At 52.4% G+C, this 139,600-nt stretch overlaps 5 protein-coding genes across 16 annotated transcripts in view; 2 read left to right on the top strand and 3 right to left on the bottom strand.

Moving 5' to 3' along the window:
- Positions 1-19,878: 19,878 nt before the first annotated feature.
- On the bottom strand, positions 19,879-53,005 carry SDSL (serine dehydratase like). Of its 6 annotated transcripts, XM_044989826.1 has the most exons (11): positions 49,578-49,682; positions 48,958-49,071; positions 39,212-39,246; positions 37,996-38,092; positions 33,903-34,088; positions 33,412-33,451; positions 32,081-32,220; positions 29,322-29,410; positions 26,724-26,951; positions 22,147-22,271; positions 19,879-21,358 (listed from the first exon to the last, which is right to left on the bottom strand). In XM_044989826.1, exons 1-11 carry the CDS (start codon positions 49,665-49,667, stop codon positions 21,165-21,167), a joined length of 1,338 nt encoding a protein of 445 aa, XP_044845761.1. In that variant the 5' UTR covers positions 49,668-49,682; the 3' UTR covers positions 19,879-21,164. The 6 variants fall into 6 exon arrangements, with proteins under 6 accessions (XP_044845761.1, XP_044845764.1, XP_044845763.1 ...); XM_044989829.1 differs by lacking the exons at positions 48,958-49,071; positions 49,578-49,682 and adding an exon at positions 52,978-53,005; XM_044989828.1 differs by lacking the exons at positions 48,958-49,071; positions 49,578-49,682 and adding an exon at positions 51,076-51,375.
- On the top strand, positions 51,884-65,685 carry LOC123350917 (L-serine dehydratase/L-threonine deaminase-like). 2 transcript variants are annotated; one of them, XM_044989834.1, is made up of 8 exons: positions 51,884-52,229; positions 55,597-55,757; positions 56,544-56,583; positions 57,106-57,245; positions 57,451-57,503; positions 58,615-58,842; positions 59,610-59,734; positions 62,292-65,685. In XM_044989834.1, exons 2-8 carry the CDS (start codon positions 55,605-55,607, stop codon positions 62,498-62,500), a joined length of 948 nt encoding a protein of 315 aa, XP_044845769.1. In that variant the 5' UTR covers positions 51,884-52,229; positions 55,597-55,604; the 3' UTR covers positions 62,501-65,685. The 2 variants fall into 2 exon arrangements, with proteins under 2 accessions (XP_044845769.1, XP_044845768.1); XM_044989833.1 differs by having other exon boundaries at positions 51,888-52,229; positions 57,451-57,542.
- Positions 65,686-70,081: 4,396 nt separating this feature from the next.
- PLBD2 (phospholipase B domain containing 2) lies at positions 70,082-86,212 on the bottom strand. Its single transcript, XM_044989992.1, has 12 exons — positions 85,935-86,212; positions 81,266-81,359; positions 80,312-80,470; positions 79,388-79,488; positions 77,832-78,046; positions 77,343-77,437; positions 76,823-76,983; positions 75,063-75,158; positions 73,880-73,951; positions 73,000-73,152; positions 71,915-72,077; positions 70,082-71,638 (listed from the first exon to the last, which is right to left on the bottom strand). The coding sequence occupies exons 1-12, from the start codon at positions 86,150-86,152 to the stop codon at positions 71,471-71,473; spliced, it is 1,695 nt and encodes a 564-aa protein (XP_044845927.1). The 5' UTR covers positions 86,153-86,212; the 3' UTR covers positions 70,082-71,470.
- Positions 86,213-98,101: 11,889 nt separating this feature from the next.
- The window catches only part of SLC8B1 (solute carrier family 8 member B1), a 54,902-nt gene continuing 13,403 nt past the window's right edge, over positions 98,102-139,600 (top strand). For 3 of the 6 annotated variants that reach the window (XM_044989466.1, XM_044989467.1, XR_006573812.1), the window contains exons 1-15: positions 98,102-99,352; positions 103,593-103,745; positions 104,082-104,134; positions 104,814-104,871; positions 105,863-105,968; positions 106,565-106,732; positions 106,905-107,012; positions 107,126-107,188; positions 107,590-107,720; positions 108,621-108,762; positions 109,648-109,769; positions 110,174-110,327; positions 111,223-111,303; positions 112,656-112,720; positions 136,774-137,001. In XM_044989466.1, the coding sequence (XP_044845401.1) occupies positions 99,161-99,352; positions 103,593-103,745; positions 104,082-104,134; positions 104,814-104,871; positions 105,863-105,968; positions 106,565-106,732; positions 106,905-107,012; positions 107,126-107,188; positions 107,590-107,720; positions 108,621-108,762; positions 109,648-109,769; positions 110,174-110,327; positions 111,223-111,303; positions 112,656-112,720; positions 136,774-137,001 (1,824 nt within the window). In that variant the 5' untranslated portion in view covers positions 98,102-99,160. Of the gene's footprint in view, positions 99,353-103,592; positions 103,746-104,081; positions 104,135-104,813; positions 104,872-105,862; positions 105,969-106,564; positions 106,733-106,904; positions 107,013-107,125; positions 107,189-107,589; positions 107,721-108,620; positions 108,763-109,647; positions 109,770-110,173; positions 110,328-111,222; positions 111,304-112,655; positions 112,721-113,104; positions 114,167-136,773; positions 137,002-139,600 lie in introns of those variants that run through there. The other 3 variants (XM_044989468.1, XM_044989471.1, XM_044989470.1) reach the window with 3 other exon arrangements.
- Positions 115,203-139,600, bottom strand: part of TPCN1 (two pore segment channel 1) — a 59,345-nt gene continuing 34,947 nt past the window's right edge. The window contains exons 11-27 of the mRNA XM_044989465.1: positions 139,528-139,600; positions 137,806-137,854; positions 137,442-137,505; positions 136,101-136,145; positions 134,914-134,970; positions 134,772-134,825; positions 130,117-130,189; positions 129,632-129,739; positions 127,246-127,317; positions 125,936-126,025; positions 125,280-125,395; positions 124,270-124,316; positions 123,287-123,355; positions 122,561-122,645; positions 121,368-121,504; positions 120,045-120,125; positions 115,203-118,168 (exon numbers count right to left, since the gene is read on the bottom strand). The exon at positions 139,528-139,600 is cut by the window's right edge and continues 52 nt beyond it. Coding sequence (XP_044845400.1) covers positions 118,052-118,168; positions 120,045-120,125; positions 121,368-121,504; positions 122,561-122,645; positions 123,287-123,355; positions 124,270-124,316; positions 125,280-125,395; positions 125,936-126,025; positions 127,246-127,317; positions 129,632-129,739; positions 130,117-130,189; positions 134,772-134,825; positions 134,914-134,970; positions 136,101-136,145; positions 137,442-137,505; positions 137,806-137,854; positions 139,528-139,600 — 1,337 coding nt within the window. The 3' untranslated portion in view covers positions 115,203-118,051. The remainder of the gene's footprint in view (positions 118,169-120,044; positions 120,126-121,367; positions 121,505-122,560; positions 122,646-123,286; positions 123,356-124,269; positions 124,317-125,279; positions 125,396-125,935; positions 126,026-127,245; positions 127,318-129,631; positions 129,740-130,116; positions 130,190-134,771; positions 134,826-134,913; positions 134,971-136,100; positions 136,146-137,441; positions 137,506-137,805; positions 137,855-139,527) is intronic.

The raw sequence follows: 139,600 nt of genomic DNA on the forward strand, positions 1-139,600 counted from the left end.
CAGGCTTTCTCCAAACTGCCTGATTGTAGGCCTGAGCCCAAGCCCGTCCAAGTCAAGACTTTCGTTGGCTTCATCAGCGGGCTTTGGCTCAAGCCCCTGTGAGATTCAAGGAGGAGCTGCTTTCAGTTTGTTTTTGCCTCTTGAGATTCATATTAGCTTGAGGTCAATGCATGCACAACACAGGCAAAGAGTGATAATAGATGTTTTGATTATCTCTTCATCTTCTCTGCGAAACCCACCCGCCCCCAACAAGGCTCCAACCCTACCCAGACACTGAAGCTCTATAGGACTGATTTACCAAGTGAGCGCCACACTTGTCACAATAGCCCGAGAAAAGAGCCGGAGTGAGACCATTTTAATTAGGCAGCCACATTTCTCTCCGCCTCATGCCGCAGCAGCCCTAGAGGAGCAGAAAGCCCATTCAGAGAGGGCTGAATTGTGCACATTCTAGCTCACCCGGCAATGGCGGAATCAGTAGAATAAAGCTATGGGCTTCTGTAACTTCTTAGTGCCGAGGCTCTATAACTAGCTAGGTAATCGTTTTTGTTAAAATAAAATTGTCTACAATGATTGGTTTAAACGTGTGTGTGTGTGAGAGAGAGAGAGAGAGAGAGAGCCCTCAGTGTCTCAGCATGAATAGCTGAAGGATGCATTCAATTGTTTTATGCACATAATTTCTTTACATGCATGTACAAACGCACCTGACATAGATGCGCAGCGCGACACACAGCCAGAGACACCCACACCCCGCTTTTATTTTCTATGTTACTTTACAATTCTGGAAATAACTGGCCTGATTTTTTGTTAATCACCCCCATGCAAACAAGGCCTCGCTCTGCTAAGAAGCAAACGCTGCCCAAGGGGTGTTAGGAGTGAGGCTTGGGGGGGGAGTAACATGGGGGGCTGTAAGACACGTGGATTTCAAACTAATGGTCGCGGCATGTCATAGGCGCGTCGTCCGTGCAGAGGCATTGGAAAGGCTGGTGCCGTTTCCAAAGGCTGATGGTGGTAGCGTCTCAGCCCAAGATGGCGGGAGAAGATGGGGGTACCTGGGAAACAAGAAGTGAAAGCCCCAGACCCAGCGCTTAGCTTGTCGGTGTTCCTGGAGCTTTCTTGCAGTTGTTTGTTAACCCCCTTGAGCTAAACTCATTCTGCCAAGGAGAAGGGGCAGGGGAAACGGTGCAGAGACCGAGGCCTTTTTACACGGCTCATGCTCCCTTTCAGCGTGGGTGAAAAAGACCTTCTCCAGGCTGGAGCAGGGGTTTCTGCTGTTGGACACCTCCCCCCGCAGGGAGCCCAGGGCTGGGGCTGGCCCATACTGCCATGCGGTTGCCACAAGAAAGTGCAGCTCCCGCTCTGTGGGGTGGGGGGAGGGGGTACCGTCAGCAGCCCCGTCACTGCTGGAGAAAGCGAGTGGGGCTGGTGTTGTGCCGTGCTCATTGTCTGGGGTCCAGGCAGGGAAGGCGACGAGGAGGCAGCTGGGGCTGAGAGGTTGATGTGAAGTTAACCTGCAGTAGCCAGGAACCATCCCTGATCCTCCCCCGCCCAACGTTTGAGGGCATGTGGGTCTTGCGTCTCCAGCGCTGTTAAAGGTTCCTTCTCTGTAGGGCAGCCCAGCTGCCCCTCATGCTGGAAATAGCCCCTGCCCCCGTGAGATAATCGAGGCACCCCTGGGTGAGGTGACCCTTTCTTGGGCCCGCACCGCTCACCAACAGCAGTTGGTCGAGTAAACGATGCAGCCTCACCCAGCTAATCTGTCTCCTAGCCTGGGCCCAACATGGCGACTGCAGACCACGGCGGGCGAATGGACGTGACTTACCCCAGGAAGGCCACGCGGTGCTTGTCGCAAATGCTGCTCCTTCACACAAGGCCTCGCTGGCCCCTCAGTCCCTTCGCTGGGGGCTGGGGCCTTCTCCCCACTGTAGGATGGGCTGACTTTCTCACAGGAACCCCAAACTGGTCACTTCCCTTAGGGCCTGACCCAGTGTCCCCTGAAATCAGTGGAAAGTCTCCCCGGCTCAGCAGGGCCCAGGAGACTCTCCGGGGTCCCCCATCCTGACCCGAAAAGAGGGCCCCAGATCAAAGACCGGAGAACTGAGCTTTTCACACTATTCTGGAGCTGGAGCGTTGGGGCACAAACCAGGCATCTGATTATGGCTGTCATCATCAAATTAATTTTGGACCATCAACGGCTATTAGCCAGGATGGGCAGGGATGGTGTCCCAGCCTCTGTTTGCCAGACGCTGGGAATGGGTGATAGGGGATGGATCACTTGATGATTCCCTGTTCTGTTCATTCCTTCTGGGGCACCTGGCACTGGCCAGTGTCAGAAGACAGGATACTGGGCTAATGGATCTTTGGTCTGACCCAGTATGACCTTTCTTTCTTTCTTTCTTTCTTTCTTTCTTTCTTTCTTTCTTTCTTTCTTATTGTCTTCTTCTCTTCTTTTTGTTCCTGCTCTTTCATCCTTATCTATCTATTGCTCCACCCACCCCACCCATATACCTCCCCACCTACCTCTCTACTTTCATCCTCCCATTCCTCCCTCTAATCTGTGAAATGACTTCAGAGGCCGGCAAGGCGGGCGGGCGGGGGGGGGGCACGTCTTTAACAAAACAAGGACCGTTCTAAGACAGCTGGCCTAGGTGCAAGGCTTTAAAGCCCAGAATCTGGGTGTTTTCTTTATCCTGCCTTGATTCTTAATAAGATGTGGCAGTTAAACTATATCGATTCCAGCCCGTATCACTCACGCAGCCCTGCTGCCAAACAGCCAAAGAGTCTCGCCTCTTTTCTTTTTTTTCCGCCCAGAGATATAAATAAATAAAGGCCAAGGAAGGCTGCAGCTCTGAACTAATATTTAAAATGCAAAATCATTGTGGAGTTTTTTTTCCCTTGGCTTGCAGTAAAAAGCTATAAACAGAATAAATTACCTTCCCTTGGTGGATTATGAGAATACCTATCTCCTGACCTGAATTTTAAGTCCTAACTCGATTGTACCACCATGCACTAGTGATTTATGAAAACCCAGTCACTTCTCTGCATATTTTCTCTGTTCAGCCAAGTGATGGAATTTATCCTTCCTATATTATTAAAGATTTTTAACAACTGGGTTACCCATCGTTGTAAATGAGCCATTCTAATGATGAACTGAAACCTACAGGATTCCTGAGGAATGTGATTGTGTTCTCACGCCTAGTTTGGCCAATGAGTCACTTTTAGGCAGCACCTGTCTATTCTAGAACCTCAGGTGGGTGAGTGGCTTTATCCCATAATACTTATTCCCATAATACAAGAACTAGGGGTCACCAAATGAAATTAATAGGCAGCAGGTTTAAAACAAATAAAAGGAAGTTCTTCTTCACTCAGCGCACAGTCAACTTGTGGAACTCCTTGCCTGAGGAGGTTGTGAAGGCTGGGACTATAACAGCATTTAAAAGGGAACTAGATAAATTCATGGTGGTGAAGTCCATAAATGGCAATTAGCCAGGATGGATAAGGAATGGTGTCCCTAGCCTCTGTTTGTCAGAGGATGGAGATGGCTGGCAGGAGAGAGATCACTTGATCACTGCCTGTTAGGTTCACTCCCTCTGGGGCACCTGGCATTGGCCACTGTCAGACAGGATACTGGGCTAGATGGACCTTTGGTCTGAGCTGGTACGGCCGTTCTTATGTTCTTATCCCCGTTTTACAGGTGGGGAAACTGAGGCACAAGATGGCGATGCGATTGGGTGGGTCAGTAGGAGACCTGAGAGTAGAACCCAGTGGCCTAATTTCCTGTTGTGTTACCCCCAGTTTTATGCGAGTGTTACTACGGCCTTACACCTGAATAAGTCTCCAGGTGCAGCTGACTCCTATACCGTGGCATAGCTACAGGGTACCCAACCTCCCCCCCAGCAGTCCATGCCTGGAAGGCAAGCCACTCTCGCTAGCAGGATAAACACAGTAGAACCAGATCCTCAGCTAGTGTGTCTGCATCACTCTCTTGACATCTCTGGAGCTGCACCAATTTATACCCACTGAGGCTCTGACTCACTGGACTGCACCGATCTTGGCTCAGGGTTAAATAGAGCCCGTTCCCCTTTTTCATGTTGTTTGTATTACTCAAGTAACAGGCATTTTTATAAGGGGACTGAGGCAAGTTTCAGGAGTTGTTAAATAACATTTTTCAGAGCACTCATATGGTGATTATAAAGCAGAGGAGCAAGGTCCCTTCCCAGGTTATTAGCTGGGGACAGAACCTCGGGTTTTTATTTTGTCATTTAAAAAAATATATATTTATTTTTATTCTAAAGAACCAAACTGAGCTCCCCGATGTCAAGTGAATTTTAAGCAAAATGGGAAATTGGCACCAGCTTCATTGCAATTACTGGGGCTGCTTATTCCCTTCTCTGTCACAGTCCCCATCTCCAGCCTCACGCCTTTCCCAGCCCATGCTCCGGCTAGCCAGTCAGTCGGGCTCCGGTTCAGGAATGCACATAAGGTCGTGCTTAGCCAGACACCTGGGAAAGAATTCACTGCAGTAACTCAGATAGGCTGCACCGGGTCTTTTTGGCTTAGCATCCTCGGTTGGCCTCAGATCGCAACCAGGGCCTTTTCCGGCCCGTCAGAGAAAGGGGAGGAATGGATCGTTTCAGATTCCCCAGTCCTACTAGCCCTACATGGAGACCCGCAGGCAGTGGCAGCCATGTTTCACACCATAAGAACAGCCATATTGGGTCAGACCAATGGTCCGTCTAGCCCAATATCCTGTCTTCCGACAGTGGCCTGGGCCAGATGCTGCAGAGGGAATGACCAGAACAGGGCAGTTAGAGAGTGAGCCATCCCGTGTCATCCAATCCCAGCTTCCGGCAGTCAGAAGCCTGGGGACACCCAGAGCGTGGGGGTTGCACGTACCACTGCATTTCCTGTTGATACAGTGTGATGTACTGAGAACTCTGTGATCTATCACTTTAAATTCTCAGGGGGGTTCCTGCTCCTGCTTGCAGGCAAGAAGCTCTGCCGGGAAACATGTGATCTGGCCAAGTATTAGCAGTGGTCAGTTTGCAGCCAGGGTAAAGTGGGGTGAGTAGAGTGTCTCTATTTTTTTACAGCATCGCCTGCTTGGCTGGCTCTGTTTCGGGGTTCTTGTCCTGCATGCTAAGAAATAAAGTAGCCTTCTGCTGCAGCCTGCCAGCAAGAATGCTTATGTGTTATCTGACGTCTCTGTGTGTGTGCCGCAAACAGAACCGACAGAGTATGGCCAGAATATGGCACTGCGGCACAACAACAACAATAATAATAACAGGTGATAATTACTATAGGGCCTGATCTAGCGAGGGGCCAAACACCCTCAGGTCCATTTTGGCTTCAACGTGAATGTGTGCCAAACCTTCCAGCATAGTCTGCAGCCCATCCTGAAGGGCTCTGGGTACCGTGTCAGAGGATCACTGAAAACGCACTGCAATCAATAATGCTGATGTCAGTTTCTGAAGCGAGGGTGCGGACTAGTGGTTAGAGTAGAGGCGTGGGAGCAGGGGCGTGCACAGGAATAAAAATGTGGCTGCTTTTGGAGGGGCATTTTCTGTGCCCCCCATGGCGGAGGAGCTGGCTGTCCCCTGACAGCTGGAGTAGCTGCCTTCCCAGCTGTGGTCCTGGGGCTGGTGGAGCTTGCTCTCACCCCAGCAGCCAGAGGGGCTGGATCTCCCCCTGCAGCCCCAGGGCTGGAGAAGCTGTCAGGCGTTCTTTGCCCTAACTAATTGGGGGCTGGAGGGCGGGCCTGGGCTTGCCTCCCCTTGCGTACGTCCCTGAGTGGGAGTCAAATCTCCTTGGTTCTAAGCACAGAATTGTTGTTGGATTGGCGGATGACTTTGGGCAAATCACTTGACCTCTTTGCATCAGTTTCCCCAGCTGCAGAATAGAGCGTTGTGCCCCATCCTACAAACACTTCTGCAGAAAAGGACCTAGGGGCTACAGTGGACAAGAAGCTGGATATGAGTCAACAGTGCGCCCTTGTTGCCAAGAAGGCTAACGGCATATTGGGCTGTATAAGTAGGGGCATTGCCAGCAGATCGAGGGACGTGCTCATTCCACTCTATTCAGCATTGGTGAGGCCTCATCTGGAGTACTGTGTCCAGTTGTGGGCCCCACAAAGGATGTGGAAAAATTGGAAAGAGTCCAGCGGAGGGCAACAAAAATGATTAGAGGGCTGGAGCACATGACTTATGAGGAGAGACTGAGGGAACTGGGATTATTTAGTCTGCAGAAGAGAAGAGTGAGGGGGGATTTGATAGCTGCCTTCAACTACCTGAAAGTGGGTTCCTAAGAGGATGGATCTAGACTGTTCTCAGTGGTAGCAGATGACAGAACAAGGAGCAATGGTCTCAAGTTGCAGTGGCGGAGGTTTAGGTTGGATATTAGGAAACACTATTTCACTAGGAGGGTGGTGAAGCACTGGAATGGGTTACCTAGGGAGGTGGTGGAATCTCCTTCCTTAGAGGTTTTTAAGGCCTGGCTTGACAAAGCCCTGGCTGGGATGATTTAGTTGGGGGTTGGTCCTGCTTTGAGCAGGGGGTTGGACTAGATGACCTCCTGAGGTCCCTTCCAACCCTGATATTCTATGAGCTTAACTTTAAATGGGTGTATGATTTCAATGGGAAACATTGCTACATTATAACAGAATTTAGCAATCATAAGAGACACTTCCTGCCCTGAAGAGCTTGCAAATTGAATACCCCAGAGTAGGAGGAGAAACAGTGTGGTGAAATGAATTGCCCATGTCATACAACACAGTAGTGACAGAACTGAGGCTAGACTCCAGGTCTTCTGGGTGATAAACCAATGTTTTAGGCATGGCCCCATTATGTCTCTTGAAAGCAAAGGCCTTTGAAAATTTCAAATGAGCCTCACTGTTATGACATCATCCCACTGCTAGCAATTAAAAGTGCTAACGACCTGATGTGTAGGATCCTACCCAATACAAAGTGACTTATGGTAAACCCATGCTGCCCGCTGATCCAGATGAGAGTTTTCAACATCGTTTTTAAGAGAAACTTTTTATATTTGTTCTGAAACATTTATGTTATTTTCTGCTTTTTTTGGAAGGGGAAGGATTGTGGAAAGTAGAAAATAATCAGTTTTTGGACTTAAGATAAAAAATTGCTGGAGTAAGTTGAGTTGACTTCTTATAATTAATGGCAGGCCTTGTAATAGGATTCTCCAGCCTTTGGCGCTCTGTGGAAACACCTTTTTACATAAGATATTGCCCATCATGGAGCAGCAGGGTTTTGATTTATGGGGTTCCATCCTCCGGAAAACATCTCCTGGGGTTGCCTGACCAGTAAAATTTATCAGGGGGGAAAAGAAGGGACATAAAGTAGGAAAGATCCTTTAGTGAGGGTTGCAAAGTAGGCCCCCAACAAAATCAACATCATTCAAAAAAAGAAAACATAGTAGATTGCTCCTCTTGTCATTCAGCTCGGAGAGGTCCGGCCTGGACAGCCACCGCTTGTGATCTTTCACCTCCAGATCTGACAGCAGCTCTCTCATGGGCAACAGCGTGAAATCTACAGCTGTTGTTGCTGTTTATTATTTGTATTACTACTACCTGGAGATGCTGACTGAGACTGAGGCCTCCATTGTGTGAGGCGCTGTACATAAACATAACAAGAGAGTCCTAGCTTTCACGGCCAGAAGGACGATGACGACCATCTAGTCTGACGTCCTGTTTAATACAGGCCAGAGAACACCACTTGATTTTTTTTTCCATCAAGCCCATGAGTTCTATTCTGCAGCATCTCTTTTAGAAAGAAACCCAGCCTTGACACAAAGACCATGAGTGATGGAGAATCCACCGTGAAATTCCTGCCCTGGAGACCTTACAATCGAAATAGGCAAGACAGATAAAGGAAATATGATCCCCATTTTACAGATGGAAACTGTGACAGAAAGAGGGTAAGCGACATGACCAGGGTCACATAGAAAGTCTGTGGCAGAGACAAATATAGATTCCAGGTATTCTGAGTCCAGTGCCTTAGATACCAGACCATCCGTCCTCTCTACTTGCACTAATGCAGAGGGACAGTCATAACAACAGCAGCATAAAACAATAATGGTAGATTATCTATCCTAGCTGGTATCTAACTTAGGTTTCCTATCGTGCCTAAAGTGTGTGCACTGTAGTATCTAAGCACTTAGCAGATTTAATATCATCCTCACTGAGCACCAAATGCACTTCCCAATTTCATGCAGACAGCCCCACCAAAAACTCCTTTGAGGGTGGAGGATATCAGGTCACGCAATCTGCTGCTGTTAACTAGCCTGCATCTGGAGCATGACACCGGTGGATTCACTCTGTCGCCCACTGCCCTTTTGGATACACCTTATCACCCACATTCTGCAAGATCCATGCACCGAGGTGAGTATGCGGGAGAGATGGAGACGGTGTTGTTACTATAGGGTCGTACAGCGCCTAGCACAATGGGGCCCAACCTGGCTGTGCCCTTTAGGTGGAACATGCCGCAGGTAATATAGGCAGGTGAGTTTGCTGCAGAGAAGTAGCCCTATGGAAAGAGGGGGTTTAATGGGTGGGAGTTTGCCACGTGACCAGCGCTACCACAAGTACTTTATTAAACAGCCAGTGCCCCCAAACAAAGCCTCTCACTGGGCCCAAACATGCCTAGTGCAGAGGGCCCTGAAATACTAAGCAGCCAAACCCGGAGGGGCTCAGCAAACTCCAATGGGCGTCAGGCCCCAATAAAGGACTCAGGATCTGGCCCCTGAAGGCGCTCACACTGTTCAGGATCGGGCCCACGGGAGTAACCGAGCAGAAAGAGGCTGCCCAAGCAGCAGTGCGATCGACTGTCACAGCCTGGCACAATATCGCCCCGGAGCTGCAGCCAACCAACGCGCCAGGGAGGACGCCACGGGCTGAAAGAGGGGCGGGTTTGCCCCCCAGCCAGTGAGCATGTCATGTGCCAGCCAGCCCCGCTACCAGGAACTGACTGTGCTCCCCCCCCACAGGACAAGCGGCCTGGCCCCCTGGAATCCTGAGACAGGCAGGACGCCTAGAAAACAGGTCATTCTCAGCAGCACTTTGACGTCTCCTTGAGGTGGGGCCTTTGCTTAAACAGGCTAGGGATGGTCACATTGCAGCTTAACTGGAGTGAGCCAAACCTGGAGTGCAAGTTATTCAACTGGGGTGGGGCGGGGGGTCCATGCCTGGGTAGAGGGGTTGGCTCTGTATGTGTCTGTGTCTGTGTGTTTAGAATGTGTCTGTGTTTGTGCGCACGGGTAGAGCGTCATGGGATAAGAGGGAAGATCCATTCATGGATTGAGAACTGGTTAAAAGACAGGAACAAAGGGTAGGAATAAATGGTACATTTTCAGAATGGAGAGGGGTAACTAGTGGTGTTCCCCAAGGGTCAGTCCTAGGACCAATCCTATTCATCAGTGATCTGGAGAAAGGGGTAAACAGTGAGGTGGCAAAGTTTGCAGATGATACTAAACTGCTCAAGATAGTTAAGAGCAAAGCAGACTGTGAAGAACTTCAAAAAGATCTCACATAACTAAGTGATTGGGCAACAAAATGGCAAATGAAATGTAATGTGGATAAATGTAAAGTAATGCACATTGGAAAAAATAACCCCAACTATACATACAATATGATGGGGGCTAATTTAGCTACAACGAGTCACGAAAAAGATCTTGGAGTCATTGTGGATAGTTCTCTGAAGATGTCCATGCAGTGTGCCGAGGCGGTCAAAAAAGCAAACAGGATGTTAGGAATCATTCAAAAAGGGATAGAGAATAAAATGGAGAATATCTTATTGCCTTTATATAAATCCATGGTACGCCCACATCTTGAATACTGCGTACAGATGTGGTCTCCTCATCTCAAAAAAGACGTACTGGCATTAGAAACAGTTCAGAGAAGGGCAACTAAAATGATTAGGGGTTTGGAACGGGTCCCATATGAGGAGAGATTAAAGAGGCTAGGACTTTTCAGCTTTGAAAAGAGGAGATTAAGGGGAGATATGATGGAGGTATATAAAATCATGAGTGATGTGGAGAAAGTGAATAAGGAAAAGTTATTTATTTGTTCCCATAATATAAGAACTAGGGACCACCAAATGAAATTAATGGGCAGCAGGTTTAAAACAAATAAAAATAAGTTCTTCTTCACACAGCGCACAGTCAACCTGTGGAACTCCTTGCCTGAGGAGCTTGTGAAGGCTAGGACTATAATAGGGTTTAAAAGAGAACTAGATAAATTCATGGAGGTTAAGTCCATTAATGGCTATTAGCCAGGATGAGTAAGGAATAGTGTTCCTAGCCTCTGTTTGTCAGAGGGTGGTGATGGATGGCAGGAGAGTACTGGTTGATCACAGGATGACTATGAGCCGCCAATGTGATATGTCCGTTAAAAAAGCTAATGCGGTTTTAGGATGCATCAGGTGAGGTATTTCCAGCAAAGATAAGGAGGTGTTAGTACCGTAATACAAGGCACTGGTGAGACCTCATCTGGAATACTGTGTGCAGTTCTGGTCTCCCATGTTTAAGAAGGATGAATTCAAACTGGAACAGGTACAGAGAAGGGCTACTGGGATGATCTGAGGAATGGAAAACCTGTCTTATGAGAGGAGACTGAAAGAGCTTGGCTTGTTTAGCCTAACCAAAAGAAGGTTGAGGGGGGATACGATGGCTCTTTATAAATATAGCAGAGGGATAAATATCAGGGAGGGAGAGGAATTATTTAAGCTCAGTACCAATGTGGACACAAGAACAAATGGATATAAACTGGACACTAGGAAATTTAGACTTGAAATTAGATGAAGGTTTCTAACCATTAGAGGAGTGAAGTTCTGGAACAGCCTTCCAAGGGGAGTAGTGGGGGCAAAAGACATATCTGGCTTCAAGACTAAGCTTGATAAGTTTATGGAGGGGATGGTATGATGGGATAGTCTAATTTTGGCAATTAATTGATCTTTGATTATTAGTGGTAAGTATGCCCAATGGCCTGTGATGGGATGTTAGATGGGGTGGGATCTGAGTTACTACAGAGAATTCTTTCCTGGGTGCTGGCTGGTGAGTCTTGCCCACATGCTCAGGGTTTAACTGATCGCCATATTTGGGGTCGGGAAGGAATTTTCCTCCAGGGCAGATTGGCAGAGGCCCTGGAGGTTTTTTGCCTTTCTCTGCAGCACAGGGCACGGGTCACTTGCTGAAGGATTCTCTGCACCTTGAGGAGGATTCTCTGCACCTTGAGGTCTTTAAACCGCAATTTGAGGACTTCACTAACTCAGACATAGGTTAGGGGTTTGATACAGTTGTGGGTGGGTGAGATTCTGTGGCCTGCATTGTGCAGGAGGTCAGACTAGATGATCATAATGGTCCCTTCTGACCTTGAGTCTATGAGAGAGATCACTGACTTGATCATTACCTGTTAGGTTCGCTTCCTCTGGGGCACCTGGCATTGGTCACTGTCGGTTGACAGGATACTGGGCTGGATGGACCTTTGGTCTGACCCAGTACGGCCGTTCTTATGTATACATAGAAGGTGTGTCAGTATGAGTGTGTGATCAGAGGGGGGAGGGGTGTGTGTGTGCATGTGAGAGAGAGAGAGAGAGATTGTGATGGGGGTTGTTAAGAATGTTTCTGTGTGGGAGTACAAATGTTTGTGTGCACGGTGCGTGTTTGTGTACACAAATGATGTGTCAGTGTGTGTGTATGTGTGATCAGCAGGTATGTGTGTTTAGAATGTTTTGCTGTGTGTATGCTTGTGTGCATGGTTAGAAGATGTGTCAGTATGTGTGTGTGATCAGAGGGTGTGTGTGTGTGTTTAGAATGTTTCATTGCTTGTGTGCATGGTTAGAGGGATGTGTGTGTGTGCACACCCGCATAGCAAATGGGCATGTCTCTGTGTGTGTATGCACAGTTTGTACAGCATGTCTGTGAATCTGTATGTGCAAATATGGATAGAGAGTTGGCTGTATGTTTGTGTGTGTCTTCATGATGAGAGAGAAAAGAGACAGTGTGTGTGTGTGTGTGTGTGTTTGTGTGTGTGTGTGTGCACATGCATGATTAGAGAGTATGTGTTGGTGTGCATATGGTCAGGGGGGTATGGGTGTCTGCTGCACGGTGACAGGTGGGTGTCTGTGGTGGTGGTGGTGGGGGAGAATACGGGTATGTTTGAAATATGGCCGTGTTTTAAATACTGCTCATGAACTCAACCAATAAATCACTGTAACAAGCAGGTCTCTGTGTGTTGTTCTCTTCTGACCAGAGACCGCACAGCGGGACTGGGAGAAGAGTGTAATAATTAATAATAATTATAATAAAAATGCAGAAAGACAGTGGCAAAGTAATTAAACTGAGCCAGAGCGCTGGCTAATGAATGCAGGGAACTGCAGTCTAAACAATCTGACTGAGGAGAAATATCAAGCGTAAGAAACAACAATACTCGCCCTGGCTCACAAGCCAGCACCAGTTACCGGCTGTACATGGGATGCCGTTGCTTTGACTGCTGTGCTACACTGGGAACTCCACTGAGTTCAGTGGGGCTTGGTGGGGACCCGGGGGGGCCGGAGGGACGATTTGAAGGAACAAACAAGGCTCTAAGAGCCTGCCTTGGGGTCTTCGCTATGATGCAGAGCACTCTGTTTATAAAGGGCTGCAGCCTCTCTCACGGTACATCTACACGGCAGCTGGGAGGCATGATTCCTAGCTTGGGTGGACGTACACATGCTAGTGCTGGTCAAGCTCACATGTGGGCACCATGGCACAGGCTAGGCGCCCAGGCAAGGATCTGGGCTCGGATGGTATTTGGGCAACTAGCCTGAGCCACCGCCCATGCTGCAGCCACAGTGCTATTTTTAGCGCCCTGGCTTGATTGAGGCTAGTGCCTGTATGGCTGCGCGAGCTGGAAATCACACGTCCAGCTGCAGCGTAGAAATACCGTCGAAAGGTCCAGGTTAGGCCGGAGAGTTGGATTCAGTTGGGATTATGCTATGGCTGGAGACCTGATAGCTCCGAAAGGTGCCCAGACACATCTGCCAATGGGTGTCAGACTCAATGGAAAAACCCTGGTCGGTCAAGCCAGCGCACTGACTGTTCCTACCATGGGAAGTCAGTAGCCGGGGTGGAGGTGTTTGGTTAACTCCCAGGAGAGCTGAGTCCCACTCTTGACTGCACCACTGACTGGTGGTGTGCTCATGGGCAAAAGACACGTTGTCCCATGCCTCAGTTTCCCCATCTCTAAAATGAGACTAATGATACTTACTTTGTTCAACGAGCTAACAGGAGGCTTCACTCATCGACAGGTGTGAAATGTTGTTCTTGTCCTAAACAGTTGCATATCCATTGTGCTGTGCTATTAAACAGCTTATACAATCCACCCCAGAGGTAGCTGCTTTTCAGTGGGCGGCTCAGTGAGCTATGCATAGAACAAAGGCATAAACAAAGGGATGGTCTAGATAATACTTAGCCCTGCCATGAGGGCAGGGGACTGGACCAGATGACCTCTCAAGGTCCCTTCCAGTCCTATGATTCTATGATAAATAGGCCTATACATTAGCTAGCTAGACAGACAGACTGTAAAACACAGTATTTATACGAGGGTAGTGCTTAGAGGCCCCCAGTTGAGATCGGTGCCCCGCTGTGCTAGGAGCTGTACATACACATCACGAGACAATCCATGTCCCAAAGAACTCACAGTCGAAATAGACACGATAGAGAAAGGCTGAGCTCGGAAATGACACAGCAGATCAGTGGCTGAGTCAGGAATGGAACCCAGGTCTCCAATTCTAACCCCTAGCCCATGCGCTAATTGACAAGTTATATGTAGCATCAACGCCATAAAGTGTGCAGGATACACCTGGGTGAAATGTGGAACCATAACATTGTATTAATTCACCCAACAACACGCCAGTGCCCCTGGCAACACACTCACTGAAGCCAGTGGTGTGATGCCAGTTTACACCAGCTGAGCGTGTGGTCCCATATATTTCATTATGTCAACTCACTTACCAAGAGACGCCTGGACACATGAACGTCCGCCATGATCTTAAAGGTTGCTGGGTGAAGCCGAACTGTGGAAAGGTATTGAGGAAAATTGGCCTTGCTAATTATTCACGTATCTCTATGTGAGTTTTAAGGGAGAGGTTTAGCGGGCATCTGAAAATCTCCCCTATTTCTAGACAACCGGCTCACACACCACTCACAAGTTATGCAGCGCTGGATCCTTGGTAATTACCGGCCGCCAATGAAAATTACCAGTAGAAATGCCAGTGAAAACATGCAAGAGATGATGGCTAGAACAAACCAACAGGCCAAGTTCTTCGGGAGAAGGCAAAGGATGCTGGGAAGGATGAGCCAACAGCCCACACAATCCTCTTGCACCCGCCCTGTTTTCAAGAGTCCGCCCTCTGCAGAGCTTTGCTGGTTCACAATCCCCGCCCGAGAATGGGAGAGTTGGTCTCCCCGCAACCTACCTCCTCCAGCAGCCCCATGCCCCACTCCCCTGCTCTTTCCGTCGTGTGAAAACGGCATCTGTTGGCTCAGGTGGACGGGAGAGGCAATAAAGCCGGGGCTCCCCGTGCTCCTGTACGTGAGCTCCATAAACAGGAGACAGCTGAGAACAGCTGTTGCAGGGCCCAGGGTTTCACACAGCAAACAATGGGGCGAGCGGAAGCCTAGCAAACAGGTGAGAGGAGCTGTGGCGTGACTCATCCAGGAAAGACAAAGCCTCAGGAGATGAGAACGTGCAGAGGGGAGCAGGGCTGAGTTATTTTTATACCTTGGAACAACAAGCCATCCTGGCATCAGCCGCTAACTGCATGACACTCAGACGGACACGTGCCAGGTTTGCCCACTGTGCCAGCTACAGTTTAACCAGGGGGTTGGCTCTGCTATGCTGGCCTATGTCCACAGAAACCAGAGTTGGCCTTAAAGTCAGTTGCGGACGGGGAGCTGGATGGTTCGTGAGCGCCAGGCCCTTTCGTCTGGCCTGTGCTCAGCGCAAGTCACGGGATGCCGGCCAAACCTCTGTGGGCTCCTAGTGGACTGAGCAGGCCACAAAGCCACTGGTGCGGGTGGCAAGAACCAGCCGACCTGGTGACTAGGAATGGTGGGTGGGACCCACTGAAGCTACAGAAGGGGGGCGCACAGAACTCAACTGCGTATGGGGTGAGGGGAATGAACAAACAGGAACCGGTGCTAGGGTGACCAGACAGCAAGTGTGAAAAATCGGGCCAGGGGGTGGGGGGTAATAGGAGCCTATATAAGAAAAAAAAAACCAAAATTGGGAGTGTCCCTATAAAATTGGGACATTTGGTCACCCTAACCGGTGCAGATCAGAGGGTCAAAATGAGGAAAGTAGAAGGGGTTAAATCAAAGGAGCAATAGAATCTAAATGCTGTACCAGGCCTAGTCGGGATTTGAACCCAACACCTATTGACAGGCCTGACGGCTTGTAGCAAAGAGATTCCAGGGAAAACAGCCATGCAGGCTTGTCGCCATCTGCAACCCTGCTGTGGAAGAAAAACCTCTGCTTCCTTGGCTACACTGCCAGAATCTCTGAACGCCTCCTCACTTCAGTGTATTTATCCTCCCCACCCCCTGCATGGTAGGGCAGGGCTATCAGGCATAGAGAGACTTTGGGAACATCTATGTTGCAAAAAAACCACCACCCCACGGCAGCAAATCTCAGAGCCTGGCTCAACTGACCAGCAGTGCAGACATTCCTGCTCCGGCTGGAGCCTGAGCTCTGAAACCCGGCGAGGGAGGTGGGGCTCAGAGCATCCGCACAGGAGGCAGCAATTATGGTTTGTCAAGGTCCAAAGTTCTTGGTCAAGGTACAGCCAAGGGCTACACTCCAGAGAAAACAATACAAAAATAACAGACGGTCCCTTCAAAAGCGTCTGGTGGCCCCGATTTGGCCCACGGTCTGCCTAGGGATTATCTCGACACTGCTGTTTTTACCCCGCTATGCGAGCCCCACGAGCCCGAGTCAGTTGACCCAGGCTCTGGGTTTTGGGGGTTTTTTTTTGGCTGTGTAGCCATACACGAAGTGACTTGCCCAAGGTCACAGAGGAAGGCTGTAGAACGGCAGAGAAATGATCCCAGCCCTGCTCAGTCTGAGTTTAATCCCCTGACCGCTGACCCAGCCTTCCTCCCACTTGCCTTTTCATCCTAAACTTTCCCATCACTGGTACCTTTTCCCACCTGGAGGGCGGGCTAGGGTTGAAAGCAGTCGGGCAGCTGCTGTCATTTTACCCACGGTGTCACGTCGAGTTGTTGGGAGGCGCCAGCACGGCACTGGCTCGAATTTGTCTTGTTCACGCTGTCGATCTAGGGCTCATGTTTTCAATGCTGCTTCTAGAGACAAGCAGATGAAATAAGTGTCATATAATAAAATCAATACTAGCGCCTAGCTCTTGTGTAGTGCTTGTCATCAGCTGGTCTCGGCGCACTTCACCGGGAGGTCAATATCACAGCAGGCTTCGCTTGATCCAGCACAGGCATGATCATCTGAGACGGTCTCTATACTAGAGAGGTAGATACACCTATATCACCCTTTTTGAAAGCGTGGGCTAGCCATTAGGAAAGATGGGGGAGAGGTATGTCTACACAGCAGTGTAAGCCTAGAGTTAGTGGGAGTCAAGTCAGCCGACCTGTGTCAGGGAACCCTGGGCTACACTGAACGTCTACACTGCATTTTAACCCCGGGTTAAGGATTTTCTAACCCATGCTCAAATCTAAGGCTCTGGCACCCACACTGCAGTGCACAGATCCGAGTCAAAGTAATCCTACCCCGAGCGCCCAGTGCCCCCGCCCCAAACGTTGACACTCTAGCCCTATGAATGTGTTGCACTGTGGGGAAACTCTACTGCTCCCCCAGTTTGCTAACTGCGGTGGTGCTATTGATGGGAGACGGGTGCCATGCAGCACATCATGAACTCCATTGATGGTCGTGGCAGTCGTGAGAAGGCTTTATACTGACCTACCATCTAACCCGAGAACTGGGCTCTGCACCCCTAGGTGGAGTCAGGCTGGCTGGAAAATGCCTGGGTGTGCCTGGCCTGAGGGTAATTAGAACATCAGGCCCCAGGGCTGGGAAACTAGTCAAAGGAAACGTGCAGTTCTGAATTTTCAAACGGGCTGGTCAGTGAAGGGGGTTTGGTTGGTGGGTTTTTTTTATTTATTTTTGTCCGGTTGTGTTGAAGTTTGCCATGAAATGCAGGTTTCAGAGGAAAAACCCAGGCTGGCTGCTGCCGGCTGCGGCGCGGTGAAGTGCATCCCCAGGGCTTGGGGTGCAGTGTGCTCCAGCCACACACCCCAGGATCCCTTCTCCCTGCCCCCACCCCAGCCTGAGAGGCAGGGCTAAGGGATCCCCAGGAGGCTGTGGGGGAGTTTGGGGGCTGGCATCCACCCACTCCCCAGCCCGACAGTGCCCACTGCCTCAGCACTCACAGCCCCAGGGAGCATGGGGGGCCCAGGAGCTAGGGACAGGGGGTGTGGCAGGACCCACCGGCCGCCCTGCAGAGAGAGAGAGCAGCAGAGCTCCCTGCTCGGCACAGCTGGGGGATGGACGACCCCCAACATCCTGGCAGCCCGGCGCCACCTCCCGCCTGTCAGCTTTGCTCCCTGCTCTGGGCAAGCTCTGCACAGCAGCAGCTGGTCCCGTGGGAGGCTGCTGGGAAGTTTTAGGGCTGACTCCCACTCGCCGCACACACACGCAGTCCCAGGGATGGAGAGTGGCTGGGGTGTTGCGGGATCAGCCCCGCCATCCATGCTGAGCTGGGAGCTCAGCCACACCTGCTCCCAACAGGGCAGCCGCTTGGTCCCCACTCCACTTCCCCCCCGGGCAGGGGCATCCAGGCCGTGTGCCCCCAAATCTGGCTGCGCTCTTGTGACCGGGCAGCAGCTCTCTTTGCAAAGAGTCTCTGATCAGCCTCCATTGCAAACCCTGGCGTGCAGCAGACGGTAGGTGGTTAACGCTGATCGGAGCTGCTGCCATCTGCAATAGAGTGCAATAAACTGCACCCCAGATTGTTGGCATAGAGAGGACTAAGGAAATTGCCCCCAAGGAACTCTGGGATACATCTGGAGGACTGGTGGGACCCAAATCAAGCTGAGCCCACATGCATACAGGAACAGGGGTTTGCCCCTAGGTCCCGCTTTAACACAGGCCTGGATCCTCCATCCCCTCAGGGCCCTGGGCCCCTATGTTTGAGCGCTACCTTAGCACAATTGGTGCGTGGCCTCAAAGGGGGTTAGGCTCAAGCCTGGGCTCACATTGCTGTGGACACATACCCCAGGAGTCAGGACTCTTGGGTCCGATGCTGTGACCCCGCTGTGCCTCCATTTCCTCCTTAAAAAGGGACAGTGAGACTTGCCCACCTAGCAGGTGGCTGCCTGCCTCAATCAGGGTTTGGGAAGTTGATGCAAAAGCCGCAAAGCATTATTATTATGACTGAGTCTGGAAATTAAAATGGGCCTGAAATATGTTCAAAGAAGGTCTGATTATTCCCAATTGTTTGCAGTGGGGTTGTAGCCATGTCGGTCACCTTCCTCTGCAGCATGGGGCACGGGTCACTTTCTGGAGGATTCTCTGCAGCTTGAGGTCTTCAAACCGCAATTTGGGGACTTCGATAACTCAGACATAGGCTAGGGGTTTGTTATAGAAGTGGATGGGTGGGATTCTGTGGCCTGCATTGTGCAGGAGGTCAGACTAGATGATCATAATGGTCCCTTCTGACCTTAAAGTCTATGAGTCTATGAGTCTATAAGGTGGGGGAGGTAATTTATTGGACCAAATTCTGTTGGGACGAGAGACAAGCGCAAACAGAAGCTGCTCAATAAGAGATACTGCCGCACTCACCTTGTCTCTCGAATTAGTCCCAAGACAAATATAAAAACTGGATCTGAATTGGCCAACCGCCCTAGTTCCTGAAAAACAGAAACCCTTAATTTCCTCACTTACTTCTTCATATTTGGGGCAAATTTCTGCTCTTTGATCTGCTGAGCAGAACTCAGCTGTGTGCTCTGCAGGTATGGAACTTCCAGGTGGGAGAGACTCTGCTGCCTCCTTGTGGACTGAAATCGTATAATTTCCTTGCATCAAAAGCTTATTTCTTCTCTCCAGTACCTGCTGTGACTTCAGGGGAGTGTATAAAGCAGGTTTCTTGGGACCTGGGCCCAGCAGTCTGAGGGGATCTAATGTAGCAGTGAGAAAACCCTACAGGTCTGATTTTCAGAGATGCTGAGCTCCTGCTTGTCTAATTAAAGACAGTGGGAGCTGCGAATGCCAAGCACCTCTGAAAAATCAGGCCCTGTGCGTCTCTGAGGAGGGTTGAGGGAACAGTAGCAGGGAACAGAAGATCAAGGAGTACGTTGGAGGATACAGAGTGGGTGTGGCTTAAGAGGGAAGGTCATTTAGGGGAGTTTGGCGGAAGAAGATGATGTGTCATGGGGACATTACAAAGTTTTGGTGGATTTAATAATACAGGAGATGCACAAAGGATTCTGTTTAAATTTGTTTGAGTCCTGCTCCTTTCTCAGCCCTGAAAGGCTTTTGTTTTTAAATATTTTTTTTCTTACTTATAAATATAAGCAGTGTTGCAAACTCCAAAATTTGTAAGTTGCACTTTCATGATAAAGATATTGCATTATGGTGCTTGCATGAGGTGAACTGAAAAACACTATTTCTTTGTTTATCATTTTTACAGTGCAAATATTTGTAATACAAAATAATAATATAAAGTGAGCACTGTACACTGTGTATTCTGTGTTGCAACTGAAATCAATATATTTGAAAATGTAGAAAAGCATCCAAATATTTAATAAATTTCAATTTGTATTCTATTGTTTAACAGTGCAATTAAAAGTGTGATTTTTTTAATCACGATTAATTTTTTTGCGTTAATCACATGAGTTAACCGCAATTAATCGACAGCCCTAAAGAAAAGCACAAAATAGCATGAGACTTACAATAAAATCATCAGAATGGGCAACACAGTATCTGGAATAGCCAGGCCCGTTTTGCTGGAGGACTCCTTGGATGGTCTCAGAGATGGGTATTGTCAGATCTGACACCTTAGTTGAGCAGGCCGAGATGTTAGATCTTTAACAAAGACTTCCTTTCTCCCTAGTGTGCAGGCAACTGTTGAGTATTCATGAAAATGATCATGAAGCCAGAAGGATTTCACAGATTTTTAGCACAAATATTCATTCATCGGAGCGTTTGGCCTGTGAATAGTGCTATGCAGACTCCATCAGTCACTTTCCTTTATTTGCTAGCTAGACAAGTTTCAGTCATCCAACCAGGAAGCAGAAACAACTCTGTTATGACTGGTGACCAATCACCAATAACGAAGAGCTGACATGAACATTTTGCCCCACTGTCTGAGAATTATTCAGCAAATAAACCTCTGTGACTAACAGAAATCAGTGTCAGCCGTGAACGATTCACACTGAGAACGATGGGTTAAAACCACAGTGATGGATGGTCACAATCTATAACTTGCCTACCTCCAGTGAGTGCCCTAAAGTACCTTCCCAAATGGCACAGCTCAGAGAGCCAACGTTGCTCAGCTGACTCCTCCTTCATTCCTACCCAGGACACGCAGAGCAAGCAGCCACACCCAGCAGTATTAAAGCAGTCAGTGGGGAGCTCAGGATCCAAGAGTAGCTTGGTATTTATTCTATAAACTGCTTTGAATTCAATTAGATTCCACTTACAATAACCCAACAATACGATGTATTGGTGTCTGCCTGGGATCCCATGCACCCCTGCCCCGTGAGCTGTCCAGGCACCAGCATCCCAAGCAGGTGCTTGGGGCGGCACTCTGCAAGGGGCGGCAGTGTGTGTGTTTTTGCCGCCCCAAGCAGCGCGCCGAATTGCCGCCGGACGACGGGGAAAGTCCGTGAGCCGTTAGGGCGGCTTGCGCATTTTGCAGCGGCGGCAATTCGGCAGCAGCTGCTATGTTCAGCTGCCCATGGCGGCAATTCGGAGGCAGCTTCTGTCTTCAGCCGGAAGACAGAAGCCACTGAACTGCCGCCGCCGCGGAAACGCGCGCGCCGCCCTAACAGCACACGGACTTTCCCCGCCGTCAGCGGCGGCAATTCGGCGCACTGCTTGGGGCAGCAAAAGCAGCAGAGCCGGCCCTGCCTGGGGTCGGCATCCGCTGTCATTTCATGCCCAGCTGGGTTTTCAGGGCCTGGAGCCCAGCCAGCTGGATGCTGCTTCCCCCGCACACGATGATGACAATGGAGTCCAGGTCCGGGTTCAAGTGCCCTTCCCGCTGCAGCTGTTGAACACGACCCGTGTAGAGCAAGGCCAGAGGGGCGCCACAGGCCGGCTGGACCAGCATCCGCTCATCATCTGGGCAATGCCGGCAGGAAGGAGAAAAAAATCACAGAATATCACAATTGGAAGGGACCTCAGGAGGTCATCCAGTCCAACCCCCTGCTCAAAGCAGGACCCACCCCCAGATCCCTAAATGGCCCCTTCAAGGATTGAAGGCTCACAGTGCTGGGTTTAACAGGCCAATGCTCAAAGCATCGAGCTATCCCTCCCCCCATAAAGGAGGAACCCCGCTATGCAGTGGCAGTAGGCTGTTATCCTCACAGGGGGATGCCACTAGAGGGAGGAATGACCATCGGCACTAATTGGAGACTAGCCCTAAGCTGGTATACTGCACATGCCACACACTAACGTTCAGATTCCCTACCATTACACTGTGCTCCAAGCCAGTTGAGGAAGCCCGTCTCTGCGCTTAATTTCTTCAGGCCTATGGCACAAGTCCTTTAGTGGCTGTAGCACAGTTTGGACCCCTCTACTCGGGTGAAACCAGATATCCATTATTAGGCTACATTAGGGTCACAGCTGGGCCGTCATTGCGTGGCACAGCGGTAGCTGTAACATAGATGGGTCTGCCAGTGCCTCTGATCCCTGGAGCTGATTTCCCCAGTCCCCGTTTGACAGAAAAACAGTAACTAAACCTACGTTCCTATCCTGCAGAGAATTGGCAGAATCAAGGGTCAACAATTTCCCTCTCCAGAAGGGAGAACTCGGAGCGCGAAGCACCTCTGACAGGCGTTAGGTGGTGCTGTTGGCTCGCCGCAGTCAGCCAGAGAGCAGCATCAGCACCCAGCGTCTGCCGGACTTACCCAGGAACAGCTCTACGGCTTGGACTGCTTCCACATCCTCCACCAGCTGGGAGATGACCTGGCATTCGCGGGCACATTCCAGTGCCCGGGCAGACACCGTCTTGGCTCCCAAGCATTTGGCCACGCTGGGAAATGGACAGCAAAGGAGAGAGCCCCCATTAGCACTCCGAGCTGGGGACAGGGCGGCTCTAGGCACCAGCGCTCCAAGCATGTGCTTGGGGCGGCACTTTCCAAGGGGTGGCACTCCCGCCCTCCCCCCCCCCCTTTTTTTTCCTTGGGGAGCAAAAAGCCGGGAGCCGGCCCTGAACCAAGATGTTCCCTCTCAGCTGAGGCGTTCAGGCTGAGCGGGAATGACGCTGCAGTTCTGGCTGCGGTCGCTAGATGGCGCTCAGGGCAGCCTGAGCCGCACAGGCTGGACCGCAGTTCAGGCTGCCCTGCGGCTGGGGAGCCCGAGCATCATCCCCCGGCCCGGGGTGCAGGGAGCGGGGCGGGGTCCTGCTGCCGCCACGGCTGCTGCGCTGCTCCGAGTCTCCCCAGGGCGGGCGGCGCGGCGTTTCCCCGCGGGAGTGGGCTGGGCAGGGCGCCGCCGGGCTGGGCAGGGGGCGCGGCTCCCGGCTCCCGCGCTGACGGGCGGAGTGGCTGGGCAGCCCGAGCTGCCAGGGAGCTGCCGCCTCCTGCCCCCGGACCCAGCTCGCTGCTGCCTGCCCTGGGCGGGGAGAGGCAGAGCCCAGCTCCGAGCCGGGCGGGGGGGGGGGGTTCTGCCCTGCCGGGGGACCCCCACGGCTCGGGCACCTGGGGGTCAGTGTCCGTCCTCTCGGCTCTGCCTGCACGGGGCTGGGGAAGCAGCTGTCAGCGCCTGCCCCTCTCAGACCTGGCACCCCCCATCCCCCATCCCGCTCGCAGCCCCTCCCCTTGTACCTCCCCCCATCGCTCCTTCGCGGAACCCCTTCCCCTGGTACTCTCCCTTCCCCCGCACCTCTCCCCCCTGTACCCTCCCCCAGCCCTCTCCTCCTGCACCTCCCCCTTCCCCTCTTCTCCTGCAACCCTCCTGATACCCCCTCTCCTCCTGCACCCTCCTCCGCGAGTACATCACACCCCGCTTCTCTGCCAGTGTAGAGCCCCCCAAGCACCCCCACACCCGCTCTGCTGCCTGAACCCTCTTTACTAGATCCCCATCCCTTTCGGGGTACAAGGTTGAAGGGTTAGTCCCTGTGCCTTCCATGTGCATTTGGAGCACTAAAGATGGGGTTGCGGGGGACGGGGGGTGAAATTTATACTAAAGTGAAATAAAAACAGAAGAAACAGTTTGATCCTCACTGCAAGTGTAAACGGGGATTGCTGTGGTGAACGAGGTCACGTTTGTCGGGGGGAGCCCAGGGCTGGGGTGGCAGGGAGTATGGGTGGGGGGGGAGAGAGCCCAGGGCTGTAGCGGCAGGGGGTGCAGGTGGGGGAGGGCAGTGGTGTGGGGGGGGGAGAGCCTAGGGCTGGGGGGCAGCCACATTTTTTTTTTGCTTGGGGCAGCAAAAAACCTAGATCTGGCCCTGGCTGGGGAATCCAGCCCAGGCCAGAGGGTGGGGAGAAATTCACCCCTTTATCTCTGCAACTAGGACTTCGTGGTGGTGCAGGGTTCTAGGCTGGCAGCCCTTGAGGAACGACATTGACCAGCCACAGCACGGGACAGCTGTGAATCCCACCAATGAGCCTCAGCCTTGAGTATGAGGAAACCATCACAAGGTTACAAGGCAGGAGTTTGGTATCCAGGGCCCATTCAGTCTTTTGCCTCTCTGCTAGGATTGCCCCCAAGGTGGCCAACACTGTTGCTGGGTTTTGATGATGTGGAGCCCTGGATTGAGGCCTGCCAACTCATTGCACGCAAGGGCCACCAAAGGGTCAACAGATGGAGTAAGAACTTGCCGTCATTACTGACTCAGGCTGGAGCTGAACCCAGTGCCCCTAGAGGTGGAAGGTGCTGGAGCTCTGCAACGTTTGCATGCTGCTGCAGACCCAGAGCATGAGCAGCAGCCCAATCTATGTCCCACCTATAAAAAACCTTTCAATGTGGTGTTCTGCAGTGCTTGTTACAAGTTGGATCACCCTGACTGCAGCAAACCAGAGCACTGTCCACTCATTTCATCCAGAGCAAAGAGATGGTCACAGGTGGCCTTTGCAGTCCAAGGCTGGGATTCCCGAAGGAGCCTGCAGAGTTGGGCTCTTAGCTACCAAAAGGTATTTCCACAGTCCCTCTATTGTAGTGTCCGAACACCTCATGAGCATCAATGGATCTGTTTTCACACCAGCCCTGGGCAATACTCTTAGCCCCATTGTCCAGGTGGGGAACTGAGACACACGGAGGCTAAGAGACTTGCTCGTGGTCACACAAAGTCTGCAGCAAAGGAGGGAACAGACCCTCTGTCTCCCCAGCCTGAGGCTGCACCCCATCTCCTAACAGGCTCACGCTGTTCTGGAAACCCCAGCCCGGGGGAGGAAGGCTCAGGCGACGGGCTGGCTGGCCAGTTCGATCGGCTCCTCATGGACAAAATTCATGGCAGAGAAACTCTTACGGGAGTTCAGGAAACAGCCCCAGTATCCCCTTTGCTCATTTTGGCTGAGGACATGGTATTAGTCCCCAGATCCCTGAGAAAACACCCTGCTCCAAATCTTAGCGGGTTTCTGGCCAGCTCAGTACCTGAGAGGCCACACCAGGCCCAGAGAGTGAGGAGGTCACTGCAGTCTGAAAGCAGGACCACCCTCACTTATCTACTACTACTACTACTGGTCACTTTTTAAAACCAAGGGAACATTGTGGGTTGTGGTTTTAAGTGCCTATCCTAGCACCTCCCTAAAGTTTTGACGTGTACAACAAACTGATCTGCGTACAAGCCAAGGAATATAGTCCAGGGACACCTCTGAGAGTCTCTCTTGAAGTGAATTGGAATTATCAATAATTAGAGGATTGGGCCAAAAGAAATCTGATGAGGTTCAACAAGGACAAGTGCAGAGTCCTGCACTTAGGACAGAAGAATCCCATGCACTGCTATAGGCTAGGGACCGAATGGCTAAGCAGCAGTTCTGCAGAAAGGGACCTAGGGGTTACAGTGGACGAGAAGCTGGATATGAGTCAGCAGTGTGCCCTTGTTGCCAAGAAGGCTAACAACAATTGGGGCTGTATAAGTAGGGGCATTGCCAGCAGATCGAGGGACGTGGTCATTCCCCTCTATTCAGCATTGGCGAGGCCTCATCAGGAGTACTGTGTCCAGTTGTGGGCCCCACACTACAAGAAGGATGTGGAAAAATTGGAAAGAGTCCAGCGGAGGGCAACAAAAATGATTAGGGGACTGGAGCACATGACTTATGAGGAGAGGCTGAGGGAACTGGGGTTGTTTAGTCTGCAGAAGAGAAGAATGAGGGGGGATTTGATAGCTGCTTTCAACTACCTGAAAGGGGGTTCCAAAGAGGATGGGTCTAGACTGTTCTCAGTGGTAGCAGATGACAGAACAAGGAGCAATGGTCTCAAGTTGCAGTGGGGAAGTTTAGGTTGGATATTAGGAAACACTATTTCACTAGGAGGGTGGTGAAGCACTGGAATGGGTTCCCTAGGGAGGTGGTGGAACCTCCTTCCTTAGAGGTTTTTGAGGTCAGGCTTGACAAAGCCCTGGCTGGGATGATTTAGTTGGGGGTTGGTCCTGCTTTGAGCAGGGGGTGGGACTAGATGACCTCCTGAGGTCCCTTCCAACCCTGAGATTCTGTGATTCTTAAGTTGGGCCCTGGACAGAGACCAGATCCATCCTGATTTCTGGCTTTTTCTGTCTTGAACTGCGAGACAGGGTGTGCAGGTCGCTGGCTGGCTGCTGGCATTCATAAATCAAGGGAGTTCAGGGTGGGACTATCATTCACAGAGGGAGGGTGGGACCCACATGGCAGGGCTGCCCCAGCGCTGCAGACCCTGGAATCCCAGGGTGACTGTCCCCAGCCCCAGGGCAGCCTGCATGGCGGGGCACTGCAGCATCCAGCCAGGCAAGCTGGCAGGGAACCAGGCAGGTTCCCAATGAAACCAGGCCCGTGATTCAGCAAAGCAGGGGTGTGCTGCAGCAGCAGGAGGTGGGGAAGGGAAGCCTGCCCTTGAATTTCCTATTTGAAAGCCAAGCAGAGGATTCCAGCCTCCAGAGCTGTCAGTCCGGCAGCTGATACCAGCTGCAAACTCCCCACAGGAGAGTGAGTGAGGGGCATCGGCCAAGAGGTGCAGGGGAGGGGGGAATCGGGGTGACAGCCCCCCCCACCACATTGGGTAAGGGCCACACCTCTTCTGAAGCACTAGCTTGACTCTTATCGGTCCCACTTGCTCCCTTCCCCACCCACCTGCTCGTATGTCGCATGCCATTTCCCTACCCTGTCATTGTAACGAGTTTGTACAGCCCCTAGCGCAACAGCCAAGGCCCCGCACCCCCTGCAGATACTCCCCCCACCCGCACCCCCTCTGAGTCCTTCCCCTCCCTGCACCCCCTGCAGATCCCCCTCCCCTGCCGCCACCCCCTGCAGAGCCCCCTTTGCCATCAATTCCCTCCTGTCTCCGCACTCACCTGGTTATCTCCGGCAGGGTGACCAATCTCCCAGCCCTGAGCGCTGCATTGAAGCTGTCAGCTCCTTTGGTTTCCACAGCAACGATGGGTACATCCTGCCAGCCCACGTCCTGCAGGCCGGCCACTACTCCAGCCAGCAGCCCTCCACCACCCACCGCCAGGACGATGGCGCCCGGCTTGTGGCCTAGCAAATCCTTCAGCTCCCTGACCATGCTGGCATGGCCTTGCCTGTGGGAACGGGGGTGGGGACAGCAAACCGGCTGTGAGAAACCAACCAACGGGCACTTGGGTGTGACGCGTCCCTGCTGGGCCGGGCTCTGACAATGGGCACATGGCTGGGCACCCCCTAGTCCCAGGCCAGGGCACATGCTGCCAGCTGGGCCAGGCAGCGGCAAGAATCTTGGAGGTAGCAGAAGTCAGGAGAGGTGAGGTGGGCGCTTGGGACCATGAGAGGAGGGATGGATAGATGCACAAGCACAACCTGGGGGGGGGGTCGAGGGGCTCCCCAAATGTCCCCCTCAGAGCAGTGGCAGGATTTCAGGGCTTAGCCACACCCTGGCCAGCAAGTCTGCCATCGGTACAGCGCTGCCCGCCTCCGTCCCGCCGTGCCAGCCTCGCATGGAACACCCGCTCCCCCAGAGCTGGCGGGAACCCCCCGCCCCGGCTTCCTGCTCCTGCCCTCCGCCCGTTGGACTGGGCGGTGTCGGAGACGAGACCACGCGGGGCTGCTGCCCCAGGGTCTGAACCAAGGGCGGGGAGAGCAGCCTGGCTGCGTGTGACCATTAGGAGGGTGCCCAGCCCTGCAGGAATGGGCCCAAGGGCAAGGGGCACCTGGGCCAGTGACTGAGGCCGGAGGGCCACTCGGACTGGTTGTTTGCGGACAAGGCCGCTGGAGTGATTTTGGGGGGGACTCTCGCCTCCCCGAAGGCTGTCAGAGGCAGGGGTGGGTGTTCGGAACAGGGAAGCCGCCCCCCCCTTCATTCCCTTGAGCCCCGTTCCCCCACGCTAGCCCCTCAACTCGTGCTGAAGTTGCGCACATGCTTCAGCATCTTCCTCAATCAGGACCTACCAGGTCACGTTCTCCCACTGCTCTGGGGCAGAGAGACACTGGGGCGACCGGCAGGACAGGCCCAGCTAATTCCCTTGGAGACACCCAGCTGGTGGGATTCCAAGCCAACCCTCCTGACCCGACAGCTGCCCCGGAGAGCGGAGATCTGGTCTAATGAGCAGCTCCTTGCTCTGGAGCCGGGCTGGGACCAGGCTCTTGCCAGCTCAGTCGAAAGGAAGGACAAAAGGGCTTGACCCACCCACCCACACTCCCACCGCACACACAGTCCACCGGGAGCAGCTGGAACGTGGAGAACCCAGCAACCTCGGGCAGGTCTCTCCCTCCCGCGCCACCTCTTGTGCACCCTGCCTGGCTCCTTGCTCATCTCACCACGTGGATCCCAGGGGGTTACTGCCGGAGAAACCGTGCAGTGGGAGAGGGGACACAAGCCCCAGAGCAGCACAGGGCAAACCCTCTGCAGCCTGATTACACCAACAGCACCCCAGCGACGAGCAGGGCATTTGCTTTGTAAAAGGAAGAAAGGGGAAGACACAGAGATTGAGGGTGGAGGGGTCGCAAGACCCCAGGCGCGGGCCGGGGGGATGGGAGGGAGGATCCCGGCGAGGCCCCAGGCACGGGCCGGGGGGATGGGAGGGAGGATCCCAAGGAGGCCCCAGGCACGGGCCGGGGGGATGGGAGGGAGGATCCCGGCGAGGCCCCAGGCGCGGGCCGGGGGGACGGGAGGGAGGATCCCAAGGAGGCCCCAGGCGCGGGCCGGGGGGATGGGAGGGAGTATCCCGGCGAGGCCCCAGGCATGGGCCGGGGGGATGGGAGGGAGGATCCCAAGGAGGCCCCAGGCGCGGGCCGGGGGGATGGGAGGAAGGATCCCAAGGAGGCCCCAGGCGCGGGCCGGGGGGATGGGAGGGAGGATCCCAAGGAGGCCCCAGGCGCGGGCCGGGGGGATGGGAGGGAGGATCCCGGCGAGGCCCCAAGCGCAGGCCCCAGGGAGCAGGGGAGGGATGGGTGTGGTGAGGCCCCAAGCGCAGGCCTCAGGGAGCAGGGGAGGGATGGGTGTGGTGAGGCCCCAAGCGCAGGCCCCAGGGAGCAGGGGAGGGATGGGTGTGGTGAGGCCCCAAGCGCGGGCCCCAGGGAGCAGGGGAGGGATGGGTGTGGTGAGGCCCCAAGCGCGGGCCCCAGGGAGCAGGGGAGGGATGGGTGTGGTGAGGCCCCAAGCGCAGGCCCCAGGGAGCAGGAGAGGGATGGGTGTGGTGAGGCCCCAAGCGCGGGCCCCAGGGAGCAGGGGAGGGATGGGTGTGGTGAGGCCCCAAGCGCAGGCCCCAGGGAGCAGGGGAGGGATGGGTGTGGTGAGGCCCCAAGCGCGGGCCCCAGGGAGCAGGGGAGGGATGGGTGTGGTGAGGCCCCAAGCGCAGGCCCCAGGGAGCAGGGGAGGGATGGGTGTGGTGAGGCCCCAAGCGCAGGCCCCAGGGAGCAGGAGAGGGATGGGTGTGGTGAGGCCCCAGGCCTGAAGAGACAAAGCGCCAACCTCTCACCAGATCAAAGGATGGTCGAAGGGGTGGACGCTGACCCAGCCGTCGGTCTCCGCTAACGCCAGGGCTTTTGCGTAGGCATCGTCCCAGACCTGCCGACACAATGATGCAGGGAAGGATCCATGACCTGCCTGCCGCTGCCAGCTTCAGCCAGCCCTCGCTCCCCTGGCTGGCTAGGAACGGCCTGCCCACCACTTAGTCTCTGCCCCACAGAGCACGCAGTCTGTCTTTCCTTGATATGCATGTGCAGCGCCGAGCACAATGGGGGCTGGCTGGTCAGGGGAGGCTACGCACCAGGTCCTGGCTACCTTCTCCTGGCAGGTCCCGTCCAGTGCAATGGAGTTACACTGATGGAAAAGTGGGGGAAGAAGAGAATCTGGCCCAGTGACTTTTAGCGGGTGCCTCTGTGTGTTTGGTCTGGTGCGTGGTTGTGCCTGTGTGTGTGAGGAGAATCAGGCCTCCAGCTCTGTGAGCACGTTTGTGTGCATGTGCCAGGCCTGGCGTTCAGCCCTGCTTCTGTGACTTGCACTGGGTTGTGTGCCCACGGGTGAATGAGGCTGGAATTTGGCCTCTTTTGTCACCTCAGTCCAGGGGTAACGGCTGTTTATCTGAATTTCAATTCTGCTAATAGCCTGTGTCCTCCCCACAACCCAGCCCTAGTGTGTTGCTCACCGGCTGAGGAACTAGCAGGAAGGCTGCAGAGCTGCAGGTTGGAAGGGGAAGCAGGGAGAGGGGAAGCAGCCGCAGGAGAGAGTTGCCGGGCTTCTGTTGGTCCCAACGCCCTGTTATCCAAGGGTGTCAGATCCCCCCCAGGCCATTCAGATAAAGGGAATTCACCCGGATACCTTGTTCCTAGCTCCCCATTAGCAATGTGGGGCAAGTTAAACGCCAGGCAGAGTGAAAACAAGCAGCTGGAGATGGACCCTTGGGGAGGTTCTGAGCCTGATGGAGCTATCCCAGAACCCCACTGGTGCCCATCGCTGGCCTCTAGCAGTTTTACTACCCACTGCCATTCTGCAGGGGTTTCCCAGGTGCTGTTTTCCCCCGTTCCCAGGGCGCAGGCGTGACCAAGGTGGGAATTTTCTGTACTGTTTTTCTGAACTATCCATATGACTCTCCCCGTCACTTTGGGATTGCTAGGCAGTGAGTGCAGAGGGGTTCAAACGCTGCTGGTGGGCAGACCGGGAGACACGAGGGGTTAGCTCAGGGGTGGGCAAACTTTTTGGCCTGAGGGCCACATCGGGATTGCGAAACTGTATGGAGGGCCGGGTAGGGAAGGCTGTGCCTCCCCAAACAGCCTGGCCCCCGCCCCCATCCCCATCCACCCCCTCCACTTCCTGTCCCCTCAGAACCGCTGACCCATCCAATCCCCCCTGCTCCTTGTCCCCTCCCGGGATCCCCCGCTCCTAACAGCCCCTGGGCCCCCACCCCCATCCAACCCCCCTGCTCCCTGTCCCCTGACTGTCCCGACCCCCATCCATACCCCTGCCCCCTGACTGCGCCCATCAGAACACCCACCCATCCAATCCGCCCTGCTCCTTGTCCCCCTCCTGAGATCCCCCACCCCTAACAGCCCCTGGGACTCCACCCCCTATCCAACCCCCCCGCTCCCTGTCCCCTGACTGCCCCGCCCCATCCAATCCCCCCTGCTCCTTGTCCCTGACTGCCCCTTCCCGGGAGCTCCTTGTCCCTGACTGCCCCTTCCCGGGATCCCCCACCCCTAACTGCCCCTTCCCGGGACCCCACCCCCTATTCAACCCCCCCCCGCTCCCTGTCCCCTGACTGCCCCGCCCCATCCAACCGCCCCCTAATCCCTGTCCCCTGACTGCCCCCTGGAGCCCTCTGCCCCTTATCCAACTCCCCACTCTCTTACCATGCAGCTCAGAGCAGCAGGAACTTGCAGCCACGCTGCCGCGCTCCCCGGCAGGAGCGGCAGGCCAGAGCGCTGGCGGCACAGCGGGCTGAGGCTGCAGGGGAGGGGGGACAGCAGGGGAGGGGCTGGGGGCTAGCCGCCCTGACCGGGAGCTCAAGGGCCAGGCAGGACGGTCCCTCAGGACGGATGTGGCCCCGGGCCATAGTTTGCCCACCTCTGGGTTAGCGTCACGTGGCTCTCTGGGATGATGCGACTAGGTCGCTGAGGACTGGCTAGAACCAACCCAGATCAATGGAGGATCTGGGACGCCAACGGGAACCCCAACGACTGAACCACTGATGGGTAGCGACGGCAAGGCCCAGCAGGCAGAACATCTGAACTCAGCCTGGACCTGCAGGCTGAGGGCAATGGGCCGAAAGGTGTCAGGTATCTGGGGTAAGATCTGAGCCCACAGACACACAGGAGCTCTCACCCGGCACTGACAGACAAAGGGACAGAGAGAGAGAAAGAACCAAGATGGTTCCTCCAGCATGGCTGAAGCTTTGCCTCTCCGTGCTAACAGAAGGACTTTTGGATTCTGGAGGCCATGGGACTAAGATATTGTTACCGCGTCTGGAAAAGGCTGTCGCTGCAAATACTCCCTGGGAGCAGGGCGCCCCAAAGGGGCCGATACAAGCCTCCCACCAGAGTCTGGCTCAGCTGCACTGGCTGCAGGAGCCACAGAGAGAGACAGAGATTGCTGGTGCCCGAAGGCCCAGTTTCAGTGTCGTGGACTCCATGGACCTGCCCTGTGGTCCTTGGGGTCTGGCCTGCTACGGGGGTCACTCCCAAGGGACTGGTTACAAGCTGGGGCACAGACCAGCCCCTGTGTATCCGTGACAACAGGTACCTTCCCAAAGACCTGCACCTCCGTCCCCTGCTCTTCCAACTTCTGCACTGTGGCCTGGGGGGTGCTCGTTGGCACTATGATGGTGGCAGGGATCCCCAGCTTCTTGGCAGCGTAGGCCGTGGCGAAGCCAGCATTCCCCCCTGTAGGGACAAGGAGACAGGGGTCGGTGACGAACAGTGGGGGGCTTGGGGACCCCCCAGCGTGGCAACGGAACCATGATCCAGCGGGCTCTGGATTCGGGCCCCACTCGACGAATCAGAAACAGACCCAGGTCTCCACATCTGGGTCCACGCATGGATTCCGAACACACCGCAAATGAGGACTACTTGGATCCAGGGCTTGAGTCAAGCTCCCCCCTACCATGTAGGGAACCCTAAATCACAGCATGAGAACCCATGCTGCTCCCTTGACACAAAGATCGCAGCATCAATCGCTGCCCCCTGCTGGCTTCAGGGGCAGAGCTGGAAGTGGGTGTGTGGAGACAGGTGGATACCGAAATGCGCAGTGAATGGCACCAGCGCATTGGCTCCAGCCTGCGACAGAATCTGGAGCAAGCAATTCAAATAAAAGAGCCTTGATGTGTCAGCCTGGAGTGGGCTCTAATCCCCAGCCCTCTTCAGTGACAGGTACCCACTCTCCCTGGCAGAGATCAGGCAGGCAGGCAAAGGGAGAATAGGATTGTCAGATCTGTTCGCCGTCACACAGCACAGAATAACCCTCTTTGGGGCTATTTCCCCACGTGGATTTACAGACTCCCCACTCACTGGACTGTGGAATGACCGAGATCACGCCAGGCGCAGTGTAATACGGACCCACCAATACAGGCCAAGCCCTCATGCCCCCCTCCCCCAATATATCCTGCGGTCAGACTGAACTCGAGTGCAGGGAGTGTGGTGGCTAGCGCAGCTGAGAGGGTGAACGTCCGGCTTTCCACCCTTCAGATGACCAGCCGTTTCTCCTTCCCTCTGTCCCCCCAGACCAGCTGCTCTCTGTTTACTGCTGAGGCTGGAAAGCTGAGTCATGAGACTGCGTCAAGACACAAACATTATGCCCAAAAACGATCCACTGCGTCATTTCACACCGCTTCCCTCTCCTTGGGTTCCTGGCTGAGTCCCAAATGTGTCTTCTGGCCTGGATCTGTAAGGCCGGATGCCCTCACCTGGGCCTTGGCAGGGTGAGAGCTGATGTCCCACTCCCTTATGCTTTAAAGACATCTGCATCGGTACCCCATGGAACGCCTGGCTCACCTCCCCAGGGATCAGGTGATGGAACAGAACGGCCCTGTCTTGCTAAATATCCCAAGGGAGAAGAATAATTTGAAGTAAATTTACCTGTCGAACAAACAAAACGTTTGCAGTCCTTCTTGGCAGCCTGAAACCAACGAGAAAGAGAAAGTAGAACTTGGAATTCACTTAACTCACTTCTCAGGGCTGGTCCTGAACATCAGCCAACACACTTTGGCGGTAAAATTAGTGATACAATTACAGCTATAATACTGCAGCGTTTGGACTACACACCCACACCCGAATGCATTCTGTGCCATATACACACAGGCGTCTGCACCACCACATACACACCCCAATGCATATTGCACCCATCCTGCACACACATACACACTAATGTTTCCACACCATTTTGCAAGCACATACAAGTGTGTTTTGCAACACGCACCCACGCTAGTGCATTCTGCACACACCAATGCATTTTGCACCACCCTACCCACACATCCTCCTTCTGGGCATACTCATGGCACATGGTGTCAGTCCCCAAGCTCCTCCAAAGATCACAAGAGCAAGGACTAAGGTCCCAGTGCTGGGCTCACCTCCTGACAGAAGTAGCCAATCCCCCGAATCTTGAACGAGCCGGTAGGTTGGACATTCTCCAGTTTCATGTAGACCCTGGTGCCTGCAGCCTTGGACAGGGCGGCGCTTTCCAGCACAGGAGTGAGGATGTGGAACCCTCTCCCATCTCTGTCCAACAGGTCTGCCATTGGTGTCAAAGGAAACACCTGAAGTACACACAAGGCATGTCCCAAGGCAATGAGACAAGGCAAGAGATACCAGAGGCCAAATCCTACTCTCAGTTAAATCTGGAGCATTTCCACTGATTGGAAGTTAATGGACGGGCCGTCAGATATTGTGGTGCCCTACGCAGGCCTCTGCGGGAGGCGGGGTGTCCCCAGGCCTCCACAGGAGGGGAGGGCTGCACCCAAAGTCTGTGGGGGACAGCAGCAGGCCTGGGGGCAGGGGGGAACTGCCCCCAGCACGAGCTGGCACAGTGGAGCAGGTTGGGGCTGGCTCACTCCACTTCCTGCCGCCCAGTGATTGCAGGGCGGGCCCGACCCCACACTCACAGGGTGGCGGGAAGTGGCATGACCCGGCCCCAGCACGCACCGCTCTGCCTCCCTGGCTCCCAGCCATGGGACTTGGGGGTCGGGGGGAACCGCTGCCCAGCACTCACCAGCAGCATGGCTGGGAGCCGGCGTGGCGGAGCGGAGCGGGCTGGGGCTGGGTCACTCCACTTCCCGCCACCCGGTGAGTGCAGGGCGGGCCCAACCCCTGCTGCAGTCCCCTGGGACGTAGCTCGGGGAAGAGGCAGGCTGGGGGCAGCTTTCCTGGCCAGCTCAGCCGGCCGAGGGATCGGGCTGGCCGCTGGAGCAGCACGCAATTGCCAATTGGTGCCCCAAATTTCCCAGTGCCCTATGCAGCTATGTAGTTTGCGTATGAGTAAGGACGGCCCTGGAACTACCCTGGATTTGCACTGGCGTAAGTGAAGGAATCCAGCCTTTCATGCCACGCATGCATAAGGGTGCAGGGAAAACCTAAGAGGCCAAAATCTGCTTTCTCTGCCCAGGAAACCAAGTAGGTAGGTGCAAAATGACTAGTACCAAAATACAAGGGCTTTGTCCTTGCACAGAGGTGTCGTTCCATTCTTCAGAGGGTCCATAGGTGCCAACTCCATGGGTGCTCCGGGGCTCAAGCACCCACAGGAAAAAAAAAACAGTGGGTGCTCAGCACCCACCAGCCACAGCTGTTCGGCAGGGCCGCCAATCAGCTGTTTGGTGGCTGCCAGGAGGTGCTTGTGGGAGGGTGGAGACAGTGAGCAGCGGCAGGGGCCTGAGGGAAGGGGGCGGAGCGGGGGCAGGGCCTTGGAGGAAGGGGTGCAGTGAGGGCAGGGTCTCGGAGCACCCCCAGGGAAAAATAAAAGTCAAGGCCTATGAGAGGGTTAGAGCTGCAGGATCTGGCTCCAAGGGAAGGATATGCCTTGCAAGCTATTTGCAAGGACGTCTGAATGGCTGAAATTGGAACATTTTTGCAGTTCATTGCCAAGTTGAAATCCCCCCCCCCTTTTTTTTTTTTTAAAAATTGACAGCACCACAAAAACTGATGAAATCAATACATTGTGGAACATGTCATGAACAAACTGCTTGAGAAATTGTCTGCCATTTGCCTAGTACAGAACCCAGATATTCTTGTTCCAGGAGCAGAACCTCTTCCCACTTACGCTAAAATTCAAGGAGACTCTCCTTTAGCGAAAGCAGTATAGGACATATGACACACACAGTCACGCAATTTTGATATCATGCAGTAGAGGACAGTGGTGACACCTGGACACTAGTCTTCTTATTACAATATAAAATGTAAAATAAAATTCTTCTCTTTTGGGGGAAAAAAAGAACATTTAACGATTATTTATTGCAGTTACTCTGGATAACTGCACTGACATCAATAGTCAATAAGTTGTTTCTTGGCTTTCTTTACTCATGTGGGACCAGACATTTGGCTATTATAAATCAGCAGAGATCCATTTACTTCCATTGTGCTTCGCTGATTTACGCCACCAGAGGATCAGGCCTGCGTTCTTTCCAGATCCGAGCATCCTGCACAGAGCGCGCCCGGGTGCCAGTCTCACTTCCACCGATACGAACTGCCTCACTACCGGCCAGGGAGATCTCTCCAACAGCTGGGGCATTTAGGGCCTTAAGGATCAGACCCAGTACTTTAGGCTTGCCCCAGAAATCACTCAGCAGATCTCAGAGGGTGGGTGTCGTGGGCTCCCTGCGCTAGGCCCTGCTAACCACAGCTCCTGTGTTCTGTGCTAGGAGCAATTTCCCAGTGGTCCTGATGTGCAGCCTCGCAAAGAACCCTTGGCAATGATGGAGACAGGAAGGAACAAACCTAGGGATGACTAAGCGCGGTGAGCTCCCACGGCCGAAGGAAAGGACTGAACCTCTGAGCTAAGTGCAGGTAACAGGAAACGCGCATATCAGCAGCCGCAAGCTGGGAATCCAGCAGCAGCTGGGGATGGAACAAAGTGTCAAACCTCGGAGACAAGTGATAGACGCACCCTGTCAGCCATGGGTGCTGCTGCAATTGCTGCAATTTCTTCTGGCACGTTCCCTATCACCCCCCTGGTTCATAGCTAGCCAGCTGCCTCTCTGTTAGACACTGGGGGCTTGAGGGTCAGTTAGTCTGTGCCTACTCTGCGGGCAGGAATGGGGGGAGGGACGAGATTTTAACCATCTTTGTGAATCCTTTAACCAGCCATGTTTCTGGGGGCTCTGCAGGACCCTGTCCAGTCCCTGGTGTAAGTTAGAGCAGCCTCAGAGCTGCTCTGATTTAGGATTTGCCCCCTGCAGGAGCAGAGAGTAGTACAGTGCACATCAGCCATGCTCCCTTTCTGTCCCTAACATGCCCTCTATGGCAGGAGCTGGAAGTAGGGTCATTGCAGAGCTCTCATGCTAGTTCCACATCAACCCAGGAGAACCTCTGCACAAGGGGGTGTTTCATTCCTTGCCCCCTTATGCTGCCAAGAGGGCACTGCGGACATTAGAGTCAGACCCCAAGCAAGCCCCTCCGATGCACCTTGAGAATCAGAAATCTGTCTATCTAGCCCATCACCGGAGTTATCAAACACGCTGCTGAGGGTGACAGCACTGCTTCAGAACAGGGCACCAACTCCCCACCTCTCTGTCCCTGCCATTTCCTGAAGATCCTTGGGCCCCAATCCTCGAAGGTAAGTAGATGCCTAAATCTCTGTGAGGATCTGGGCCTGTCTGAATCCACGCTGGATCCTTTCTCCTGATCCATTCAGGAACTGCTCTTCATAGTCCCCAGGCAGTTTGCTTCAGAGAGCACACTCATGTGAAAGCTAGAAGATGGCCATTGCTAGCAGGGGCGGCTCCAGGCCCCAGCACGCCAAGCGCGTGCTTGGGGCAGCAAGCCACGGGGGGTGCTCTGCCCGTCGCCGCGAGGGCGGCAGGCAGGTTGCCTTTGGTGGCATGCCTGCGGAGGGTCCGCTGGTCCTGCGGCTTTGGCAGACCTCCCGCAGGCGTGCCGCCGAATCTGCGGGACCGGGGACCTCCCGCAGGCAAGTCGCCGAAGGCAGCCTGCCTGCCGTGCTTGGGGCGGCAAAATACCTAGAGCCGCCCCTGATTGCTAGCCACACAGCTTCAGCCAACGTCACCCAGGGATCGAGGGCGGCTGCGGTCAGCGCGGCCTTCAGAACCGGGGAATTCTTGAAAGCAGAACCTTTGACCAGTCATCAAAGGCTTGACCCGCCCGAGGGCTGAAGAAAGAGGACAGAGTTCACTCACTCCTTTATTATTTACTGACGCGGAGTGTGAGCCCGGCACATATGCACGACCTACATGCACCTAGGGAAGTGCGTCAGACTCATCCAAGGGTTAACGGGTATAAACAGATAATCCCAGCCTAAACTGAAAATATGATCTCCCTAAAAGAACAAGGCTGTGTCCTTAGCAAATCCCTTTCGAGTTAGACACTCCCCCTGCATGCAAGACAGGATTGGCTCCCTGATCTCAACTCTCCCCAGCTATGGCCTTAGCAGCTTTGCCTGTCAGTTGGGTTGCACAGCGACAGGCCTGCCATCTGCTTCGTATTTGGAATATTTACCTTGATTCTGCCTGGGATCTCTTGCCTCCTCGCCCCAGGCCCGAAAGGCGAGGCCCTTCCCCACGCATACAGATGGGGAGGAGCCGGTGATTCCAAACTGCAAACAGCGGAGCAAAGTTTAAGAAATGGAGGCGGGGAAACAGAGTTAATGAGAGTTACATTAAAGAGACCCCGTCATCTGGACGAGCCCGCTTCTGTCCAGACAATGTTTCATGGGCTCTCGTTGCAAACATCACCGAATAAAACAGAACCGGACGAGATTAGAGAAGAACGGATTACGCTCTAGTCTCCAGTCTATTTACTTGGTGTTTTGCATGCTGTCAGTTTCACTGTTTAGTCAGAGGAACATTTCCCAAGGCACCTGAGTGACTAAGCTGCCAAAGCCCCATTTCCACAAGTGATTAGGGACAGGTTTTTTGCCGCCCCAAGCAAAAAAATTTTCCCGCACCCCCCTGGCCCTACCCCAACTCCAACCCTTCCCCGCCCCATTGCAACCCCTTCCCCAAATCCCCAGCCCCGCCTCCTCCCCCAGGCGCGCTGCATTTCTCCTCCTACGCCTCCCTCCCAGGGGGGAGAAGCGGAGCGGCAGCGCGCTCGGGGGAGCAGGGGGCAGTGGAGCAGAGGTGAGCTGGGGGGGAGTTCCTCTGCCCCCCTCCCTGGGGTTACTTCCTGCGCCCCCCCCCCGCACCTCCCACCGCCGCAGCTCACCTCCATTCAGGGCCGGCTCCCGGCTTTTTGCGCCCCAAGCCAAAAAAAAAAGAAGAAGCCGGAGTGCCGCCCCTTGGAACGTGCCGCCCCAAGCACATGCTTGGAGCGCTGGTGCCTAGAGCCGGCCCTGAGCAGGGACCACATTTTCCAAGTTATTAGGTGTGTAACCCGGTGTGCCTGGGGCAGCCCTCACTGAAAATGCCAAGGGCAGGGCAGGCTGCGAAAAGGGGAGCAGATTCTCCCAAAACTGGCGGTTAACACGGAAGCTAAACTTACCAACCTGCCACAAGCTGTTTCTGATCCCCCCATGCTGGTTATCAAGAAGAAGGAAAAAAAAAAGAAAGAAAGAAAGAAAAGAAGAAAAGAAAAAGAAATCACGCAGCCCCCTTTATGGCATTCCAGTTCTCTGGGTCCCAGTCAGCAGCTAGGTCCTGCACGGTGAGAAGTTATTTGAATACAAAGTGCTCTTCTGAACCCCAAAGGGTGTCAAGATTAGGTTGGATCTTACCCAAAATACCACGCTGCCAGCCAATCCTTTAGGGTCTAAAAAAGAAAGAACAAGAAAAGAGCTGTTAAACGATAAAGCACCTAGATCAGGGCTCGGCAACCTCTCAGAAGTGCTGTGCCAAGTCTTCATTTATTCACTCTGATTTAAGGTTTCACGTGCCGGCAACACATGTTAACGTTTTTAGAAGGTCTCTCTCTATAAGTCTAAACTATGGTTGTATGTAACGTAAACAAGTTTTAAAAAATGTTTAAGAAGCTTCATTTAAAATTAAATTAAAATGCAGATCTTCTCAGTTTAGTGCCGTGGTTCTTAACCTGGGGTGCGCGCACCCCCTGGGGCAGGGCCGGTGCAAGGATATTTTGCCACCTAGGCGAAACTTCCACCTTGCACCCTCACCCCCCACCCCCCACACATCGGTTCATTGAGGGCAAATCCCCAACAAGCCTTTATAGACCCCAGGGGCCAGCCGTGCCCAGGGGCTGCTCCCCAGACCAGGTTCCCCCCTCCCCGCCCCCTGAATTCCCCTGGAGGGTGCACAGCCCCCCCCCCCCCCGCGAGCCCTCCCAACCCCACCCAGGTGGCCCCCGCCCTGAGTCCACTCACTGGCTTTGCCGGGCTTGGGCTGTTGCAGCAGCTCGGCAGGGAGGAGCCACCTTCCGGAGGCACCAGAGAGCCAGAGCGTCCCGCTTGCGGCAGCAGCGAGCCCCAGCCATGGAGGAGCCGGTGTGGTGCAGGGGGGCAGCAGCCCTGCAATGGTGGCGGTGGCACCGCTAGCGGGGAGCAGGTGTGCCCCCCCGCCCCTCCTGCTCAGGCTGCGGCCCGGCGCCCCCCCCGGGGGCTCCTGCAGGCTGCAGTGGATGTATGTGGGCACCAGCCCCCATGCACCCTCTGGCTCCCCCCTTGCCTAGGGTTACCATATTTCAACAATTAAAAAAGAGGGGAGAGCCCTGCCCTAGCCCTGCCCCCATCCACTCCCTCCCATTTCCCACCCCGACTGCCCCGGTCAGAACCCCCAACCCCCCCCTCCTCCTTGTCCCCTGACTGCCCCCTCCTGGGACCCCTGCCCCTAACTGCTCCCCAGACCCCCACCCCCTACCTGTCCCCTGACTGCCCCAACCCTTCTGAACACCCTCGCCCCCAGACAGACCCCCGGGACTCCCACGCCCCATCCAACCATTCCCCGCCCCCTGACAGGACCCCCAGAACCCCGACCCATCCAACCCTCCTCCTGCTCCCTGACTGCCCCCCGGGACTCTCCTTACCAGGCCCATGCCTGTGTACTGAAGCAGCCGGAGGGGGGGGAGCTGTGGGAGGGACAGCAGCGGCGGCAGCTCACACTTCCGGGAGCCGCAGAACCCGAGCGCGGTGAGGGGAGAGCTGGGGGACACGCCTGCCCGGGTTCTGCGCCTGTCCACATGCTCCTGCAGTGGATGCATGTGGACAGCAGGCCCCATGCGCCTCCCGGCTCCTCCCTCGCCGCGCTGAGGCGCTGCAGCTCCCGGGAGTGTGAGCTGCCACTGCCGTGCCCCCCCCCCCCCCCCCGCAGCAGGCTCAGGGCCCCGTGCCCCGGCAGCTCACTCTCCCGGGAGCGCGGTGAGGGGGGAGCCAGGGGGCGTGCCTGCCGCCAGTCTGGGGTCCCGGCCGCCGGCCCCGCTTCACTCAGCCGGCCGCATGTACTGAGCGGGGCCGGTGGCCGGGACCCCATCCGACAGCTGCGTGCCAGGCAAAATTGGCTTGCGTGCCAAAGGTGGCACACGTGCCGTAGGTTGCCGACCCCTGACCTAGATACATACAGAGACTACAAAGACCATAGATCAGGGTCTTAGCAGTCTTGATGAGTTTGCTGACTTGAAAGTCTCTCTGGAACACATCCCCAGCTGGGATGGGTCATGCAGTCCTTTGTTCAGAGCTTCAGTTTGTAGCAACGTTCCTCCAGAGGTAAGAAGCAGGAATGAAGACAAAATGGAGATGATGCAGCTGCCTTTTTATATCCTTTGCCAATGTGGCTTGTACTTCCCGTGTCCTCCCAAACATGATCTTCACAGCACATGGCACGGAAAAGCCTGAGAGTTCTGTCCATAGGCCTGCCCCTACATGCCTGGTCTTCTCTCAGTGGGTCTGTGCCACCTGCCATCCTGGGGCTCCACCAGCCTGGGCTCCCTCACCATGTCCTGCTGCCCACACACCCAGGAGGGACACGCCCAGCTGTAGAATCACACAGAGTCTGCAATCAGGTCTGTGTAGGAAGACTCAGCTCAGGGATTGCCCTGCACTCAAGTGCACACACTCTCTGGAGCGCAACCCCAAAATGACATTGTCTGGCGCTGTATAGAGATCGGTACGGCCTCAGCGCGTGAAATTTGCTCCCTCCCTCAATGTGGAGGAAGATACTCACAGCTTTTTGCCCTCCCCCCCTTATGAATGGCACAAACTGGGTTTTAGAAAACAAAACAGGTTTATTAACTATAAGGGATAAATTTCCAGTGATTATAAGGGATAGCAACAGATCAAAGCAGATCACTGAGCAAATAAAACAAACATGCAAACTAAGCTTAATACACTAAATTAACTGGTTAATAGAGGCAAATTCTCACCCTCAGTGTTGTTTTATGCAGGTTGCAGAGTTCCCTTGCAGTTTAACTCTCCAGGGATTCCTTTCACAGGCAAGATCTTTCTCGCCTGGGCTCAGCCCCTGCCACCCACAGCTTAGTTCCTTTGTTTCTTCAGGTGTTTTCATCAGTCTTTCTTCTTCGGCAGGGAGGCAGTGGAGAAGACCGAATATTAACTCATTCTCCGGCCTTAAATAGGAGTTACATATGGTGGGAATCCTTTGTTTCCCAGTTTGATGCTCACCCCCTTCCAGTGGAAAAATACCAGCAGATCAAGATGGCTTCCTGTACCAGGTGACATGATCACATGACACTGCAGTGTCAAAGCAGCATCCCAGGAAGCTTCTCAGGAAGATGGGAAATTAGTATCTTCAAAATCCTATCGTCCTTCCTAATGGCCCATCCAGGCTGATTGTCTGCTGTCCGGTGGGCGTTCCCCAGGTGCAAGCACTTTTGTAATTGATACATAGTCCATATTCCTAACTTCAGATACAGAAATGATACATGTATACAAATAGGATAATCATATCCAGTAAATCAGAACCTTTCCAATGACACCTCACTTGACCCATCTTGCGTAAAACATCTTAGTAATGCCATATTCATATCATAACAGTGTTTCTATGAAGAATATGGGGCGTAATGTCACAGGATCAGTTGTATAGTTGATGACCCTTGATGGGCCATCAAACAGGCTAGGCAGTGCTGATGCCAATGTGTCTGCAGGTGTCACCCAGAAACACAGCACAAGTTTGGAAATACAGATATACCCTACATATCTATAACAAAGGTGATGCAAACAAGATGATCATACTTGGCAAATCATAACATCTTTATAGATATCTTACATGGCATATCTAGCACGATTCATTGCAGTTTTATAATATTGGTACTAATAATATCATAATGTGTTCCACATATTCCATTCAGCATCACCAGGTGCCTAAAGATGCAGATAGGCACCTACGTGAGTTTTTTTAAAGCATTGAAATCAATGGGAGTTTGGCACCCAGCTGCTTCGGAATATCCGCTAGGCTCTGATCTGGATCTTTTGGTGCCTAAATACCTTTAAAAATCTGGCCCTCAGGACTTTCAGGGAGACTTAGGATCCTATAATTGCAAATAATACAGTATAAAAACAAATGCCCAAGTCACTTTTGAAAACGGGGTTTCATCTCCTAAATCACTTAGGTGCTTTTGAAAAATATCACCCTCAGTTTCTCCTCCTGTTTGTGTGGGTCTTTCCTGCAGCAGCAAGGGAGAGGGAAACCACAGAAAAATATGGCTACACATACACAATTAGCACAGAGGAAGGCGATGCTTTGGGGGCCGATGTAGCACCAGAAACTACTTTGAACTCATTTTGTGAAATTAACCAGATTTCAGTTTGACAATCCCTCAGCAGCCATGTGTGGTCCATGTAACTGTCCCCATGCAATCCAAGAGCCACTCCTGATTTCCACAGTCTGGCCTAATTCCTGCAAGCCAGGCTTTGCCAGGAAGTTAATAAAACTCTGGGTTTAGTTTGGAGCTTGTGACACTAAGCTAGGATTCATCTTCACAGCATCATGATGCAAAATTGCCATATGAGTAAGCAAACATCCTGGCATCGTGCTCCAGTGACAGACAATTGCAACCGTATTATTTTGCTCCATTGATCAATAGATGGCATTCCCTGTCAGGGCATCACAGTATTTTCCAGTCCTCATGCCACTGCTGCTTTGCCAGGCATGTACCAACAGCCATGCAGCACCAAAGAATTTCCTCAACAATTCTAGGAACTTTAACCCCTTCACGGCTGGGTCTCCATCCTTCCTGCTGTCCAGCTGTTGTTCTATTAACATACCATGGGACTATTTAGATAGTGGGATGCACTTCCCAATATGTTCAGGAACTCAGCAGGTGCCTCCCATCAGATATCTCTGGAATGTTTGGCTGCACAGAAATAAACTAAAATCCATAACCGGGGTGTGGTGCATGTGCATTCATGAGGACAATGAGAGAGCCACGTGTGCAACCCCCACAGGCATGCGTATGCCAGAGAACTTGGTGTGCAAAACTGCATTTGTGTGCACATGCAAAATGCAGGGAAGTGCTTGTGCACACATGCAAACGCCACACATAGCCATGCCAGCTAACATAGAGTTGCTTGGCAATATGCACAAGTAGATGCATAATTTGCTGGTGCCGCTTAAGGACTGAGTTTTGGAAATTTAGCTCTGAATGCTGCCAAACTACAGGGTCCCTAAGTCCACTTGTAGACCCTCCAGCTGCGGGCATTCCCAACAATGGGCAAGTTGAGAGCATCAGCTCAGCAACCAAAGACACAGGCCCTGCTCTGCTTTGTGAAGCGCCACACAAGCTCAATGCTGCAGCAGGGTCTGACTGACAGCTGGAGGGGCAGGTCTGAAGCAGGGAGGGAGGGATCATGTACAGTATAGCCAGGGTCTAGGTGCAGGTTATTTATTTGCACAATAATGCTTCAGTCTACACCATACACACAAGTGTACTTGGACGCTACAAGAGCTGCGTTTTCTAATCAGGCCCAGTGCATCAGACTGGGTGCATCCAGTTTTCCTGAGCTGCAAAGGACGGGAGTGGTAATTATCTTTGCAGCCAGAGTACTCATGGTTTTGGCCTGTGGTTGTCACATACCTCAAACAGAACGTTAAGATTTTTAGACTGATCAGACATGCACACAAACTGTCCATCTTCTTATAAAGTAAAAGATGCTTGTGCATTTGTGTGCATACATGTGTGACAGCAGTTGTATGCATGTGTGTGTGCATATATGTTACTTGTGCGCACATATGCGTGCATGTGCATATGTAGGTAGTGAATGTGTGGGCATCCGCAGAGTGCAAGCTGGTGATTGTATGTGTGCATATGCATGGATGCGCCTTTTGTTCATGTGTGTATACATATATTTATACCATCATCTGTGTGTGTACATATATGTATGCGTAAATTTGTGTGCATGCATATTTACATGACTGTGTATGTGTTTATGTTTGCAAGCACATGGGGGCCTATATGCATGTGTGTGGATACATATATGTGCGATCATTTGTGCATGGATGAGTATGTGTGTGTATGTGAGCATATGTAGGTTAATATGTGCAAATACATGTGTGTCAGCACCTGTGTTCATGTATGTGTAACAAATCAAGTGTTGTGTAGGGGCTTGTCTACACGGGGAAGTTGTTCCACAGTAACTTTAGTTTACTCAGCATAAACTGCCTCGCAGCTGCACACACAGTGTTGTTTTCAATTTATCTGGAGTCTTAGCCCACTTTAATCAATCTGCTTTGAAAGGCAGCATGATGCTATTTCAGAACGAGTTGTACGGGGCTACGGTTCCTGTGAACCCACCCCTAATTTGGATAAACTATACAACCCCCTGCTATCCCATACTGCATTGCTTCCCACCTGAAACAGCCCCTCCCTTTACCTGGGTGCCCCCCTCTGCTCATCTTGACCAGATGTCACCTCCTTGTTTAAATCCTGGCACACACCTTTGCGATTCAAGCTCCTGGCTGGTTCACATACCCAGAATACATTATAGTGACCATGCCCTGTGCTCCTGCACGGTTACATCTGAACAGGAGTCACTGAAATGCCAAGCTCTACGAGCAGCTACAAGCACAAATGCAGGGATGCATCCTGTACCAGGCCAAAGCCAGGGAGTCGAGGCAGAATTATAAAAACACTAGAGACAAAATGAGACCTCCCAGGACATTTGCTTACTAGAGGGCACCGGATTTTTTGCCAGGGAGGCCACTACACCCCACTACATCGTGGACAGTTTGGAAGGCATCCAGGTGACCATGGGCTCTGAGGAGACCCTCTCCCTGCCCCCAAATAGAATCATAGAGTATCAGGGTTGGAAGGGACCTCAGGGGGTATCTAGTCCAACTCCCTGCTCAAAGTGAGACCAACCCCAACTAAATCATCCCAGCCAGGGCTTAGTCAAACCTCTAAGGAAGGAGATTCCACCACCTCCCTAGATAACCCATTCCAGTGCGTCACCACCCTCCTAGTGAAAAAAAGTTTTCCCTGATATCCAACCTAAACCACCTCCACTGCAACTTGAGACCATCACTTCTTGTTCTGCCATCTGCTACCACTGAGAACAGCCTAGATCCATCCTCTTTGGAACCCCCTTTCAGGTAGTTGAAAGCAGCTATCAAATCCCCCCTCACTCTTCTCTTCTGCAGACTAAACAATCCCAGTTCCCTCAGCCTCTCCTCATAAGTCCTGTGCTCCAGCCCCCTAATCATTTTTGTTACCAAAAGTCTCTGTGAGCCACCCAACCCTGAGCCAGAGACAGTACCAGAGATGGTCCCCAGGTAAAGAGACAGCTGGACAGTGCTGCTGAGGGGGCCTCAACCAGCAAATATTATACACCTCTACCTCGATATAACACGACCTGATATAACACGAATTTGAATATAACGCGGTAAAGCAGCGCTCCGGGGGGGTGGGACCGCGCACTCCAGTGGATCAAAGCAAGTTCGAGATAACGTGGTTTCACCTATAATGCGGTAGGATTTTTTGGCTCCCGAGGACAGCGTTATAGCGAGGTAGAGGTGTATCTTGTATTACAACTAAGCCTTTCCCCCTGTTTTTTCTAGGGGTTCAAGCCCCACAGCCCCCTGGAATTGATGCCAGTGGTTTTATTGCTCACACTTAGCAATTCCTGTGGGAGGAACTCAAAGCACTTTGCAGCCATTAATAAGCGAAGTCTCACAACAACTCCAGTGAGACTCCAGAGTATCATTATCGCCATGTATCAGAGGGGTAGCCGTGTTAGTCTGGTTCTGTAGAAGCAGCAAAGAATCCTGTGGCACCTTATAGACTAACAGACGTTTTGCAGCATGAGCTTTCATGGGTGAATACCCACTTCTTCGGATGCAAACATCTGAAGAAGTGGGTATTCACCCACGAAAGCTCATTATCGCCATGTAACCAAAAGGGAAACCGAGGCACCTTGCGGTATCACAACTTGCCCGAGACGACTCTAGAACTGTAGGGCAGAGCTGGGACCACATTTTCTAGCATCTAGCCCTGCACCTAAACCACAAGACTATCCTCTTTCTGGGTATGAGCACCCAAGGTGTCTCAAAGCATGAGGTAGACAGAGGTGGGACCATGCCTGTGCACTCAAACACTGCCACCATGTGTGAGGCCTGAATCCCGTTCACTGGATCCGACCAGATGACAGGGGTTATGCCCTTGTCTTTCTGAAGAGACCCATCTGAGTTTTAACTTCCACCATCATGGGCAACAAAGAGTTACTGCTCCCCTGCAGCATTACCCCACTGGGCACGACCCCCGCTCTGGGAGAACCCATGATCCGATACCCGGATACCAAGCCACATTATGGCAATACATAGAAATCCAAGAAACCCAGATTACTCTGATTCCATCTTATTCACACCGGTGTTTTCTGTCTCTCTGCTCAGGCCAGCAATGACTTGCTGTTGCCTCTGTTGCCAATACCCTTACTGGGGCTTTGTTTTGCCTTTAAATTTGTCACTGTTGATAGCACTACAGTCAGCCATGCTCCTCCACCTCTCAGGCAGGAATATCACCCACCGTAGGTGCCGACTCCGTGAGTGCTCTGGGGCTGAAGCACCCATGGAAGAAAATAATGGGTGCTCAGCATCCGCCAGCCCCAGCTGTTTGGTGGCTGGGGGAGGAGCTTGGGAAGGCTGGAGAGCAGCAAGCGGGTGGGGGCAGGCGGGAGCCTCAGGGAGGGGGCTGAGCAGTGGCAGGAAGAGGTGGAACGAGGGCAGGGCCTCGGGGGGCAGAGCGAGGGCAGGGCCTTGGGGAGGGGGCGGAGCACCCCCAAGGAAAACTAAAAGTAAGCGCCTATCACCCCCATAATCATTAACGTCCTTCGTGGACTCTTGCGCATTATTATAGGCCGCACACCACCACCTGCAGTTAAGGTTGCCCAACACTTTCCATTGTAAGCCCCTGTTTTCAGTTGCTTACAACTCGCCAAACTTTAATGACATTTTCCACACCAGGTGTTTGCCACAAGATGATTCTTTTTTTTAAAGTTTCAGCTAAAACAGGTCAGTCGTTTCTGCCGATAAAGCTAGGGGCAAATATGTTGGTTTGCCCGCATTCAAAAATTCTTCATTTCCCTGATAATACACTAACAATCTCCATTAAAGTTCACAGCTGCTTCCCACTGTCTCCGTGAGGCACAGGCTACCTTAACTCCCCTCCCCGCCCACAGAGCTTGGGCAGATCCCTAGGTACGAAGAGGTCAAAAGTGTGTGACAGCTCAGAGAACTGACTCCCAACCGGCTCCTGCTGAAGTCCGAGGGAAAAACCTTTGGACCAGCCCAGGGCCAGGGGCAAATATTTATCTAAGCCGTTTAGTGCAGGATCCCTTAGGAAATGACATCGCTTGTCTCCTGTTTCGCTGGCCTGGTCCTGCATCTCCCGGCAGAAGGAGGGGGCTCCACACACTCAGCCCCTGGCTCAGGGCAGGTTTCCTGATGAGCTTTTCTTCTCTTAGCTCAGTTGTCAAGGGAGAGCGAGGCTGGCACAAGCAAATCCAGCAGCCCCAGATTCTCCTCCGCCTCCCTCCAGCTGTGAGGCACAATGGGCAGAGGGCAGCACCTGGCATTCGACTGCTCTGCCATGCTAGCTGGGGTGGGGGTCAGTCCTGCAGGGAGAGGAGAGAGCGGAGGAAAAGTGGAAGCGGAGGAAGAGAGGAGATGGAGGTTGACTGTTAAACAGAAAGCTGGGGAGAACTGCAGTAAAGGGGGAGACACCCCGAGTCTGTAGGGGGGCCCCCAGTTAGCACGATGCAGCTCGCACTCTGCCGCATGGCGCATGAGCAGAATTATGACACTCCATCAGCTGGGTGAGAACCCCTGACTTCCCCAGGGCAGCCTGTCTGAGCTGGCCTGGAGGATGTGTGCTCCTCCTTGGGGCTAGAAACGAAACATCCCCATTTGTCCCTCCAATGTCCCCACCGCCCTCTCTTTCCTTTGCCTCCTAACTCCTCAGCCCCCTCCTCACATTCCAGCCCCTGCAGCCCCCAGTAATCACCTTCTCCCGGCTGAACAGCTCAGCAGGAAGGAGATGGCTTGAAAGCCAGAGCCAGATACTCACGTGGGGCAGCAGCCGGTGGCGGGTGCCCTGTGTCTGACGAAACGGGCCAGGTTTCGCTCTACTCTTGCATTGCAGCCACTCGTGGGATCCCCTGCTTCCCCCGATAGCTTCAAGCTACAGCACAATTAAGGCCTGTTCACTGGAACAGTCTCTCCAGGTGCCCTGCTCTCTATCCAGTCATGCACTGAGAACTGGGGCCGGGGTATGAAAGACTTGGGGATCCCAGGGCATGAGTATCTCAGTCCTGGAGACCTGCACTCTCGTCCTGCTCTAGGAGCTGTGGCAGAGTCTGAGCTTGAGGTGGGTCAGCAGTGGGGGACCCAGGGCAGGGAGAGCAGCAGGGGGGCTGCGGGCTGAGGTAGATGGACAGAGCTACTGTAGGTGGGGGTGCTGGAGCGCAGTAGGGGAGGAAGTATTGTCTTGTGGTTAAAGCACAGAGCTGGGCATTGGGAAGTCCAGATTCTTTGCCTCTGTCTGCCACAGATATTAGGTGCCCCTGGGCGAGTCACCTCACCCCTGCTGTCTGTTGCCTCCCGCTGTGCATTCCCCTCCCCTTGGGGATAATACAGCTCTTCCGAGGCAGGTTGATTCGCCGCAGCTTCGGGGGGGAAGCAAAGCACCTGAGCAATCTTGGAGAACGACAAATTCCGCAAGAGCTCGAGCACGGCAAACCCGGAGCAAAGCAGCGTCAGCCGACAGGGCACCCGCATGGAGATAACCAACAGGCACGAGCTGGGGGAGCAGCTTTGTTGGCGGACCCCATTCCCCTGCTCACAGCGAGATACAGCGGAGGCCTCCTGTAATGCGGGTCAGCGTCCCAATCAACAGAGGGTTACAGGGCAGAAGCCTAACACAACTCTGAAGTGGAGCCGTGGCCTGGAATCCCCGAGCCCAGGAGCAAGGCGGGACTCTCATTCTATTCCTGGCGTTTCACTATGTCCAAGGGGGTTTCGGGCTGAGTGAGGGGTTGCTACTGCTCAAGCCCGGACAATGACACAATGGGACACGTTAAGGTGTACGGAATTCAGGGTGGAGAAGGTTGATCCAGTTGAATAATATTTGTATTTGATTCTGCCAACCACTGGATACTCCTGACCCCCCAAAAGCCATAACGGTGAGCGGAAGGGCCCATCGACGGCTCAAGACTCGCAGCCCAAGAGGGTAACTGGTCCTCCACCTGCACAGCCCTCAGCCGTAGGGCTCCAATCCCACCCCCATTGCCAGTCGCCACCTGCATGAGGCCGTGGGGGGAGCTGGGGAGATGCTCAGGGCAGCAGTGCCAGCAGGAGGCAGTATGGCACACTTCTGGCTATCGACGGCCCTATCTCCCCACTCACTCAGCCAAATTCAGCCCCTGGATAACGAGCAGCTGGCTAAGGCCGAATGCAGGCGAGACAGAGGGGAGGTCAGCAGGAAGGGAGAAGTGTTTTGAAGAACCTGCTGCCTCCTCGGAGCAGGGATCACCTTTCTGTTCTGTGCCTGTACAGCGCCTGGCACAGTGAGGTGCTGGTCCGTGGCTGACATTATGGTAACGCAAATAATAACAGCCTGCAACGTTCTCCACGATTGAGGGCACCCGCCCTCACACTGCCAAATCCTTCTGCAGCCTTACGATCTGTTTGGACTTGCCAGTGCTGTTAGCTGCTCAAAGAGTGCCCGAAGCACCCACTTCCAGCTGCCACTGACCCATAGACTGCATCCCAACCCATTGGTCAGAGACCTGCCCATGGCGAGCCGTACACTGGTGACATGTAGGCATGTGTATTGCAACTCACAGGACCAGAGTCTGGTCCCTACACCAGTGTCAATCAGGAGTGAATCTTCATGGAAGTCAGTGGTATTACACGGGGCTCAGAGTGGGGTAAGTGAGACGAGAATCCGGCCTCTCTGTCTACAACACTCCCTGAAAAAGCACCAACTGGGACAAAATGCAGCAGCCCCCTGCTAGGTCATCATGTGCCCCCCCCCCCAAGTATCTGCTCTCTGTACCATGTCCCCACTGAATAGCGAGTCCAGGGCAAGGCTTCTCAGCACCCTCCCTGTGACTGGCCCAGGCCACCTGAGTGATGCCACCATCACAGCCACACAGAACAGCTAAGCCCGCCCAGAACTACATACCTGTGAATGTATATGGGGAGGCTCAGAGTGCAGGAACCAGCTGGAACGCAGACTTTGGAACTCCCTGCCACAAGAGATCCCAGGCTCACCTTTTTGAGAACTAAATTCAAAAAACTCTCTCTGACTGAGCTTTCCCTCAGAGTGTTCTTCCTACTCAACACACCCGCGCTGTCTAGCTCACCTCCCTCCCCAAACAGAATACCAAACCAATCCAGCATTTGCTTCTACAGGCTGGGAATGAACGGAGATTATTATTGCTTTTTCTCTTTTGAAATAGTTGGGAGGTGCCGGTAGATGGAGGGAGGAGGCCCAGCAAAGCTAACTGACTTGTCCCTGATCACACAAAATCAAGAGCAAATAGAACCCTGAAGTCCTGCCCCATTGAATCATTTCATGACACTGCCTCTTAAAAAGTAACTAACTATAGAGCTGCAAACGTTCCAAAGTCTGGTGGCGAAGCGGGAGTGAGAGAAAGTTGAGGGTAGGAGAGTGAATAAAAAGAAGCCAGGTTTGGAGAAGCAGTGATCTCCGGTTTATGAACTCCCTTCAGCTGTTCCACGGCTTACGTGCATTTCTCTGAGAAAGCAAGGGGACTGGCTGGCCTTGTGAAAGCAAAAGGCCCCCCCCCCCGTCTTTCCCCCTAATCATAATTCCAGACCTGGCTCCTCAGCCTGGTTTGAGCCGGCTCAGAAACATCTGACTCAAGGAACTTTTGTCTGAGCAATGTCCCTCCCCAGTGTGCGTCACCCTCCTTTGGGCATGGGAGCGCCTGAAATAGGCTCTTTTCCTTTTGCAAAGAGCCTGAAGAATTCCCCCTCCCTGACCTCTTCCTTTTGGTATTGTTGCTGCTGGTTTCCCTTTAGCTGGAATCTCTCTGCTGAGCAGGGGAGGGGAATGACATCAGAGGCAAGGGGGTGTGGGGGGGTGCCCCATTCCCCAATTGGCCACCAAGCAGAAACCATGGGCCTATAAAACTTGCCAAGGGACTAGCATCCTCCAATGAGACCGTGGCTCCACAGATTACCCTGGCCGCTGAGAGGGGACCACAGGAGACCGGCAGCCTTGCTCACTCCTGCACTGAACAGCTGCAGCCTCCAAGCCATCAGGGCATACATTAGCTAAAGGCCCTGCCGCTCTGCTCTAACCGCTAACCGGTAAGTGCCTTCACTTTCTTCCTTTCCCAGCACTCAGTGAGATTATCAGCTGTTACTAACACATAAAAAGGAAGGTGGGATCAGAGCACGGGGCTGGGAGCACTCCTTCTAGGGTCGTAGGCAAGTGACTGCAACATTCCGTGCCTCAGTTTCCCCATCTACGCATTGATGATAACAGCATTTCCCTGGCTCGCAGGGCTGTTGGGTGGCTGGATTCAAGCTTCAGAAGAGCGGTTTGGTGAGCTGAACTAGGCAAGATTTCAGAAGTGCTCCTACTCACCTATTCTGCTTTCATCGCCTTAGCAGCTGAAGATCTTTGAAGTCAAAGGACGGTCATTTTCAAAACTGGCCCCTGATTTTTTTTTGATTGTCTCGGTTTCTTTGGTGCCTGACCTGAGATTTCTTTTAGGTCAGAATAAGTGGCCACTTCTTCACAAAACTGGCCCTCAACTGCTTTGTCCAGTGCAAGTCCGGTAATTACTGAGCGGGTTCCTGTGACGGGCTAGGCAGCTGCTCAAACCTATGTGGAGTCAGGCATCTCCACGGGGCCCTGCACACTTTTAACAGTAATACGCAGGATTCCAAAGGAGGTTGCCTCGCTGTCTCTCCCTCACCCAGGCTGCCCCACGCCTCCCTTTCCCTGCTGGATCTCTGGGGACCCCTCCCCCATTCCCCCCTTCCTTTCCCAGCTTTTAACTCCAAAGTCCCTGCACTTCTGCCAGTGCCTGTCTAACCAAGAAGGACTCACTTTGGTGCCACAGTCAGCCGGATGGCCGGAGAAGATGCTGTGTGGCAGTGGTGTAGCCTTCTCCTCTCCTACCTCCCCACCCTCTGTCCCAGCCCCACGTGCCAAGCGACTTGCCTTCACGGGGATGGTCCGTTTGTGTATTTCCCCTGGCAAATGACCCTCCCGGGGGATCAGCTGCAGATGGGATGGCACTGCGTTATGGCCCAGCGCTAAGAGAAGGGTTTACAGCAGCATTGCAGCAAGGGGGGGAGCTCTTTCAGCTCAGAGAAATAGGTTGTCCCTGAGTTAGCAGCAGGATCTTTGCCCTTGTTCATGTCCACAGAATGAAGTCCTCCGGCTGGACTCATGTCTGAAGACAGATGCAGTGCGGGCAGTAGCAGGGTTAGTTTCACACACACATGCCCCAACGCAGTGCCTCTGTCTCCACTTCTGGGACGAGATAGGAGTTCAGAGCCGTGGTATGGTCAGACCTCTACCTAGATGCTAACGAGGCCCAGCTAGGGGGGTGGGCTGCGGGACAGAATGGGACTGAAACCCCCAAGTCATTTCACACAGAGCTAGGTGGGAATGCTACACAGGAGGCCCTGATCTCTACAGCTGGTTGGGAATTTTTCACCAAAACATCTTCCCATCCGAAAATGCTGATTTGTCAAAACCGAAACTTTTCCTGGGAAAAGGTCAGTCTTGAGAAATGTTTCAACTGAAAATTTTTTTAACAAAGTTTCAAAATTGCCAAAATGTTTCATTTTGCCATGTTCTAAATAAAAAAATGCCAGTTTGCCAACTCAAAATAACTTTGTTTCAACTTTTAAGCTAATTATAAGTAAAAAAAAAAGATCAAAATTGGAACAAAACATGTAAATTGACCAGAACCAAAATTTGTTTCAGATTTTTAATTTGTGAGAATTTTCAAGTTAGTTGTTTTGTCCTGATCTGGGATGGGAAATTTTTTTGATATCACAAAACTTTTCATGGACCAGGAAAACCATAGTGCTGGCCAGATCTACTGTTTACTAATAATTACTGATTTGTGACACTGGTAACAACAACAACAAAAATCACAACTTCCCCCCCATCCCACAACAAACAATGGCTTTTTGACCAAATCAAAAAATTTTGTTTGGCTGAAATTTTTCAAAGAAAACTGAGAAACATTCGCGTGTGTTTCTTTTGGATGCAGTGAGAGGCAAAAAGGGGGCAACAAACCAAAAAGCATTCCATAAAATTCTGTGGAAAAAATTAGCACAAAATGAAAACAATTTCAAGTTTCTCATGGAAGCACTTTTTGACCAGCTCCACTGATACATCAATTCTGTGCATTCTAAGGAGATTATAGACAAAAATGAAGGGAGGTCTTTGCCCCACCGAGAACCTACCTTCCAGACATACAGATAGACAAGGGATAGGGGGACAGTGATTGAGGGTGCCAGGTTAACGACGCTAGCCAAGTGTCTTATGTCCTCCTCTAGTGGCTGGTCCATGTAGAGGATAAAAGCTCACTACCGCTGTTAAGCTACTGTAACTCAAGTGGCAGCAGCAAGGACTTTTTTTGATCCTGGAGGCCCCAATTTGCAATCCGGCTGATAGCCTGTGGTGGGGATGTTACACAGGCATCTTACTAGTTCCATGGTCTGCTTTGCGGGTGTCATTTACTACCCGTCATTGAGGGGGAAAAGGTGGGTTTATAGGCCTCGCCGTGTTTTGAGAAGATTATCGAAGGGTGACAGAGGGCAGGAACATGGCAGACTGTGCTCACGCCTAGCAGGCCACTTGGAAGACAGAACAGGAGTGGAAGAAAGACACAAATGGACGATGGGGCTTGGGATACAATCTCCTGACGGACCTGGGATCACATGGGAGTGGCACTCAGGCCAGCTCTGGATTTGGCCTTTCAAGCTGAAAGGCTCCATATCCCGTTCCCCCCAGCGCAGTTCATCTTTCACACACAGGGACACAAAGTGCTTAGCCAAAGGGAGCCATAAGCTAAGGGGCAAAGGAAGGTTTTAATGTGAAAATCCACAGAGAGAATGGGACTCAGAAATCCGGCAGACACAGTCCAGCATGGCCTGCAGCTGGGGAGCACAGAGGGGACCAGATCTACACCAAGAGCTGAAAAGAGGGAGTGGCTGGACCTGAGGCCGCGGTGGTTGGATAGAGGTGGCCAGAGAGAGACTTGGGAGGGTGACATTTTGGGCAGGGACCCATGTACTCCAGGGCAAGTTGGGTGTAGATTCTGCAACAAGATCCCCTGGTTATTTGATGTTGGTTTTCATTGTGACACAGATTTTTTTGCATTGTCCACGTGGGAGAAGGGAGAAGCTGGAACAGCTGGGTAGGGGGAGTTGGGGCTTTTTATGCCTGGGGAGGAGGTAATTTGGAGGTGAGGCATAAATAAATTAGCTGAAATGATCAGCAGTGAAACAGTTAACCATCCCGACATTTGAGCCATCATTAGGCTTCAGTGTCAACAGTTCATTGAAACGAATGGGCAGCTCACACCTCTATAAAATGGGGGCTGAGACCCCAGAGCATAAATCCATAGCAAGAAGTGAGTTCCATGGTAAACCCACAGAATACCCTGGGTCCTGATGATGGGTCTTATTTCCCTTATTTCCTCAGAGCCCAGCATGACTTCTGCCAGGAGCTTGCATGTGAACACACCCCTGAGGGACAGCGTCCCGCTCTCCAAGGTGGCTGGCACCAATGTCTTCCTGAAGCTGGACAATGCTCAGCCCACGGGCTCCTTTAAAATCCGGGGCATCGGCCACCTCTGTAAAACGGTACAGACACCAAGGGCACAGTGTTCGATTGGTGGGGAAAGAAGATTGCAGAGCCAAGCTGGAGCGGGCGGGGGCAGAGAGACAGCGGGTAGCTGGGAATCTGGGATCCATTTGCAGCAGGCACAGCAATCCAGTTCGGGCATTCCCTGCAGCAATCCCATATACTGCAGGGAGCATTAGTCCATGAAGCCTGACCTTTAACTAGTGGTGACTAAAGATAACCTGGCCTGGATTCCTGTGCCCACCTGGAATGGACTCTGGTGCAACCCCTGGGAGGGGAAGAACCTGGCCTGGATTCCTGTGCCCACCTGGAATGGACTCTGGTGCAACCCCTGGGAGGGGAAGAACCTGGCCTGGATTCCTGTGCCCACCTGGAGTGGACGCTGGTTATGCTCCCTACATCTCTCCAACTGGCTGCCGTTGAGCAGCAGACTACAGCAGTCCCATAGCAGAAGATACCTGATCCTGGGCATGCGCCCACCGAACCGTCTGCTCTCAGACTGGAAGAGGAGGGTGGAAATTGCTGAGACTCTGCATTATTGGGGCTACGGGAGCAGAAGGGAGGTTGCTGCTTGGCCTTGCGTGGTCATGGCGGCTTTGATGATGATGCAGAGACTCTATGGAAGGGGCAGACGAGAGGCATAAAAGGAGCCCTCGGGGAGAATGACCTAAGTATCAAAGGGGTTGGAGGGGCTAGACTGCAGAGAGAGGAGCAGCTCTCGTGCGGTCACCGGCTGAGGCCACGTTCACTCCCACTCACTCCTTCCTCTTGCTTTGTCTCCACAGTGGGCGGAGAGAGGCTGCAAGCGCTTCGTATGCTCCTCAGGTGAGATACACCCACCCAGGGCCCTGGCTCCCTGAGGGGGCTGGAGGCTATGTCACACCCAAGCCCATATTGCCCCAGAAACTCACGGGCACTGGCTCCTCTCCTTGGGCCTGGATGTAAATAATGCCCACTAGGATGGCCAGGAATCCAAATCCAGGCTGCATCCTGCTGGCTGGTGCTGCCATTGGTGGGACAATTGCCAAAAGAAGAGAAGCCCCAGGGATGGTATTGGTGTGGGTCACGCGAGGGTGGCCACAGGGCTTTAGACATCTTTGGTCACATGGGAAATGCAATGTTGAGTTCCTGGGAGGTTACAATCCTCCCCACCTCCCCGCCACACCCTGACACTGTCTTTCTGTTGGGGTGCTGCAAGATTCCCACACCTCCTGAAACTCCTGGGCAACCCCCAGGCGTGGGGAGGGTCGAAGGAGAAGAGGGCAGAGGGAGACACTGCTTTGGGAGGCACCGGAGGCAGCACCGTGGGATGCAGGAAACCATGAGGCCCAATGTGGTTGCTTTTAGGTGGCAATGCTGGCCTGGCAGCTGCCTACTCTGCCAGGAAACTGGGCATCCCAGCCACCATCCTCGTGCCCACGTCCACACCAGCTTTCACCATCGAGCGGCTGAAGGACGAAGGGGCCACTGTCTGCATTGTGGGAGAGGTAGGTATGTGCATGGCTGGGTGAGGGGGTATACAAGAGAGAGCAGACTGCCTGCCTGGGGTGAGAGCCTCAATATCTCCCCCCACCATGACCCAGAGCCAGGCCTGGGACAGATCTGCAGAGGGAGCTGCCCCACTGGCTGTGAGGTTCATGGTTCTGTGCATAAGCCGCTGTGAGTGGCTAATAAAACGTCTCTTCTCTGCAGATGCTGGATGAGACCATAGAACAAGCCAAGGAGCTGGTGAAGAACAACCCTGGGTGGGTCTATGTGCCCCCTTTCGATGATCCCCTCATCTGGTATGTGGCCTGAGGGAGGGGTGGACACCAGAGGCTGGAAGGCTTCGCTTTAGCCATTGCTGTCTATTAACCTCCCTGCTTGCCTGAGTCACCACGGGCCGAGATTAAATCCGGCTGCATGCAGCCCCGACAAGGTCATTCTGTGTTGCACACAAGGGGGTGGACTATCTAAGCAGATTTCAGAGGGGTGGCCTTGTTACGCTGTATCAGCAAAAAGAACGAGGAGTCCTTGTGGCACCTTAGAGACTAACACATTTATCCGGGCATCAGCTTTCACCCTCTGCTTAGACTGCGTTAGTGTGGCCACCATTTCTTGGCGCACCAGGTGTGGGATCCAGCATGAAGCTTGCTGGAGAGAGAGTGCACGTCTATTGACCACCCACTGTTGTGGCCTACGCACCACATGGTGAATCTCTAAAGTCAGCGCATCCACAGAAGCCGCTGCCACCACCCTAGCCTGGATAGCTGTGCATTGAACCTGGGCTGGGAGCTAAAGGACGTTAGAAAGGGAATCCATGCCCATTTCCATGTTCATTAAGATCTGGGCTTCCCCGGCACCACTGCACTGATACGCCCCACCCCGCTCTAAAAACAGCAGCTGCGTCTCAGTACCACTGGGACAAGTGCCTTAGAAAGTCCTATAGCTGGGAAGCCTTACAAGGATCCTCCCATCCTGGACGGAGGCGGGACCTCAGTCTGCTTGTCCACACAACCCCTTGCCTTCTAGTTCTCACGCCTGGGCCTGTTCTGAGGTGTCACTCGTCCCCATAGGCAGCGAGATGCAGCCTGGGCCGCATGACTCTGGAGCGCAGCCTTTCAAAGCTGAAATGGTCTCAGGCTGCTAAACCAAAGTATCCCAGACTGGGGGAGACTCAGCTTCTCCGATGTTGGAGTGAACCAAGAGTAACTCCACTTAACTCAGTGGGATGACTCTGATGTCGCTGAGAAGAATCAAGACCTGTATTTTCCAGGCTCTTATAGAGAAACGTGGTCAGGACTGTTGATCTCAGGTCATCTCTAGCCATGGCCTTCCCTTCCCCTGGTCCCAATCCCTCTTGCTGTCTCCCTGTAGGGAAGGCCACACGTCCATAGTGAAGGAGCTGAAGGAAGACTTGGACTCCAAGCCTGGGGCGCTGGCCCTGTCTGTGGGAGGCGGTGGGATGCTGTGCGGAGTGGTCCAGGGCCTCCGGGAGGCAGGCTGGGAGGATGTGCCCATTGTTGCTATGGAGACCAAAGGGGCGCACAGCCTGAATGCTGCCATGGCTGCTGGGCAGCTGGTGACACTGCCAGAAATCACCAGGTGAGTGAGGGGAGGAGGGCGAACTGGAGCGTTCGGCCTGTGCCCCGATGTTAAGGGAGAGGAGCCGTGGCTTGGGGTGGCCTAGGCAGAACCACAGCTTGGGGGCTGATGGAGGAGAGACTCGAGGCGGCAGCCTCATGATTCCCCTCCCTTTTCTCTACTCTGCAGCCTACATGTCTTGGATGCTCTTTGGTTTTGGCTTATTCCTCCTATGGGGCTCCTCCACCCAGCCCCCTCCTGTGCATAGCACAACAATGCTGCCCCACAGGGGCAGCGGGGGGCACAGTTCTCTGGGCACTGCAGATGGGCATACGCACTTGGGCCCAGATCTGCAAAAGTAAGCTCCTTTGTGCTCTAGGGCGAGGTAGGAACCAGGCTTCACCAGCCGGTAACTCATGCCACGGACAGTCGGTGGCAGCAAGGGAGAACCGAAAGGGCTGTCTGCCCAGTCAGAGACAGGGGCCAAGGAAAGATGCTCGGACAAGGGATTGCTCAGTGCTACCCAGTGTGGTAGCAGCGCTAAAGCTGGGACACACTGTCCTGTACAGAGAGATGCAGCATGAATGCAGGGATCCCTGCTCTGGCAAGGGGAATGTGGGGGTCAGTGGGGACTCCACCCTGAGATCCCACAGGGCCCTGCCTAAAAAAAACCTGGCTGCCTGCATGCTCGCAGGGATAGGGAGTGCTGACCTTACAAGGGTACGCTGTGGGGACTCCATTATCACCAGCTGGCGTCTCTCTTTCCTCTTCTCCTCTCCTGGATGCAGCGTCGCAAAGACCCTTGGGGCAAAGACGGTGGGAGCGGAGACGCTGAAGCTGGCCCGAGAGCACCCCGTCTTCTCAGAGGTCGTCACGGACCAGGAGGCAGTCATGGCCATCGAAAAGTTTGTGGGTACGTAACAGCCCCCTTCCTGTGTGTGAGGCCCCACCACCACTCACAGACGCCACACGCCAAAGGTGGGTCCTTTGTTCCAGGGCATCGCTGCTCCCCAGAGGTGAATAGTAACATTTTAAATGGCCGCGCTGACCATGGCCAGGGGTTCTAGTCGCATAGCATGGCAGGGACAGTCTGTGTCCCATTCATTTGCCAAGTCATCCTCACACAATGGCTGACCATCTCCTTGCAAGTTTCAGGCTCCGCACCCTTCTGCCCATCCCCAAGCAGGTGCTGCCCCAGTACCAGATTGTGCCTGTAACAGGTCAAGGTCTCCCGCTGCCTCCTAGTGGGAGGTACACATCCCTGCAGGTCTCACAAATCATTATAGCGCCCACTAGACTAGAGAGACGACGTGGGTGAGGTCATAGCTGTCACTGGACTAGCTTGTATTGCTGAGAGAGACAAGCTTTCCAGCTACACAGACAGAGCTCATCTTCAGGTCTGGGGAACAAGTGTCAGAGCTAAATACAAGGTGGGACAGATTGTTTAGCATAAGTAGTTAACATCTATTTCAGGGGACCATTCAAGGTAAAGTGGCCCATTAACACCCCTCCAAGCATGGGAGGAAGGGGGAGAAGGCAGCGGGAAGGGGGGTTGTTAATGGGTTACAGATTGCTGTAATAAGCCATAAATCTAGTGTGTCTGTTCGGTCCATGATTTTTAGTATCTAGCAAAGTGATGAATTTAAGCCCCCCGCTCCCCTTTTGAAAGGGTCGTGCAGGTTTCCTTTGAGGAGGAGGGCTGAGAGGTCAGCTACAGAGCGATCACTTTGTGAAAAGTGTTCCCCCACGGGTGACAGGGTGTTTTAAAACCCACTGGAAGAACCTGGCCAGGGCTCCTTTATTGGGTTACAGGGGCCCTCTCCCAGCCCAAACCATACTCTTAACAAAAATTTCACCCAGGACCCTTCTCCAGATCCTTCCTAAACCTCAGGCCACTCCCCTTCCTGATGTGCAGGAGCACTGGATTCTCCCCTTCCCAGTCACCCCGACAAATGAAGCTTTTAAACAGTCCTCCCCATGCCGTGGCTTTTAAACCTGAACCCCAAACAATTACCCCCACCCCAGGGCTTTCCTCTGAGATTCTTTCTGCCTGCTGCCACCCAGACCTTTGCTCCAGGCATATATACACCAGAGGGGGGCAGCAGAGACCATCTCAGCCTGGGTCCTCTTTATAGAAAGCACACCTGGCCCCACCCAGCTGGGACAGATGCCACCAATTGGAGTAGAACCAGGTGGGCTAAATTGACCCCACTGAGAAGCAGCACAGGAACTGGTCCCCTTGCCTCTTAAAGGGGCAATGCATCCTCTGACTGCCAATGAGAATGCCTCTCCTGCCCCCCGCTGTGTTCCCTAGAGCCACAGCTGTCCCCGAGTCCCTGACAGGCTAACAAGCCTCCCTCCAAGTGCTGATCCTATCCCCTCCCTCAGGGTCGGTGCAAGGATGTTTCACGCCCTAGGCGAAACTACCACCTTGCGCCCTCCCCCCCGTGCCCCTGCCGTGAGGCGCTCCCCCCTCCGCCATGAGGTGCCCCCCCACACGGCAGCTCCCTCCCTCCACCCTGAGGTGCCCCCATTGGGGCAGCTCCCCACCCCCCACTCTCCGCCCTGAGGCACCCCCCCCGCCCCAGCTCACCCCTGCTCCGTCTCCACCCCTAGCACGCCGTGGCTGTGTCACTTCTCCCGCCTCCCAGGCTTGCGGCGCCAATCAGCTTAGGCACCGCAAGCCTGGGAGGCGGGAGAAGTGAAGCAGCCACGGCGTGCTCGGGGAAGAGGCGGGGCAGGGGTGAGCTGGGGCGGGGAGTTCCCCTGTGTGCCACCCTCCTCCCCCCATTACTTGCTGCGGGCGGCCCTCCCCGCGCTCCCCTGCCCCAGCTCCCTCCGCCTAAATGCCGGCGGCGACCGGGGCGTCCGAAGATCCGGCCGCCGCGGTCGCTGCCGAAGAAAATGGCGCCCCCCAAATCCTAGCGCCCTAGGCAACTGCCTGGGTCGCCTAAATGGTTGCACCGGCCCTGCCCCCCCTGCTTCCTCTCTCAGAAACGGCCTGTGGTGCGGAGGAGGGGAATCCGACAGAGCAAGCGAGAGCGCCCCCTGCTGTTCTCATTACCCCAGGGGGTGGTCAGTTAGATCCGGCGTGTCCCTGACCGCAGGGGAGCGCAGTGGCTGCTTTGACCGTGGCCAAAGAGGTCATTCTCTCCTAGCTTTGCCCTCTTGGGGGGTGGGGGAAGGAAGAGCCCACCACAAGTTTTTCCAGCCCTGTTTCTGGCTTGTTCTCTTCACTGGCCCTTTGCCCGAGAGCTGTCATGGATCAAGGCCAACTTTCCCCCCCCCCGTCGACGCTTGAAGCTGGTGACACCCCTCCCCGTTCATGGGCCAGCAGCGAGCTCACCCCCCATGTCACCCCCCACCCCTGCTAGCTGAGGCCTCCTGCCCTGCGATGGGCGAGTGACCCCATGGCCGCCTGGAGCACCAGCTAGCCCCTCCCCCATCTCTCCTCCTTCCCCCCCGTGCAGACGACGAGAAGATCCTGGTGGAGCCGGCCTGCGGGGCGGCACTGGCTGCCGTCTACAGCGGCGTGGTGCAGAGGCTGCAGGCGGAGGGGAAACTGAGCCGTGCCCTGGGCTCCCTGGTGATCATCGTGTGCGGGGGCAACAACATCACGTTGGCCCAGCTGCAGCGCCTCAAGGAGCAGCTGGGCATCCAGAACGTCATGGCGGCCTAGGCTAGCAGGGCACCACGTGGGGGGGGAGGGACGGGAGCTCTGGAGTTTTATCCAGGGCCTTATATTAAGTGTAGGATGCTGGTTTTAATAGTCAGCACATTGGCAAAGATGTGCGTTTCTAAGTAGTGGTCACGTCACGTCGCCTCGAGCGCTGGATCACACGGGCTGAGGCTAAACCTAGGGCTTCCAACCTGCCTACAGCTTCCAGGCATGGGTTTGTCCCCAGCCCCCGGCCAGGAAGGAATCTCCCCCAAGGCCCACACCTCCGCACACTGCTGTGCATTATCAACATCTGTTCCAGTAGCCCCTCCAGGCCTGCTCTGAGATCAGGGCCCCGACGTGGCAGGCGCTGCCCGGACGCGTAGCGAGAGACAGACCCTGCTCCCAGAGAGCTGGCAATCTAGCCCGACAAAGGATGGGAGAGGCTCGGAGAGAGGAAGTGACTTTGCCCAAGGTCACACGGCAGAGTCAGGAATAAACCCAGGTCTCCTAGCTCCTTATCCACTGCCCTGACCACCAGGCTATGCTGGGTAAGTGACGCACCTTCTGCAACAACGGGGCAGGTTTAGTCTGAAGAAGACTTGGGGGGAGTCAGGAACCTGATCGCAATCTTCAGATATTTTATAAAGAGGCTGTGATCACTGTTCTCCGTGTCCACTGGCAGTAGGACAATTAGAACGGGGCTTAATCTGCAGGGAGGGAGATTCAGGTTAGATATTAGGAAAGACTTTCTAACGCTAAGGACAGTTAAGCTCTGGAATAGGCTTCCAATGGAGGCTTTTAAAGACAGGTTGGACCAACACCACTTGGGGTGGGCTAGGTTTACTTGGTCCTGCCTCAGAGCAGGGGGCTGGGCTCGAGGTCCCATCCCACCCTCGATTTCTGAGATTCTCAGAGGTGAGCTCCTAGGGCTGGAGGGACGGTAGCTCTGTTTTGGCATAGCCGGGAGACCCGCTACCAAACTAGATCAGCCATTGGGTTGGTCTGATCTGGCCTGCCGCAGTGGGCTGATCCTTACCTTGATGAAAGCTTGAGCTGGTGTAAAAGACCATTGGGATGCCTCGCCTAGCGGTTGCATAGCCTATGCCTTCTGGGGAGGGCCCTCATGCCTGCTGGTTTAGCATCGCTGTCTTACCAGCCTGGACCTCTTAGCACGGGGGCGGAGAGCAGGCCGGGCCAATCTCTCTGCAGCTACTACCTCTTTCACTTCACTGCCTACGCTGCCGGCTGCAGTTGTCAGGAAAGGTTTTGTGTAACGCGAGGTTAGTCTGAGGCATGAGTATTGGATGTTGTAGCCAGAATTCAGCACGCCCTAACATGCTGGCTTTTCTAATAGTGTCCACTATTTAACTTTTTGCATGTAAAAAAAATTCCGTATTTCTATAAGGCTGCGTCCCTCGTTTGTTTCCAGACAGAGCTGCACGGCCATTTTAAGTGAGGCTGCCCTGGTGTCACCATCTTGGGATTTTATCTCGCCTCTACTGCTTGGAGAACCTGAGCGCCTCATAACAGCGCTGTGAAGCAGGGCAGGGCTGTTACCCCATTGTACACATGGAGATCTGAGGCAGAGAGAGATAAATGACTTGCCCAAGGTCATCCAGAAAGTCTGTGGCAGAGCAAAAAATGGAACTCAGATCGCTAGCTGATACCCTAACCCCGGGACCATCCTCCCTCTCTGTTGTGGAAATGTAACATCTCTTTTCCGTAGAGGTTTTAATCCAGAAACTTTTGTACCAAAGCACAGGCCCCTGCCACCTGAGTTAAGGGAGTAGCTCCATTAGCTATGGGCAGTAGCAGGTTTTTATCCTTTAAGTCAGTGATTTCTCACTTTTGCAGCCTGAAGGCTGAACATATTGTGACACACAAGGTCAAGGGTCAGAGTTTATAATTTGGGGAGTAATTCTTGTGTCCTGATCTGCACCCTTTGTGCTTCTCAGTGAGGCAATGGGAAGAAAAGTCTGATTTCCACCCACACCCCAATGTAAGACTGTCCCCATTGGCACAGAGCCAGTGTAGCCGGCTCCTCTACCTCCCTCTTTGCAAGTCCTGCAGTGTTAGGGAGAGCGGCTGGTTTCTGGCTGTCTCCAGCTAGGAGGCTGTTGCCATTTGGTGAAAGGCAGAGCAACCCCAAGGCTGCTCAAACCAGAATTGGGACAAAGCCTCTTTCCTCACCTCTCCTGTGATGGCCTGCGTGGGAGAGAGGAGGTACTGTGTGCAAGGAGCATCCCTTGGCTCAGGCAGAGCCAGTAACCCTCCTCTCCTACTCTCCCATGGGCTCTCACAGCCCAGCAACAGAGCAGAAAGAATCACTCTCACCTCCTTCCCCCGCAATGCAGCAGGCCACCAGCTGGGGCAGTGCTGAGAAACTGCATTCCCGGCTCATGCGGTAGCTGCTACAGGGGCAGCAGTGGGAGATGGCTGGGGATGGGTGGCACCCCCTTCTGTCTCCCTGTAGCAACGGAGCTTATTTAAATCTTACAGCTTAAAAAAAACCAAACCCACAGACCATGGCTCAGGGCACACACTTCAACTCACAAGGGCCACAGGTTGGACACGGTGGCTGTATGTGGACCCAGCCACTAGAGGGAGACAAAACACACTCAGCCAGTGCGTCACAGGAAGTGACACAACAGCCATGCCCCTCCAGCATTTAACAGGGACAAACAGATGTGGGTGATGTTTAGTAAGTGACCGACCCCATCCTGGAGAGACCGCCCTGCTCTGTTTTCTCTCACCCAGAACCACCTGCATTTAAGGTGGGAGGGGAGAAAAACAAGAGAGGCCTCAAGCAAGACCACCACTGGGGAGAGCACAGGGTGGTGTTCTCCTCTGTAGCAGGCAGCATGTGCATTGAATAGAAAACGGCAACCGCCTGGCACTGTGAAGTTCAGAAAACAAGACTGCGTCAGTAATAAACCTCCAGAATTGCCCAACTCCTCAGAATGATTCGTTACTAATCTCGTGGCCTATTTTCTAATGCCGCAGGCCTGAAGGGCTGGGAGGATTTCTGCCAGTTAGGTACAGTTGCTAGGCACACGGACAGTGTTTGCAATCGAACCATTGCAGCAGTGTGAAAGTGCATGAGCACCTACAAGTGAAAAGCACCGGGAGCCCAGGTGCCAATCCCAAGCATCCACCATATCATTAGAATGACTTAAAAATCATGACATTAAAAAAATATAATAAAAAACAATTTTTTTACAATTTTGTCTTCTGATTTCCTAGCCTTCAGGATGCACTACTAGGGTCAGATTTTCAAGCTTTCTCCTGCAACCAGGAGCACTAAAAATTTACATATTTTAAAAATGAAAGGTTTTCCTCTAACCACATGTGACCAGAAGCTGGGGCTTTGAGCAGCACAGCTGCTATCTCAAGAGTTGGCCACACTGCAAATGTGAACGAGACACACACATCTATTTAGATTCTTGATGAGAGAAACACCGGGAGGAAACAAACAGCATAAATAAGTGCCAAGACACGTTAGCAATCCCGCTGATTTGATGGCATTACTGATACTAGGATTTGCATTGATCTGTAAAGGAGGGTTTTTGAAAACCCCTATGATCTTTCCCTTTTTAATCCCCTTGAAATCAACCCATTCTGCTCAGTCAAACAGAGATGTGTGTCTGGGAACACTGGGTGATGTCTTTGAAACTGCTGTCCCTGTGCTGGGCTCTTACGGCTAAGGCAAAATTGTCCTGTCCCCTTCCAGTCTATGTTTCCTCCCCTTCTAGGGAGGAAAGCGATTGACCAGTTCCCTGTGACCCCACCTCTCCCCCCCTTCTCTTGCTCAGCTGTTGCTGGATTTAAAAGCAGGCACTGAGATTCCCCATCTATACCCTACATCCATTCTGCCATGGACTGGCCCACACAGGAGCTCTCTGCAGCGATCTCTTGGGGTTTCCAGAGGAGGGAACTGCATAGACATGCCCTTTGGGTTGACAGCAATGGACTCTCATGGCATTAGTGTAAGCTGATGCCATTGGGTGGGTTGTCAGCACGGGGGTTGAACCTGTGACTTTGGAATCCAAACCCATGAGCTTCTTGTGCCAGATCAGTGAGGGGTTGTGCAGATAAATACATTACACATTGTGAGGTGCTCAGAGAACTGGCCCCCATCACCATGCTAAGTACCATCCCTCGCTTCATCGATTATAAGGGATTCTTGTGAACATCGAGTCTGACCTGCTGTATAACAGGCACAGGAGGCCCTGGAATTAATTCCTGTTTGAAAGAAGGCAGCGCTTTAGAAAAACATCCCATCTTGATTTTATAAAACTGCAGGGGTGGAGCATCCACCACAACACACGGTAAATTGTTCCACTGGTGAATTAATCTCGGTGTTAAAAATGTGCCCCTCATTTCTCACCCGAATTTCTCTAGCTTCAGCTTCCAGCCACTGGATTTGTTACACCTTTGTCTGCTAGTCTAAAAAGTCCTCTAGCTACTGTCAAATTTCTTTTCCCTATATAGGTACTCTAGGTAGATACACAGACAGACCGAGAGTCTGAACAAACGCTCTTAGCTTGAGTGTCCTTCACCCACCCAACCCCGCCTGAAGGGCTGACCGAGGCGAGACCACTGAAGGGAGAGAAGTAAAACAGGGCAGGAAATGCTAATTATTTTGCCAAAACACCAAAAAAGTCCATTGTTTTCTTAACTGGCCCATGCACATTTTTCAGTTTTAAAAAAACCCTGAAAATATTTCAATTTTCTGTACAAATGTTTGGGTTTCAGAAAAACTGGGATTTTGACATAAAAACCTAAACAGCCCCCCTCACAATAAAAGAAATTCCACATGCAGGTTTGAATTTTTCACCAAAAAGGCTGTAAAATGTTTACCAAAATATAAATATTTCACTAAAAATGTTTATTCAGTCAAAAAAATAAAACAGTTTTTGTTTAAAGACTAGAAGGTGCATTGAAACACAAGAGCCCCCCCCCCCCATTCCAGAGGAGTAGCATTGAGGGCAGCTGGCAGCAGAAACTGCTGCATGGAAAGACGCTGGTAAACCAGCTAAGGGCTTGACGGGGTTCGAGGTAGGAGGCTGGTGCTTCAGCTGGAGACGCACAAGGCTCTGAGCTGGCTCCAGAGCGGTTGGAAAGTGGGGGTTCTCTTGGGCCCCACCTCCAGCCATCTGCTGAGGCCTAGAATCCCCCCACCCCTCCAAAAAGACAAGATGAGAGCTGGGGGTGGGTAGAATCTGACGTTCAGTCCTAACAGGTTTGGGTGAAGGGGGTATCTGGAGTCTGTCCCTTCCCTGCGCTCCTTAACCCATTGCCTGACATTGGCAGGGCCCAGAACAGCTTAGATAAGTCCCCCTGCCTGCCAGAGGCTGGAGAAGTTTCTGTGCTCGTACCACACAAGCAAGGAGCCCCAACCCTCCTCCCCTTCCCATCAATCAACAGCCCCCTTGCAGCAAGTGCTGCTCCCAGCCAGAGGAAACCGGCTGCTGGGCAGCACCTGGGATCGAACGCCTGCTGCCTTTCCAGCCGTCTGCACTCTCCCAAAAAGGCCACGTATGGAACATTTCACTACTGGCCAGCCGGGTTTGTTCTTTCAGAGGCACTGCTGGAGAATGCGCCTTTAATAACATCTCACAGCACTTGACAAAGGAGTTTAGCATCATTAGCCTCATTTTACAGATGGGGAAACCGAGGCACAGGGGGTGAAGTGACTTGTTGTGGAGTCGTTGGAAGGGCTGCCATGCAAGTAAAGGACCCAAGCCCATGGGAGTCTTCAGAGGGCTTTGGATTAGGCCCTAATTGAGAAGGGAAGAGTACAAAAAAAATCCCGTCTGTTACCGCCTATTCAACACAAACACCTGCACCACACTGAGGGGAAGAGATTAGGGCTGAGAAGGCTCCCAAGGCTGGATTCTCCTCTCGCCGCACATCCGTCAAGAGAAATGAAGTCACACCAGGGTAAGCAAGAGGAGAATCAGGCCCACAGCCTTGATCCCCAAGACCTCCCAGGAGTCCTCCAGCAAAAACCAGCCAGACAAAACTTGACAATTCTCTAGCACTTGTGCATAGAGAATCTCCCTCAACAGTTAGCAGCGTAGAGACTATGATACAGAAAGCGTGTCTCTTTCACCAACAAAAGTTAGTCCAATGAAAGATAATCAAGTAGTTTCTTCCTGTACGTTCCCACGTCTAGACAGATGATGTCAATAAGGAGAGATCTGGAGGGTGTGGATTCTTTAGCATGGACTGAATTTACAGAGGGGCTTTGCCCGAGCCCTGGGGGATTTTGAAGGGCACGATGGACACGTTGCCACTCGTTTGCCCCATTCCCTAATCCAAGAATCTAAACCAGAGGGAGCAGCTAATTAGCCAAAATTTAAAGCCTCCCAAAGGAAATCTCTCCCTTATGGTCGAGTTTTGCTGTGGAGTCAGATGGACTTAGCCCTTCGTGAACCCTTTATAAAAACCTTCAATGCACTTTATAAACATTAGCTAACCAGTCCCAACCCAATGAAGTGATCACTCCCAACTGCTCCCTCCCTGCCAGAGCAGATCAAGGAATCTAGATTAAGAGGACTTTGCAATCATTTTATGACCACTAGAAATCTCACGAGCAGGCCCCAGAGCTCTGGTACTCTCAGGTCTCCCATCACTGAATACTTCCTTGCCTTTAAGGTGCTTATCTTCATACCACCGCTGAGAGGTAGGGCAGGGCTATTATCCCCACCTCAGAGATGAGGAAACTGAGGCACAGAGCGGTTTCCTCACTTGCCCAAGGCCATACCGGAGGTTTGTGCTGGAATGGGGAATTGAATGCAAGTCTCCAAGCTGCCGGCCGGTGCACTAACCCAGGGGCATTCCTTGCTCTTCTCCAAAGCAGTCCCAGGTGCTTGGCTGGGCAGACAAGGGTCTATGCTAGAGGTCGGCACTAAAGCTGGGACACAGCTGCTGCCCCACATGCTTCATAGGCGTACCCTGCTTGGGCCCTGGCTCCAAGACAACCCTCGGGCCGCAATCGGCTTCTAACACAGCTCATCTGCTGCCACCATGGACCTGAGCCTGTGAGTTGGGTTAGCCAGGCCTCCCACCTCCCAGAGCTTGCTGGATGACTGTCCCCAGCTCTTGCCCCTGGCCCCAGCAGCTGAGGCAGGAAGGGATGACTGCCCAGCTTTTCCGCCCCATCACGTTCCGGCAGTTGAGCAGCATGGACCGAGCGACCCAGTTGTGCTGAATTGCTGCTTTCATGGATGCACCCAACTGTGCGAGCAGTAAAAGCATCAGAGCTGGGGGCGAGGGGAGGGGCTGAGTGATGCAGGTGCAGGGGCGTCTGCACGCTCACGCCAGAAAGGGCTGGTGGGGTTGTGATGGCGAGAGGAAGGAGCAGCAGACAGCAGCTAGGAGCCCTTGCTGCTAGCTGGAAAAGCGACCTCACGGGAGATCTTCTGCACCCCATACACGAGCTCAGACAGAAGTTATGGGCCTGGAGCAGGAATCCCAGGGCGGAGTTCTCCCGCCCATGTGCTACACGGTCAGGCTGGAAGGTCAGAACGGTCCCTTTGGGCCTTGCCAATCTAGCAAACCCCACCCCGCCTCCTCTCATCCCGAGAGCCGGGCAAGAAACAACTCCGCGAGTTTTATTACTAAAACCAAGCAAACAGCTCTTTTAATCCTGCTTACACACGATCCCAGGACTCCTGGGTTTGCACTGGAGACCCAGCACAAGCCACTCGGAGCCAGCTGGCAGCTAAGCCAAGGGGGTGAGAAGGCCTCTGGCCAGGGAGCATCTGAGGCTGGCTTTAAGCCTTCCCTTTCCACGGGGAGTGAGGTCTGCCCTGGTGGTCTCCTGACGAACTCTGCTCCATCCCCCTTTAATGGGCAAAGACCTCCTCACATGCACAAGCCCCAGGCCTGTGGCGCCATGTAGGTCCAGACCTAAGGAGGAAGCAGGCACAAGAGGCGAAAAGCAGAAAGATTTCAGGTTGAGGCCGTGCCCTGCAGGCAGCCCGCTGGGCTTTTCCTCTGGACCGACGCCAGCAAAGCAAAGGGCAAGGGCATCACCCAAGCCACGGCTGCATCAAAGAGCAGCGGAGGATTCAAAGGCAGCGTGAGCAAAACAGCAGCACTCACCCCCGGGCACTGGAGTGCAGTGCAGAGACGCAGCCCTCCCGCCCCCTGGAGAGCACTTCCCCAGCGAGCCTCCTGGGGCTGCCAGCCACCAGCTGGGACGACGCACCCCCAAGGCCCAGCGCTGAGGGGTAGGGGATGGAGAGGCAAACCCCCCCCCCGCATTACATTCAGAGGGGACAGCTCCACCTCCTCTACCGAGAACGCTAGCGCTCCTTCCCGTGGGTCACCCCCAGGGTTTATACCGTGCACCCGCCCGCTTCTCGGTGCCACCACACAAGTTGGCAGCCCATGGGGGTCCCAGCTTCACCATCCCAGCAGGCAGCTCCTGCTTCCCCGGGGACCTGGTGGCAGCTCCGGCCTTCAGAGGCGGGAGCGACAGTGACCGAACCACCAGCGGGGCAGGGAAGGAGGGGAACTAGGGGGCAGGAGAAGAAGCTGGGGTTCCCCTGGCTTCTGGGGAGCGTCACAGTTTGTTCAGAGGATGAGAAGCCAGCTTGCAAGTTAAGACAATGCAGCAAAATGACAAGCTACGTCCACTGGGCCAAACCAAGGCCTGGCAGAAGCAGGTGCAACGACCATCGGCTTCACCGAACTCCAGCCACTTACGCCAGGGCTACATTTGATGCAGTAGCTGCACTGTACCCAAGATCGTCATGCTGCCCCCTCTGTCGTTTCCCCCCACCCCAGGCATCCCCTGTGCTCCCCCTGCAGAGAGATACATTCTTCCCTTATTGCTCAGGGGAAAGGCAGCTGGGGGTGCAGCAGCCCCACAGCGGACAGGCCAGAGTCCAGACCAAAAGGAGACAGACAGGGAGACGGGACACACCCCTGCTCCAGCCCACGCGGCCACATGCGCCAGGGGATCCAGTCTCCACTTCAGTCCCACCAGATCTTGATGGGGGGGAACTTCCAAAGGTCGGGGTGCCCCATGTGAAGCAGGCTGCTGTAGGGAGAGGTGCTCCACTGGAAAGGGGGGACGTCGTCCCAGGTGGGCCCGCTGGCGGCAATCAGGCCGTAGCCCTTGGCCATCGCAGAGGACGTGATCTAGGGAAGAGAAAAACAAGCGTCTGATGATTTCCGCAGAGTCAGCAGGAACATCTCAGGGCACAGGTCCTGCCGGGCGGCCTCCAGCCACGCGGGGGCAAGACCGGCGGAAATGCTCGGACTGGGCTGAGTCCATGAGTTGTCAGCAGCAGGGATCGAACCTATGACCTCTGGATCCACCGTCAGAGCCAGAGGCTGCAGTAGGTTCTCCCCCGTGCAGGAGCATGAGCTCACCTAACACAGACTCCCCCATCACCTCCTCCCCGTGGCTCTCACCTTCATGTCCGTGCCCCCGTGCGACCGCTGGCGCAGCGCGGCGAAGGGGTAGGTCCCATTGGCGGGGTTCAAGTCCGACCTGGCGGCGATGGCGTTCTCGGCGTTCTGGGGCGGGTCGCAGCCCTGGCAGCGGGACAGCGGGTCCTTCAGGAAATCGTTGAACCTGAGAGGCAGCACGAACACGTTCAATGGAGGCAGCCCCAAGGGGAGGGGAGCTGGGCCCCGCCAGGTGCAGGACTGGATTAGCCTGGATTAGCTCTGCCCTGGAAGGGAGGGGGACATAGCCTAGGCTGGGTTTGAACTGGGGACGGAGGGGTGCGATTCTGCTCTAAGTTCTTACACCAGGCTCATCGCTGTAGCTGCCCTCAGAGCCTGACCCAAAAAGCCAATGTTGCCAGGGCAGAGTCTTGTCACCTTCAGTGAGCGTTGGATCAGGCTCCTGGAACTATGGAGGTGGGATCTAACCTCTGCCCTCGCCGAGGTTAGACCGCGCTGGATTAGGGGGCAGAGGGAAGTTGAGATTGTGGTCAAGGGTCATCAGGCGATCAGCCCCGGGAGGGAAGCACTGAGAGCTGAGCCTGGTAACCAGAGACAGTCCTCAGGAAACCCTCAGGATCCAAACATCTCCACGCTGAAGGATGCTCCTGATCTGGCTTTTTGAGCCCACCTCTCTGTGTAACTGCACCTGCCCCAGCCGTCCCCTGGCCTGACACACAGGAGGGGCTGGCTCCTTTGAGACAATAGCCATAGTGCATCATTGTGCCGTGACACGATCACCGCAGTGACAGTGCATCAGCTCCAAGGATGTGCTAGGACCCACGTGGCCAGCACGCACAGCTGCCTTGTCAACATCAGGATAAGCGGCAACCCTACAATAATAAAGCCCTTAACACTCTCCCTCTGCCCTCACACAAACACACCGCTTGGTTCCCCGTCTGTGCCAGTCTCCCCTGCAAACCTTTGCCCACGCCAAGGTGCCAGGGCACATGGAGCGCTTGTGTCTCCAGGGCCGCTCTTCCCACGAGCGATACGCCCTCCCGGCACGAGACGTCGCCAAGCTCCCTCTCCCCACAGAGAGGCCTCACCTCATGAGCCGGATCATGGAGTCCAGGTCTTGGACGAGCGTCTGATTGCGCCTGAAGATCTGGGCCCGGGGGCTTTTGTCGTAGGTGAACCAGTCGCCGTATTTCTTCACCAGCTCCAGCTGGCCGCTGGCGTTGAAGATCTGCTCAAAGTACCTGGGGATGGGGGGGAGGAAGTAACACAGGTTGAGCAGGGACCCCTCCTGCCTTTGTACATGTGCCTCAAGGAATCCGGCCCCCACCCCTGGGAGGCCAGGCCAGGCACCAAAGGGATGGGGGAAGGTAACGGACGGCTGGGTGATTAGAGCACTCGCCTAGGACTTGGAAGTTCAACTCCCTGCTCTGTCCCAGACTTCCAATGTGACCAGAGGCATGTCATTTAGCCTCTCTGTGCCTCAGTTTCCCACCTACACAAGGGGGAGAATAGCCCGGCCCTGCCTCAGGGGGGTCATGTAAAGCGCTTTGAGACCCACTCAGGAAGGTGTTATTAGAACAGCCTATCAGGGCAAGGCCCTTTCTAAAGGGGCATTTCCACCCGGTTGTCACCCAGCTGCCAAGCCCAGCCCATGCCAACCGCCAGACAGCAATTAAAGGCGGAGTCTCTCTTAACAGCTGAGTGCTGCCCCCTTCTGGAATCAGGCAGCACAGCTCCCCGAGAGCACAGCACTCCCTGCCCTAGCTGGCGGGGGAGCAGGGGAGAACGCTCCTCGTAAGCCCAGCGGGGTTTGGATCAGGCCTTCAGTGCGGCTGGAAGAGCACCCCATGGAGGGCAGTGGGGAAGAGGGCACCAGGGGTTGGGTGCCTATTCACCCAGCTGACCCTCCCCTCCCCCCACCTCCCTAAGCCGGGGGGTTGGACTGGAGAGAGAAGAGAACCTCCTTACGGCACATTGTAACTGGCCCAGTACCCCTTCTGGTACAGCTCCTCTGTCTTGTCAGCCACGACCACCAGCCCCCTGAGGGAGAGCGAACGAGACGGGGCATGAGAGAGCAGCACACAAATGGGAAGCAGATTGCATGCTGGGAAAGCAGGAGTGCAGCCTCCCTCTCGGATAACCAAGAACCGGGACAATCAGGGGGCCAGAGTACTGCCCAGCCAGTGCCAACGGGCAGCTGCCCCGAGGCCCCTGGCTCAGCAGGGCTTCCGCGTTTGACCTGCGCCTAGAAGGACTGACCCGCAACCCAGCAGGGGAGCCCAGCCAGGTGCAGAGCTGGCCAGCCCTGGGGGAGCCAGCCAGATCTCCATTACCAGAACCATCCCCCCGCACCCTCCATCTCTATCCAGGCGACAGCCTCAGCATTAAAGACAAGGAATGTGACCTCGTCTCAGAGCAACAGGGGACGTCTCAGCCAGTCAAGGCTGTGCTGTAAACACAAGGGTCACAGCTAGACCCAGAGCAGGGGAAACAGGCTCCTTTGTGGCGGGGGTGGTGGTGGAGCTGTAACAAACCAGGCATCATCCTATCGCTCTCCAGAGCCCATGAGGAGGGCTGGGACAGGGAGCGCGTTCACAGCTTGATAACATTACAGCCGGATAAAAACAACAAGCAGTCCGGTGGCCCCTTAAAGACTAACAGATTTTTTGGGCATAAGCTTTCGAGGGTAAAAACCCACTTCTTCAGGTGCATGGAGTGAAAGTTACAGCTGCAGGCATGAATATACTGACACATGGAGAGAAGGGAGTTACCTCACTAGTGGAGAACCAGTGTTGACAGGGCCAATTCGATCATGGGGGATGTGGTCCATTACCTCTCCTGGAATTGATACCTCCTCATCAATTACTGGGAGTGGACCACATCCCCCCTGATCGAATTGTCCCTGTCAACACTGGTTCTCCACTTGTGAGGTAACTCCCTTCTCCATGTGTCAGTATATTCATGCCTGCATCTGTACTTTTCACTCCATGCACCTGAAGAGGTGGGATTTTTTACCCACGAAAGCTTATGCCCAAATAAATCTGTTAGTCTTTAAGGTGCCACCGGACTCCTTGTTGTTTCTGTGGCTACAGACTAACACGGCTGCCCTCTGATACATTACAGCCGGATGTTCCCTTTTGAAGGCACTTACGGGATCTGCTCCAGCACCGTGAGCACCCCCTGCTGGAGGCCAGCTTTGCCCGGCAGGAAGGTGTTATAATCCACTATCATCCACTGGTTGTTGTACCTGGGCAAGAGACGAGAGGGGAAGCGTTGGGCGTTCAGTGCCCTTGCGCCATGGTAGGAAATGTCCAGTAACAGTCCTGGTGTACTTATGCTGTCACCACGTGGCTACACTCTTTGGCGTGTGATTTCCTTACTGTTAATAAATGTACACAGTCAACCTGTGGAACTCATTGCCAGGGCGTGTTGTGAAGGCTCAAAGGATAACGGGGTTCAAAAAAGAATGAGAAGTTCATGGAGGATAGGTCCATCAATGGCTGTTAGCCAAGAGTGCATCTCCTTGCTCTGGGTGTCCCTAAACCTTGGGCTGCCAGAAGCTGGGACTAGATGATGGGATCACTTGATAATTTTTTATATGGAGATATACCTATCTCATGGAGCTGGAGGGGACCTTGAAAGGTCCTTAAGTCCAGTCCCCTGCCTTCACAGCAGGACCAAGTACTGTCCCTGACAGATTTTGCCACAGATCCCTAAGTGGCCCCCTCAAGGACTGAGCTCACAACGCTGGGTTTAGCAGGCCAATGCTCAAACCACTGAGCGATCCCTCCCCCCCCATTGCCATGTTCTGTTCAGTCCCTCTGAAGCACCTGGGATAGGACATGGTCAGGGACAGGATACTGGGCTAGATGGACTGTTGGTCTGAGCCAGAATGGCCATTCTTATGCTCCTGTTTGAAGGGTCCCTGTGTGGCTACAGTGCAGGCAACTCTCACGTGACTGCAGTGGACAAACGGACACCACAGTGAGGAACAAACTGAACACAGTCAAGGTTTCAAACAAAGAGATTCCCTCCTACTCTGGTATTTCCACTCATCTGCCCCCGCTTCTCACCCCCGCGCCATGTCAGGTCAGGACATCGTTTGGGGCTGGTTTCAGAACAAACTGCAGACAGCTGGAGTTCTCCCATTAGCAATGCCTGCAGCATCACAGGCGGCTCTGAGAGCCAAGCAAACTGCCCTGTGGCCAGAGCAATGGACTCACTTATTGTTACAAATCCATGGAGACCTAGGACCTCCCGATGGTCCCTGGACCAACTCACAGAGGCCGAGTTTCAAAGCAACAACGGAGACGGAACTCAGGTCCTTCTCCTTCAAAACCAGAAGTCCCTTTTATCTGCATAAGAGGAGAGACTCCCTTAGCAGTACAGGTCCTATGACACACAGCTGAACAGTTCCAGTGTTCTGTGCCTTTCCCCTACCCATGATCTACCTTGGCTATTTAGCGTATAAGTTCCTCATGGCAAGGACTGTCTGCTACTGTGTACATACAGCATGTGGCACAAGGGGCCCTGATCTTGGCTGGGTTCTCGACATTAGAGTAATAAACAGGACGACAATGACGATTAAGAATAAGTCCACCAGCAGCGGTGAACATACAGACCAGCCACAGATTAGCAGCCTCTAAAGTCTGCTGCTTGGTCTCCGTGCCACTGACATCATGCAATGTGCCAAAACTTAACACATGGCACCACATGGCCAAGGCATGTCACAAGGTAACGTGATGCCCCGTGATATTGTGCCATCACCACAGAGCGCCTTGTGCAATAACCTGGCATCAGAGACAGGTTAGATCTTCCTGCTCGACTGAACTCACCCATCCCATCACTGCTAAAGGGAGGGGAGCGAGGGGGACACAACAGGAGGGTCTGGATGACTGCTAGTCGACTTACGTGCCACTGTTGAACTGCTGGAAGATGGCAGCCCACTCGGCCCCGCTCCTGGCTAGTCGGTTTGCCACTATATTTCTCAGCCACTCCAGGACACTCCCTTCCGGATGGATGTACTTCCACAAGGCAGCATTGCTGTTCCCGATGGTGGTTTCCAAAGTCACCTGCAAGGGACAGAACAGAGCCATAAGCGAATCCAGGCAAGGGTGCGTGTGACCTAACAGAGGCCAGACCTGGGCTCCTGGCAATGGGGCAGGGGAGTGGCACAGGCAGAGCTGGAGGGACAATCGGCCTCATTGCCCATGTGAAGAGTGCAGTAGCAGGGTAGTACGTAGGCAGAGGGAGATTTTGGTTCTGCACTAGGGTGACAGGATTCCTGGTGTCGACAGCAACCCAGGGCCCTGCTTTGAATCCCAAAGCAGCAATGGGGCAGGAGGCTCAATCCCTGACCGGCAGAACTCAGGGACAGCTGGACCACGGGGGAGGGAGGCAGGGGAGGAGGATCCAGGCAGCAGCTGCTCACCAAGCCACTGCTCAAGATGTAGAAGTCGTCTCCCGAGAAGATGGTGCCGGGATAGGACGAGAATGTCTGGACGTGCCCCGAGATCATGTCATCACCTGGGGGAGCAGATGGCAGGGAGCCATCAGGGGTGCAGAGGCCACGCCCCATCACCTCCAGAGACGGGCCCTGCCAGCTTCCCACAGCAAACTCCGCCCCAGAGTGGCGGCAAGATCCAGCGGCAGGGGCAGGGGGAGCGGGACCCTTCTCTCTCTTCGCATAAGGAGCAGGAAAACTTACACAGCATCTTTGTGGGGTCTGGAAGTGCCAGTCTGGGGCTACCTTCCCACGGGGCAGCCAGCAATCCCACTTCCTGGTAGCGGGACACATGCGTACTCCTGCTGTCTTATCACCCCCTCGTCCTGCCTCCCTCCTCCTGCCCAGGGCTAAGGAGCACCGATCCTGGCACCGACCCACACGGCTACCTCCCAGGCCCCTACCCAAATTACGCACTGTGGGCCGAGGTCCGGAAGGGCAGCGTGTACTTCTTGATGACGCGCAGCATGGACTGGTAAGTGTTCCAGGTGTCATGGGAAACCAAGAGCTCCTGGTTCCCCGGCAGCAGCTTGAGGAGCGCAGAGCAAGACCCGGAGCCCAGCGTGTGCTCGCTTTCTGTTCGGTTCAAGGCCGATTCCAGGTCCTCCAGGTCCCCACCCAGCTGGAACAAGCTGGACCGGGGTTCGGGGGGAAGGAGAACAGACACACCTGGGTTCATAACAATCCCCGGCAGCATAGACAGAGGATTTGCCAAAGCAGAGCAGACCCTTGGCCCACCTACCCTCACCCTGGCTGGAATCCTGCTATTGGTTACCCCAGCTATGGCCACTCCCTGGGTAGGAGGAAGCATGAAACTCCACCCTCCTGGTCCTGGCCATTTGCATGCGATAGCCGTAATGATCCCTTCTTTGTCCCCACAAGTTCTCCCTGCAGCCAGGCCTCCCTTATCTGACCATGGATAAGCCGCAAGCCCTAGTGATGGGTCATTAAACTGCAGCCTGAGGCAAATGCAGACACAGGGCATGGGGGGCAGAACTCCCGACCTTTGGCTTCAGTGACTCAGGCCTCGCCTCAGCCCCAGGGGCTAATGAAGCAATAGCACATTGTTCAAGCCCAAGGCTGGGAGCATGTGTGTATTTGGGAGCAATCTGCCTGGGTATAAATGCATTGTGGGTAGGAAGGGCTAAGAGGGTCCGGGCAGAGGTACTCTACAGTAGCTGCCAGACTGCATTATATTTTAATTAAAATGGGAGGTCCTCTCCATGTTGGGGTGTCGGTCCAGAGAAGTCATCCAGGCATCATGCAAACGTTAACAAGCAGTTCTCAGCACCCTCGGAGGAGGCAGCTCCTCTCCCTGGTTTACAGATGGGGAAACTGAGGCACAGAGACAGGCTGACCAGGAGGGGGCCTACATTCAGAACCCAGCGAGCGATACGCGAGGCAGAAGCACATCTGGCCTCATTCTTCTTCAGCGACCTCGGCTCTGCAGGGCGGACGAGAGCCGATGAGAGCTGGCTGGTCGGCAAGCTCAGTAGATGCTGGGGGGTGGGGGGGTTCTGCAGAGACAGGGGTACAGCAACAAGTCCCCATGTCCAACCAGGACCCTGTAGTTTAAAGAGCATGTGGTGGGGGTGCCATCTAGGGCTCAGAGCTCCTGGGTCTACTCCCAGTGCTGTTGCTGACTCACAATATGACCAAATTACAGCGCCTCTCTGTGCCTCGGTTTCCCTCTGTAAAATGCAAATAATATTGGGTCCCTAAAGCCTACAGCTTCCCTTTGCTGCATGCCTATGGGACGCAGCCCCAGCTCTTCCCTACAGCCACCACCGAACTGCAGCTGCTGAGCACGTACCAGGCCAACACCCGTCTGCTTCCCCCAGCCCCACTGCGCTGGAGCCGCCCCATTCACTCCACCCCATCTCTCCAGCTCCCCCTTTGCTCCTGACATCAGCCAGGACCGAAAGGGTTAAGTCCAATCACCCAGCTCCCGCCTCACGCCCAAAAGGACTTACAGGAAGCCAAACGGGGCGATCGAGAATCGTCCAGTCGGGAAAGCCACTCGCCCGTTATAACCATCCTCCAGGCCCTTGAGCTGCAGCAGAGCCAGGCGCACCTGTAGGGGGAGGGACAGGCACACGGTGAGACCCCCATGCACAGGGCCCCACGTGTGGAGAGGAGGGGCTGGTAACAAGAATCGGAAAAGGGGAATCTAAAGGGAGGGGCAATTCTACTCTGAAAAACGGACATCCTGCTCCTCCGTGTTTAATTGCACCTCAGTGACTCCAGATGACGCCGCTCAGCCTGCAAGATGGATCTCCCCCGAACCTCTAGCCCAGCACCTCCGGAGACCCCCAGAGCCAGGCTGAGAGCGCTCCTCCACCAGCATTAAGGGTTCTGCCGGCCAAGTGAGGCCACTGGACCAAGTGAGAACTCAGTGATGGATCAGGCTCTCTATGGCTCACCCCCGAAATCCATCCTCCTGCCCATACAGAACGACCCAGACAACGCTGCCCGTGCAACGTCCCGTAGGAGGGGAAGTGAGGAGGAACTTCTCCAGCTCACGATGCAGAGGAGAGTTACGAAGGACGGATCCGCTCACCCCAGCTGGAATCTGGCCAGAACACCCACGTTAACTTCAGTCCTGCACTTGCTTAAAGAGCCAGGGGGCCTCTAATGGCCATAAGTGGCCAGGGGTCCAGTTTTACAGCTCATGGCACCAAGTGACATCCAGTTCCTGGCTACCCTTTGTATTTAAAGTCCAGCAACACCCAGGTTTTCACTGGCAGGTGCCTGGTCAGGGGCCGCTGTAGGAGAGTGGTGGGAACTGGTGTCTCAGACCCCAGCCCTGGGCCCAAAGAACCTGTCCTTTCCCGACAGCGACCGGCGCACCCATATAAATGCAAGGCACTGCCCACCCCCTAGCAGCACCCACCCACCTGGTACCAGTACTCCGGATCTTCCCCTTTCTCCATCTGCTCCTCCATCCAGGCCAGGTTGGTCTCTATGTAGCTCTTCAGCTTCTCGCAGTAGTCAGGCTGGTATTTGAAGGGGCCGCAGTAGCCCACCATGGTGTTCATCCAGTGCATGTAGATGAGCTGGAGGAAGAAGGGGGCACAGTGTAACCATGGGCCTGCTCACTCCTTTCCATCCACTTAACGCCCCAGAGTGAGAGGCTGGTTCTCCATCACCCCGGGTGAAGCCAGGCTTTCCTCGCTAAGGCATCTCCCGTTGGCTGGCTAGCTGGCTGGAGAGCCAGGGACAAGCCACAGAGCAGGAGGCGGCTGAGGCGCGCAGAGAGGCAATCCAGCCACCCTGCGGTTCTACAGGCTTCAGTCTCGGGCAAGCTTAGCTCACCTGTGAAACGAGCTTGAGAATCTCAGCCTCGCCCCCCCGGCCCCAGACACAAGTGAGCCGTTAACCTGTGGCACCACTGGCCATCTCTGATAGGAGAGGCCCAGGAACGGACTAAGCTGGGCCTGAGTCTAGGTCAGGGGTCGGTAACCTCTGGCATGTGGCTCGCCAGGGTGCTCACCTGCCTCATTGGCAGGTTTGGCCAATCACGGCTCCCACTGGGTTCACTGTCCCAGGTCAATGGGGATGGTGGGAAGCCGCGGCCAGCACATCCCTCACCAGCGCCGCTTCCCGCCGCCCCCATTGGCCTGGGACGGTGAACTGTGGCCAGTGGTAAACAAACTGGCCCGGCCCGCCAGATGCTCACCCTGGCGAGCCGCGTGCCAGAGGCTGCCGACCCCTGGTCTAGACTGAGGGGCAGTGGCATAGCAGGGCGGGGGGAACCTAGGACTGGGACACCAGGGGGCTCTACAGACCAACCCTAGCAGAGCTCCAGGCTCCGTCGGTCTGACTGTCCCCTGCCATGCACCATCATTTACCTGCTCGGACACAGCGGCTTCAGCCAGTCCCGCAGCATAGGCCTGCAGGCTGTCGTTGTACCTCTCGCTGGTGGCCAGCTCCAGGAAGGACCATCTGCACCAGGCAAAGACACCGATTGAACAAGGGAAAAAAAATCACACACAATGGAAAGTCTCCATGCGGCCCATGGCAATGCACTCCCTCCCCCTGGGCTCCCATCTTACTTTATCTGAAGTGTCCTTCAGATAAAGGCTCCAGTTGGAGACAAAGCAAACCCCTCCCTGGGCCTATCTGTGCTTTGCTTCTTGTTTGCCTTGTCTGGAGCTGCCCCCAAGAACCTCCCCCCCCGCGCTCTGCCCCCACACAGCTGGGGCTAAATGGGAGCCAGGGGAGGTGCTCACCGGGGTATTCCTCCAGAAGGGGGACATCAAGGGCAAGAGGAAGAGGATGGGGGACCAGACAAGCTTCTGCTCGGCCTTAAAGGATCTGCACAATCATTGTCCCTTACGTGGGGAGTGGCATTTCCATGATACCCAGCACTGCAGGGGCTTCTACACACAGGGCTTTGCACTTGCACACGCATTCGCTAATTCAACCCCCCCCCCCAGCAAATAAACCCCCCGGCCAGCAGCACCTGGCACGTTCCGTACCCACAGAGCTACTGGGTCACTTTGGAGAGCGGAAGGCACCTCCCCCAAATCACAAAAAACCCCAACCCAGCTCATTCGGTCACTTTGACGGGAGAAACCGGCCGTTCCAGCCTCCCGCCGCTGACCCCAGCCTACAGAACAGGGCCAGGAGCTCATGCCCCAGCGTCAGCCCTGCTGGGATCAGTGAGCAAAACTCAAGGCCAGCGCAGGAGGGCACCAGCAACTCCGATTGGCTCAGGCAGGCAGATATTCACACCGAGATAACGCACAGCTCCACTGCAGCTGGCTGAGCGCCCGCGGAGAAGGAGAGTTATTCAGTGAGTTAGTTATCAGAGAAATAGCGCTGGTGCCAGCCCGACTGCCCTGGAGACGGAGGGCCCCTAGGACAGGTACGGTGGGGTGCTGGCATGGTGAGCTTCCCCCTACTGGTGCTAGAGTCAACCCAAAATGGGATCCCACTTGTTAATGCAGCGGGATCCTACTAGGGGTGACTTGATAGTACAATACTCATCCAGGCATTACCGGTGCTAAGTATTTCAGAGGGCTAGGCACAACTTAACCCCTCCGGTATTAGGTACATGGAAGCGGCTTGACCAAGGTCACACAGCAAATCAGACCTGAATGCCACACCTCCGCCAGAACCAGCGGCCAAACTTCCTTCTTCCAGCTGACCTAGGTATGTCACCGTAACATCTAAACACAGCAGAGCGGCTGCTGCCGGGAGACAGCTGCCACTGTGCCCTGCCAACTGTTCCAGAGGGAGCAACAAATGCAGTAGTGCCAACTCCAACGACGCTGGGTGCTTTTTGTGAAGCCCGAGCTCCTGGAGTCATGTGATCACAAGACACTCAGCTTTTTATTTTTTATTTTTATTTTTATTTTATTAAAGGTAAGTTTCCAGGCCTCACAATTGCAGAGAAAAGCTTGAAAATGTGACAGCCTCAAGGCTATGACACCAGAAGACAAATAAAAAGAACTCTAAAGGTTTTTTTGTTTGTTTGTTTTTTAAATCTCATGATTTTTTATACCACTCTTGTGATTTTTGGAGGGTTTGACATGACTTCTGAATACCTGGGATTAGCAGCACGGACTGTTCTCTCATCTAAAGAGACTAGATTTATTGTTTTGCTTAAATCTGAAATAAGCCGCCTCTTGCGGTACGGAGGGATTGCTCTTTACATGCGCACGGTGAGGCATAACAACCATTTCTGCTACCCCGGGTTAAGGAAAATGCCACACATGACAGCCCTGGGGTGGGCTAGTGAAATGCAGTTACTTATTGCTCTCGGGGCCAGCTTTGGACCTGGGAGAGGGGACTGCCCAACATGTCCACCCTGACCCAGCCAGCGAGAAGTAGCCTCTCGCCTCAGTAACCTTGCTAATTGCACTGAAGGGCAGAAGAAAGGGGGCATTTATCATCCGCAGCCTGCTGCTTTGCTAGACCCACGCTGTGACTCTGCTCGGCTGGCTGATATCCCACAATGCATTTCAGACAAACACCCGTGGCTAATCAGGGATGCTCACCCAAAACCTAGAACATCCAGACTCCATCAGTAGTGGACAAGTCAGGTCAGGACTGTCCTAAGGTGAGTCATAGAGTCATAGACTTTAAGGTCAGAAGGGACCATTAGGATCGTCTAGTCTGACCTCCTGCATGCAGGCCACTGAATATCACCCACCCACTCCTGTATCAAACTCCTAACCAATAGCTCAGACATAGAAGTCCTCAAATCGTGGTTTAAAGACCTCAAGGTGCAGAGAATCCTCCAGCAAGTGACCCAGGCCCCACACTGCAGAGGAAGGCGAAAAACCCCCAGGGCCTCTGCCAATCTGCTCTGGAGGAAAATTCCTTCCCAATCCCAAATATGGCGATCAGCTAAACCCTGAGCAAGACTCACCAGCCAGACACCCAGGAAAGAATTATCTGTAGTAACTCAGATCCCATCCCATCTAACATCCCATCGCAGGCCACTGGGCATATTTACCGCTAATACCCAAAGATCAATTAATTGCCAGAATTAGGCTATCCCATCCTACCATCCCCTCCATAAACTTATCAAGCTTAGTCTTGAAGCCAGATATGTCTTTTGCCCCCAACTGCTCCCCTTGGAAGGCTGTTCCAGAACTTCACTCCTCTGATGGTTAGAAGTCACTTAATTTCCTAGCCTGCTAGCAATACCAGATCATCTCACCTGCCAGACGATGGGGCGCTGGAACAACAGAGGTTCCCTGAATAAGAGGCACTATGCCTCAACATGGGGCTGACACTAGCATAAGCAGAACCAGAGTTTGGAGAGCAAGGATTGTACCAAGAAGGTGGCTGGTTCTTTCCTGTAATCAGTTATTTCAAATTGAGGAGAAAAGCTGAAGCAGCTTCAGTTTCAAAATACTCATCATGACAGCAGTGATAGATCTGTACCCCATCCCCTTTCAGACTGTTATTCTGGACCAGTGGCTCTCAACCTTTCCAGACGACTGTCCCCCTTTCAGGAGTCTGGTTTGTCTTGCGTACCCTAGAGTTCCACCTCATTAAAAAACTACTTGCTTACAAACTCAGACATAAAAATGCAGAAGTGTCCCAGCACACGACTACTGAGAAATTGCTGACTGTCTCATATTTACCATATTATAAAATAAATTAACTGGGCTATAAATATTGTACTTACATTTCAGTGTATAGTATATAGAGCAGTATAAACAAGTTGTTGTCTGTATGAAATTTTAGGTCATACTGACTTTGCCAGTGCTTTTTATGTAGCCTGTTGTAAAAATAGGCAAACCTCTAGATGAGTTGATGTACCCCTGGCAGACCTCTGTGTACCGCAGGAGTACACGTACCCCTGGTTGAGAACCACTGTTCTAGAGACCATAAGCTCTTCAGGGCAGGGGCTGTCGTTTAGCATGTCTTTGTACAGCACCTGACACAGCTCCAGGCTCTAAATGGTTGATGCTCAGATACCATGGTGACAGGCAGCAGCATAAAGCTTTACGACAGGCTCAATCCCAACTGGAGCCTCTTGGTGCTACTGCAATAGGAATAACGTCTAAAACTCAGAGGAAGAGCCATTTGACAGCATCCCTGTCACGAGCAATGCAGAGAGATGTGCACACACCGCAGCTGGCAGCGTGCTTCCCACTGCAGGTAGCCAGCCTGTTCGTTCTGCTCCAGGCAGAGCACTGCAGGTAGCGGCGTGGCACAGGCGGCAGCGTGGCCTAGCGGGATATGCACTGCGAGGGTCGAAGGGATCCAGGCACTGTACTTGGGCTGCTAGCCAAAGCCCCCACCCGCCCCACTGCTATTGCTAGCGCACTCGCTCCAGCGCAGCGAGCTGGATCCATCGCCATCCCAGCTGCCAGGTGGAGGTACCCAGAGCGGTCCCAAGGGTGGAACTGCCCGGATGCCACACACGCCGCTTTACTCCCCCTTTAACGGCAAGAGGGGATTTCCCCTCACGCCAGCGATTTGCAGCGGGCTGTGCCACAAGCGGAGCGCAATAACCGCAATGGAAAATGAATCAAACGCGCGCGGGGCCACCGGGCTGGAACAAAAGGCCCTGGCCGCCGGACTGCGGGAAGGGGGCGCAAACAGGCCGGATGCTGCAGAAGTGGCGGAAAACAAGCGAAGCGGGATGAGCCCCTGGTTAGGGGCACTGGCGCGGCACTGAAAAGCAGAAGCGAAAGGGGGGTGAGAAAAGCCACAGTTCGAGCTTGTTGACAGACGTTTGTGCCAGCCCAGGGCCCGGGGGGGGGGCGGGGGAGGAGATGGAAAAGGGCCAGAGAAACCAGCTCGAACAGCCCCGGAGCACAAACTCCCCCAGGCAGGGCAGCTCCAGGACCCGACCCTCGCCCCCACCGCCCCCCAGCCTCGAGAGCTGCGGGGGGGGGCCTTCAAAGGAGCGACCCCCACCCCCTCCGGCGATGGAGACCCCAGCCCCGCAGCGCAGGCTCGCTCGCTCCCAGCTGCCGAGCCTGGGCTCGCCCGGGATCAGCCGGATCGGGCCCCGGGGTTTGCAGACCCCCCCCCGCCAGCCCCGCCTACCCCGTGTCTTGGATCCGGTCGGTGAGGTTGGCCCAGGCGACGGCGGCGGGGTCCCAGCGCGGGACGATCCGCAGCTGCCCCGAGGCGGGGTCCAGCAGCACCGAGCTGCGGCGCGTCTCGGGCCCGGCGAGCGGCAGCGCGGGCGGCAGGAGGCTCAGGAGCAGCAGCAGCAGCAGCAGCGCCATGGGGGCGGCGGCCGGGCAGCTCCGGCCGCTCATTGCCCAGCTCCGGCTGCAGCCGCCGGGACCGGCCTGCTCCGGGTCCTGGTCCTGGTCCGCCCGGGCTGTGCACGGCCCCGCCCCGCCGCGCTGCACTGGCCGTGACGGGGCGGCTGGAGGCGGGGCGGGGGCGGCCCCTGGTAAAGCTACGCCCGGGGCGAGCGGCGGAGGAGCTGGCGGAGGCCTCGGAGGGGGTGGGCCCGGGCAGGGCTGTGTGAGGCTGCACCCCCCCCCTGCCCCCCACAGGCATCTTCTTCCAGTGTCTTGGCCCCCCTGGGGCTGTCATCAGACCCCCGCACCCCATCCTCCATGGGGAGCCCAGCCTGGCTGGAAGCGCCCCACGGCCCAGGACACCCCAACTCAAAGCAGCACCAGAGCCTGCCAGAACAACAGATGCGAAACCTGCAGCCATCTCGCCACTGCTCCGATGATCAACAGCCCCATTAGCACCTTTCGAGAGAGCCCAAGATGTGGGGTGCCGCCTCCAGCGCACCAAGTGCCCCAGTAACACCAGACAATCAGGATGCTCTCGAATGAACTCACACCGGGAAATGATAAAAGACAGACTGGACTGGAAGGGACATCGAGAGGTCGTCTGGTCCAGGCCCCTGCATTCAAGGCAGGACTAAGTATCATCTAGACCATCCCTGACAGGTGTTTGTCCAACCTGCTCTTAAAAATCTCCAATGACGGAGATGCCGCAAGCTCCCTAGGCAATTTATTCCAGTGCTTCACCACCCTGACAGTTAGGAAGTGTTTCCTAATGTCCAACCTAAACCGCCCTTGCTGCAATTTAAGCCCATTGCTGCTTGTCCTAGCCTCAGAGGTTAAAGAACAACAATTCTTCTCCCTCCTCCTTGTAACAACCTTTTATGTACTTGAAAACTGTTATCAGGTCCCCTCTCAGGCCTCTCTTCTCCAGACTCTTCGCCTATCACCTGAGGGGGACACGTCTCTACAAAGCGATTGCCCTACATCTGACCTGTCAGTCCGCGTCCTCAAAGGAAACCTGCCCAACACCTTCAAAAGAGGAGCCTGGGAGCTTAAATTCATCACTTTGCTAGACACTACGTATCACGGATCAAATAGACACACTGGATTTATGGCTTATTAGAACAATCTGTAACCGACTAATAACCCCCATGGCTGCGCTCCCCACCATTCCTTTTCTCCCTATGATGGGAGTGTTAATGGGACACGTTACCCTGAATGGTCCCTCAAAATGTGCATTAACTACTTATGCTAAACAATTTGCTCCACTTACATTTACCTGTGACACTCTGAGTCCGTTTCCCAGAGCTGAAGAAGAGCTCTGTGTAGCTGAAAGCTTGTCTCTCTCATCAACGCGAGTTGGTCCAGTAAAAGCTATGACCTCACCCACCCTGTCTCTTGGCGGCACCAGACACAACTGCAGGGAACTCGAGTGCCGGTGTTGCCAACTCTCATGATTCTGTCATGAGTCTCGGGATAATCAGTGTTTTCCTTAAAGCCCCAGCTCCTGGAGTGAAGTGGAAGTGTGATGATTTCAGCCTTCATTCTTAAAGTTTCTAGCCCTCGTGGCTATGGTGAAAGCTTCAAAATGTGACCCCAGCATGGGCGGTGGGTGAACCACTGGCTGGGGGAGTCTAGTCCCTGCCTGGCCATGCCCCCCCCTTTCCCCCACTGGAGCCTGGAGCCCCCAGCCCTGTGGTTGCCAGTCCCAGAGCGCTGGGTAACATGTGGTCCTCCCGGCCCCCAAGCGCAGATCAGGCAGCGCATGGCTCCCCCTGACTCCCCCAGTCCCAGTGTCCCCAGCCCCAACCCCAAGCACCATGCAGCATGGCCCCAGCCCCCATCCTCCCCTCAGCGCTGGGCCGCCCCAGCTGCCCCAAATCCCGGCAGCCCTAGCTCCAGCCCCACTGAAGAGGAGCAGCCTGCCTGGGCTGGGACCAAGGGGGACAGGGCAAGCAGGAGGGGGATTCGGGGAGGAGCATGGGTGGGGTCATGTGGGCTGTTTGGGGAGGCACAGACTTTCCCAGCCTATTGGGCGTCCCGCCCCTGAACCCCAGTGCCCCCTCTGGGCTCAAAGAGCAGAGGGGAATAAAGAGAACAGCAAATCTAGTATTTGTACATAATCTCATGATTTTAAAGCCAGTCTCGGGACTGTTGGTGAGCCCCACACATGATTTTTGAACATTGGGGGCTGGCAGTAGAGCAGGCCGAACAGGGAGAAGCCAGTGGCAGAGTCGAGTTGCCAGGGACAGAGGGGCAAGGCTGTCCCACAGATGGGCCGTTCCTTGTCATCAGGGTTGGTTCTTGGCTTCGTTGCAGATTCTGTGACGGGTAAAGCCAGTCCAGTCTCCCAGCCCCTGAGCAATCAGGGGAACATCTCACTGGGTAAGAGGGGCCTGGTGTAAGGATGCATGGGAGTGGGTCCGAAAGGTCCCGACTGGGCAGGAATGCAGTGCAGCCACGCAGCTCAGAGCCAGGTCAGCCACAAGACGGCCCACAGCCAGTGAGAGATTCACCCACCAGGGAATAGGCTGTTTTATTACCTAGCTCCAGTGCTACAAGGCCTGGCGTACAGGCTGCTGTGTGCTGATGGGGGCAATACCACGGAGGGTCCAGGTGATATGAACCGAGCACGCCAAGCAGCCCTGGCAGAGCAGTTTGGGCAGGGAGGGTGGCACAGTGCATGAAATCCTGGAAAAACCAGAGGGAGTTTTGCCCTGACTTCAATAGGGCTGCGTTTTACCCCGTGCTCGATCTTGGCTCCTGCCACTACAGTGCGATTGCGTGGTTTGAAGAGTGCCTGAGATTTGCTTGAACCAGCCCTGCCAGCTATAACAAAAAACATGCAGAGACTGTAGCCACTTGGGGGAGACGCCTGGTGCTTCAGCTATCAGAGCAGTCTGGATCTGTAAAAAGCAACAGAGTCCCTTGCGACCTTGACTCTCTGACTCAGGTGCACCTGAGATGTGGTTTCCAGGGCCCTCTGCTGGATGGACTCAGTACAAACACCACCCACTCCAGCATGTGTTGGCTCTGGGATCTGCACTGGTTCCAGTACGTTTCCAAGGGGAATGGTTTTAAAGCCCTCGGTTGTTCGGGACCTGGTTGTCTGAGAGCTGCATCTCTCCCCATGCAGCTGCCCTCAGTATGGGCACTTGAGAAAGAAAGTGGTTTGAGCATTGGCCTGCTAAACCCAGGGTTGTGAGTTCAATCCTTGCGGGGGCCACTTAGGGATCTGGGGCAAAAATCAGTATTTGGTCCTGCTAATGAAGGCAGGGGGCTGGACTCAATGACCTTTTGAGGTCCCTTCCAGTTCTAGGAGATTGGTATATCTCCAATTATTTAATTAAAACAAGAAATGTCAGGCTTTTGTGAGAGAAGCCAAAGAGGGCACATGGGCGCTCAGCCTCTCTCCCTGGCCTCAGGCAGTCCCTTGGAAGTACACTGGCCCTTTAAGACCTTGCTCTCAGGGCTGGCTTTAGGATGTGCGGGGCCCAATTTGAACATTTTTGGCAGGGCCCTGGCAGGGATGACAAAAAAAAAAAAAAGCCTTTCATTTCTTCACAACCGGTTCCCTATAAAAAGTTCTGATTTAAAGGATGTGCCACAGTATGTATTTTTTGTACCAATAGGGTTACCATACATCCGTATTTTCCGGATGGCGATTTAAGAACCAAAAAGCCTGACATGTCCGGGAAAATACGGATGAATGTTAATCCTACCTAAAGTTCTTTTTTAAAAAGATGGGCCTGAACTAGCGATGAGCTCTGTTTCACATGTGTGGGTCCCCGCCACTCCCTGGGGATATGATAGGGTGACCAGAGGTCCCAATTTTATAGGGACAGTCCCAATTTTTCACACTTGCTGTCTGGTCACCCTAGAGTGTGCACATGTGTGGGTCCCAGCTGCTCCCTGCCCCCATCATTGAAGCTGGTGTGTAGAGTTACTGTCCTGGGAATTGCAGGGCACCAGTGGACATGGGGCTGACTGGAGGTAGGGTCTGGCTGCAGGAAGGGCAAGGGGTGCGGGGTTGGCTGGAGACGGGCTGATGCGGGGCTGCAGGCAGGGCAGGGGGTGTGGGGCTGGCTGGAGACGGGCTGGCTGCAGGCAGGGACTGGTGCAGGCAGGGGGTGCAGCCCACCCTGTACGGTGAGTGCCCCCTGCTCCTCCCTCCCCACTGGGGTAGCAGCAGCAGCCCGGGGCTCGGGAGCTATTTTGAAGGGACCTCAAAAGGTCATCGAGTCCAGCCTCCCGCCTTCACTAGCAGGACCAAGTACTGATTTTTGCCCCAGATCCCTAAGTGACCCCCTCAAGGATTGAACTCACAACCCTGGGTTTAGCCGGCCAATGCTCAAATAGCCTCCACCGCCCCGGCCCTTTAAATAGCCGCGGGAGCCCTGGGGAAGTGGCAGGGTTCCAGCGGCTATTTAAAGGACCGGAACAGTAGAAGCAAGGGGAGCCCCGGACTTTTTAAATAGCCCCGAGAGCCCCACAGCCCTACCCCAGGGCTCCAGCAGGGGGTCTCTTGTCCCCGCTGGAAGCCCCAGGCCCTTTAAATTGCCCCCTGGGGAAGCCGGGCCACCCCGGTACAGTGCACCAGCTCTTGCCGATACGCCGAACCGGGGCTTGGGTGCAGGGCCCTCTTAGGGGCGGGGCCCGATTCAGGGGAATTGGTTGAATTGGCCTAAAGCAGGCCCTGCTTGCTCTCCTAACCTTGTAGTTCAGTGGCTCTCAGCCTTTGTAGATGACTGTCCCCGTTTCAGGAGTCTGATTTGCCTTCCCCCCGCTTCACCTCACTTAAAAATGACTCGCTTACAAAGTCAGACACAAAAATACAAAAGTGTCACAGCCACAGACCCGAGGTGCGAGTTCCAAGCTGCTTTGACCCACAGAATCCACGTTCAGACCTAAAAATAGACCCTTCTTCCTCAAATATTTCTACATACCGGGTAAGTTTTCCTTCCTATCCTTCCTCAGTTTGCTAAACTCATGGCTGCTGCCTGTATTTTAACATACCTTAATACAGTTAATCTCTCTTGACTCAGGTCTCCCACCTCTCCCCACTTCTGCTTGCTCCGTTTTAAAAGTTTAAAGTTATAGTTTTTACAAAAACCTCCCAAACATAAAGCAATTTAAAACTGAACAAAACAACCACCCAAGAGAAAACAAAGTTAAAAACTTTACTTTAAATAAATCCCGTAAATTAATTATTTTAGCCCTTCAGAAATGCAGCAGCTGGAATTACTCCTAACTTTCTTAAAGATATGGTTGCCAAGCAACAAAAATGCAGACTCTGCTTCTAATCCTAACCACTAACTAATATTTGAAACATGGGCTTTCCTTATTACAACATAGCAAAGTTTTAAAATAAAGTTAATATAAAGTAATAAAAAACGCCTTAAGGTACTAAATTAACACAAGCAGAGCTGGGACAGCACACAGAAATACTATAAAATAGTAATTATAAAATTGAAATATAACTATTGTACTTACATTTCAATATAGAGCCGTATAAACAAGCCATTGTCTGTATAAAATTTTAGTTTGTACTGACTTCACTAGTGCTTTTTCTGTAGCCTGTTGTAAAACTAGGCAAATCTCTAGATGAGTTGATGTACCCCTGGAAGACTCTGTGGACCTCTGGTTGAGAATCACTGTTCTAGTTCAACTCCAGTTATCCTCAGGCTCCCAAGTCATATCCTGCCCCCTCAGGCCTGCCAGCCTATTTTTAATGAGCCTTATTCATATTTGTTATTGCTATTCTAGAAGTTCCCAAAGGCCCCATTTAAAATAGAGATCCCACGGTGCTGGGCAAGCATACAGCGAGGGACAGTCCCTGCCCCGGAGCACTTACAGTCTAAAGAGACAAGTCAGACGGCGGGTGGGAGGGGGAACAGACAGGCCCAGAGAGGGGCAAATTGCCTGTGTCGGGGCAACAGAACCAGGTGTCCTGAGTCCCAGTCCAGCTGCCCACGAGCAGGAAATATTGCACAAAAGGGTGAGTCGGAACCTGTGCTTCTTCCCCAGGGTCAGGGCCAGCTCTACCATTTTTGCCACCCCAAACAAACAAACAAACAAACAAAAAAAAAGCCACTTGGACTACCACCCAAACTGTGCCACCTCAAGAATGGACGGACTGCCGCCCCTTAGCATGTGCCGCCCCAGGCATGTGCTTCCCCTACTGGTGCCTGGAGCCGGCCCTGCCCGGGGTGAGAACTGCACAGCATGGAGAAAGCTCTCCTGACATTGCATTGTGATGCCCTTGGCATGGAGCAAAGAGTGTTGCTTTGAAATCACATCAGCGGTTGGAGATCCTGCTGTGAGCTCTCTCTGATGGGCACCAGGGCACATTTTTGCAGTTCTGAGCTCTCAAGGAGGCTTGTTCTGTACGGCAAAGGCATTTGTAACTTTCCTGAACACAACAAACCCAGTGCCCCAGGGTGGCTGGGTTCATTCTTTGCTCAGTTAAAAGCATATTTTTTTCCCCTTAAAGGCATGTGATTTTAGTGGGCAATTTAACAAGGTGGGAAACTGACCCTTTAAGCTCTTAAGGCTCTTATGTCGCCAACAGCCAGGCTTCTGTTTTCCCATTATCAGCTCCCTTGGCGGCCTGAGAGGTCTCTTATCTGATCAGTGTTGTCCCATGAGCACTGGGAGGGGGAGGAAGCAGGAAGCACAAAATCAAAGCCAAGCACAACGACTTGGCCTCACGCTGGCAATGCAGGAGAATCAATTGTGGTGGACGATCTTCTTCCCAGGTGGGAGCAGGGCAGGCTGGAGATTCAAGATGGTTTAGGTTTGGTTGGGCAGGGCAGGGCCAGAGATGACTGCAGCGCCTCCTGCTGGAAGATCCATGAACTGGTGCCCTTAGCTGAAGACCTTCTGCCTTGTAATGTGGAAGAAAAAGAAGGTGCCATTTGGGGTAAACCAGCTCATAAAGAACACGCCACCCCCTCCCCCTGAACAGGAGGTAGATGGCTGGGTCCAATACTTGCTATGGACCATTCTAAAGCCAAGGTCTCGACAGGCATTGTCCCAGGCCCTCCTGTTTGTTCAGCATGGCCTAGCAGCCCGATGTGTAATATCCTGATAGCATGTTCTCCGGGGGTTCAGCCAGCACGGGGATGAGTGTAGTCCATGAAGCAGAGTAGAACAGCAAGCAGGGCTTGGGTTGTGACCTTTCATGCACAACCATCCCAGAATGCATGCTGAGCCTAGTGCATGACAGGAGAAGGCGTTAGGGATGGCTGTGTGGATACCTATGCAGACACCTGGGACTCTCCAGGTGAGCTGTCTTTTTGTCCTGTGTCTGTACAGCACCTAGCACAATGTAACTGGGGCCTATAGGCCTGACATCAATAATAGTCATTAACAATTAGCTACCAGCGCCTCTGCCCCAGCTCCACCCATTTGCTCTATGGAGGGGCTGAAGACACAGTCAGTGATGGCCCCTTGTCATCATCAGGCCCTTAAGCTTTGTTCCAATCCCTTGGGGTTGCTGCTGCTCCCCAGAGCTAGGAAGGGAACTGACTTCCTGTCCCCTGCTCTAACTGCTAGAAAATGCTTCCTCCTGGCGTGGGCTTCTCTGGCAATCTTGGTTCATAAGAACTTCAGACCCAACGTAGGGATCATCCCAGATTGTCCTGGAAGGATCTGGAGAAGCTCTATGTACTGTCCTCAGGGAAGAATCTCACATGATGGGTTGAGTGGGGCACGAGTGCGGGTTTAACCAATTGGTGGAGGCCCCCATCTGGTGACTGCACCCGGTGCGTGTGTATCCTGCATGTGACTGTCACGGAGACTCAGTTCAGCACCCCTGAGGTTTGCAGACACAGCGTTACTGGGGCAGTTGGAAAAGCAGAACCTGTGCTGAAGTTGGAAGCACATTGGGGAAGTTGGAAGAGCGGAACATGGCAGGGATGTGCCTTTGGATTGCTAGCTGCGTGATAGTCAAAGGGGTCGTGGTTCACACAATCAGCCAGGGAGCGTCCCATTTACAGCTGCTCCAGTGTAGCTACAGTGATACAAACCCTCATGTAGACAGGCAAAGTCTCTGTAAGCTGCCATGTGCACTGGTGGATTCAGAGCCACCCCACTCACCCCCCACGCTTCGAGCCAAGCTATCCAGCTATTGCTAAAGTTTAATAGATGGTAACATTGTCTGTCTGTCAGAAGCCAGGACAGCCCGTCCAGAGCCAGATTTTAAAACGTAAGCGTTACGGAGTGGCCATTTGCCAGGCACACCCTTGTGGCCCTCCCTCTGCCCATCTCTCCGGGGATCCCTGGGAGCGCTGTATAGGCTCTCTCAGGGCTCTCTCTCAGGTCAGGAGCCCAAAGTAATTCAAAATAATCCTCAGGGTCCCAAACGCGAAGTCCAGCATAGCGGCGCCATAGTTCACACCTGTCACCAACTCTCCTGTCTTCCATGGACCTCATTCTCCTGCTCGGCAGCAGCCCAGCCTCCTGGCTCAGCCTTCCTTCCTCCGTCCCTGTGCACTCTTTCCAGAGGGAAGCTGGCATATATGGTACGAGCCTTCTGAAAACCTCTCCCGGCTGGCTGGAAAGTGGGGGAGCCCTGCTCCCAGCCTGCACTACAGGGCTCCTCATCCCAGGCCTTTAAAGTGAGAATGCTCCATCCCGTTGCTAACTCCCTGCGACCACCACCGTTTTCTACGCCTGGGCTCACACCATCCTCCTAGATGCAGGGTCTTCTTGCCTCCCTAAGGCTTAACCGATGCCCTGTCCCATAAGGCATGGAACCACAGATGCAGAACATGTCTGCCGTGACCGGCCTTATTTGCACATGCAGCTATCAAGCCTGAGCCCATGATGGGGTTGCCTGTGCTAGCAGGGGACTGGATTTGATGACCCAGGGAGGCCCCTTCCAGCCCTGTGTTCCTAAGCAGTTTGCAAATTGGAGGCACAAATAATCAGAATCCTGTGAAATGATCTGATTTGCACGTCCAGTCACAGTAATTGTGCTTGCAAATTAGGCATGTAGCAACAGGTGCCCACAGATTGCTTGCACTGTTGTACACCTGAGTCATTGGGAACCCTAGCCCCAGGTGACTACTCAGGTTAGGGGTCACAGTAGAGTTTGGGGTCTTATCATTTAGCATTTTACTGGCGGGCAAAGGAATGGGCTGCCCAACCCAGACCTGGATGCAGGAAGAAGTGAGGAACTGCAGCACCAGGAGACTATGCTGCATTGTATCTGGAATAATTCCGGGCGTTTTCCATGTCCCCCAGACCTGTGAAAACTAGGGCATTGTGTGAAGGGTGGAGGGGGATAGGGAGAGGTATGAATTAGTGACGAGGCGACAGCAGCACCTAATCATAACCCCTTCTCCCCCTCGAGTTCAGACAGGCTGTCCCGCCACTGACAGCCCCACCCTCTGGAGTTCAGGGAGGCAGAGCAAAGCAAGCCAAGTGAAAATTCGAGGAGCTGAAGGATGGTGGAGATCAGGAAACTGGCCCGAGGGAGAAAGGCGTGTACAGCTCGGTCAGCAGCATGGGAGCCAGGGCTGACTCACAGAAGGGCTCTACAGTTTTCAGTGTCAATAACTTCACTGGCATGACAAGGGTGCGGATTACGGAAGTGCTTGGCTGCCAACTGGAGTGATGCATTTTTAGGCAGTCTGTAAGGTGCCTCTTGAGTGCATTTCAGTGAGATGCGCCGAGTCTTTCTTCCTGTTTCATACTGGGGTCTTGGGAATGGTGGTTTAGTTTCCCAGCCGGGAAATGTGCTGCCGAAGCCCCCGTTCTGTTATGCAGAGGCATGGGAACTGCATCGCCGAAGAAAGAGGATCTCGTTCAAGCACATTGTGCCTAGAGTGGCTCCCGAACACCACGCATACTCCACAGCTTAGCAGTCCCTTGTACCTATCTCATAGAGCTGGAAGGGACTTTGAAAGGTCATTGAGTCCAGTCCCCTGCCTTCACAGCAGGACCAAGTACCATCCCTGACAGATTTTTGCCCCAGATCCCTAAATCCTCAAGGATTGAGCTCACAGCCCTGGGTTTAGCAGGCCAATGCTCAAACCACTGAGCTATCCCTTCCCCCCTTGTATATCTCTATAAAGCTGGATTGATCTATAGCTATGTGCAGCACCTAGCACAACGGGACCCTGGTCCGGCACTGGCACTCCTACAAATAATAATTAATATGGGGAATGTACTGCATATAGTATCAGAGGGGGAGCCGTGTTAGTCTGGATCTGTAAAAGCAGCAGAGTCCTGTGGCACCTTACAGACTAACAGATGTTTTGGAGCATGAGCCTTCGTCGGATACAGGACTCTGTACTGCACATACTGGTGCATACACATGTAGAGGCAGCCACCCACCATGCTTGGGCAAGCTGGGATGGCCTGAGGCCTCCTGGATTTCAGGCGCTCCAGTATAACTGCCCTACCGTGTGCTATGGTGGAGTCCTCCTAGGCCCCCTTCTGCTGTCACGGCAACAAGAACGGATCCTGGATGCAACGCAGTTAAACGCCGTTCTGGAGATGAGGCCTAACAGGACTGCCATGATCGGGCTAATAAAGCCTGGCCTCTCTCGAGGGTTTGACTGGAGCTTGGTCTTGGCTATGTAGCTTTCAACCGCAAGCCCTCCTGGCTCATCTGCAGGGGCAGCGTTGCCAGGACTTTCCCTACACGGCTTCCCTCAAAGCAGAGCTGCAATTTGCCTCTTGCAGTGCAATGAAGCAAGCCTGGGTTTTTATTTCTAACTTCCTTACAAAGGAGTTTCACTATGAGTCCCTTAGGAGCAGGTTCTGTTTATTGTAAGGTTTCATTAAAATTAGGGTGACCAGATAGCAAATGTGAAAAATCGGGACAGGGTGGAGGGTGTCTATATAAGAAAAAGACCCCAAAATCGGGACTGTCCCTATAAAATCAGGACATCTGGTCACCCTAAGCAAAATACAGTCTGGTATAGGCCCCAGTCCCGCACGTGTGTTAACTACTCCCATGAGCACTGGCCATTTGCAAGCTCAGGGCTAGAGCCTGTTGGGAATTTTTCATTGGCAAAGCCAGTTTGCCAAAACCTTTCGCAGGCAATGGTCAGTGCTGACACATTTCTCAACTTGAAGAATGTTAGAAAAATAAAAAGCTTCAAAATCAGTGGAATGTCCCGTTTTCAACATTTTCTACATGAAAATGTTCAGTTTTCCAGTTTGAAACGACTTTCTGGTTCAAAATGTAAACTACATTATAGGACTTTCAAACAAATAAACAAACAAAAAATGGTTGAAATCAAAACAAAAGGTTTGGATTGACCTGAACCAACTTTTGGAGGGATTTTCAGTCTATGAACATTTTCAAAATTTAGTAAAAAGCGACAAAGAGTCCTGGGGCACCTTACAGACTGACAGACTTATTGGAGCACGGCACGCGTCTGACGAAGTGCGGATTCACCCGTGAAAGTTTATGCTCCAATACATCTGTTAGTCTATAAGGTGCCCCAGGACTCTGTGTCGCTTTTTACAGCTCCAGACTAACACGGCTCCCCCTCTGATACTTCAAAATTTAGATATTTCATCCCACATTGGGATGGGAATAACGTCCCAACATCTCAAAAACGTAACCGAATGGGGAAACCGTTCCCCGTCCATCTCCAGTCAGCTCAGATGCCATCCCTAGCTCTGTCACTGGCTGCCTACCTGCTGTCGTCAGTGCCCCGCTCTGTGCCTCAGTTTCCCCCTGAGAAGGAGGAGGGTGTTGCTATTGACCCACCTTTGTAAAGCAGGCTGAGATGGCTAAGGTGATTATTGTTAGAGGAGTAGGGGGAGGCGTAAAGAGGAAAATTATTAAACTCCAGAGGCATGACCCCCGCCCCCAACCATTTCTGTTCAGAGTTTGTGTGGAGATCTGTGGGGGGCAGCGGGAGGAAAAGGGAGCCTGGCCCTTTAAGAGAGGCTGGCCCTGTCCGTGTCTGAAGAGGGAAGAGGCGGAGGGGGCTCGGCAGCCCGGCCGCGCGTTAGCCCGGCCCCGTGCAGGAAGCCGGCGGGCGAGCATCGCAATTCAGCCCGGATCTGGCTGCGGGGAGGGCGGCTCGCTCCGGCTCCGGCCCCGGCCCGGCCCGGGGGTTCGTATTTGGAAAGTTTATGGCCCGGATTAGCCGCGCCCGAGCTGCCCCGGCGCCGCGGCTCAGGGTCCAGAGCCGGTGAGCTCAGGGGTGGCCCGGTTCAGCTTTTGCAATGTCCAAGTTCTGTCCCGCCGCGCGGGCGCCCGGGGTCACCGCTGACAGCCCCGCCGGGCCCCCCCGCAGCCGTGTTTGCTCCCCGGCGTGCTGCTGAGGCGGCCGTTTTGCAAGCCCCGGGCGGGGAGGACGAAAAGTCCACAGGCTTCGGTGACACCTTTCCAGCTGCGGGGGGGACCAGATTTCCCTTCGCCTCCCTGCGGCGTCCTGCGGCCTGGATATAACCCCCCGGCCCGGTCACCCCTCCCTCCCCTGGGCTGCACAACTGCAGATGAAACCGGGCGGCGACTCCGCCGCCCCAGCCACAAAGTGCAGGAGGGCCCAGGCCTCTGTGCCTGCAGAATGGGCCGGGGGCTTTGAAGGGTCCTGGGGCTGGTCAGACAGGAGCCAGCCACGGTCCCTGCCATGCTGCGGGCAGGACAGGGCTGGGCCGAGGGGGAGGACATGCTGCCTGCTTTACTTTCGCTGTAGTTTTTTTTTTTTTTTTTTTAAACTTCCTTGTATTTGTTCATCTTTGGCTCCTGCCCGGATGCTGAGAGTGGAGTTAAGGAGCTCTGCCTACTTTAGTGTCTTCGCCTTCTTCTCTCCGCAAGGGAAGCGGCGTATAAAGGAATCCCAGGCATTGCTGCGGTAAAAAACATTCATTAGCCGCTGGGTTACTTCTCTGTTTCCATCAACGGCTGAAATTGCAAAACTGACCAAACGTCCCAGACACCCAAGGAAACAGATGTTGGAGGCGACTGATCCAGGCAGAGAAGCCGAGGTGCCGTAAGCCCAGGGCCTGGCTTTAGGGGGAGAGCCCAGACACTGCGTCGGGATGGCCCTGGGGCCTGTGGGCCAGAGGGCTTCCTGCATTCTGGGGGTGCTTTGGACGCTGAGCTGCGGGGCTGGTGCTTCTGGAGCTGACGCTGGATCACGGGGTGTTGGGAGCCGAATGCCCCCCCAGCTGGAAATCGGGAGCAAGTCTGATGGCATCCGGTATGCCCAGCACCAGGACAGGCCTGCAGATGTAAGTATCTGAGATCTTTGGGTACAGGGACAGTTCAGATTGACAGAGCCCTAGAAAAGTGCTAGAAAACTTCCTCAGGATGTTAAAGATCTGGGGCCAGATTCTCTGCTGGTGTAAATCAGCAGCGCTACATTGGCATCAGCTGAGAATAACTTCTAGTGCGTGGCTAATACAGCCCTCCCTGTGGTACCTAATGTGGCTCCTCCAGAGAAGGGAATTGCTCCAGCAGAGCATAGGGGTGGGACTGTTACAGGTCTTCACTGGGGCGCTACAACCTGACCTATTTGTACAGTGCTCTGAGCCGTACGGGTGGAAAGCACCGGCGAAGAGCTGGTATTATCCTGGAGCAGCAGCCGTGCTGCACTTGGTTTGCAGAGACCATGAGAGATTAGCTGGAAGTGAGCGCAGCATTTGCAGTTCCAAGACAAACGGGGGGATGGCATTTGTGCCTGCACCTACCCACAAGCTGCCATGGGCAAGCGAGCCGGCAGGATACTGACTGGGCACTGCACGGGTCACATCTGTATTAGTAAGAGAAGTGAGGTCAGTGTTCATGCTAGTAAATAAATGAGCGATAGGATAGGAAGGGTGAGCGACCTGCCCCTGCCCACAGTCCCCCTATAGAGAGGCCTGGAGGAAGAAATAGCGGCCTCTGGTCAAAGCTCATTAACATATCGACCTGTCCTGCTTGATTTGGTCACAGGCCCCCGCTGAGTCAGCAGGTCGATGTCAGACCAGCCAAGCAGAAGTTCCATTTACCGATTTGTTAGCGTGCGGTGTAATATTATGCCATTGAGTAGAGCATTAACGAGAGGAAATGATTGAGACAGGCTGCTGGGGAGCAATGCAACTGCTTCCCAACCGCACATTAATGCTCTGGCGTTAGCCATCATTGACCTGGTCGTGGGACAACATCTCCCTGAATTACAGGGTTATGAATTCCCCAGGCTGGCTGGTGCTGGCGGAGGTAGTCCAGCCCCTCCCTTGGCTGGATGTTCTCCCCCCCACCCCACTGCTCCAAGGCTAGCAGTTGCAGAAATTTGCTGATCCTGTATTTTTTTTTATGCTGGTTTGGCAGGCCGGGGACTTTTGCCACAGTCTTTCCATGTGTTTTTTGTCAGGAAGTTGCTCTGAAACTGGTGCTAAGCGGAAGTGACCTGTTCCTTCGTTATCGGGCGGGTGGTGTATGTGTGTTAAGACTAGCGTTCTGCCAAGCACATGATTTTTCCAACTGTGCTAAAATCCACATGCATTACTTGGATGGTCTTGAAAATTGCTGGCTCGGGTGGGATCCAGGGTAGCATTAATGGTCCAACTCTGAGTTCATTTGAGCCAGGCCGCTTTAAAGATCCAGCCAGCTTGAAAGAAATAAGTGATCCCCATAACGTCAACATTTTATAGTTCTTATAACTTTTTATACAGATAACACAGTGTGGGAGGTGCTGTGACCCAGTGAGTTAGAGAGTGTGTGGATGCAGGACGTGGGGTAGGAGCCATGTGTGGAGGGCATGAGTTAGATATTAGCTGTGGAGCCGAAAGAGCTGTATTCTAATCTTGGCTCTGAGCCTTGCCTGCTGTTGGACAGTATCAACTCTAACCCCCATGATTCTTCACTCTCAGCTACTGGTATAAATCATGAGCGAATCCTCTGAAATTGCTAAAGCCCCATGAGTGCGAGAGGAGAACCGGGGTCCTTTAGCAAGTAATAAAAAGCAGTTGTAAAGGGGGGGGGTTACTTGCTGCTTTTGGAGGGGATGGTACATTAGTTCCTATAGCTGAGGGTTCCTAGAACACCCACTGGGGTAAGCTCTAGGGAGGTAACATGGAAGAAAGACTAATCAGACTGATGGGATTAAAGTTTCTTATCCCAAGGCAGGGTCAGGCCCGAGACAGATGCTTTATGCCACTGGAAAGCACAGATCCAAGTCTAGCTCTCTGGATTTGCAAGACCGCTGCCCCTTTTAAAGCTGGGCTGTTGCAGGATGGCGCTCTGCAAACTCTGGGCTTTGCTGGCCCAGCACATGGCTGGAAACCCATCCAGCACCTTACGGCTGATGCCTCCGGATTGTTTGTGAAGATCCCCAGCAGAACCTGTCCTTGTGGAGCAGAGCGCACGCGAGAGAGAGCTGTGCATTCATCCTGGCCTCTCTGAGGAGGAAGGACTTGGAAAGGATGCCAGCAGCATCCACAAACTTATGGGAGTTCCTAGGAGCTTGATCTCTTCTGACAGTTACCTTGGGCTGTCCCGTTAGGTTCAGTTCGTTCGCATCTAGCACTAGCTCAGGACTGATTGATGGACGGCAGCCTTCCCTCCCCAGAGCAGCCTAACTCAGCGGCTGAAAACAAATCAGCGCAGCTCTTCCTTTGGGGGGCCAGGCCTGAGGCGGACTGGACCGGGCGTGTACTGGCTTTAGTCTTCCCAACTCCCCCCTGCAGTGACATTTTCATACCAAAGACACCAAGCTTCCTGCAGCAATCAAACCCATCTGTGACTGGCTGCTCCCCGCATGTGTGGGAATGCAGTTAGGCCAGGCAGTGCTGGGCCTGCCTAACCGGGCACAGTAGCTGGGTGTTTCTCAGCTGATTAACGATGCTGGCATTGTATTTAAATGGTGAATAATGAGGCTGGGAGGTTAACGTCCCTGGTCACCTTTATCTTTGTGCTGGAATGTCTGGCTGGATGCAGGCTGTAAACACAGCTCTGCCTGGGTGATCCTGTCTCCGCTGAGGACTTTCTAACCCAGCAGCCAGGCAGGCTGCACTCATGTCACAATGTCAACGTCCTGGCTTCCCCTCAGTCGCTCATCATATCCCACTGGCGCATTGCATGCTCCTGGCTAGGCAAACACACCCCAGCATTCCCCGTGCTCACACTCTCCCCTGATGTGCAAAGAGGGGAGAGCACCCCCTGCCCCTACCCAAAGGGCTGCCCCAGCGACACTCGCTGTGTTCTGGCTGGCACAACGGTCCTTCAGAGAGAGAGAGTGAGCGTGAGTGTAAAATGATCCCATGAAGCCAGGGCTGGAAGAATTTAAGAAATTCCTCCACCCAAGCAAGGGCTCTGAGGGTGACAAATTCTCATCAGGAGCAGTCTGCCCTAGAAACACCACAATGTCAGGGAACCTGACTGCAGCTCAGTCGCCCCCCTCGCCTAGTTACAGACCTGGTTCCTTTCTCTGGTGTATATCACCAACACCCACTCAGGGCGGTGCTCTGTCCCCTCCCCTCCCCCAGCCCCGAGGGATTCTCTTTCCTTCCTGTGTTTGTACAGCACCTAGCACAAGGGAGTCCTGATCCATGACTGGGACAGCGCCTAGGCACTACCACAATACAAATAATAAATCATACCAGCAGCAGAGGCTCCTGGGTTAAGATTCAGAGGGCCCAGGTTCGCTCCCCGCTGCCGGTGAGGTGTTCTCACAGGCTGTGCCTTCGCTGTAGCTAGGCCAAACCAAAGCGGGCAAAAAGGGACCTGTAATTCTCCACAGAGGTGCAGCTCCACAGGTGGCGGCAAGGATGGGAGAAGTGGGGTTTTCACCACATGCTCTGGCCAGCCTTAGACAAATGCTGGAGCCTCGTCTCCACAACAGTGACGCAGTTGCCACTTCCGGGGTGCAGCGTGGCTGGAAAATTCCAGGTCCCCCTTTGAGCAGTGTCACTGAGGCCTTCGTCAGATACCAGGGTGATGGGCACCTGTAACAGTGCCAGCTCTGTCATGGTGCTGCTGGGTGACCTTGGGGAAGTCACGCCCCCCTCTCTGTGCCTCAGTTTCCTTTCCCTCATTGTCTTAGTTTAGATTGTGTGCTCCTCAGGGCAGGGAGTGCCTCTCACAGCTGCTTGGCACCTACTGTCATACAAGTGACACGAGTGAGTGCTTTGAGAGCACGTTTCAGCCCTAGAAATCAAAGCACTTGACCAGTGAAGCCACTATTATCATCCCCATTTTACAGGTAGGGAAACCGAGGCCCAGAAAGAGGCAGTGACTTGCCCAAAGTCACTAAGCAGGTTAGAGTCAAAGCCAGGAATAGAACCCAGGTCTCCTGAGCTGCAAACCAGTGCCCTACCCACTAGGCGATGCTGCCTCTTAATGAGGGTAATGGTACGGGGCAACAAACACCATCCTGCAGCCATTTACCTACCAGCTCAGAGTGCCCAGGTGGCCGAGGCTTTTCCGGGTAGGCCTCAGCTGCACCCTGGCTTTCGGCGGGAGCTTGATCTGTGACTCCTCCTCTGTTGGCAGTGCTGGGAAGTGCGGACCCGGAACAGCTCCGAGTGGTGCCACTTCATCCGGAGCACCCCGGACTGCCAAACGGACAGCGGCTTCCTCAACTACCTGAACGGGGTCTTCTGCCTCTTCCCCTCGGGGCTGCTGCCGCTGGCGGTGACCCTCTATGTAAGGATCCTCCCCGGGGAGGCCCTGCAGGGAGGGTTGTGAAGGGAGAGCTGGAGGGAGGAAGTGACTCACCCGCTGGCCGGTGTTACAGACGGGGCATTACACACCATGGGGTGACCTGGCCCCTCGCCCTATGGACACCCAGGGGCGAGCAGGGAGAGGCTCCGGAAGTGCTGGGGGCTGGGTCCAGCTAAGGGCCAAACATTAGCTGCTTCTCCCCGTCCCCTTTTTCTCCCGCTGTTTTTTTTTGGGGGGGGGGGGGATTACCCAAAAGCCCCCGGGTTTCATCTTTGCCCCTGTCCCGCCCTTTGCTAATTCACTGTTGGCTTATTGCAGGGGCTCTGGCTGCTGTATCTGTTCCTCATCCTGGCAGTGACAGCCGAGAAGTTGTGAGTAGCTGCTGGGCCCGGTTCCTCCCCCCCGTGGGAGCAGGGTGCTGCGGGCAGAGAACCCCCCCGGCCAGGACAGCTTCACTTCTCTGTCCAGCCAAGGTTAAGGCCCGAGCAGGGCTAGAAACTGACACATTCTAGTGGCCAGCAGGGTGGTTACACTCCCTGCAACCGCTGCCCTGGATGCCGTAATGGCCAGAGCTGCCTCAAACCCTCATTCCCCAGGCACGCCCCCCTTTGCGATGAGAGAGGGATGGCAGATCCGTGCTCTGCTGGCAGCGTCTGACTCCTCTCTCAGGAGTCCCCCACAGAGACAGGGGCTCCTAATCTAAGAAGTCACAAACCGAATGAGGTTGACGGGCTTTGTGGAGGACCCTCGTGGCTGTTGGTTTGCACTTAGGATGCAGAGGGGCTGCAGGTTAGGACTGAGGGGCATCGACAGAGCTGGGTGTGGAGGGAGGGTGGGACTGGAGTAGCGGGGGGTGAGGGGGGAGTCCATGCAGTGGGGTGCAGGAACTTTCCACAGCACCTTGTTTATACCTCACTGGGTCACCAGCCCCTGCCAGGCCCAAGCCTTGGCATTTACTCGCTGCTAAAACGCAGACTGGATTGTCCCCACGCCGGCTCCAGGACTTGTGAATCGTTCGATTGTACCGGCTTTTGTCTTCTCTCTCTCCAGCTTCTGCCCCAACTTATCTGCGATCTCCACCAATCTGAGACTGGCCCACAACGTAGCAGTATCCTTCCGCTCACCCATCTCCCGGGGCACGGGCTGGGGAAGCCAGTGAGGGCCAGCTTCAAACACCGTGGAGGAAGCTCCTGAGGAAACGTGCCGAGAACGGACTGAGCGGGAGCCCAGCCCTGGCACTGCTGAGTTATGGGCGAGGGGGGCATTTGTGGCAGGGCTGTGCTAGAAGGGGCCACCTGGCCAAAGCCAGGCGCTGTTTGATACGTTTTCCAAGCCGTGGAAATGATGGCTTGCGGGGAGCCCATTAGAACATTAACCTTCATTCCCTGGGCTAGCCAGTTACTAGCCACAGGACAAACCTCTGAGCCAAGAGCTGGTATGTAAGAGTGGGGCAGGAAAAGAGGGTGGCCTCCGTGAGTCCAGGTGCAAGGGGGTCTTGGCTGCTAGTCACCCTCCTTTGCAAAGAGTTCAGAGGTCTACGGCTGAGATGGCGTAAGGGGGCAGGGGATTTGCAAAAGCCTCAGTGCTGGTCTGACTAACTCTGCTCCTGGTGAAGCCACAGGGAGTTTTGCCCTGGACTTCAATGAAAGCAGAATGAGGTTGGTGCTGTCCAGACTCTCATGCACTGTTGCAGAGCCAGGCTGGGGGCCATGCGGCTCTGATCGCTGTGGTAGTGTCACTCTCTGGTCCCCTGCACTAGCTTCCATGCAGAGACATTTCCCAACGGAGGGCCGCAGCATTATCCCCATTTTACAGAAGGGGTAACTGAGGCACAGAAGTCACCCAGTAGGCCAGTGACAGCGTGGGGAGTGCAACCTGGAGCTCCTGATTCCCAGTCCAGTGTGCTGCACACTAGATCAGACTAGCTCTCAGCTGTGCTCCCCCAGTGGGAATTCCTCAGGAAGGGCCTGGATTGCTGGAGCAGGCAGCAGCGCTCCTGTGGGCCCGGGGCTGGCTTGTCTGCACGTGGTGGGAGCGAGGGAGGGGAATAGATTGGAGACAGTGAAGTGTCAGCCCTTCCTTGACGTTCTCCTCTCCATGGCGTCACCTTCCTGGCCTTTGGGAACGGCGCGCCCGATGTCTTCAGTGCTGTGGTGGCATTCTCCGACCCCCGGACTGCCGGGCTGGCTATCGGCGCTCTCTTTGGTATGAAATGGCACCTCCCCCTCCCAAGGACCCCCAGCGGGCCCAGCCCCAGCTCGTCAGTCCCTCTCCCTGCATATCTCCTCCCTCCACTGCCCATGGCTCAGCTTCCTTCCTGGGGGGTGTTTTCCCTGGATCCGTTCCAGGCCCGATGGTTTCATAGCACCAGCCCGCAGCACGGTGCCTTGCTAACCAACTCTCCCTCACCCCCAGCATCTTGGCATAGACTATCCTTACATGGTGGGCATGGTGTCCTGACTTCTGTCCCCCCAGCCCCACTCTCCAGTAGATGGGGGGGCCTCCTCTGAGATAATCATTGGTGCTGATGCAGGGCGTGGCCAGCAGGAGGTGCTGTAGGGTCAGCGTGCCTGTCAGCTCCTTGCTCTGAGGGCTCTGGTCCCGCAAGGTAGCAGGAACTCAGCGGTGGCTTTGCAACCCAGTCCCTCTGCCCTGGGCTTGATGCCAGGTGTGTTCCATTCGCCAGCTGCCCACCCGCAGACATGCCAGGGCAGCGGGAGGTGGCCAGCAGCTCAGTGGCAGGGAGCCGGTTTCCTGCCAGCTGCCCAGCGGTGCTGACTGGGCCCCGTTTGTGTTCACAGGCGCAGGCGTGTTTGTGACCACGGTGGTGGCCGGCGGGATCGCCCTGCTCAAGCCCTTCACGGTGGCCTCCAGGCCGTTCCTCAGGGATGCCATCTTCTACATGGGGGCCGTGTTCCTGACCTTCACGATGCTGTACTTCCGGAGGATCACGCTGGCGGGGGCGCTGAGTAAGTCACCGGCCGGCAGCCGGCAGATCTGGGGGGGCGAGGAGCCAGTGGCAATAACCACCACCAGGGGGAGCGCAAAGGGGCGGCTGGCGGAGGGCGAGATCCTGTGGCTGAGGCGGGCGGCGTGGACGGGGGAGGCTGAGAGTGAAGCTATTTCCCCCTCTCTGGCCAGGCTACCTCGGGCTGTACATCTTCTACGTTCTGACAGTCGTGATCTGCACTTGGATTCACAGGCGGCAGCGTGGGGAAGGGTTGTCCCCTGCCGGCTCCGGCCAGCCAGGTAAGGGAGCTGCCATGCAGGGGACCCATCAGGCCTCCTGGGTCCCCACAAACCACTCACGCTCTCGAGCTCCTTCAACATACCCACCTCCCCCCTTCTCTCATCTCCTCCAGATCGTGCGTCCGACCCGGAAGATGAGGATTCCCTCTCCTCCAGCGTTCACAGCGAGGAGTACGGTAGGTCTTGTCCTGGCCAGGTGGGGCTGCAGGGGCCAACCGGGACATGCTCAGCATTGTCCACCTCCATCGTCATGAGTGGGCCATGAGCATCTGCGCTATTTCAGTGGCTCCCCGATCGGCCGTGCTTGTGCTCAGTCAGTGGGAAGCCTGGGGCTTGGTGAACAGGGAGAATGGATTTTCCTTGTGTGTCAGGACAGAGCCATCCCAGGCCAGAGCTGGGTTGAGGAACGAGCACTTACACCCCTGTCCCCAAAAGGGGCTGATCACGCACCAATCCCCTTGGCAAATTTTGGACAGAAGAAGAAGAGCCTCCCAGGGACGTAGGGTCCAGCAAGGTCCTTGTAGTCTGTGAAGCTTAAGAAACCCAGCCCAGCTCAGCCTTTGCGCCTCTCTTGCAGAGGAGGAATACCGGCCCCTGCTCCCCTCCGAGGAGGGGACTCTACAGATCCTGACCAACTCCATGAACCCTCTGGATCGCAGGAAGTGGAGGAGGAAATCCTGCTACTGGAGATTCCTCAAGGTTTTCAAGGTGCCTTGGTCACAGCCCCTTGTGACTCCTCTAGCGTGTGGGGCGGGAAGCTGGGCTTGTGGTGCAATCTGGGGCGTGCCGTAGACATGGGACACCCAAGGAAACAGAACATCCTTGCTGCTGACACAGACAGGTCCCCTCTCTCGTTCTGCCAGCCCACTCCCAATGAGGGTAGAGAATCATCCTAGGTCTCCCTTCAGCACAGAGAGGGGACCAGCCTCTCACAGTGCAGCTCGTGAAGGCTGGACACTTGAGCGATCTGGCTGAGCTGTCAGGAGCCTGCTACGATGCATCTCCGGAGCAGCCTGCCCTATATCTGCTGGACACGAAAGTAGGGTTGCTGGTCCAGTAGGCAAATCTCTCAGAGGTGGCCTGGATGTGAACTGGGGATAGAAGTGAAGGCTCCCAGCTCCCACTCCACCAGTCACTTTCTAAGGCCTCACCCCACATCCACCGGCGAAGTGTCCGGGTCACTCACAGGAGTCCGGCTGGGTCCCCCAGGGCTGCAGTGAGCTCTTCACACTCCTCTTAGCCGAGAGAACTCTCCAGGCAGGGGAAGGCCAAGCGCAGAAGTCGCAGCCCAAACAGTGAAACTTGGGTACCTAAAGGGAGGCAGCCCAAATCCACGGTTGGGCACCTCTGTAAATGGCCTGTTTTCAAAAAGGGAGTCCCCCTCCCCCCACCGAGAACAGGCCGGCAGGGATCGGCCTTTGAAAACGTTGGCTGGTGTTTCTGTGGGGATCTGCTGGGGGCCACACGAGAGCTCTCCCCCCAAACCTCTGGCTTTGGAGAGAGGGAGTTCTGCGAGGCTGGGGTCCGCGCGGAGAAGGCTGCTCTCTAAAGCCCACCTGCAGGTTCAACCTCATGTAAGCTGCCTCCTTGGGGGCGGTCTCTTCCCAGCTGCCGGTGGAGTTCGTGATGCTGCTCACGGTGCCCGTGGTGGATCCCGATCAGGAGGACCACAACTGGAAAAGACCCCTCAACTGCCTGCACCTGATCACCAGCCCTTTGGTCTGCATCCTCACGCTGAAATCTGGTGCCTGTAAGAACCTGGCGAGCTCCCAGCAGTACCCCCTTGGCAGAGCCCTGGTCCCACGTGTGGGCATTCCACGGCCATAGGCGGTGCAGCTCGCCCGGCTTTGCAGCTGGAATCGAAGGGAGCAAGCGCAGCAGCTGCACCGTGTGTCTGGCCAAGGCCGCTGGAGCGATCGCTCAGGAAGTCGAGGCATTGCTCAACTGATCCTCAGGCCACTTCCCTCTCGAGTCCCAGCGTCTGCTGGGCACCGCTCGGCCGTTCTCGGCGGTGAGCTAGAGGAACTGAGCACTGTGCTGGGGGCTGGCAGGAGAGCAGAGGCCCTGTTTGCTTTGCCGGGGTAGGGGAAAAAAAATCAAGACAAGGGGTTTTAGCCCAAGATGTCCCTAATCCAGTATAGTTGTGCACTGTTTCTATCAGCACTGGACCTCCCCCCACACCACCCCAAACCCACCCAGAGGTGGCTGCATTTCAGTGCTGGGGGAATCCTCAGCTGCTTTACAGCTGGTAGATTTGGCTTTGCTGCTCTGACCGCCCCACCCATGCCGGTGGTGTTGGGGGACGAGGTGGGGAGAGTGCGGAGTGCATTGGACTCTGGGAGTCCGCACCAGCAGAACTGCCCCTCGGGGGCCACAACAAGCTCTTAGGCTAATTTAACTTGTACGAAGGATCCTGACCAGACACAGGTTCGGGGGCTTGGAGGCCCCTGGCAGCCCATCCTTGAGCTCAGCTGAGGACGGAGACCCTGCTTCCTTCCATGGGTCCCTGGTGGGTCCCTCCGTGCTCTGAGGGGCAATTGGTACCCACCTTGCCCAGTTGGCATTAGGCTTTCCCAGCACCTGGACGTGCTGATCCTCATCATGGCTCTCTCTCCCCCTCCCTACCCCCCTGCAGATGGGCTGTATAAAATCCAGGGGGTCTTCCCAGTCTGGGGCCTGGGAATCCTGATCGGTGCTTTCCTGGCTGCTATTGTCTTCTGCACTACAAAGAACGAGGAGCCGCCCAAGTATCACTGTGTAAGGACCCCTGGCATCACAGCCTCCATCCGCCCCTCCCTGCCCGACAGCTCTGTGGCCGAGGGGGACACCGCCCCTCCCAACCCTTCAGCTCTGTGGCCACGAGGACCCCACTCCGGCCCATCTGCCCCTCTTCCACCCAGCCCATGTCCGGGAAGAGCCACAGGCCTGGCTCATGTTCTGGCTGCCTGTGGAGAAAGCCAGGCAGGGAAAGGACCCCAGCCTCACTGCGAGGCAATGCTAGCTGGTGAACTGCCCCTTCAGAGAGGGAGGGAGGGAGCCAGGCTATGCCCCAGCGCTGGGGTGAGGAGGACATTACAGAGCTGCCCCAGAGGCTCTTCCACCCAGCCTGGAGGCACGGATCTCAGGGTGGACCTGCGCTCACTTGCTCTCTCTCCTGGCAGGTGTTCGCCTTCCTGGGTTTCTTGGCCAGCGCCCTGTGGATTAACGCAGTCGCTACGGAGGTGGTCAACGTCCTGCGGACCTTAGGCGTGGTCTTCCAGCTGAGCAACACCGTGCTGGGCCTGACGCTGCTGGCCTGGGGGAACAGCATCGGCGGTGAGCGGATCCATGCGCGCGGCAGAGAGGCGGATTTCCCAGCGCAGGCTGGACGGTCCTGGGCAGCATTTGCTGGCTCTGGAGCCAGGGGCAGGCCAAGCAGGAGGGACTTTAATTTGGGTCCAGCGTGTAGTCAGCTGTATCCAAACCCCGGCAGAGTGACCTTGGCAGCTGGTGTGGGTGGAGGACACACGCCTCTCTGATCTCCAACAGGAGGACGTGGTGGGTTAAGCTTGGAATTCATGCCTCCCAGTGGCAGTATCTTTATGGCTTCCATTGCCACCGTTACACCAAGAGTAGCCACCAGCTGTTTTGCACACGTGGCATCCTTAATAGAGGATGTCCCCTTCAATCCCGGCACCGAAGGCTGCCATGTATTGGGAAATCCAGGATTTTGCCACTGTATTGATCTCGCTGCTCTTGATGGCGGTAGCTACGTGGTGGCATTTCCAGCAGGAGGTTATGGCAGGGAAGCAGCTTCCAGTGCTACAGACCACTTAGGAGCTGTTAGCCTGTGTCCTCTGCTTGTCTCCACGGAGGTGCCAGGGCTCCATTCCCAGCAGGCTGTGCCAACTCATGCACAAGAGTCATGGTTTTCTGGTGCAACCTGCATCTAAACCAGGAGGTGAGGGCTGCATCTCCCCCAGGACTTTTCCAGTGCACCTTTGGATACACACCGTCCTCTGTGCAGCATGGCTGGGACTGCATGGCTGAGGAGTGAGCCAGTCCTCAACCACAAAAGCATTCATGCAGCATCCAGATCCCACTTAGGGACACCTCAAAAGAAGCCCACCTGTAGAGATTGAGCCTTCCTCACGCTGAGTCTCATGAGCTTAGAGGTTGCCATCTGCAACACTGGCGCATGCAGACGATGTTTGTTGTTCTTCCTTTGCAGACACTTTCTCAGACCTCACCATGGCGCGGCACGGATACCCCCGCATGGCCTTCGCTGCTTGCTTTGGGGGCATCATCTTCAGTATCCTTTCAAGCTTGAGCTCCTTTGGGCAATTGCTAAATCAGGCAGCATGGCCTAGTGGATAGAGCTCTGGACTGAGCCGCAGGAATCCTGGGTTCTGTTCACAGCTCTGTCACTGACTTGCTGGGTGACTTTGGGCAAGTCTCCGTGCCTCTATTTCCCCATCTGTAAAACAGGGATAACAATACTGACCTCCTTTGCAAAGCGCTTTGAGAGCTGATAAAAGCTAGGTGTTATTAAACTTGTGCCTAGGGATTTTCCTCTGCACAAGTTTACAACTCCCTGTTTTTTCCATCTAGCTGTGTAGCTACAGGGGTCAGGATCACGGACTGGTGCAGACCCCACACTCGTCTCTTAGGAGTGTGTAGCTCTGCATGCTGACACGTATAGAAGTCCCATGCAACTGCAGTTGGTCCAGGATCCCTCACAGGAGGTGTGATGTGGGTAGGGTGGCTGGATGCACGAGCCCTCTGTTTCCAGAGTGAAGCCTAGGTTAGGAAGGAGCCTTGGGGATGTATGATTGAGGCACTCTGGCAGAGCTGTGCCAAGGAAACTTACATGGACTCTGCCTGGTGTTAGCATGGGCTTAGCTTTGATTTTTAGTGCAATGACCCACCCGCCATCCCTGCCCAACATAGTCACAAGCCGAGCCAATCGTAAATCACAGATTAAGTTGGACTTAGAACTTCAGGTTTTCAGTGTGGCAGGCAGACCGTTAACCCTCGTAGGATCCAGGGCTGGTAGGCAGCAGTGGCCATACTGAACGGTTGGGAAAACGGGGGTGGAGGGGAGGAAAGAGATCGTGACTTGGCCCAAGCCACATGGCAAATTAGTGCCAGGGGCAGGATTAGACCCCAGGAGTTCCTAGCACCAAGGCCCTAGGTTTCCCCTGGCTGGGCTGAAAGATACACATTCAGCACCTGCAATCAGGGAGTCTGGCTAGGAAAGGAAAACCAGGCCCATTTGCCCAGGGGAGGAACATGTGCACCCCAGGAGGAGCCATCTGGACCCAGCTCTAGAGGTGCCCTTTTTACTCCTGCTCAGTTGATCTCTCAGGTAGTTGTAGGGTCCCCCATCATGGTAGCAGCTGAGAGCTGGGGTGCAGCCGGCCTGTACCCAGGTCTCTGAGCCATTTGCAGGCCCTGGATTGTAGGACTTTGTGGAGAAACAAGCCCTTTCTCCAGGGAATCAGGGTGGAGAGGTCTCAGCTGTCTCTTCCTTCCCTCCTTCGCCAGGTTAGACTGGTCAAGCCCATTTCTCACCAGACAATCCAGCTGTTTGTTGGCCCACTTTTGCCCCCTAGTGGCTAGTTCCATTTCCTACAGGGTTTTTTTCCCTGAGCCTGGCCACAGATATGCTGGTGGGAGTGGGACTGGGCTGTTTGCTGCAGATGACAAGCGGCCAGCTGGTGGTAAAGGTAGGGCTGTCTCTCGCTGACTTCATGCTCCTCCTGTGCACCGGAGAGTTGGCTTGTCTTGCTTTTACTCACCTGCTCTGAGCAGGGTTAGGTGATGCACTGGCTTAAACAACCAATGTCCATGTTACAGCTTCCACTTCTGTGCTGGTAAATGTTCGCTTTGAATTTTCCCCCCCGTGTAGCTGTACGCTGGGGGTGAACACCCATCGCTCTACGGTGGGAGCTGTGGGTGAAGACACAGCTGAGAAAGGAGGGAGAGACCACATCTAGAGTCAGATAGAGTGGTGGGCCCCTCATTGGAGACAAGGATTATCCTAGCCCTTTTAGGATTTACTTCGGGAACCCCTGTTCTTGGAGTCTCAGAAGGGAACCTATTTCTGGCAGGTGGCTCCTGGCTGTACAAGGTTGGCTGGTGGTATGGAAACCCAGAGTGCTGATGCACTGTATTGATGTACTGACCCCTGAAGTAACCACGTGGCACCAAGAATTAACTCTCGCCTTTCCCTTCTCAGCTGGAGCTGGATGGTCTTCTGGTCTGGATTCTAGCTGGAGCACTGGGGCTGAGCCTGGTGTTTTCCTTCATATCAGTGCCGGCTCAGTGCTTCCAGCTGGGCCGAGGGTACGGAGTCTGCCTTCTCCTCTACTACCTGACATTCCTCACGGTAGCTTTGCTGACGGAGTTCAAGGTGATCCGACTCCCTGCCCTCTGACGGCATCGCCGCCGGACGCCATCTTGTCTCTTAGCACCTCTGGCGAGAATGGTGGGAGCGGGTTGATGAGCCTGCAGGGCCAACCTGCTGATGGTGAAGGGGCAAGAGGCGACGGTGGGACGGGCCAGATGCAGGTGAGCAACTGGCATGAGACTTTCCACATTGGCTGGCTGGGCCAGTTCTATTCCCAGTGACTCACTGAAGGACACACCACCAGGAGGTGAGGGAGATGGAGCTCCCTTCCTGGCGAGCACAGCTCTGGAAACGTATCCATTTCTCTACACTGAAGGCATGACGACCATTGGAACGTCCCACCTGGAGGACGCGTGCTTTGGATCCTGTACACTAAGGTTCGCGTGACCCTGCCGCCCCAGGAAAGGAAACTGGAGCGGCAGGAGTTGAGGCTACATTGCTGCTCGGTTTAGACATCCTCTAGCCCAGAGGCTACCCAGCCAAATGAGAGCTCAACCCAGGGCTGCCTGGACTTCGTCCCTGGGACTCCACTGCCAGTATTGACTCCCAGTTGATTTTTGTAAGGAAAGGGATTATTTAGATTTAGAATAGGGGCTGGTTTGTTAATTAAAGATTGGTTTTCAGAGGAAGGCTTTGCATTACATTTTAAGTGGGGATCAGTTTAAATCCCTGCTGCCGTAAGTGGCATTTTGCAGCTGCACAGAAAGGGGGGCGTTTTTTAGCCTCCCCCCTATAGGACAAGTGACCGTTATTCATGGCACAATAGAACGATTCTGTGAAATAACTGTTTCAGTGCAACTTTGAAAGACTTCTCAGTGTTCCAGTGGCTTCGATACGTACCCTTTCAGCCTCTGGAAACCTAGGTTAGGCTCAGATGCTTTATGGAAGGGTTACAAAATAAAACATTTCAGTGCTTTCTGCATAGTGCGGTCGTGGTCCAGGACTGGGCTCACAGGAGCTATTACAGCACATCTGTCCAGCCATGGAGCAGTGGGGAAATACATCGCTACAGGGGCAAATGCAGCAGCACTGTGGCACAAGCTTGTACCATACCCAGCTGTGCTGGGAGTACATTTAACCTACTCTAGTGCTGACGGGAAGTAGCAGTCGTCTCCCTTCAATAGTGAAGGACCCCTGAACAGCAGTCACATGTGGATTAGTTTGCCATTAAAGAAAAAAAACAATCCTCCCGGTTTCCTAGGAAATTGCATTGTCATGGCTTTCTTTAATCCTGTGTCAGCACTGTGCTTGGACTGAATGACCACAAGGGTTAGTCACTGGGCCTTGTGCAACAGGGATGGCAAGAAGCCTGGTGAAATAAACTTACCCATCAACACACAGGCAGCCCAGGGAGTGGAGACAGCACGAGGGGGAGAGGAAATAGTGGTGAACATGGATAAAAGCACCCTGCTTAAGGGTTCGAGTTGTGGCCGCTTCAAATGCCCAGAGAAGTGAACTGCACAGTTCTAAGAGATTGTTCTCAGGTGCCAAATCTGCACAAGATTTAAAAACCATCTGAAAAAGGGATATTTGAGAAAAAAAAAAAGCCCATTTTCAAAAGTGACAGGCACTTCGGATCTTAAATTGCACTGAAAGTCAGTGAGACCTGGGCTCCTAAGTCACATACAAAAATGGGATCTAGGCACTTCTGAAAATTTCACTCTAGACCACAAGGGACAACTCCGGTGGGTTGGAGAAAGGGAGCAGCCCGTTTACAAACTCCTAGGGTTACTTAGCATTTTAAATGTAACACGCAGAAGTTTCCGGCAGCTTTTAGAGTGGGGGCAATAGGGGGGGGTCTCTGCGCCTAGCAACTGCAATCTAAGGAGGACAGGGATCCTCTCAGTTTGCCAATAGCTCACCCACAAACAAACTAGTTCTTGAAACGGACACAGGAAAGAGGAGCTGAGGAAACTCTCTTTATGTAGCAGAGGATGTTTTTATTAATGTGCCTGAAAATCTACAGACTGTTGTACAGACATGTCCATAAAGTTATTTATAAACAAACCGCCGGCATACAAAACCCTGCAGTGTTTCCTCCCTTATCCCTACAAAATGATTGTCTCTGTAGTCACGGTAAGTCAGTGTCTAAGAAGGGGATGGGGAGGACAATTGGAAGGGGATGCCCCGTACTCAAACTTTTTTCCCTTGCGACTGTTAAGTCATTTGGAAAAAGTAACTTCTACAAACCTCCTCAGTTTAAAAAAAAAAAATACAGTGCATATTTCAGGCCAGATCAAAATCTCAGCAATAAAACCACAGAAGGCAGAGTAGCACTTTTACTCTGGAACACGTCTTTCAGCAATCCTGTGCTCCTTTCATCACGAGGTCTCTCCTGAAAACTCCATGTTCTGCAGGTTCATACCCCCAGGAGTGCAAAAAGGCCTGAATGATGGCTTTGAAAATCATCTTTTTTTCCCTTCCCTAACAGCTGCATTTGTTTTTAACCCTTACAATCCTGGTGCTTTCCATCCTGCCAGCAATAGAAGTTGTGCTTCTGCAGCATCCAGAGACTAGTGTAGAGTGAAACACCAGAGCTACGATTCCATGTGTAGCAGCAGATGTGCTATTTTCAGTGCTGCTCATCAGGGAGTGTCCTGGACGTGATCTACACAATTTGGAAAATGGCCCCAATTTCTCAAGAGGGAAGCTTGGCAGGGCTCAAGTGTCACGTCGTAACTCTGGAGTCCATTGCACACAAAAAGGAAGCAAAGAGTTTCATTTGAGTCTCCAATGAATTCCAGAATGCAGCAGTGAGGACAAGCAGCATGCAGTGGGTGCAGGCATGGCGACTACCATCTCATTCACTTAACCAGAACACTTTGAACCACTACCCATAGAGGGGGAGGTTGTCAAAAGCATGCGAGACTTAAGTCATCAGGAACTGGGCTCTTAAGACATTAAGATGTTTTTGAAAAAAAAATCTCACCATAGGCCATAATGGGAATGACAGAGCAGCTCCTAAACGAACAGTGCAGCCAGCTGTGGAAACGCTTTCCCTTCCCTCAATATAGTGCAATATGGTCCTTCTCAGTGGGTCTAACTCCAAGGATGAGGGGGTATTACCTTACGATTAATGCTGTCTGATTTAGGAGGGAGGCAGTTTCCTATGCAATAGCTTTGGAGTGCAGATTGCCAAAGGGATTCCTAAAAGCTCTCACTTCATTTAGAGGGACCCACCCACCCGAGACAGCAAATTTAAAAGGAGAGATGCCATGGCAACCTCTCCTTTGACCTGCCAATGCACATGTGCCATGACTACATGTTTTTATAATACTGAGCACTTTCCATCCACAGACCGTGGCGTGCTTTACCCAAGTGGGTTTTGTTACTCCCAGTGCGTGGAAACAGAAGCACACAGAGATTAAGTGACCTTGCCCATGGTCATGGAGCAAGTCAGAGCAGAGACTGACTCTGCATGATACAGAAGAACAGGTGGATGGAAGAGTTTTCCACATCTCTAAGTCCAGTTCTCCCATTAGAAAAGCTTCCCAAACTGGCTCTGATTCATAAAATAGTGGTTCCCAGAGCTGGCAAAGTTTTTGCAAGAGAGAAGGCAAAGAAAGAGAAAAGTTCCCTTGTGGTCACATCAACCTGCCTGGGAAATGAAAGGCGACATTACCCTGGTGGTGACTGCACAGAGGTGCTGTGCAGGCACATGCACACACACCTCCCCAGCACTTCTCAATCCGGCCCCACATGAAGCTCAGTCACTAACCTTGTGCTGTCTCATTCTCATACCAGGCAAAGATCTTCCACTTATAAACTGGAGGGTGGAATGGCAAAGGCTCAGAATCACCGTCCTGTGGAATTTGCATCTCACCTACTAACAGATCACCAGAGTTTTGGGATTTGTCAAATGGCTCCCAGCCTGCATAGCACAGAACACTAGAGAGAGAACTTGGATAGCTTCACCAAGGGCATTGCTCCAGAACTCTGTCAAGTTTCATAACTTTTTAGTAAGGACCCAAAGAACTACTGGAGCTCAGTCCTACAGCCATCCTCCAAAGAACAGATTTAAGAGGTTGGATGAGCTACTCCGGAATGAAACAGGGAGTGTCTCTAGAATGGTCACTAAGCCTAGGTAGTTAGGAAGAGGCAGAACGGGAGTAGATTAAAGTGGTAAACTTCTCACCCAACCCCACCTTGCTGGATACCAGTTGGGGAGGGAAATACAAACTTGCTCCCTGATTCTTTTATTTAAGAATTAATGGGTTAAAGAAACTATATTTTAAGCACAGGACTTGAATATTAGCAGCTGGGTTCAGTATTATTTCCTTCTTCCAAAGGATTAAATATCCCTCCCCATGGTTTCCGACTGGTAGAACTAGTCGTAGGCCCGTGTTGGGGAAGCATAAGCCAGGAAGACCAACCGAGTATTCTGTACCAGATGGTCACCAGTCACAGATGCAGTGATAGGGTCTTGCTGAAGGGTTATATTATAACTTTATATATATATTTTTGGTTCCAGCAGTCGTATTTTGAGTCCTCTGAGTCTTTGCTTTTCATTTATTCAAAGCAACTCATGATGTCTTCCAGGGGAAGAGATGTTTAAAACCAAAATGTGACTGATATACTGACTATATCTATATACATGATAAAATACTATGGGATTATTGCATAGAAGAATGGTTTGCACTAGCTTGGCCTAAATAACGGTCTGCGAGCGCTGCCTGAGGCCCGAGGACAGCATGCGGTTGCCGGACGGGAAGACATCTTCTTGCCACTGATATTCTTCTTTTCTGGAATGCTCTTCATACCACTCCTGAACAGAGGGAAGAACACGCCCAATGAGAGAAGTCTCCTCGCCATACCATACTACTCTCCCTCAGGCCCCTCTCATTGTCCTGAACAGCCACCCTCTCCCCTTTCCCTGTGAAACACAAGAGGGGTACAATACATCTCAAGCGCTTTGGCAGTAGTAAATAGCGAGGGCTTAGTTACACTCTCTCTTTTCAGGCTTCTATAAAACTCTGTTTTTCCTCCAAGGCAAAGTTTGGATACAACTGGAGCTGCTGTCAGGAAAGGGTTAACTAAAGCATCATTGTAATATTTGCAGGATGGAAGTCCTGAGCCCTCAACTCCTGGTTAATGCTTTGAACCCATTGCCCCACCTGCAGTTTGCCACAGCAGGATGCACTGGGAAATCCTGGGGAGGACGTTTAATCGTTCAGTGACATGCCTCCTTTGCAGGCGTTTAAGATTCATTTGCTAAGGGCAGACTGGTCATTTCACTCGCTATAAATTAGAAGAGTCTCAGCAGATTCTGACCAACACTAACGATAAGCACCAGGGTTATAGTCATTGTAGGAGCCACAGGTCATCCCACTGCTAGCAAGAGAAGGGACACCAAAAAGATGCAGAGATTAACTCCTTTGGTATCCATCATCATCAAATTAGTCATGACAAATTCCTGTGGAGTTAATGGCCCCTTCCCTCCAGAGAGGGATTTTTCTGGTGCACTCCTCTCAGTGTACGAGCCTACCAGTGTTTGAAAAGGCTCCTGATGTTTAGAGCGTGTCAGCAGCTTTTCAACAAGAGGTTTTTGTTAAAACCAAAATGTTGTGGAAATGTTTTGGTTTCGCCTGAACTTTCACTGGGGAGCACAAGGTTAAGAGGGGAGTTCAGTCTCCATAATCACTAAGACCATGGTCTCTCCATCTGACACGGACAAGGGTACCTATCACGGTGCTATTTAATGGAGTAAATAAGACTAATAACTGACGTGAAAGAAATTGGTAAAGATGGAAGCATGAAAACAACTGTCCTTTGCAGCAGAGACCTCCTATGGTTGAAGAATATTAGCAGGAACTGCTTCATCAGTTAATCTAGGTCCACATTTACACTACAGCCTATGTTGGTATAATTTGTGTAACTCAGGGGTGTGAATAAGCCACCCCTGAGTGACTTAAATTATACCAACCTAAGCATTGGTGTAGATGGTGCTGTGTGAGCAGGAGAGCTTCTCCTGCCACTCATGGTAATAAAGCAATTGCATAATGGAGTAATTAAGTTGATGGGAGAACTCTCTCCCATTAGCTCAGAGCAGTGGTTCTCAAACTTTTGTACTGGTGATGCCTTTCACACAGCAAGCCTCTGAGTGTGCCACCCACCCCATAAATTAAAAATGTTTTTATATATTTAACACCATTATAAATGCTGGTGGCAAAGCGGGTTTGGGGTGGAGGCTGACAGCTTGCAACCCCCCATGTAATAACCTCGTGACCCCCAGTTTGAGAACCCCTGGCTTAGAGCAGCTGCACCACTGTAAGCTGTGTAGTGTAGCCATAGCGTAGGTGTTTCTAATCCTTATTCTTCACCTCCTGCCCTAAACTGCCAGGTGGTGTTGCTGGCACTGGTAAATGTGTGCTGTGTTTCACCCTGGAGCGCACTTCATTTCAGTGGCATGCACAGTTTGCGAAGCACTTTGGCCTGTAAGGGGCTACATAAATGTAAGAGGTTATGAATATTGAGATGACCTTTCTATACTGTATATTGTATATTCTGCAGAGCATCCTGCTGTCTGGTTCTTCTGGGTGGAAGACTCCCAACATTTAAAGAATGATTAAACATTCTAACTAATGGAGAGTGTCCTGCTAATCAGAAACTTATGAGGACGTTTGCAACTTGATGTTTCCTACCTGTATCTCCTCCTCATACATTTTCATACTTAAGTCACTTTTGGTCCTCGATCTCCGTCCCAGAAACAGCATCGATGTTTGCTGAGAAGACAAAAGTAGAGATATTAATAACAATGGGAAAAAGAACCCAAGTCCTTCAACAACTCCCTGCTCCACTAGGTCACAACTAGGTCAGTGGTGAGATGAGAATTCAAGTTTCCTGAGGGAGACTGTGCCTAACTAAACTTTCCTCGTTCACCCATACCCGCTAGCTTACTCAAGGGATCTTGTTAGTTTCAACCCATACAAGCAGAGAGTAACAGCCTAAGTTACTGTGACACCATTTTGGGTTATTTATAATTGAGAAGTATTAAGAATATCCTTACAGTTATTGGTTTAACTTTCTTATTTGAACTGTTATTTAAACTTTTCTTTTAAATGGACATGGTTGAGGTTAGAGCCATTTTTAGACCAAATATCTTGAAAACTGCCTCTTCTTTGGCAGATATAACTGTCAAGATTCCGGATCTGAATTTTATCTGTGTGTACAATTGCTCAGCATTTCAATACCCCAGCAATGAGAAATGCAGCAAGCCAACTGATGCAAATGTGCTGTCATCTAGTACAGCGAGTCTGGTGGCTACAAATTCAGGGGGTGGGATGGAAGGAGCAAATTCCAGCTATTACAAAAATCAGTTTAAAGTCTCCCAGCATCATAAGACACAGAGCTCTTGAAGGGAAGAGTTTTCAAGGTCATTTCATTTTCAGGCTTGACAATATCCCTTTTACGATACCAGTGGTAAAAGTAATTGCCACTGTCTACAGAGAAGCAAGCCTGAAGCTTGGAACTGACAGAGTTCTATTATTGCACAATGCTTCAGAACTGTATGGACACAATGGTACAGAAGTGCGTCAAGTAGAAAAAAAGATGGGGCAGCACAGGTGAATTACAGGATAGTAACTGCAGTATTAGGAACTCACAAAAACCAGAATGCTCCTTCCAGTGGGGTCAGCTGGCCAGGATGGCTCTTAGCAATGTTTATTCTGTATGGTGAGATAGGTCTTGATCAGTGCTCTCTGGAATACAGTGGGAATTCAGCCCAATGCCCTGGGAATTCAACTGCAGTTTCTTCAGTGCAATGAGTTTTAAGTGCTAATCTGCAGGGCACCGATCCAGAGTCCCTTCAACAGAGCAGATTGTAACAAGAACCAAAGGCATATGTGGAAAGAGGCTCCCTGCTGCACCCTAGCAGAAGAGCTCCTTTAAACCCCACAGCTGTGCCCCTGCATGTTGCACCACAGAAGTGCAGGGATTGTGGCCTGAATCTCAGCTTCTCTCTTTACCTCATATTTGTCCATTTGTGCAATGACCTTCTGCAGCGGGGCAATTTCAGAGGCAGCACAATTCCGTCTGTAGAGCTCAATTACGCCTGCCATTTCCTCCTTGGAGATCTCCTTCTCCAGGACAATGCCATTGTCTTCTTCAGAGGGAGGGAAAAAACAAGGAGAAAACATTGGGAAGTCACAGTTTTAATCAGCAATGGTAATAATCCTAAAGGGTTTTCAGAGATTATAAGACCAGAAGGGACCACTGTGATCATCTAGACTGACCTCCCATATAGCATAGGCCAGAGAATGTCCCTGAATTCTTGTTTGAACTAGGGCAGATCTTTTAGAAAAAACATCCAGTCTTTATTTAAAACCTGCCAATGATGGAGAATCCATCACAATCTTTGGGAAATTGTTCCAATGACTAATTACTCTCACTGTTAAAAGTTTCCTCCTCTTTTCCAATCTGAATTCGTCTAGCTTCAGCTTCCAGCTGCTGGATCTTGTTATATCTTTGTCTGTTGGGCTAAAGAACCCGTTATCAAATTGTTGTTGCCCACGTAGGTACTTCTAAACCATCATCAAGTCACCCCTTGGCCTTCTCTTTATTACACTAAATAGATCAAACTCCTTGAGACTGTCACTACAGGGCTTGCTTCCTAATCCTTTAATCATTTTTGGGACTCTTCTGAAGCTTCATAGCACAAAGCTGGCTGTACAGGAATAAACAGGAGGCCAGTCAAGGTGTTGACTTATTCCTTTAGAGGCATATGCCCAACCTCTTCAGACTGGGAGCTGGCAAGAGGAGCCACATCTTACCAACAAGTTAGAAAAGAACAATCAGGAGATGGCAGGTAAGTTGGACTGGGAGGGTTTTTCTAGTTCCTAGGATGTTTGGGGCCAAAGGTCTGATTTTTAAAAAAGGACCTATACCTCATAGCCTATTTCGTGTGCACTCAATTGGGAATGCAAATAACCACAGTTACAACTGCTGCCATTGGATATTCAGCTACCTGAGCTGGGTGCAATCGGGTAGCTTGATATTTAAAATACAGCAACTGCAGTTATTTGCAATCACAGATTTGTTGGTTATAAAATCAGGCCTTTCCCGTTCAGTCGTTTTCTCTCATATGCACAAGCCAGACTTTGGGTCAGACTTTGGGAGCAAAGATATACAGACCAGCAGGCTGGCCAGGCCTGGCACTAACCTTCTGAACCTTGGTTCTTTCGGGTGTAGTTCATGCGAAATACAAACGCCTCCAGTATAAAGGCCACAATGATTGTCATCACCACCTGGGAAGGGAGCCAGAATGAATAGAGCGCGTCACAAGGTTTGGAACTGCAGCGTCCTTCCAAGTCTGGTTCTAACTGAACTGCACCTGAATTCCTGCTGCTTCCCCTTGCCCCTCCTTTCAGCAGAGGGAGTGTACAAATCCTAATCCATGAGTCTAGGTGGCATGTTTGTGTAACAGCCTGCCAGTAAACTGGGAATGGGCGGTAGGACAAGATGGGGGCATCGCTGCATACCACTAAAACTCCCATCCAGATACAGACGCTCCCTGGGTTGCGCAAACCCAACTTACAGAAATGCGGACTTACGGAAGAAGTCCCATAACCTTTTTTTCCCGGGGGGTGGGGGGCATAATTGTCAGAGAGATGTTCCTGACTTACATAAAACGACTTACGCAAGGCATGCCGGAATAGAACACTTGCATAAGTCAGGGAGCTTCTGTACATAATGGTCGATTCTGGCAACACTTGTCATTTTTGCCATACCAAAGTTAGTGAAAGTGATTTGGACACATGCCTCTTTCTGACCTACGTTTCATAGAGAGGAGAACTTCCCTAATTGGCCATGGATTCTTCCATTAGAGTGCAGCAAGGCTGCCGCTGGCAGTTAGAGATTTTCCATCACAAGTGCACTGAGGACCTACCATGGTCACGATATAGAAGATCATGAAGTAGAGGCGGCTCCAGTGAGAGGTTTGCGAGGTCACCCCTTCCTAGGGGCGAGAGAGGGAGGAGATCAGTGGCAGGCAAAGAGGAGGGAAGCTGCCATTAGTCCCCTTGAGACCAGACAAAGCAGCATGCCCCCCCAAATATCAATCTGTACCTCATGACATAAAGGACATGTATCTAACCCCAGGGACTGCCTCCACCATACTCAAAGTCCCAGCTGGCCCCTGCCTGAAGCCCTTCCCCTAAAGGATTGAACACAGATTCCCATATAGTACTCTGAAGTGTAAATACTCACACAATGGTGATGAGTGCTACAGAAAAGTGTAGAGACAGCGGTCTCTCTACATATCTAGCTAACAATATACAGCATGGTGCCTGGGAAAACAAGCTATAGTACAGAGGTGCTTGAAGAGGGAAGTCACTAACACCCTTACACCGAAGGTACAACAGGTCTGCCATAATGCATTCAGAATTCATTACATCAGGGATCCTGAGGTTACTCCTAATGCAGATTTCCTGCATAGCATTACAGAGACTGGCAGGTCATTCAACAAGACATAGCAAGGTGGGAGGGTGAGGGGAGGAGGAGAGAAGAAATCAGAAGACTGATGAGAAACCTCATTGAGAAATACATGAAGTAAAAGGGCAGCATTCAGAATCTTCCATCTTCTCCCTAAACCATTCAGAATTGCTCAATAGCTGTCACATGCTGTACAAGAGCCAAAAGGTACAGTGCTGAGCCAGCCAGTGGGGTCAGAATACCCAAGTGATGGTACTGGGGAGGACAGCTCCTGGCAGGCAACTAACAGTGCCACCCGTGTGAGGCAAAGCTGGCCATTTTCCATCAGAGTGATGAAAAAGGATCTGTGCTAAAGAGAATCTTTCCCTGCAGAGTGATGAAGAATTGATGACACAGCCCTGGTGCTGACTACATTTAAGTATCCCAGGATCTACGTACCATGATGATGTACCAGTCATTGACAACTGTCAACTCAAACAGCGTAACTGTATGGAGACACAAAGGACAAAACAAGTGCTTTAGCCAGCCTGACCTGTTTCAAAGTCATTTCAATGCCTCAGTTTCCCCATTACATGCTTTCTCCCATTTTCTTCGTAAGACACCTCATTTCAGTATAGCCAACAGAGACCGAAATACTTGAGTGCTGATGACAGGAGACAGATTCTGTTCTCAGTTACAATGCAGTGAATCTGAAATCACCCTATTGAGGACAGTGGAGTGACTCTAGAGTTATAATAGTATAACAGAGCACAGTTTGGCCCATATTTCTTAGTGGAACCAGAGTCTGCCATGCCAGTCCTCACTAAGCAAGACTCTGGACAGATCCACAAAGGAAAAAAAAAAATCACCACTATTATCCTCCTCCTCCTCCTGCAGGCCTGACTCATGTTTAAAATCAGAAAAAAAAAAACACCCAACCCACAGAGTGTCAGAGGCTCAGCAGGGTAGTGGAGTTGTTCTCTTTATTCATCTCTGGAAACATGGATACAAAACTGGTTCAGATCACATTTCAAAACAAGTCGGCAGGTTTCATGCTGGTCTCCAGGATATGTTTACCTTGTAAAATCACCACACAGTTGGATTCAGTTAGCCAGCAGCAGAACCCAGGACAGGTAAGGGATGCTGCTGCAGGTTTGAGGTGTACAGTATAAGCAGAACTCTGTTAGGGATCCAGAGCAGGGGCGCTGCAGGTCATTTGGCACAGCCACATGTGGGCGGCAGGGTTAGAACGGGAAGGGGTACTGTGGACCAGGACTGACACTCATTGGTAGAATTCGGAGGACTAGAAGGAAGCATGGACGGGTGTTATGCAAGCTAGGTTAAGAGTCTCACCCCTACATAAGCACCAAATTCACATAGGGTCGTTCTGCATTCAGCAGCAGTAGATGCGAGGGAGTATGGTCAACAGTTATCCTGGATAAGAACCAATGTGTAAATATTCCTCTTACCAAAGCTGTTCAAAATGTTGTCAAAGTTGTTCAAATAGTAGTAACCTTCTTCCACCACAGTCTTGTTTCCAACTGTGTGATTCACCCAGCGATAGGCATCTGCAACTGTACTCGTGCTGATTAGAGAAGCCAGCACAAACATACAATGAGAGGTGCTCTGGAAAAATGTGCAAAGCTACAGGTCTGACAGACACTGGCATGCTTAGAGACCTCTGGGCAGGGAAGCTTTTTTCGCTTTTTGCCAACACTTGTTGCATTTTGAATGCCGTTCTCTAAAGTGGTACCTCTGACAGGGGCACTGCAGCATCCTACATACCACATGGGTGCTTTGCTGTGGTGCCATTATAGAGCAAACATCCCAGCCCAGCTGCTTCAGGCAGCGATTCAAATACTCAGCACTACTAACTAGCACATTGCTACCCCTCTCCATTCTCAAACTGCAAGTAAAGATCATTGCACTGAGTCTCAGCGAGAGAAGTGGTAAGTCTCCCTTTTACTGGGAATCCCAATTCAGACCAACCACTCTCAGTAAACACACATCCACTGGCCTTTTTTTGATAGAAAAATACAGATACGAGACACAATGCTCCTGGCTTGGCATTGAACCAGGCTATTAACAAGGCCATTTCAGAGGAAGGGGGTTGCTGGGTACTCACTTGCAGCAGTTTGGGTAGACAACCCCAGAGAAGAATTCCATGCCGACAATGGCGAAGGAGTAGTAGAAAATAAGCAGGGTTAAGCCCAGGCTGGAGGAGAGAGAGAGAAACAAAAGTAAGGCCTTGTCTACACTGCATCTTCATCATGAAAACCTTTGTCCCTCAAGGATGTGAAAAAACAACAAACAACCCCTGAACAACAAAAGTTTTAACGATGAAAAGCACCAGTGTGGACAGCACTCTGTCAGCGGAAGACACTCTCCGGCCGATGAAGCTACCGTCCCTTGTTTGGGGTGATTTTATTTTGTCGGCAGGAGAGCTCTCTCCTGGTGACAGAGAGTAGCTAAACTGCGTGCCTTACAATGGTGCGGCTGTAGCACCGTTGTAAGGTGTGCAGTGTAAACACAGCCTAATTCTGAAATTCACCAGTTGGTAGGACAGAGAAAAAGCCAAGTCACTCAGACTGGCTGTTCTCTAAGCAGTTTTCCATCTCTACCATCTACAGTAAACCCCACTGTAGCATCTAGACCACCTCCCTGCAATGCTGTTTTGTTGCCTATGGAACACGTGTAGTGTTTGTCTCGACTAGTTTTAAAAGTTCAGAGTCATGGAGTTCTGTACCACTCCCTTGGTGAGAAATAAGCACTGAGAAACTTGGAGAACCCTTCTTTCCTTATAGACCTGCTCCTTTCCATTAAGCCATTAAATATTTATTCCCCCTCCCCACCACCCAATTTCTCTAATGAAGCACAAGCCAACGTTGCTCTATCCTCTGTTTCCTCGACCATCAGCAGTGATGTCAGAACAGCTTCAGAAATAAGCCTAGTTGGTTAATGTATGAACACCTAACTAGTTCTGCAGCAGGGGAATAAGATACTGTGATGTCATACATGGACAATGGCTACTTATCTCAGTGACTAATTAAACGAGCATTCCACATCACTTCGCAATCATTGTAACCCCTCTGGTCCCCTATTGTACCAAGGACATGAGGAAACATCTCCTTTGTGAAACCTTCTTTGCACAAAAACCATCATCACTTAAAAACCAAACAAGTGCCATAGTGGGGTTGCCCTTGTGCTCAGGAGCAAAGGGGTTAATGTGGACCAGGTGTTAGGCCTAGTGTGCTGGAGAGCTCTTTATGTATTTTTTGTGTGTGTTGCACTGCAAAGAAAGAAAGAAAAAAGTGTTCGCTTCTACTCTGACCCCAGCCCAGGTATTCATTACCCCAGAAATGGCAGAGCCATATTAGTACACGCTTCTTTGGGATGTTACCCATTTTTCCCCCTCCAAGAAGGGCTGTGCAATACCTGGCCATCCTGGGGAATAACTCAAACATTGTGTCCAGGACATTCCTGTAGCGCTTCTTCAACTTAAAGAGCCTGAAGCAGGGATGAAAAGCCAGCGGTTACTTACATGAGGACAATTCCTTCCTGTTTTGTTATTAGCTGCATAAAGACAAGCAGCATGTACAAGCAAAACAAGGCCACGAGAGAAGCATTTTGAATACAGGTTCAGCCAGGGTCCATGTGGAGGCTGCACCAAAGTAGACCACCAACCATGTACTTTCCTCGCTGTGATGCTACTAATGACAACCTGCATTTAGCCAGGGAAGTACGGATAGAAGAAAAAGATAAAACATGATCCACTGGCTGGAAATTGAAGCTAGACAAATCTGGATCTGAAATACAGCATAAATTGTTAACAGTGAGGGTAATTAATCATTGGAACAACTTATCAAGGATCGTGGTGGTTTCTCCCCCACTAGCAACTTTTAAATCAAGACTGGATGTTTTCCTAAAAGATCTGCTCTAGGAATTATTTTGGGAAATTTCTATGGCCTGTGTTCTACAGGAGGTCAGACCAGATGATCACAATGGTCCCTTCTGGCCTTAGAATCTATTAATTATTTTGCACTTCCATTATTCACCAATAAATTTCCCCAGAGGTGGAGTGGGACAGGATAATATCATCGCTCTTTTCATCAGTAGATCTCAAAGCACTTCACACAGGAGGTTTGTATCATTATCCTCATTTAACATATGGGGAAACTGAGGCACGGAGCAGCGGAAGTGACTTGCCCAGGTCACACAGCAAGTCAGTGACAGAATCAGACACAGAACCCAGGTCTCCCAAGTATCAGTCCTATATCCACTAGGTCCCACTGCCTCCCTTCACTTGGTTGGGATATTTAGACTTTAGGCACATCAAAAGTGGACAGGTAAGGCCTCCCAGTTCCTGATCCAGACCATCTTTACTCAAATAGTCTTTACTCCCGTGGGTAAGCCCCACTGTCTCATGTGATGAAGGACAAGGTCTAAGAATAAGCATTTGCAGGATTATGCTTCTTAGGACAAGGACAGTGTTTTACCAATAAAGCATCATGCATAAATAATTACATTTATAAATCGTGAGCGCCTACATCATTAACACGTGTATGCTTAGCATTTACAGAACACATTTTAAAGGTGAGCTCACTTACCGAGACAGAAGCTCAGTTATCTGTTTTTTTCCTGCAACAATCAATGGGAGAAAGCTGCATTCCTCACACATCAACCATTACAAAAGAAAAACAGACTTCCAAGTGCAGGCTTTGGCAGGTGAGTACATTTTAAAAGAAACCATTTTCTCCTTTAATTAACCCAATTTTTTAAATCCTCACATGTGCTCCATTAGCAAGTGGGGATCCTAGACAGTGTGACCTAGTGAATAGAGAATTGGACTGGAACTCAGGAGACCCAGGTTCTATTCCCAGCTCTGCCAGGCCTTCCTGGTTGACCTTGGGCAAGTCATGTCTCCTCTTTGGGCCTTAGTTTGCCCATCTGTAAAATGGGGATAATACAATGATACTGACCTTCTCTGTAAAGCACTTTGAGATCTACTGGTGAAAAGTGCTATAAAAGAACTAGATATTAGTTCACCTTTAATAAAAGAACACTTTGCCCTTCTATGGAACTTTCATTTGATCATCTCAAAGCACTCTACAAGGATGAATGAATCTTTACAAAAACCTTGTGAGGCAGACATTATCATACCCATTTTACTGAGGGACAGAGATGTTAAATTACTTGATCAAGGTGTCACTGCAAGTATCAGAAGTGAGAAGAGAACTCATGCAACCTGCTCTAACCAGTAGACAACAATTTGCCTCAGTGACTGGCATTTTTGGGAGCTACAGCACTCTGCACATAGGATTCTAACAGAAGCTGGGTTAAGCCCTGAAGCATGAGCTTTAATATCCCTTCTGAAGTTTGTCATAATTAATTCTGATAACTCAAGATAATCTCATTATCCATATAGGGTTCCAGTTCCTTTGTGATACAGTCACGTAACCATGCAACCCCCCTAGTTGGGTCCTGCCAGTGAGCTGAGCCCTGGATTGGGTTGAAGGAAAACAAACCTCTCTCTCTCTGCTACTTTGAAAACAACAAGGAGTCTGGTGGCACCTTAAAGACTAACAGATTTATTTGGGCATAAGCTTTCGCGGGTAAAAAAAAAATCTCACTTCTTTAGGCGCATCTGAAGAAGTGAGTTTTTTTTAAATCAATGAAAGCTTATGCCCCCCAAAAAACTGTTAGTCTTTAAGGTGCCACCGGACTCCTTGTAGTTTTATTGGATACAGACTAACATGGCTACCCCCTGATACTCTGCTGTTTTGGTTATTTTCCCATTCCCCATGTGCCTTTTCTGTCTCACCTGAGCAGCTGAAGGGGTCGCAGGACGACGATGAAGTAGAATGGCTCCATGTTAAACGCCAGCGCCAGGAGACCCAGAAATGCAAACAGAGTGACTGAAAAATCAAAGCTGGAAAAGGAAACGGGAGAGCAGAAATGGCCAGGTTTAGCCTTGTGAGGGGCAGAGTGCTCAAGGCACTCTAGTTCAAAAGAAGACAAAGGGGAAGGTGATGGGGTACTGGAATTTCCTGCAGAATCTCTATTGAAATAAAGTTTTCTAATCTATCAGCCTAAGGCCATTTTTGAAAGAAGGCAACTATATCCCAGCATCTATCACCATACCCCTCAAATCCTGCAATTTTGAGTTCTCTCTCTTTAGATCCCCACCAAATTCAGCTGATTCAAATTCAGATTGCTCAAGTGACACTGATGCAATGCAGGTTAGCACAACAGCTCTGGGTGTTATGCCTCCAGCCCCCATTCACTCTTCACAAGCAGCACACTTACAGATTCCATCCAGAAGATAGATACTCAATGGGTCCCAGGCCACTGGTTTTCAGGAGCAGCTCTACCCCATAGACTGCAAAACAAGAGAAAATCTAATATCAACCCTTAAATGAGCCACACCTTAACCATTCCTTATGTGCAGCTTGAACATGTAGGCTTGACGACTGTAGGTTTAATAAGCTCCCATTCCCTTCCTTCATGTTTATCCTCAAGGGGATGATAAGCGGGCCCCACTTTTCTTCTAGATCACTAACTTCTCCCTTAGCTACTGTGCCAAACATTCAGATCTCTGGACAAGAGTGGGTGCCTATAAGAAAGGCTAGTCAGTCATCCAGAGGAACCTCAGGGCACATACTCACTCCCACATACTCGCCCAATTTAACCTCAATGGAATGTAATAAAGGATCACATCTATGAGCTCATCAGACCACAGGAGATAGTTTCAAACAGGGTGGAGGAAGGCTGTTTGTTTCATACACTGCCACGAGGGCACTCTGTGAAGTTCTTGAATTAGTAGAACATCAGGCAACCGTTCAGTGATCGAAGTATTTCTATACATCTGGGAATAAAAACATAAGAACGGCCATACTTGGTCAGACCAACGATCCATCTAGCCCAGGATCCTATCTTCCAACAATCGCCAGACCAGATACTTCAGAGGGAATGGACAGAACAGGGCAATTTATTGAGTGATCCATCTCCAGCTTCTGGCAGTCAGAGGTTTATGGACACCCAGAGCAAGGGGTCTTGTACCTAACCATCTTGGCTAACAGCCATTGATGGACCCATTCTCCATGAGCTTCTTGAATTCCTTTTTTAACCCAGTTCTACTTTTGGCTTTCACAACATCCCCTGGCAACAAGTTTCACAGGTTGACTGTGCACTGTGTGAAGAAGAACTTCCTTAAGTTTGTTTTAAACTTGATGCCTATTAATTTCATTGGGTGACCCTGAGTCACGTGTTATGTGAAAGACTAAAAACACTTCCTTATTGACTTTCTCCACACCAGTCATGATTTTATAGACTTCTATCATATCCCCCATAAATCTTTTCTAAGATGAACTGTCCCAGTCTTTTTAATCTCTCTTCATACAGAAAATGTTCCATAACCCTAATCATTTTTGTTCCCCTACCCTGTACTTTTTCCATTTCCAATACATCTCTTTTGAGAGGGAGTGACCAGAACTGCACACAGTATTCAAGGTGTGGGCATACCAGGGATTTATATGGTGGCATTATGTGTTTTCTGTCTCATTACCTAGCTCTTTCCTAATGGTTCCTAACATCCTGTTAGCTTTGACTGCTACTGCACATTGAGAAGATATTTTCAGATGACTACCCACAATGACTCCACGATCTCTTTCTTGAGTGGTAAAAAAAAAATTTAGACCCCATCATTTTGTATGTGTAGTTGGGATTATGTTTTCCACTGTGCATTACTTTGCAGTTAATCAACACTGAATTTCATCTGTCATTTTGTGTTTCAATCATCCAGGTTTGTGAGATCCCTTTGTAACTCTTCGTAGTCAGCTTTGGACTTAACTATCCTGAATAATTGTGTGCCATCACAAACTTTGCCACCTCACTGTTCACCCCCTTTTCCAGATCATTTATCAATATGTTGAACAGCACTGGTCCTAGTATAGATCCTTGGGAGAACCTATTATTTCTCTCTCTCCACTATGAAAATTGACCATTTATTCCTACTCTTATGTCCTGTATTCTAACCAGTTAATGATCATGAGAGGACCTTACCTCTTATCCCATTATTGCCTATTTTGCTTAAGAGCCTTTGGCGAGGGACCTTGTCAAAGGCTCTCTGAAAGTCCAAGTATATTACATCACCTTTGTTCACATTTGCTGACACCCTCAAAGAATTCCAAGACTGGTAAGGCATGATTTCCCTTTACAAAAGTCATGTTGGCTCTTCCCCAACATATTATGTTCATTTATGTGTCTGATCATTCTGTTCTTTACTATAGTTTCAACCAATTTGCCTGGCACTTAAGTTAGGCTCATTGGCCTGTAATTGCCAGGATTGCCTTTGGAGCCTTTAAAAAAAAAAAAATTACATTAGCTATCTGCCAGTCACCTGCTACAGAGGCTGATTTAAGTGATAGGTTACATACCACAGTTAGTAGTTCGGAAGGAACTCAGATGTGAAATTGCAGAACTCTTGGGTGAATCCTATCTGGTCCTGGTGACTTATTACTGTTTAATTAATCAATTTCTTCCAAAATGTCCTCTATAGATACCACAATCTGAGACAGTTCCTCAGATCTGTCACCTAAAAAGAACTGCTCAGTAGGAATTCCCCTTACATCCTTTGCAGCAAAGACCGATGCATGAAATTTATTTAGTTTCTCTGCAATGTCCTTGTCTTCCTTGACGGCTCCTTTAGCATCTCGATTGTCCAGTGGCCTTCGATCATCCAGTGGCCCTTGTTGGTAGGCTTCTAATGTACTTAAAGAATTTTTTGCTGTTAGTTTTGGGGGTTTTGCTAGCTGCTCTTCAAGTTCTTTCTTGGCCTGCCTAATTTAACGTTTACACTTGACTTGCCAGTGTTTACACTCCTTTCTGTTTTTCTCAGTAGGATTTGACTTCCAATTTTTAAAAGATGTCTTTTTGTCTCTAACCACCTCTTTTAGTATGTTGTTTAGCCATGGTGGCTTTTCCTGTTCCTGATACCTTCTTTTTTGGGGGGGAGGAGGAAACATTTAGTTTGATCCTCTATTTTTAAAAAAAGTTTCCATGCAGCTTGCAGGCAGCTCCCTCTTGTGACTGTTCCTTTTAATTTCTATTTAACTAGCCTCATTTTTGTTTAGTTCTCCTTTTTGAAGTTAAATGCTACTGTGGTGGGTTCCTCCCTACAAGGATGTAAAATGTAATTACATTATGAACATTATTACTGAGTGGTTCAGTTATAGTCACTTCTTGGACCAGATGCTGTGCTCACTTAGGACCAAATCAAGAACCGCCTCTCCCCTTGTGGGTTCCAGGACTATCTGCTCCAAGAAACAGTCATTAATAGTGCCTAGAAATTTTATCTCTGCACCCAATCCTGAGGTGACATGAACCCAGTCAATACAGGGATAAATGAAATCCCCCATTATTTTTGGATTTTTGGTTTCTGTAGCCTCTCTAACCTTTCTGAATATTTCACAATCAGAGTCACCATCCTGGTCAGATGGTCAGTAGTATATTCTAACTGCTATACTCTTATTATTCAAGCATGGAATTTCTATCCACAAAAATTCTATGGTACTGTCTGATTCATTTAAGATTTTTACTATATTTGACTCTAAGCTTTCTTTCACATACACTGGCACGCACCCCAGCACAACCTACTCTCTCATTCCTATATATTTTGTACCCTAGTATTGTGTGTCCCATTGATTATCATTGTTCCACCACGTTTCTGTGATGCCTATTCTATCAATACCCTCATTTAATACCAGGCACTCAAGTTCACCCCTGTTAGTATTTAGACTTCTTGCATTAGCATACAAGCACTATAAAATTTGTCAATATTTAGTTGTCTGCCTTTATGTGAGGTCAATAATTAGGACAGCTCCAGGGGAAACAAAAACAAGTCACCACATCCTCATAAAACAAACAATGGACATTTTCTCTAACTCCAACTTTTCTGACAACTCCTCTGCTGGCAACTGTAGCCAAAGAGCTCTCCATGCAGTTAAGTGAGAGGTTAGCAAAGAGGTATTTGGATTCTCCCAACGTCACCTTTATTGAAATTGTCAGCTTTACTTAGTAACAGCTTTAGCTCTGTTTCAGTAGAATTGCTCAGTAGCAGCAGTGAAAAATAATCACCTATTAGGAGAGGATGAACTAACTTGGATAAGTAATGAGTTCCATGGCAGAGCAACACACTGGCATATAGGGATCTAAGGTCAGACTCACTCTTGCCTTGCTCTGTTCAGGAGTGCTAGAAAACAGTACAGTCAGCCTCTGTGGGAGGGGCAGCGGTATACTGCTCTCTCAAGAGCGCCTCTGATTTGTCTGAAGTGGTGCCAACAGGCTCAAAAGAGTCGCCACCTCCACAATGGAAGGAGGACTGCTCAGAAAGTAGGGAATGGCAGTACCATGGAGGAAAATGGAAGGAGATTCCAGGTGAAAATAATTAAGGGAAGAGGAGGATTCCACAAAACAACAATAAGCAGAGCAGGAAATAAATAGGGTCTTGGTTCAAGATATGTTTTCAATATGATAATTCTACCAAGAGGGCTATGCAATGTACCCAGTCTGCGCTGACAGTAACGTGAGTGTGGACGGGGGTCAGTAAATGCCCGACAGTTTATGGTTGGGGTGAAAATGGAAGACCAGATGGGTGTGTGGTTCTGGGGCAATGTTACTAGGGGCTGAGTCAGAACTACATTCCCATTTAGCTGCATCTCATTACATAGATAGCAGGGGTGCAAGAGGTTCCCTCTTCAGCACACCAAGGTTACCAGAGGTATTTCTTACAAGCAAGCAAGGCCAATAAAATCTGTTCAGATCCAGGCACTGAGAAAAATGGCTTCCAAGGAAATAGATACTTTAAGCCCTTGAATGACTAAAATGCACAACTGAGAAACCCCAATATACCCTTTCGCAGCTGTAATGGAACAAGGCAGTGCTGGTCTGGTGCAGCAACTTACTCGTGAGGAAGATGATGTAACTCCACGGGACATCTCTGGGGAAGAAGTTCCCACCTGCAAGGCACAGAAACAGCGCCTTCTCAGAGGGCTGATCAAACTTATGGAAGACGACAAGTCAAGAAATGAACCATGTATATCCTACCTTGCAGCATGAAGGTTTGAATTAGAATCCAGATCCCATTCACAGCTACCACAGTATCTGGAAAACAAAATACACCAGTGCAATGAAAAGTTGCTGGATAATCAGATGTTAATTTTCTAAACTTTTAGGCAGGCAGTGTGGTCTAATGGTTAGGGCACAGGCCTAGGCATCAGAAGATCCAAGTTCTGTTTCCAACTCTCCCAAGGTTACGCATCCCATTCACTATGAAAGCCCCCTACATTCTGTGCTTCAGTTTCCCAGTATATCAAATGAGTATAATAATTTATCCACCTATGTAAAATGCTTTGAGATCCTCAGAAGAAAAAAAGTGTATTGTTGAATCTCAGTCTAACATAGTTATTTTTCCTGGTACATTATTCCCTACATTGCCCTAGTATTACTTCTATATTCCAGTTTCTTTCCATCTCTGCAGAATTGTTCCAGGACCTCCTAGCTCAGTTACAATGCAGGAAGGATACAGCACCATCACAAGGCTCCTACAGGCCTGCTTGTAGCGCCCACCATTAAGCCATTGGGACACAGAGGATCCAAGATGTAGGAACTCTCCCCTTCACTCTTTTTTTCTCTTCCTTCATTTTACCATCATAATCAGCAACAGAGGCACTTCTCTTACGGAATAAAACTCAATCAAAATTAGAGATTAGCGTAACAAGTGGGACAAGGAGTCAAACATGCCCGCCTCTCTAGAGAAGCTTGACAGCAATTCTGCTGCTCTGCTTAGTACAAACTCCAAGCAATATCCCTTGGAATTAAGCTGTTTGCACTTTCTGAAGTACAGCAAACCACGGGAGCATTGTGCGTCAAGTCAGGTCCTTTTATCAACATCCTCAGCTGCGGTGTCAAAACTGAAAGCATGTGAAGTGTAATCACGCACCCTCTGAAATGCAACAGGATGCAAGAGCCGGCTTCTGAAGAAACCAGTCCCATAAAACACACTTCAAAATACTGTATACACTAGTCCTTATGAGAATCCCACATGCACACACAGATGAACTCCTTCCCTGATCGCAGATAAGCATAGGAATGATTTTGTGTATTGTGGCTCCAGTCAGAGATCAGGTTCCATTGCACTAGGCAGTGTACAAACACACAGCAGAGAGAATCCCCGCCCTGAAGAACAAAGAGCTGAGTAGGTAAAATCATGATATTTTGTTTTTCACACTTACACATGGCATACTGGAATGCTCGGGACTTCACCAGAATGTTAATGCCTGTATGAAGAAGGGAAATATTACAAACAAATAGATGTTCGTTACAAAAAATACTTAAAAATAAACTCACACGTGTACCAAATACTCCCTCTTCTTCCTCCGTATCTATTTAATGACCTCCCCGACATTAACTGGGCTCATTTTTCATATCCATTCTCAGCACAGGGGCTAGGTAGCACAGTGGGCAATAGTGCACTTACATGGTCTTTCACTTCTTATGCCTTGAGTTCAAATCCTGACCTAGAATTCAAGTGACAGTGATGTGACAGTTCTCACCCTACTGCAGTTCCAAATTTGCCCACATCTTGAAACTAGTGCACAGTTCAAATGGAGATGTCAGTCACTGCCCAGTCCTAGAACAGGGGAAGTGTTCTAACTCCGGGCTAAAGTGCATTAACACAGCTGCACAGGGATCTTGTACCAGTAACTGCCTGCACTATCCTTGGTTCAGGCTAGCTGTCCCTCACTAACCTACATATATATTTAAAAAAAAAAAAACAACCCACTCATCCAGGGATACAAACTGGTAAGGAAAAACTGGGACACTTGCAACAGTGGCATGTAAAGGATATATTACGTTTAAGGCTGTATCTAGGCCACATTATAACCTCTATTTTCTCCTTTACAGCAGCTGCACATGCTCTGTGCAAATGCTGCATCCACCAGAGTACGAAGACCAGCAGCCCCTCGGAGACTGCAAATCCACTCCACTGCCCGCTGCTGTTGGAGGAGAGCTGCAGCCTTGGATACTCAAACCAATCTCCTAGACTCCGCCAGTCCCAGCAAGCTGGACCGCTGCATCAGATTCCCCTGCATGCTGTACCAGAAGATGAATCCAGCAATGGGTGGGTTCAAGGTATTTGCTAAGAAGCTTTCCTTATTTTATAAAGTTGGTTTCCAGGTCAGTGTACAGAATATATATTTATGTGACAGATATTCTGGCCTGTGGAGGACGACACCGTGCCTTTTGAGTGGAACGGCAGTTAGCGACTGTGCCTGTCTCAGCAGTTTATCTGGAGTATTTAGACTGTTACTGTATTTAAGCTAGGGGTAGTGTACAGAGAATGTGTTCTTTCAGAAGGCCTCTTTTTTTTTAAAAAAAAGATGATTTTTGAACAAGTACATGCTTCTGCACATGTTGAATTTAAAACATAAGACCATAAGAACGGCCATACTGGGTCAGAGCCATGGTCCATCTAGCTCAGTATCCCGTCTTCAGACAGTGGCCAATGCCAGATGCTTCCAAGGGAATGAACAGAACAGGGTAATCATGAAGTGATCCATACAGCAAGTTACCTTTAAATATAAGAAACGCTGTCCGTGGAAGGTCATCAAACCAGTGCTCGCGGTTTCGTTTTGCCTGGAAGTGGAACAGACCTGATCAGCAGGAGGTATGAGCAGAAATTTATTAAATTAGGTCAAAATTACATCCATAAGAGTCTTTAAGGTGCCACAAGTACTCCTGTTCTTTTTGCGGATACAGACTAACACGGCTGCTACTCTGAAACCATCCATAAGAGAATAGAGCAAGACCCATCTTCTCCCCATGTCATTTCGGTCTTGTTCCACAGTCTTAATTTCTCCTCCACCTTCTCTCCATAAACTTCCCTCCAGTCCTCATCCCCTTCTCTCCTCACACTCTCCTCCATTTAACACTTGCCTTCCATTTTAAGCCAACAACTTCATAGAAATTGTAGAAATCCTTTAGGCTGTAAGAGAGAAAGATAAAAGGGTGAATCAGATCAAATCTCGGTGGTATTTGGATTTTGCCATCATGAGTACCAAATGTTTCACTATTTAAGTAAATCAAGTGCCTAACTGTGTCACCTGATTGTGGGAGGGGGGAAGGTTTTCCATGCTAGACCTTCTTTTCAGAAGTTGCCTTAATTTCTCTTGTTAACTCCTTGTCCAAACTATATAAAAAAAATCAGCGTTCAGCTCATCCATTGTTTGTGTCACAGGTTTTCCTAAATGCAAGTGGGCCTTAGGAGAGAGTAAAGGCTACCACGTTTCTGCAGCAAGGCCTGACAAAGACTGATACAGTCTTAGGGTGAAATCTTGGCTCCACTGAGCCTCAAGGATAATTTTGCTATGGACTTCAGTGGATCCTAGATTTCACTTATATTGTAAGCTCTTAGGGGCACAGTGTTTACTTGCATGCACTACATGCATATAAATAAATAAGGTAAGATGTCACCAATATTAAGGTTTGCATAAGCCTCCTGGCTGATAGCTGGGTGATCAATTGTGTCATTTGTAAAATGCCATTTACAAATAATTGGACCTGAACCATCCTGGAAGCACAACTATTCCTTTCCTGCTAGGTTTTGGTTGGTTGTTTTAAAAAGGTAGTTTTAAACTTTTGAGCAACAATAAAACTGGTGCAAAGACATGAGATAAGAGACCCCTGTAAGCACATGAAGTAAAAGTGATTGATAATCAGCCTGGCCCAGATTTTTAATGGTGTTCAGATGCCTAAAGATGCAGATTTGAAAAAAAAAAAAAATCTTACTTGGTGCCTAGTTGCACCTTTAGGCACCCAAAATCTTTAATAATCTGACTCTTGGCCCCTATCCCCTCCTCAGAGCACACAGATGCTGAACTAGCATCTAGATTCACTCCCTTCCTGGGGGTTTAGTTTTATTGGGAAATGAAAACCATTATCTACAACCACATAAGCGTCACCCTAAGATTTCACCCCAAGCTTAGCTATGCCCTGAGTTTCCCTTCAGGGTTTCCTTGTCCTATCATTCTAGGTCTCTCTCCCCCAAAGACACACTCATCTCTTTATATCCAAGTTGGAGTTAACTGGACCCACCCAACAGCATGATTCAGCAACAATTACTCTAATGCAGGGTTCTGCAGTGTTTTTTGGAACTCCAGGAGAGTGGTGCTTTCGTGAAATGCCAAGGGACATAACCAATTGCCGGTTAACTGGGAACACGTTAAGCTAAAGTTGCATTGCATGTCCAGAAGTTTTCCTTTCTTTGGGTGTCTCATGTCCAAATAGGGTCCTCTGTTTCCCCACTCTTATTCCAAGGACCTCTGTCTTCCACCTATCTCCTTCTGCTTAATGGCTATCATCACAGTACTGTCTCTCCAATGGGGCAGAAGGGAAAGCCACTCATTGATGGGCAGATCATAAAGCAGCAAGCGATCATCACTTTGACACCTCTTTCAAGCCTAAATTCACCTCCAATAGCCTAAGCAAGCAAGAATCCCAGAAGTGTTCCCCAACCCCAGGCTGCATCTAAGCCTGCATTCTGGGATTGATTTTCCTTGATAAGCCACACCATTCCCTCTGACATATGGTATGGGCCCAGAGTGTCATGAATCCTGTAGAATGTCGCCCCTTTTCTAGGTTACAGCAGCAGCATCCTACCTGACTAAAGTTGTATTGCTTTGATTCAGTGCTTTGAAAGTTAGATAACGCTCTCTGGCGCACATCCGAGGCT

Source organism: Mauremys mutica, chromosome 16 (genome assembly GCF_020497125.1).
Source record: "Mauremys mutica isolate MM-2020 ecotype Southern chromosome 16, ASM2049712v1, whole genome shotgun sequence".
In the NCBI taxonomy this organism is placed as follows: Eukaryota; Metazoa; Chordata; order Testudines; family Geoemydidae; genus Mauremys; species Mauremys mutica.

Excerpts from the sequence above, each read along its gene's own strand:
- LOC123350917 (XM_044989833.1), top strand. The coding sequence starts at position 55,605 with ATGACTTCTGCCAGGAGCTTGCATGTGAACACACCCCTGAGGGACAGC. Across the intron at positions 56,584-57,105 it reads GCGCTTCGTATGCTCCTCAG|GTGGCAATGCTGGCCTGGCA; the intron begins GTGAGATACACC and ends GGTTGCTTTTAG. Across the intron at positions 59,735-62,291 it reads GGCCATCGAAAAGTTTGTGG|ACGACGAGAAGATCCTGGTG; the intron begins GTACGTAACAGC and ends CCCCCCGTGCAG.
- PLBD2 (XM_044989992.1), bottom strand. The coding sequence starts at position 86,152 with ATGAGCGGCCGGAGCTGCCCGGCCGCCGCCCCCATGGCGCTGCTGCTG. Across the intron at positions 77,438-77,831 it reads CTTCCGGACCTCGGCCCACA|GTGATGACATGATCTCGGGG; the intron begins GTGCGTAATTTG and ends CTGCTCCCCCAG. Across the intron at positions 73,153-73,879 it reads TGGGCCAGTTACAATGTGCC|GTACTTTGAGCAGATCTTCA; the intron begins GTAAGGAGGTTC and ends CCCCATCCCCAG.
- SDSL (XM_044989826.1), bottom strand. The coding sequence starts at position 49,667 with ATGCGGGTGCCCTGTCGGCTGACGCTGCTTTGCTCCGGGTTTGCCGTG. Across the intron at positions 38,093-39,211 it reads CTGGCAGCGTGGTATTTTGG|TTTGGAATCACCGGCTCCTC; the intron begins GTAAGATCCAAC and ends CGCTGTTTGCAG. Across the intron at positions 34,089-37,995 it reads AGATCCCAGGCAGAATCAAG|GTGTTTCCTTTGACACCAAT; the intron begins GTAAATATTCCA and ends TGTGTACTTCAG.